This window comes from Oncorhynchus gorbuscha, linkage group LG13, assembly GCF_021184085.1.
Source record: "Oncorhynchus gorbuscha isolate QuinsamMale2020 ecotype Even-year linkage group LG13, OgorEven_v1.0, whole genome shotgun sequence".
Lineage (NCBI taxonomy): Eukaryota > Metazoa > Chordata > Actinopteri > Salmoniformes > Salmonidae > Oncorhynchus > Oncorhynchus gorbuscha.
In genome coordinates, this window is record NC_060185.1 from 18,760,345 (window position 1) to 18,904,523 (window position 144,179).

The 144,179-nt window shown below is 44.3% G+C and overlaps 5 protein-coding genes across 12 annotated transcripts; 4 read left to right on the forward strand and 1 right to left on the reverse strand.

The window, feature by feature from the left end:
• Window positions 1-5,885: 5,885 nt before the first annotated feature.
• Window positions 5,886-6,821, forward strand: LOC123993951 (olfactory receptor 52E4-like). The gene has a single exon (XM_046296430.1). The coding sequence runs from the start codon at window positions 5,886-5,888 to the stop codon at window positions 6,819-6,821; it is 936 nt and encodes a 311-aa protein (XP_046152386.1).
• Window positions 6,822-17,648: 10,827 nt separating this feature from the next.
• LOC123992246 (olfactory receptor 10J1-like) lies at window positions 17,649-20,316 on the forward strand. The gene is made up of 2 exons (XM_046293426.1): window positions 17,649-17,655; window positions 19,364-20,316. The coding sequence occupies exons 1-2, from the start codon at window positions 17,649-17,651 to the stop codon at window positions 20,314-20,316; spliced, it is 960 nt and encodes a 319-aa protein (XP_046149382.1).
• Window positions 20,317-40,373: 20,057 nt separating this feature from the next.
• On the reverse strand, window positions 40,374-45,094 carry LOC123992558 (rho-related GTP-binding protein RhoG-like). 4 transcript variants are annotated; one of them, XR_006831275.1, is made up of 3 exons: window positions 44,948-45,094; window positions 43,121-43,785; window positions 40,374-42,934 (listed from the first exon to the last, which is right to left on the reverse strand). XR_006831275.1 is itself a non-coding variant. In XM_046293772.1 (3 exons), the coding sequence occupies exon 2, from the start codon at window positions 43,757-43,759 to the stop codon at window positions 43,184-43,186; it is 576 nt and encodes a 191-aa protein (XP_046149728.1). In that variant the 5' UTR covers window positions 43,760-43,785; window positions 44,948-45,094; the 3' UTR covers window positions 40,374-42,934; window positions 43,182-43,183. The 4 variants fall into 4 exon arrangements, 3 of the variants coding, with proteins under 3 accessions (XP_046149728.1, XP_046149727.1, XP_046149726.1); XM_046293772.1 differs by having other exon boundaries at window positions 43,182-43,785; XM_046293771.1 differs by having other exon boundaries at window positions 40,374-43,120; window positions 43,151-43,785.
• A 3,805-nt stretch (window positions 45,095-48,899) lies between these two features.
• LOC123992559 (stromal interaction molecule 1-like) lies at window positions 48,900-102,057 on the forward strand. 3 transcript variants are annotated; one of them, XM_046293773.1, is made up of 13 exons: window positions 48,900-49,528; window positions 50,015-50,138; window positions 55,571-55,701; window positions 57,674-57,788; window positions 59,464-59,572; window positions 59,678-59,793; window positions 70,449-70,626; window positions 91,814-91,991; window positions 93,129-93,296; window positions 94,930-95,030; window positions 95,149-95,381; window positions 98,661-98,724; window positions 99,751-102,057. In XM_046293773.1, the coding sequence occupies exons 2-13, from the start codon at window positions 50,027-50,029 to the stop codon at window positions 100,274-100,276; spliced, it is 2,031 nt and encodes a 676-aa protein (XP_046149729.1). In that variant the 5' UTR covers window positions 48,900-49,528; window positions 50,015-50,026; the 3' UTR covers window positions 100,277-102,057. The 3 variants fall into 3 exon arrangements, with proteins under 3 accessions (XP_046149729.1, XP_046149731.1, XP_046149730.1); XM_046293775.1 differs by having other exon boundaries at window positions 48,900-49,486; XM_046293774.1 differs by having other exon boundaries at window positions 48,900-49,143.
• A 451-nt stretch (window positions 102,058-102,508) lies between these two features.
• Window positions 102,509-111,123, forward strand: LOC123993887 (protein sel-1 homolog 3). Of its 3 annotated transcripts, none has more exons than XM_046296356.1 (23): window positions 102,509-102,843; window positions 102,991-103,465; window positions 103,730-103,856; window positions 103,966-104,087; window positions 104,163-104,296; window positions 104,391-104,452; window positions 104,738-104,870; window positions 104,953-105,088; window positions 105,196-105,336; window positions 105,472-105,683; window positions 105,812-105,991; window positions 106,101-106,220; window positions 106,305-106,445; window positions 106,555-106,617; window positions 106,717-106,890; window positions 106,996-107,123; window positions 107,213-107,296; window positions 107,387-107,477; window positions 108,904-108,991; window positions 109,088-109,197; window positions 109,331-109,458; window positions 110,557-110,662; window positions 110,755-111,123. In XM_046296356.1, the coding sequence occupies exons 1-23, from the start codon at window positions 102,790-102,792 to the stop codon at window positions 110,851-110,853; spliced, it is 3,108 nt and encodes a 1,035-aa protein (XP_046152312.1). In that variant the 5' UTR covers window positions 102,509-102,789; the 3' UTR covers window positions 110,854-111,123. The 3 variants fall into 3 exon arrangements, with proteins under 3 accessions (XP_046152312.1, XP_046152314.1, XP_046152313.1); XM_046296358.1 differs by having other exon boundaries at window positions 104,181-104,296; XM_046296357.1 differs by having other exon boundaries at window positions 102,994-103,465.
• The last annotated feature ends 33,056 nt before the right edge of the window (window positions 111,124-144,179 follow it).

Consider the following 144,179-nt stretch of genomic DNA (forward strand, 5'->3'; position numbering starts at 1 on the left):
TTATGTCATTCAAATATGTGCAATGTCACCTAACTATAAGGCAGAGGCCTAACTTGAACTTGTGGTTCCTCAGGGTAAATTTATCAACATGCTTCATTAGCGAGAGGTGAAGACTAATAACTGTTTCCGCAGTCCCAATGGATTAATTACAACAAGATACACTCAATAATACATTATTTAATCAACTCTCTACGGGGCTCATTAATAAGTGTTTTTCACACCAAGATGAAAGTCTCTGCTAACTGATGTAATCATGGAAGTGTTATGATTAACAAAATAGCCACAATGAACTGTATTAGGCGAATAAAGGTAAACAGATAGAATACTAGATGGGGCCTTTATAAGACGGTAAAAGTTAAAAAGAGACATCTGATGTCTTTTCTCTTTGTTTATTTGAGCTGTTCTTGCCATAATATGGACTTGGTCTTTTACCAAATAGGGCTATCTTCTGTATACCACCCCTACTTTGTCACACAACACAACTGATTGGCTCAAACGCATTAAGAATGAATGAAATTCCACAAAATTACTTTTTAAAATGCACACTTAATTGAGGCTGGTTGGAAATACTGCCAAATTCTCTAAAAAGACATTGGGAGGTGTCTTATGGTAGAGAAATTATCATTAAATTATCTGGCAACAGCTCTGGTGGACATTCCTGCAGTCAGCATGCCAATTGCACACTCCCTCAAAACTTGAGACATTTGTGGAATTGCATTGTGTGCCAAAACTTCACATTTTATAGTGGCCTTTTATTGTCCCAGCACAAGGTGCACCTGACTAATGATCATGCTGTAAAATCAGCTTCTTGATATGCCACACCTGTCAAGTGGATGGATTATCTTGGCAAAGGAGAAATGCTCACTAACAGGAATGTAAACAAATTTGCGCACAACATTGTTCCATATGCTTTTTCATTTCAGCTCATGAAACATGGGACCAACACTTTACATTGCGTTTATATTTTTGTTCAGTGTAAAACGCTATTGTTTAAAAACCCTAAAAAGCTATTGTTTACCTTTTAGATTTCTAAACACACTATCTATTTGTTCGGCTCGCAACCTAACACTCAGATCATATTTTGGCCTAAAAGGCCCAAAAGGCCCAAAGGTTTGAGCACCCCTGTTTATTGATACAAAAGTTTGCATTACGCACACATCATTTTTTAAACAGTAAATGTAGCCATACTAATTTGTTATCACATCCAGTAGTGTTTTCCTCTCCATTGCATCATTCCTCTCCCTGGTGGGAATTAGAGTTTAGGGATCCTAGATAATTAGCCCTCTGTTATTAGCCTGATTTGTTAGTGCTACAGTACATAGTGATCATGGCGCTCATTAGTTCCTCTGGTATTTGTACTATAACAGCTTGTCCAACCATGGAAAACAGACTTTTTAATGTCAGGTAACTATCACCTGACCCACTGTCAATATCAAATGTATCCACTTGCTCCACTTGGGTAATTAACAGTGAAATTATGTCATTCAAAGAGGGTTGCAGATAGGTGTCATTTCACTGACAAAGGGAACCAAATTATAGGTCCAAGTCATTGTTGAAAGTATGACAGTTGGCCATAAACGTAGATATGTATACACTTCGAGTATATACTTCATCGTCTAGTTTACTGATAATTAAACAGCATGACTTGGTTATGTGTTGCATATCTACGTACCATAAAGGCTGAATGCTGTAACCAATGTATCTCAGACACATACTGGCCTAGAGTAGGGTGAAGGCCTGAATGATACCACTTGAGGTATCAGCATAAATACAGTACAAGACTAAAAGTATGTGGACACCTGCTTGTGGTCAATCTCATTCCAAAATCATGGGCATTAATATGGAGGGCATTAATCTTCTGGAAGGTTTTCCAGTAGATGTTGGAACTAGAGGTCGACCGATTATGATTTTTCAACGCCTTTACTGATTATTGGAGGCCCAAAAAAGCAGATGCCGATTAATCGGCCGATTTGTTTTATTTATTTGTAATAATGACAATTACAACAATACTGATTGAACACTTATTTTAACTTAATTTAATACATCAGTCAAATCCATTTAGCCTCAAGTAAATAATGAAACATGTTCAATTTGGTTTAAATAATGCAAAAACAAAGTGAAGGTGAAGAAAGTAAAAGTGCAATATGTGCTATGTAAGAAAGCTAACGTTTCAGTTCCTTGCTCAGAACATGAGAACATATGAAAGCTGGTGGTTCCTTTTAACATGAGTCTTCAATATTCCCAGGGAAGAAGTTTTAGGTTGTAGTTATTATAGGAATAGGACTATTTCCCTCTATAACATTTGTATTTCATTAATCTTTGACTATTGGATGTTCTTATAGACACTTTAGTATTGCCAGTGTAACAATATAGCTTCCGTCCCTCTCCTCGCTCCTGCCTGGGCTCGAACCAACAACACAACGACAACAGCCACCATCGAAGCAGCGTTAACCATGCAGAGCAAGGGGAACAACTACTAGAAGGCTCAGAGCTAGTGACGTTTGAAACGCTATTAGCGTGCGCTAACTAGCTAGCCATTTCACTTCGGTTACACCAGCCTCATATCGGGAGTTGATAGGCTTGAAGTCATAAACAGCGCAATGCTTGGTGCAAAATGAAGAGTTGCTGGCAAAATGCACTAAAGTGCTGTTTACATGAATGTTTACACGCCTGCTTCTGCCTACCACCGCTCAGTCAGATACTTAGATACTTGTATGCTTGTATGCTCAGTCAGATTATATGCAACGCAGGACACGCTAGATAATATCTAGTAATATCATCAACCATGTGTAGTTCACTAGTGATTATGATTGATTGTTTTGTACAAGATAAGTTTAATGCTAGCTAGCAACTTACCTTGGCTTATTGCATTCGCGTAACAGGCAGTCTCCTTGTGGAGTGCAATGAGAGGCAGGTGGTTATAGCGTTGGATTAGTTAACTGTACGTTTGCAAGATTGGAACCCTCGAGCTGACAAGATGAAAATCTGTAGTTCTGCCCCTGAAAAGGGCACCGTTCCTAGGCCGTCATTGAAAATAAGAATGTGTTCTTAACTGACTTGCCTAGTGAAATAAAGGTATAAAAAATATATATATATCCAAAAATAATAATAAGAAAAAATTGGCAAATGGGCGCCCAAAAATACCAATTTCCGATTGCTATGAAAACTTGAAATCGGCCCCAATTAATCGGCCATTCCGAATAATCGGCCGAGCTCTAGTTGGAACATTGCTGTGGGTACTTGTTTTCATTCAGCCACAAAAGCATTAGTGAGGTCGGCGCTGATGTTGGGCGATTAGGCCTGGCTCGCAGTCGGCATTCCAATTCATCCTGAAGATGTTCAATGGAATTGAGATCAGGGGTCTGTGCAGGCCAATCCAAAACAATTACTCCCCCTGACCCGTAGAAGCCAACACTCTCACCCACCTCCCGACACTACTAGTCTGTTCCCTATCAGATGACACTACTAGTCTGTTCCCTATCAGATGACACTACTAGTCTGTTCCCTATCAGATGACACTACTAGTCTGTTCCCTATCAGATGACACTACTAGTCTGTTCCCTATCAGATGACACTACTAGTCTGTTCCCTATCAGATGACACTACTAGTCTGTTCCCTATCAGATGACCAGTGGGAGAAGTATACATCCCTGCTGTGTGCTTTGAACGGTGAGTTTTCTCGTGGTTTTGAGGATTTCAAAGTGTTGGAAAATGACATGCTGTTGGTTTCCTCTCCTTTCACCTTCAATGTGGATAACGCTTCCACTGAACTTATCGGTTTTCATTCTGATGCAGTGATTGGAGAACTTTTCAAAACAATGTCACTGACTAGGTTCTATGCATCTTTCGATGAACAAAACTTTCCAAAGATTAGGAGTCAAGCTCACAAGATGTTTGTACTGTTTGGGTCAACCTATGTATGTGAACAGACATTTTCAGTGATGAAATATAGCCAGTCAAGGCAAAGATCTCTTACTGACTCTCACCTCTCGGAAATCCTGCACATAGCGATGTCAGAAACTATACCTGACCTCACTGCTCTAGTCAATGCCCATCAGAGACTTCACTCCTCACACTAATTGAGTAGTTTAAATGTAATGTTGAGCTCTCTCTCTCTTTCTTGTGTTTTTGTGCAACCCGTTAACAAGAGTTGCTGAATGCACAGTGTACTTTTCCCTCCGTGTGGTTGATTGCATGTTTAATAATGAAAATACCTACCAAAAGGAGACATGGATGTGGTTTTATTTCTGTGCATGTTAAAAAACTAAAATAAGTATCATATCTGGATGTGATTTACAGTAGATATATCATACACATGTATAATCCTGTAATATGATTCTGGCCCGCGATGGCTAAAATATATTCTAATGTGGGCCCTCCATGGAAAATAATTGCCCAGGCCCTGTCTAGAATGTGTATGCTGTAGTGTTAATATTTCCCTTAGTTGGAACTAAGGGGCCAAGCCTGAACCATGAAAAACAGCCCCAGCCCCAGCCCCCTCCTCCAAGAAACTTTACACTGCACTATGCATTAGGGCAGGTAGCGTTCTCCTGGCATCCGCCAAACCCAGATTCATCCGTCGGACAGCCAGATGGTGAGGCAAGATTCATCACTCCAGAGAACGTGTTTCTACTGCTCCAGAGTCCAATGGTGGCGAGCTTTACATCACTTCAGCCGACGCTTGGCACTGCGCATGGTGATCTTAGGCCTTGGAAAGCCCTTTCATGAAGCTCCCAATGAACAGTTATTGTGCTGACGTTGATTACAGAGGCAGTTTTGAACCTGGTAGTGAGTGTTGCAACTGAGGACAGACTATTTTTACGCGCAACACGGTTCAGCACTCAGCGGTCCCGTTCTGTGAGCTTGTGTGGCCTATCACTTCGCTGTTTCTACTTCACAATAACATCACTTACAGTTGACCGGGGCAGCTCTAGCATGGCACACATTTTAAGAACTGACTTGTTGGAAAGGTGGCATCCCATGACAGTGCCACGTTGAAAGTCACTGAGCTCATTAGTAAGACCATTCTACTGCCAATGTTTGTCTATGGAGATTGCATGGCTGTGTGCTCTATTTTATACAGCTGTCAGCTATGGGTGTGGCTGAAATAGCCAAATCCACTCATTTGAAAGGGTGTCCATGTACGTTATATATAGTGTATCAGGATTTGATCCTACACAGGACACAAAAATACCAGCTAGTCTAGATCCAAAACGGTTTGTGCTGTCTATCCAAGTCCTATATGGAGTAATTGCCACGCCAACCAGCCATGTTGGCCTGCTTGGTGTGAAGACGGCACAAACAGATACAGGTCCAGGCTAACAAACACCTATAGAATATCATTCAAAACCTAGTTGCCAGATGGCTTCCATTAGTGGTCACTCACACAATATTTGAAACATTTTAAATGCATAACATTTCCCTTCTCAAGAGGAGTTGTCATGACAATCTGCCTAGCTAAAGCTCTTGAGACTATGACATGAAAATCCACATGTGACCATTTGACTTACCTCATCATTGTTGAAATAAAACGAAGGATGATAAATGATGGGGGAGTGTTGTAGATAAAAAGGATGTAGCCGATACCTGTGGCAGGATTCGTACCCTCTTCAGCAAGGTACAAGCGTGGTTTTGAAGGACTGCCTGTATACAGGTTTTCCTCTTGACTGACTACAGCTGTTAATGCTGTGGCATTCTTACTCACTCTGTCAAATGTGTTTATATGGGGTATTCAAAATTCCTAGCAGCAGATTTTTAAAAAGAGGATACAAACAGCACGTGTAGTATATCTTCATTTAAAACTTGTATTTACAATTATAACAAATTATAATTTTTATTTATATTTCTGTCCTTTTTTTTCAGGTTTGCCCTTCATTGCTAACAGGATGGACAACAACATGTCATTACCAAGCCATATCCTTCACATCCAGGGTTTTCAATTGCCACAGACATTCATGTATCCAATTTTTTTCTCCTTGCTGTTTGTCTATCTCGCCCTCCTTGTGTCTAACATAGGATTCCTGGTCGCCATCATCACAGAGAGAAGCTTGCACCAACCAATGTACATCCTCTTCTGTAACCTGTCTGTAAATGATCTGATTGGCAACACTGTCTTGTTACCTCGCCTCATGGCTGACATTGTTTCAACTGAGAGGTTTATCACGTACAGCCAATGCGTTGCTCAGGCCTTTTTCAGTCACACGTTTGGATCAGCCTCACATATGATACTGATCATTATGGCCTTTGACAGGTATGTGGCCATTTGTTACCCGTTAAGGTACACGTCCATAATGACAACCAAAACTGTAGTTACGCTGTCTGTGTCTGCTTGGGGGGCTTCCCTTGTGTTAGTGTCTGTCCTACTGGGTCTCACCATACGGCTTTCCCGATGCAGTTCAATCATTCAGAATGCTTATTGTGACAATGCATCATTGTTCAAGCTATCCTGTGAGAACGTTTCAATCAACAACATCTATGGACTCTTTTTCACTGTGCTGCTCTTTACTTCATCAATGGGAAGCATCGCTGTCACTTATTTCAGGATTGCTGTGATTTGCTGGACCAAGAAGAGCAAAGAGCTGAACAACAGAGCGTTGCAGACCTGTGCAAGCCACCTGGTGGTGTATCTCATTATGCTGTGGAGTGGGTTTCTAACCATCATACTGCATCGCTTTCCAGACTATCCATATTTGAGAAAACTGGCTTACATTCTATTTCATGTTGTCCCTGCTAATTTGAATCCAATTATCTACGGCTTGCAAACAAAGTCATTGAAGCAGAAAATTATACAATTACTCAGCCGGAAAGTTACACACTCTTAATACAGATATTTGTTTGGCACTTTGTAAATAATATAATAATATATAATATAATCTAATAATATAACACGCTTGTTGATTATTCTGGTATCCCTAAAACCCTAAAACAAAATGGATTAGAATTCACCACATACCATTCTTAAAAGTGATGTTTAAGGTACATTTAAAAAATGTTCTACTCCAAATTCATAATCTTCAGCACCACCCCAACATCAACATATGTTAAAATGACACCTTTCTATGTTTTGTAGATAAGATAAGTGTTTCCGATGACATCATCTAGTGTGTTTCGTGATTTTAACCAATTGTGTGCAGGCAATGAGCAGGCAATGTTCGGGAGTAAATTGCAATATTTCCCTTCAAAGGTTATGTCTTGCCATTTACACATTTTGATGTTGGAGATTATGAATATGAAATAGAAAAATTGTGAAATCACCCTTTAAAGGTGATGTTCTGTAAGATATTAGGAAGTATGAATGAGGGAACTGTAAAGGTGATGATGAGCACACATTGTTTAACAAGCTTTCCTGTCTGTGCCTAGTCATTACCTGACTGCCAGTCAAAATTGTATCTCTATAGAGACCTCTAGTGTCTGTTAGCTGTTAGTGTCTGAGATGCTCAATTCCGAGATTGAAGGTCTGCAATACTGCTGGTTTTCAGGTGAATTGAGAGATTGTCCTTGATGGCCAGAGATTTCACTCACCTGTAGCTGATTCAATCTACAGAGTCAACCTGATTCACTCTATAGAGTCAACCTGTAACTGATTCACTCTATATTGTCAACCTGTACCTGATTCACTCGAAAAGAGTCAACCAGTAACTAATTCACTCTATAGAGCCAACCCGTAACTAATTCACCTATTGTCAACCTGTACCTGATTCTGGTGCACCAGGTCTGAATGAAAAACAGCCTGGAATTGAGACAGTCAAGAGATATACACTGAGTGTTCCAACATTTATACTGGCACAGACTGATCAGGTGAATCCAGGTGAAACTATGATCCCTTATTAATGTCACCACTTGTTAAAAAACCTCTCTAGGTTATGTGGGACGCTAGCCTCCCATCTGGCCAACATCCAGTGAGATTGCAGAGCGCAAAATTCAAATACAGAAATACTAATTATAAAAATTCAGAAAACAAAACATATTTTACATAGTTTTAAAGATTAACTTCTTGTGAATCCAACCACGGTGTCAGATTTTTAAAAATGCTTTACGGCGTAAGCATACCTTACGATTATTTGAGAACATAGCTAGGCAGACTAATCACTACAAACAGTAGCCAGCCATGTAGAAGAGTTACACAAGTCAGAAATAGAGATACAATTAATCCCTTACCTTTGATGATCTTCATATGGTTGCACTCAGAAGACATTCATTGACTCAATACATGTTCCTTTTGTTCGATAAAGTCTCTTTATATCCAAAAACCTCCATTTTGTTCCCACATTTTCTTCAGTGATCCACAGGCTAAAACGCAGTCGAAACAGTCAGACAAAAAAATCCTAATTGTATCCGTAAAGTTCATAGAAATATATCAAACGATGTTTATATTCAATCCTCTGGTTGTTTTTAGCCTAAATTATCTAGAATACTTCAACCGGACAATAACGTAGTCAATATAAAAGGTAAACAAGAAATACACTCTCTCGGGATTGCGCATGAAAAAGCTCTGCGACGCGGTAGGGTCCACTCATTCAGACTGGTCTTACTCCCTCATTTATAAGAATACAAGCCTGAAACAATTTCTAAAGACTGTTGACATCTAGTGGAAGACATAGGAATTGAGTCCTAAGTCAATGGATACTGTCATGGCATTGAATAGAAAACTACAAAACAAAAACAAAAATACTTCCTGAATTGATTTTTCTCAGGTTTCCGCCAACCAAATCAGTTTTGTTATACTCACAGACACTATTTTAACAGTTTTGTTATACTCACAGACACTATTTTAACAGTTTTGGAAACTTTAGAGTGTTTTTTATCCAAATATACCAGTTATATGCATATCAAATCTTCTGGGCCCAAGTAGCAGGTGGTTAAATGTGGGCATGCTTTTCATCCAAAATTCTGAATGCTGCCCCCTACCCTAGAGAGGTTAAATCCAATTCAATCAGTGTAGATGAAGGGGAGAAGACAGGTTAAAGCAGGATTTTTAAGCCTTGAGACAATTTAGACATGGATTGTGTATGTGTGCCATTCAGAGGATGAATGGGAAAGACAAAAGATTTAAGTACCAGGGTATGGTAGTAGAGTACATGCCCCGATAGTGGGGTGGGGGGGTCACTGTAAATAAATACTTTTTTTTGTATAAACTGATATTAAAGAAGCAAGGTATTCACAGCTCGGGAGCCTGAATGTTTACTCAAATGTGCATAACCGGTCTAAGCATGGGCAACACTCTGGCAAAAGCATTATACTGTCATAGAAATATGTGCTATTTTGGACATTTTAACTGGCATCAGGCAGAAATGTGCTCTTTTTTAAACCACAACATTTTATGAAAAAGTAGACATTTAAATGATTTGAATCATAATAAACAATAAGCATCAACTTGTTATGACATTATTGCTATTCTCTATATACGTTTCTAGAAATGTATATACAATAGGCAAAATATAATGTATTTTACATTAATTTTACATTAATTTTATTTAGTCAAAGCAATAAGATAGGATAGACTAATTGTTACCAGAAAACATTTGTCCTCTTTGCTGGCAAAGGAGACAGATAATATTAAAATAATTCACAATTTCTTATAGATATCATTGTATCAGATATCATCATCGGATAAAGCACTAAATAAACTTCAGTTAGTGCTAAATACTGCTGCTGGAAAATGTGATCATATTACTCCAGTGCTAGCCTCCCTACACTGGCTTCCTGTCAAGGCAGGGGCTGATTTCAAGGTTTTACTGCTAACCTAGAAAACATTACATGGGCTTGCTCCTAACTATCTCTCTGATTTGGTCCTGCCGTACATACCTACACGTACGCTACGGTCACAAGACACAGGCCTCCTAATTGTCCCTAGAATTTCTAAGCAAACAGCTGGAGGCAGGGCTTTCTCCTATAGAGCTCCACTTTTATGGAATGGTCTGCCTACCCATGTGAGAGACGCAGACTCGGTCTCAACCTTTAAGTCTTTAATGAAGACTCCTCTCTTCAGTGGGTCATATGATTGAGTGTAGTCTGGCCCAGGAGTGTGAAGGTGAACGGAAAGGCTCTGGAGCAACGAACCGCCCTTGCTGTCTCTGCCTGGCCGGTTCCCCTCTCTAAACTGGGATTCTCTGCCTCTAACCCTATTACAGGGGCTGAGTCACTGGCTTACTGGTGCTCTTTCATGCCGTCCCTAGGAGGGGTGCGTCACTTGAGTGGGTTGAGTCACTGATGTGATCTTCCTGTCTGGGTTGGTGCCCTCCCCTTGGGTTGTGGGCTATACTCTGCCTTGTCTAAGGATGGTAAGTTGGTGGTTGAAATATCTCTCTAGTGGTGTGGGGGCTGTGCTTTGGCAAAGTGGGTGGGGTTATATCCTTCCTGTTTGGCCCTGTCCGGGGGTATAATCGGATGGGGCCATAGTGTCTCCTGACCCCTCCTGTCTCAGCCTCCAGTATTTATGCTGCAGTAGTTTATGTGTTGGGGGGCAAGGGTCAGTTTGTTATAGCTGGAATACTTCTCCTGTCTTATCCGGTGTCCTGTGTGAATTTAAATATGCTCTCTCTAATTCTCTCTTTCTTTCTCTCTCTTGGAGGACCTGAGCCGTAGGACCATGCCTCAGGACTACCTGGCATGATGACTCCTTGCTGTCCCCAGTCCACCTGGCCGTGCTGTTGCTCCAGTTTCAACTGTTCTGCCTGCGGCTATGGAATCCTGACCCAGAGTTACCCGGCTGGAGAGGAGAAGTTCATTAGAGTTAACTGTCTCTCATGAGGACCGCCACAGGAATGGAAGACCCAGAGTTACCCGGCTGGAGAGGATAAGTTCATTAGAGTTAACTGTCTCTCATGAGGACCGCCACAGGAATGGAAGACCCAGAGTTACCCGGCTGGAGAGGAGAAGTTCATTAGAGTTAACTGTCTCTCATGAGGACCGCCACAGGAATGGAAGACCCAGAGTTACCCGGCTGGAGAGGAGAAGTTCATTAGAGTTAACTGTCTCTCATGAGGACCGCCACAGGAATGGAAGACCTAGAGTTACCCGGCTGGAGAGGAGAAGTTCATTAGAGTTAACTGGCTCTCATGAGGACCGCCACAGGAATGGAAGACCCAGAGTTACCCGGCTGGAGAGGAGAAGTTCATTAGAGTTAACTGTCTCTCATGAGGACCGCCACAGGAATGGAAGACCTAGAGTTACCCGGCTGGAGAGGAGAAGTTCATTAGAGTTAACTGTCTCTCATGAGGACCGCCACAGGAATGGAAGACCCAGAGTTACCCGGCTGGAGAGGAGAAGTTCATTAGAGTTAACTGTCTCTCATGAGGACCGCCACAGGAATGGAAGACCTAGAGTTACCCGGCTGGAGAGGAGAAGTTCATTAGAGTTAACTGTCTCTCATGAGGACCGCCACAGGAATGGAAGACCCAGAGTTACCCGGCTGGAGAGGAGAAGTTCATTAGAGTTAACTGTCTCTCATGAGGACCGCCACAGGAATGGAAGACCTAGAGTTACCCGGCTGGAGAGGAGAAGTTCATTAGAGTTAACTGGCTCTCATGAGGACCGCCACAGGAATGGAAGACCCAGAGTTACCCGGCTGGAGAGGATAAGTTCATTAGAGTTAACTGTCTCTCATGAGGACCGCCACAGGAATGGAAGACCCAGAGTTACCCGGCTGGAGAGGATAAGTTCATTAGAGTTAACTGTCTCTCATGAGGACCGCCACAGGAATGGAAGACCCAGAGTTACCCGGCTGGAGAGGATAAGTTCATTAGAGTTAACTGTCTCTCATGAGGACCGCCACAGGAATGGAAGACCCAGAGTTACCCGGCTGGAGAGGAGAAGTTCATTAGAGTTAACTGTCTCTCATGAGGACCGCCACAGGAATGGAAGACCCAGAGTTACCCGGCTGGAGAGGATAAGTTCATTAGAGTTAACTGTCTCTCATGAGGACCGCCACAGGAATGGAAGACCCAGAGTTACCCGGCTGGAGAGGAGAAGTTCATTAGAGTTAACTGTCTCTCATGAGGACCGCCACAGGAATGGAAGACCCAGAGTTACCCGGCTGGAGAGGAGAAGTTCATTAGAGTTAACTGTCTCTCATGAGGACCGCCACAGGAATGGAAGACCTAGAGTTACCCGGCTGGAGAGGAGAAGTTCATTAGAGTTAACTGGCTCTCATGAGGACCGCCACAGGAATGGAAGACCCAGAGTTACCCGGCTGGAGAGGAGAAGTTCATTAGAGTTAACTGTCTCTCATGAGGACCGCCACAGGAATGGAAGACCTAGAGTTACCCGGCTGGAGAGGAGAAGTTCATTAGAGTTAACTGTCTCTCATGAGGACCGCCACAGGAATGGAAGACCCAGAGTTACCCGGCTGGAGAGGAGAAGTTCATTAGAGTTAACTGTCTCTCATGAGGACCGCCACAGGAATGGAAGACCTAGAGTTACCCGGCTGGAGAGGAGAAGTTCATTAGAGTTAACTGGCTCTCATGAGGACCGCCACAGGAATGGAAGACCCAGAGTTACCCGGCTGGAGAGGAGAAGTTCATTAGAGTTAACTGTCTCTCATGAGGACCGCCACAGGAATGGAAGACCTAGAGTTACCCGGCTGGAGAGGAGAAGTTCATTAGAGTTAACTGGCTCTCATGAGGACCGCCACAGGAATGGAAGACCCAGAGTTACCCGGCTGGAGAGGAGAAGTTCATTAGAGTTAACTGTCTCTCATGAGGACCGCCACAGGAATGGAAGACCTAGAGTTACCCGGCTGGAGAGGAGAAGTTCATTAGAGTTAACTGTCTCTCATGAGGACCGCCACAGGAATGGAAGACCCAGAGTTACCCGGCTGGAGAGCAGAAGTTCATTAGAGTTAACTGTCTCTCATGAGGACCGCCACAGGAATGGAAGACCTAGAGTTACTCGGCTGGAGAGGAGAAGTTCATTAGAGTTAACTGGCTCTCATGAGGACCGCCACAGGAATGGAAGACCCAGAGTTACCCGGCTGGAGAGGATAAGTTCATTAGAGTTAACTGTCTCTCATGAGGACCGCCACAGGAATGGAAGACCCAGAGTTACCCGGCTGGAGAGGATAAGTTCATTAGAGTTAACTGTCTCTCATGAGGACCGCCACAGGAATGGAAGACCCAGAGTTACCCGGCTGGAGAGGATAAGTTCATTAGAGTTAACTGTCTCTCATGAGGACCGCCACAGGAATGGAAGACCCAGAGTTACCCGGCTGGAGAGGAGAAGTTCATTAGAGTTAACTGTCTCTCATGAGGACCGCCACAGGAATGGAAGACCCAGAGTTACCCGGCTGGAGAGGAGAAGTTCATTAGAGTTAACTGTCTCTCATGAGGACCGCCACAGGAATGGAAGACCCAGAGTTACCCGGCTGGAGAGGAGAAGTTCATTAGAGTTAACTGTCTCTCATGAGGACCGCCACAGGAATGGAAGACCCAGAGTTACCCGGCTGGAGAGGATAAGTTCATTAGAGTTAACTGTCTCTCATGAGGACCGCCACAGGAATGGAAGACCCAGAGTTACCCGGCTGGAGAGGATAAGTTCATTAGAGTTAACTGTCTCTCATGAGGACCGCCACAGGAATGGAAGACCCAGAGTTACCCGGCTGGAGAGGAGAAGTTCATTAGAGTTAACTGTCTCTCATGAGGACCGCCACAGGAATGGAAGACCCAGAGTTACCCGGCTGGAGAGGAGAAGTTCATTAGAGTTAACTGTCTCTCATGAGGACCGCCACAGGAATGGAAGACCCAGAGTTACCCGGCTGGAGAGGATAAGTTCATTAGAGTTAACTGTCTCTCATGAGGACCGCCACAGGAATGGAAGACCCAGAGTTACCCGGCTGGAGAGGAGAAGTTCATTAGAGTTAACTGTCTCTCATGAGGACCGCCACAAGAATGGAAGACCCAGAGTTACCCGGCTGGAGAGGAGAAGTTCATTAGAGTTAACTGTCTCTCATGAGGACCGCCACAGGAATGGAAGACCTAGAGTTACCCGGCTGGAGAGGAGAAGTTCATTAGAGTTAACTGGCTCTCATGAGGACCGCCACAGGAATGGAAGACCCAGAGTTACCCGGCTGGAGAGGAGAAGTTCATTAGAGTTAACTGTCTCTCATGAGGACCGCCACAGGAATGGAAGACCCAGAGTTACCCGGCTGGAGAGGAGAAGTTCATTAGAGTTAACTGTCTCTCATGAGGACCGCCACAGGAATGGAAGACCAGAGTTACCCGGCTGGAGAGGAGAAGTTCATTAGAGTTAACTGTCTCTCATGAGGACCGCCACAGGAATGGAAGACCCAGAGTTACCCGGCTGGAGAGGATAAGTTCATTAGAGTTAACTGTCTCTCATGAGGACCGCCACAGGAATGGAAGACCCAGAGTTACCCGGCTGGAGAGGATAAGTTCATTAGAGTTAACTGTCTCTCATGAGGACCGCCACAGGAATGGAAGACCCAGAGTTACCCGGCTGGAGAGGATAAGTTCATTAGAGTTAACTGTCTCTCATGAGGACCGCCACAGGAATGGAAGACCCAGAGTTACCCGGCTGGAGAGGATAAGTTCATTAGAGTTAACTGTCTCTCATGAGGACCGCCACAGGAATGGAAGACCCAGAGTTACCCGGCTGGAGAGGATAAGTTCATTAGAGTTAACTGTCTCTCATGAGGACCGCCACAGGAATGGAAGACCCAGAGTTACCCGGCTGGAGAGGATAAGTTCATTAGAGTTAACTGTCTCTCATGAGGACCGCCACAGGAATGGAAGACCCAGAGTTACCCGGCTGGAGAGGATAAGTTCATTAGAGTTAACTGTCTCTCATGAGGACCGCCACAGGAATGGAAGACCCAGAGTTACCCGGCTGGAGAGGATAAGTTCATTAGAGTTAACTGTCTCTCATGAGGACCGCCACAGGAATGGAAGACCCAGAGTTACCCGGCTGGAGAGGAGAAGTTCATTAGAGTTAACTGGCTCTCATGAGGACCGCCACAGGAATGGAAGACCCAGAGTTACCCGGCTGGAGAGGATAAGTTCATTAGAGTTAACTGTCTCTCATGAGGACCGCCACAGGAATGGAAGACCCAGAGTTACCCGGCTGGAGAGGATAAGTTCATTAGAGTTAACTGTCTCTCATGAGGACCGCCACAGGAATGGAAGACCCAGAGTTACCTTGCTGGAGAGGATAAGTTCATTAGAGTTAACTGTCTCTCATGAGGACCGCCACAGGAATGGAAGACCCAGAGTTACCTTGCTGGAGAGGATAAGTTCATTAGAGTTAACTGTCTCTCATGAGGACCGCCACAGGAATGGAAGACCCAGAGTTACCCGGCTGGAGAGGAGAAGTTCATTAGAGTTAACTGTCTCTCATGAGGACCGCCACAGGAATGGAAGACCCAGAGTTACCCGGCTGGAGAGGATAAGTTCATTAGAGTTAACTGTCTCTCATGAGGACCGCCACAGGAATGGAAGACCCAGAGTTACCCGGCTGGAGAGGATAAGTTCATTAGAGTTAACTGTCTCTCATGAGGACCGCCACAGGAATGGAAGACCCAGAGTTACCCGGCTGGAGAGGAGAAGTTCATTAGAGTTAACTGTCTCTCATGAGGACCGCCACAGGAATGGAAGACCCAGAGTTACCCGGCTGGAGAGGAGAAGTTCATTAGAGTTAACTGGCTCTCATGAGGACCGCCACAGGAATGGAAGACCCAGAGTTACCCGGCTGGAGAGGAGAAGTTCATTAGAGTTAACTGGCTCTCATGAGGACCGCCACAGGAATGGAAGACCCAGAGTTACCCGGCTGGAGAGGATAAGTTCATTAGAGTTAACTGGCTCTCATGAGGACCGCCACAGGAATGGAAGACCCAGAGTTACCCGGCTGGAGAGGATAAGTTCATTAGAGTTAACTGGCTCTCATGAGGACCGCCACAGGAATGGAAGACCCAGAGTTACCCGGCTGGAGAGGATAAGTTCATTAGAGTTACCAGCCTCAGAAATTGGAGCCCAAATAAATGCTTCACAGAATTCAAGTAACAGACACATCTCAACATCAACTGTTCAGAGGAGACTGTGTGAATCAGGCCTTCATGGTCGAATTGCTGCAAAGAAACCACTACCAATAAGAATAAGACATGTGCTTGGGCCAAGAAACACGAGCAATGGACATTAGACTGGTGGAAATTTGTCGTTTGGTCTGAAGTCCAAATTTGCGATTTTTGGTTCCAACTGCTGTTGTCTTTGTGAGATGCAGTGTGGGTGAACAGATGATCTCCGCTGTGTATTTGCTCATGTAAAGCGTGTAATTCCCAATGTAAAGCATTAGAATTCAAGGCACACTTAACCAGCATGGCTACGTCAGCATTATGCAGCGATACGCCATCCCATCTGGCTTGGGCTTAGTGGGACAATCATTTGTTTTTCAACAGGACAATGACCCAACATACCTCCATGCTGTGTGAGGGCTATTTGACCAAGAAGGAGAGTGATGGAGTGCTGCATCAGATGACCTGGCCTCCACAATCCCCTGACCTCAACCAAATTGATATGGTTTGGGAGTAGTCAGACCGAAGAGTGAAGGAAAAGCAGCCAACAAGTGCTCAGTATATGTGGCAACTCCTTCAAAAGGAGTTGGAAAAGCATTGCGGGTGAAGCTGGTTGAGAGAATGCCAAGAGTTTGCAAACCTGTAATCAAGGCAAAGGGTGGCTATTTGAAGAATCTTTTTGTTTAACGCTTTTTTGATTACTACATACATGATTCCATATGTGTTATTTCATAGTTTTGATGTCTTCACTATTATTTTACAATGTAGAAAATAGTAAAAAAATAAAGACAAAGTTTGATAGAGTAGTTGTTCTAAAGCTTTTGACTGGTAGTGTACATTTTCCCCAACACCCAAAAGTACTCATTACATTTTGAATGCTTAGCAGGACAGGAAAATGGTCCAATTCACACACTTATCAAGAGAACATCCCTGGTCATCCCTACTGCCTCAGATCTGTCAGACTCACTAAACACACATGCTTCATTTGTAAAGTATGTTTGTGTTTTTAGACTTTGCCCCTTGATATCCATAAATAAACAACACAAGGAAATGGTGCCGTCTGGTTTGCTTAATATAGGGAATTTGAAATGATTTATACTTTTACTTTTGATACTTAAGAATATTTTTGCAATTACATTTCATTTTGATATTTAAGAATATTTAAAACCAAGTACTTTTAAGACTTTTTCTCAAGTAGTATTTTTCTGGGTGACTTTATTTTTACTTGAGTCATTTTCTATTAAAGTATGTATACTTTTACTCAGGTATGACAATAGGGTACTTTTTCCACCACTGGCATAGATTATGTTCTCCTACTTAGTATATTTAATCACTGCATGAATACTATATAATTTAATATTAAATCACAGTGTATTGGACCACAGTGTATTGAAGGGTCTCTGTGTTCTGATTAAACCAATTATGAGCTTGTGTTGTAGGTCCCAATTATGAGCTTGTGCCAGACAACACAATAAAAAGGTCCCAAAGTGACTCCTGTGTTTTCTGTCTAATTAAAAAGCTTCCTGAAAAGGATTACAGAGGAAGAGTGGGTGAGTTGTTATATAAATTCCCACATTATGCAGCTCTTCCTCAATCCCAGAGATGCGGGTCTGGTGAGATGACCAACACAATGGCAAGTAAGGGAGAACTCCAGTGCTTTCTATGACATGACAATTGTTTGTGTTTTCTAATTTTACAATTGGAAAAATCTAATGATACAAGAGCTGTTAAAGGAACAAGAAGAACGGAAGCCATAATTAACATCTTATATATCTCTTTCAGGTGAACAAAATGATGTCCCCAATATTTAAATAGGAATTTCTTACCATCTGATTAATGTAAAATATATTGTCAATGTTGGCTGGTGAATTGGAGGATGCTAACACTTTTCTGGTTTCTTTAGAACATCCTGTTAAAAATTTTTTTAAATGCAATAACAAAATGTATAGCTCCAATTATTACCTTATTTGAGTCAATGTATTAACCCTAACATAATCCATTCAACCTTTGCAGATGTTCTTTCTCCCATGTACATTTGTTTTGTCTCTGTTTGTTAGATATTGTTATTTTATTCTCAGTTGTGTGAATCAATGTTTTTTTCTAAGTGGGATGCTTTGGATGGCCCAAATCTGGCCTCACCCCATTGAAATGTAAAATGGTTAAGGTAAAGGTTAGGGTTGGGTTTAGGTAAGGGTTTGTGTAATGGTCAGGGTTAGGTGTCAGGATTTAGGATAGGGTTGTCCCAAGGATCCCGCTTAGCATCTAGCGAGGCTCTATGATTACCTGTGGCAACTTTGGACAACCATGCCCTTGTCTGGATCAACCTTACTTTAAACCTAATGTGCTCAATGCTCATCACACTGTTGTTTGATGTCTAGTTTGGTTTGTTTTGGTTTCTAATAGTGAATATTGATGTAAATGAACATCAACAGTGTAGCCTAGTGGTTCAAATACCTGGACCAGCAAAACAGTTCATCAACAACTGCTCCCTGTGTGCCAATTATGTTGATTAAGGCAGTGCCCCCCCCCCCGCACCTCTTTGAACCAGCGTGGTTGGGTTAATTGCGGAAGACACATTTTGGTTGAATGCACTAAGTTGTGCAAGTTGTGCAACTGTGAAACTGACTAGATATCCCCCTTCATTGTCAGCTGCTTCCATACAAATCTTTGTTTTCAAGTTTGCAGTGTTGTCTATTGGTGAAACATCTTTACCTGAACAGTGAACAACTATCAAACTAACTCTTACTTCATCCTTAACCTTAAAAGGCTTTTGTTTCGTTATATTATGATGTAACTTCTGTATCACTTGGATTTCAAAAAGGTCCTACTATATGTGTGTGTTTGTTTGTGTGAGTGTGTGAGTGCGTGCGTGCGCGTGTATGGTGTGTGTGTGTGTATGGTGTGTGTGTATGGTGTGTGTGTTTGTGTGAGTGCGTGCGTGCGTGCGTATGGTGTGCGTGTGTGTGTGTGTTTGTTTGTGTGAGTGCGTGCGTGCGTGCGCGTGTATGGTGTGCGTGTGTGTATGGTGTGTGTGTGTGTATGGTGTGTGTGTATGTGTGTGTGTGTTTGTTTGTGTGAGTGCGTGCGTGCGTGCGTGCGCGTGTATGGTGTGTGTGTGTGTATGGTGTGTGTGTATGTGTGTGTGTGAAAATACTGCATGCAGATGATATACATATTCATAATAAGGTCATAACAACTATACTGCTTAACAATGTATTCCTTCTAGTTACACTGTGCCCGACTATATGCTTTCTATGTAAATATAAACCAGTATGTGTTTTAGACAGTACTTCGTGGGTGCATGTTTTTACATGAAAATCTCATTGTTCTCGTAATGTTTTTCAGATGTTTCTCTACCACTGGAGTTCAACGTGAGCCTGTTTTCAGATTTCCTGATACATGGAGGGGAGCTGGGTCTCAAGGAGATCTACACAGACTTGGCCATCTTTCTCCTTGTGGTATACATTATGATCCTCATCGGCAACGCCATGATCATCACTCTGGTGTTGCTCGACTCCAAACTTCACACACCAATGTATATTTTCCTCTGTAATCTGTCTCTCACAGACATAGTGATCACCACCAGCGTTTTACCTAAAATGATATCAGTGTGTTTGTGGAATGATTTGTCCATTTCATTTGCAGGTTGCTTCTTGCAGATGCATACCTATTTGGCATTTCAAACTACAGAGGGATTTCTCCTATGTGCTATGGCCTACGACCGTTATGTTGCTATCTGCAATCCTTTACGCTACAACAGCATCATGACAATCAAAATATGTGTGATCCTGGCCTCAACAGCATGGGCTTTGGGATTAATTCTTCCAGCATTGAATGTCATTCTTGCATCACAACTACCTTTCTGTAGAAATCAGATAATGTATTGGTTTTGTGATTATCCTCCGATTGTTACATTGTCTTGTTTGGACACAACAATGTTGATAGATCTAGCCCTCGCATGTGCTTTATTTGTGATGTATGTTCCATTCACTGTCATCATTTGGTCATATTGTAAAATCATCAAATCTGTTTGCAAAATTGCCACATCTGAAGGGCGGAAAAAAGCTTTCTCTACCTGCTCCTCTCATCTCATTGTTGTCCTTACCTTCTACATTGCTCATTCATGTGTCTACATCAGTGCTAAATCATATCATATTCATCCAAATGTTCTCATCTTGATATCTATTGTGAACTGTATTTTAACTCCTCTTGTGAACCCACTGGTTTACAGTTTCAGGAACAAACAGATAAAGGATTCTGTCCTGAAACTCTTGTTCTCCAATAAAGTTATTCCATAACGCACCATGTTTGGATTTGATTATTTAAAGGTCCAATACAGCCCTTTTTTAATTATCTCAAAATCAAATAATTTCTGAGTAACAATTAAGTACCTTACTGTGATTGTTTTCAATTTTAAAAAACATACTTTTGTTTGGACTGTCTGGGAGTGGTCTGAGTTGGGAGGGAAAAACTGAAAACTAACTGTTATTGGCAGAAAGGTTTGGAACTCTCTTTCTTATTGGTCTATTAACTATTAACTAAATTACTGCCTGGTAAGGACACCAGGCAGGCCAAAACTCCACCTCACCAGAACAGACTGAAATTTCAGGCAGACTTTCAAAAAATGTCTTTTACTAAAAGGGCATTATCAATTTCACAGTATTATTCCAACCTCATAGTGTGGAAATATGTATACAACACAGGTAAATCACGTTGTTGTCTGCACTGGGCCTTTAACAATAAATGAACAAGTTTTTACATTTATATATGTACTTATTTTTTCACCTTTGTTTGACTAGGCAATTCAGTTAAGAACAATTTCATATTTACAATGACGACCTAGCGGGGAACAGTGTGTTACCTGCCTTGTTCAGGGGTAGAACAACACATTTTTACCGTGTCAGCTTAGGGATTTGATCCAGCAACGTTTCGGTTACTGGCCCAACACTCTAACAACTATGCTACCTGCTTAATAATTATACTCAAATATGATTATGTTACTTTGAAATGGTAAAAGGTTACACAGCGAGGAAAAAACAATGTCTATACACTCCGTGTTGATATTGACTGGAGCTTCCAGATTTGAATAATATCACACACATTTAAGTTCCACTGAGGTGTACAACTCCCTGCTGGAAACACAAGACTGTTTGCTGCATATCAGCATTTGCAGTGAACACCGAGCTAGCCGATGGAGTTTGTGAAGAGTTTGTTGAGCATCTATCCATGTATATAAACGTTTTAGAGGATCAAAATGATGTGTTGGACATAATTAATCAGAAACTATTTGCCCCAGTCATAAGCCAACATAATGATGCAACATGGGAAGGGGAGCACAGAAGAGAGTAGTAGCTTTTATTATCCATTTCTAGCTCTGCTCTCGTTTGCAATGAATTCCGTGCATGTATTATCAATCAATGCATGCTTGGGAGTTAATAGGCCGACTGTTGTGTGAAACGCTGATTGGCTGGAATAATCCCAGGAAACCAACTATGTTTTGAACTAAGAGAGAGTCTGCAGTGCGAGGAGGTGTGTGAAGCCCCTGGGAACTGCAGGAGCACCACAACATAGACAGGACAACAGAAAAACAACACTTGGTCTCTAGATCAAGTCCACATGAGGACCTGTACATTGAGATAAACTAGTCATATTGTCAAGTCACTATCAAGAGATTGGTATTTTATTCTGTGAATGCATTCTTGTTAATGAAATTCTTTTTGTAAACTGTATCAAGCATCATTGTTTTGTGCACACTACACAGACGGTAAGTTACTGTATGGTGGGCAGGCATGTCCAATCATTGGTGTTATTGGGCTAATTCAATACCAGATTCATCAATTCATCATTTGCATCAATGGCAATTCAAACTTGTTGATATTAAATGTCTTTTCACAGAAACAGTCCAAATAATATCCAAATCTGGAGTGTTGACAGCATAGATGCAGTGAACACATCTTTCACAATGTAGAAAGTAAGTGTCTCATAACAAATAAGATTGTCTCATACCAAATGTCTCATACCAAATAAGATAACTATTTATGTCTTTCTCAAGCAAATGCTGATATTGTGCACCTTTGTAAAATGATCTTCATTGACCGCCAGGTGACTCTTGCCTTCAAGCCAATGTGACTGACTTCCTCTTTGTTGGGGGTGAGAGAGGGCTGAACGTCTTCTACCCAGAGCTGGCCATCTCCCTATTGGTGGTCTACCTGATGATCCTGATTGGTGGTCTACCTGATGATCCTGATTGGCTCATCATATTTACCCTGGTGGCGACAGACCCCAAGCTGCAGTCAGCCATGTACATTTTCATAATTAACCTGGCCCTCACAGACACTGTGATATCAACCAGTGCTTTCTCTAAGATGATAGCAGTGTGTTTGTGGAATGACATAGCCATCTCTCAGTGTGTTTCATCCAGTTGAATGCGTCTTTTGAAACCATTGAGAGGGAGCTGCTGTTTGTCATAGCCTATAAGCAATACGTCGCCAGCTGCATTATCACTAAGAGAATGGGGTCTATCGGCTACAGCAGCATTATCACTAAGAGAATGGGGTCTATCGGCTACAGTAGCATTATCACTAAGAGAATGTGGTCTATCGGCTACAGCAGCATTATCACTAAGAGAATGGGGTCTATCGGCTACAGTAGCATTATCACTAAGAGAATGGGGTCTATCGGCTACAGCAGCATTATCACTAAGAGAATGTGGTCTATCGGCTACAGTAGCATTATCACTAAGAGAATGTGGTCTATCGGCTACAGCAGCATTATCACTAAGAGAATGTGGTCTATCGGCTACAGCAGCATTATCACGAAGAGAATGTGATCTATCGGCTACAGCAGCATTATCACTAAGAGAATGTGGTCTATCGGCTACAGCAGCATTATCACTAAGAGAATGTGATCTATCGGCTACAGCAGCATTATCACTAAGAGAATGTGGTCTATCGGCTACAGCAGCATTATCACTAAGAGAATGTGGTCTATCGGCTACAGCAGCATTATCACTAAGAGAATGTGATCTATCGGCTACAGCAGCATAGGCATCTGGGCTCTATTTCTGTATAATTTTCATATCACATCAGTGCCAAGTCTGAAAACATTCACTGTAATGTTCTAATCTTGATAACTATTGTTAACTCCTTTCTGACAGTGTCCCTGATATGAATCCTATCATCTAACGTTTCAGAAACAATGAGAGAAAGGCTGCGCTGAGAAAGCTCTGTTATGGTAAAGTTGGCTCTTTTGGTGACTAACAGGGACACTGTTGAACCGTTTTGAGGATAAACACTCAATTAGAATATGCAGATATTCAAAATGCAGTAATTTGTCAGGAGACTAGCAGAGTGTCTGAGCAGAAATAATAAAATATGTCTCTGTGGAGAGAGGTGAAATCATTAGGGAATACAAGTTGGCACAACAAAGCAACACACATGACATACAGTTCAGGATCAGAACATACAGTTCAGGATCAGAACATACCGTTTAGGATCAGAACATACCGTTTAGGATCAGAACATACAGTTCAGGATCAGAACATACAGTTCAGGATCAGGACATACAGTTCAGGATCAGAACATACAGTTCAGGATCAGGTGATACAGTTCAGGATCAGAACATACCGTTCAGGATCAGGACATACAGTTCAGGATCAGGACATACAGTTCAGGATCAGAACATACAGTTCAGGATCAGAACATACAGTTCAGGATCAGGACATACAGTTCAGGATCAGGACATACAGTTCAGGATCAGAACATACAGTTCAGGATCAGAACATACAGTTCAGGATCAGGACATACAGTTCAGGATCAGAACATACAGTTCAGGATCAGGACATACAGTTCAGGATCAGGACATACAGTTCAGGATCAGAACATACAGTTCAGGATCAGAACATACAGTTCAGGATCAGAACATACAGTTCAGGATCAGGACATACAGTTCAGGATCAGAACATACCGTTCAGGATCAGGGCATACAGTTCAGGATCAGGACATACAGTTCAGGATCAGAACATACAGTTCAGGATCAGAACATACAGTTCAGGATCAGGACATACAGTTCAGGATCAGGACATACAGTTCAGGATCAGAACATACAGTTCAGGATCAGAACATACAGTTCAGGATCAGGACATACAGTTCAGGATCAGAACATACAGTTCAGGATCAGGACATACAGTTCAGGATCAGAACATACAGTTCAGGATCAGAACATACAGTTCAGGATCAGGACATACAGTTCAGGATCAGAACATACCGTTCAGGATCAGGACATACAGTTCAGGATCAGGACATACAGTTCAGGATCAGGACATACAGTTCAGGATCAGAACATACAGTTCAGGATCAGAACATACAGTTCAGGATCAGGACATACAGTTCAGGATCAGAACATACAGTTCAGGATCAGAACATACCGTTCAGGATCAAGACATACAGTTCAGGATCAGGACATACAGTTCAGGATCAGAACATACAGTTCAGGATCAGAACATACAGTTCAGGATCAGGACATACAGTTCAGGATCAGAACATACAGTTCAGGATCAGGACATACAGTTCAGGATCAGAACATACAGTTCAGGATCAGGTGATACAGTTCAATCCACTTTAAAAAGAGAATAAAGCCTGGCTTACGAAACAGCTAATAATCAAAGGGATAATCTTTGTTTCTCTGAACAATATCACATGGATGTTAAAGTTAAATTGTCCCTTTTAGTACTGCAGACATACACTGGATCATGTACTGTGGGATATTGTGATGCTGTAATTTATTATTTAAATGTTAACATTATTAAATGTTAATAAATTAACTCAAAGAGCTTAAATCAACTATTCATTTGTTTAATCATTCCTGAATGGTAATTTAAAGGTATTGCAATTCCCATGTTCTAACACACACGACCTGTAGAGATGTAGGATCTAAATTTGATCAACCTTTTGCAGGAGAATTGCAGGACATGTAAAACTGTATATTTGAGGTTTCAAAATGCTTCTGAAGTTTGTAATTTCCACTTTGAAATTTCAAACTTGATTTACCCTAATGATAAATGTATCAATCCCTACAAAAATGTAAATGAAATATAATCCACATAATAATTCACATTTCCTGCTGCTGCAGCAGCATTATTTTTCTGCTGTAGCGAACTTGCTCAAATTAAGATCTGACATCTGTATCACAACTAAATTGTAAAAGTAAACAATAACGACATCTGTAGGTAACATACACACATGAAAAGGGTTTGGAATATCAAATCATTCAATAAAACGGGTGACATCTTTATTAAATCCCTGTGTTCAGATTAGGACCTCATGTATAAAAACATGGGAGGTGGATACTGGTCATTACAAACTTATTGCACACACCTGTTTTCTCATTTTGGTTATGCAATTGGTGTAACGCAATAGGTGTAAAACAGAAAACATTTTGATACACAATTTCAGGTAAGACTTCCATAATTTCAACATATTTTTTCCTGTTCCGTACCTAATAAACACAGCCCAGGTCTGAAGTTAGATGGCTTTCCCCATGATCAGCAGGCTCATGGAAAACACCATGAAGAAAAAGATCCACATGAAGAATCGGTCCAACACTTTCGCCACTTTCTTCCACTCCCCAGTCCTTGTCGCTGTGGCCCTCCTATCTCTGTAACAGTTGACAGTGTACTCAATACTTCGGAGGAGCTGCTGCTGCTTCAGGTTCACTGGGTCTTACACACCTCCTCTCTCCCTCTACTCTGCTGCTTCAGGTTCACTGGGTCTTACACACCTCCTCTCTCCCTTTACTCTGCTGCTTCAGGTTCACTGGGTCTTACACACCTCCTCTCTCCCTCTACTCTGCTGCTTCAGGTTCACTGGGTCTTACACACCTCCTCTCTCCCTCTACTCTGCTGCTTCAGGTTCACTGGGTCTTACACACCTCATCTCTCCTTACTCTGCTGCTTCAGGTTCACTGGGTCTTACACACCTCCTCTCTCCCTCTACTCTGCTGCTTCAGGTTCACTGGGTCTTACACACCTCCTCTCTCCTTACTCTGCTGCTTCAGGTTCACTGGGTCTTACACACCTCCTCTCTCCCTCTACTCTGCTGCTTCAGGTTCACTGGGTCTTACACACCTCATCTCTCCTTACTCTGCTGCTTCAGGTTCACTGGGTCTTACACACCTCCTCTCTCCCTCTACTCTGCTGCTTCAGGTTCACTGGGTCTTACACACCTCCTCTCTCCTTACTCTGCTTCTTCAGGTTCACTGGGTCTTACACACCTCCTCTCTCCCTCTACTCTGCTGCTTCAGGTTCACTGGGTCTTACACACCTCCTCTCTCCCTCTACTCTGCTGCTTCAGGTTCACTGGGTCTTACACACCTCCTCTCTCCTCTACTCTGCTGCTTCAGGTTCACTGGGTCTTACACACCTCCTCTCTCCCTCTACTCTGCTGCTTCAGGTTCACTGGGTCTTACACACCTCCTCTCTCCTTACTCTGCTGCTTCAGGTTCACTGGGTCTTACACACCTCCTCTCTCCCTCTACTCTGCTGCTTCAGGTTCACTGGGTCTTACACACCTCCTCTCTCCCTCTACCTCCTCTCTCCCTCTACTCTGCTGCTTCAGGTTCACTGGGTCTTACCTGAACGGTGTTATTCCAGTCTGTGAGTGTGATTGGACATATGTGCATGGGATGCGTGAACACAGAGTGAGTTGTTATTGTTGTTTAGCTTGGCTTTATATATCACTGCGTAGCTATTACAATGTTATATGCTGGCGTTGTTATTAGTATAGGCTACTATTACCTTTAGTGTAATGCTTGCTATTTATGTTCCCCATTTGTACAGACTCTCTGTATAGTATTTGGTAACTCTGCTCTTGGTATTATTGTACTATTATGTCATTCCTGGTGTTTAGATACTGTTCTTACCTAATGTGCTGTTGCAGTTCTGTTCCATTTTTATTCTCCGTTGTAGCTCCTTTGATATGCCTACATTAATGCTGCTCTACCCATTGCATTCCATGTGTATATTCATTATCTCTCAGTTTCTGTGTCTTTATAGAACCATACATAATAATGGCTGGAATGGAGCAATAGGAATGGCATCAAACACCTGGAAACCATGTGTGTGATGTATTTTATACCATTCCACCTATTCCGCTCCAGTCATTACCACAATCCTGTCCTCCCCAATGAAGGTGCCACCAACCTCCTGTGATACATATCTATGTTCATCTTCTCCTGTGTGTGATTAAAGTTCCTGTGTGTGTTAACACTCAGGCTCCCCTCTAACCGGGAGCATTGTCAGTGAGGCACAAACCAGTAAAATACGTAGAGCCAGGTCACTCTCTTCAATATGTAATAATGATCCGAAGAGCTATCTGTCAAGATGTTACTCTAAACCAGTCATGAAACCATTCAACTCACCATTTGCATGATGTTGAATTAAAAAAAAAACACTCATTCCAATTGGACTGTAAGTGTGTGTTGATATAACAAAACACTTAACATAGCATATATTTTTTATTTATTTAATTTATTTAATGAGGCAAGTCAGTTAAGAACAAATTCTTATTTACAATGGCAGCCTACACCAGCCAAACGCTGGGCCAATTGTGCGCCGCCCTATGGGACTCCCAATCACAGCCGGCTGTGATAAAGCCTGGATTAGAACCAGGGTGTCTGTAGTAGCACTGAGCTGCAGTGCGGATGGTCAGGTGACCGGAACATACTGTACTTACAAATAAATTGCAAACTGACAGCAAGAAGCCCAGACGGATATATTGTTTAACAAAAACATAATCATTTCAAACCTTGCTTACATTTGTATGTGATCATGTATCTCTTTATTATGCGTGGAAATAGTTGGGACTTCCTGGTGTTTTAACAGTCTTTTATGGCCAACAACGAAAATAAGAACACTTTTGTTTTATTTTTTTTGCTCAGAAAACTCGGGAGGCCAAATAAAACTATTCCACGTGCCAAATTCCGCCCACGGGCCGCAAGTTGGGGAACCATGGCATATACATTCCTAAATATGTACATTGTGAACTTACCATTTTCAACTGTACATTGTTCAGCAAAAGAGAGAAACTATAGCCTACCTGGAATAATATTCAAGCAGAGAATTCAACCCAATGAAGATTGAATTGCAGGTTACAGGTTACATTTATCTCGATCCAAAAATATGCCAAATGATCATTTGAATGACAAAGTTGCAAGCATGGATAGCGGTAGACTGCTCTTGTGCTATGACAAAGATGATAGTTAGCGTGCCATGAATACCGAGGTAAAGAGAGATTCAGTATAGAAACCACGCTGCGTTTTGGTCCGCCTCTCCATCACACCAAGAAAACCGTTACAGCATCACTCACCACAACAGGACCAAGCGGCGTGGTAACAGGCAGTGGCAGCAGGAGCAGCGCGCGAGGAGTGCTGGACATGGGAGGATGAGTTGGATGGTAAAGGACCCTGGGCACAGCCTGGAGAATATCGCCACCCCAAAGAAGAGCTGGAGGCGGGGAAAGGCGGAGAGGCGCTGGTATGAGGAGGCAGCACGGCGGCGTGGATGGAAGCCCGAGAGTCAGCCCCAAAAATGTATTGGGGGAGGGCACACAGGAAGTGTGGCGAAGCCAGGTAGGAGACCTGCGCCAACTTCCTGTGCTTACCGGGGGGCTGGAGAGACCGGGCAGGCACCGTGTTATGCTGTGAAGCGCATGGGTGCATAGCCCGGTGCGGTACATTCCAGCTCCGCGTATCGGCCGGGCTAGAGTGGGCATCGAGCCAAGTGCCATGAAGCCGGCTCTACGCATCTGGTCCCCAGTTCGCCTGCATAGCCCAGTGCAGGCTATTCCACCTCGGACAGACGATGGACTAAGACGATGGTGAAGTGGGATCCGCGCCACCGCGGACAGACGCCCACCCAGACCCTCCCCTATAGGTTAAGGTTTTGCGGCCGGAGTCCGCACCTTTGGGGGGGGTACTGTCACGTTCTGACCTTTATTTCCTTTATTTTGTCATTATTTAGTATGGTCAGGGCGTGAGTTGGGGTGGGCAGTCTATGTTTGTTTTTTCTATGATTTGGGTATTTCTATGTTTCGGCCTAGTATGGTTCTCAATCAGAGGCAGGTGTCATTAGTTGTCTCTGATTGAGAATAATACTTAGGTAGCTTGGGTTTCACTGTGTGTTTGTGGGTGATTGTTCCTGTCTCTGTGTTTGCACCAGATAGGGCTGTTTTAGGTTTTCACGTTTCTTGTTTTTGTTAGTCTGTTCATGTATAGTTTTCTTCATTAAAGAACCATGAATAGAAACCACGCTGTGTTTTGGTCCGCCTCTCCATCACACCAAGAAAACCGTTACATTCAGGTTGGAAATTTGACGGATATTTGCCTGTAGTTTTCCTTACTTCCACCAACAGCAGATTGGGACCGTCAACATGGTGACAAATCAAATTTGTACAATTTCAATAGCTCTTCAACCATTAATCCTAAAACTTTCAAAACTGGTTGTTCATCTCACACATTTTTACATTAATTTTTCAAACATTCAAATTTCAATAGCTCTTTGGTCATGTGACCTACTTTTATTTTTTATTTTTTTTATTTCACCTTTATTTAACCAGGTAGGCTAGTTGAGAACAAGTTCTCATTTTCAACTGCAACCTGGCCAAGATAAAGCATAGCAGTGTGAGCAGACAACACAGAGTTACACATGGAGTAAACAATTAACAAGTCAATAACACAGTAGGAAAAAAAAGTGAGTCTATATACAGTGCCTTGCGAAAGTATTCGGCCCCCTTGAACTTTGCGACCTTTTGCCACATTCCAGGCTTCAAACATAAAGATATAAAACTGTATTTTTTTGTGAAGAATCAACAACAAGTGGGACATAATCATGAAGTGGAACAACATTTATTGGATATTTCAAACTTTTTTAACAAATCAAAAACTGAAAAATTGGGCAGTTGGTCAGGTTGATGTCTATGAGGGTGCCCTTGCTTACAGATTTAGGGTTGTACCTGGTGGGTTCCTTGATGATTTGTGTGAGATTGAGGGCATCTAGCTTAGATTGTAGGACTACCGGGGTGTTAAGCATATCCCAGTTTAGGTCACCTAACAGAACAAACTCTGAAGCTAGATGGGGGGCAATCAATTCACAAATGGTGTCCAGGGCACAGCTGGGTGCTGAGGGGGGTCGGTAGCAGGCAGGCAACAGTGAGAGACTTAATTCTGGAGAGAGTCATTTTCAAGATTAGTAGTTCGAATTGTTTGGGTATGGACCTGGAAAGTATGACATTACATTGCAGGCTATCTCTGCAGTAGACTGCAACTCCTCCCCCTTTGGCAGTTCTATCTTGATGGAAGATGTTATAGTTGGGTATGGAAATCTCAGAATTTTTGGTGGCCTTCCTGAGCCAGGATTCAGACACGGCAAGGACATCAGGGTTAGCAGAGTGTGCTAAAGCAGTGAGTAAAACAAACTTAGGGAGGAGGCTTCTGATGTTGACATGCATGAAACTGAGGCTTTTTCGATCACAGAAGTCAAAAAATGAGGGTGCCTGGGGACATGCAGGGCCTGGGTTTACCTCCACATCACCCGCGGAACAGAGGAGTAGTATGAGGGTGCGGCTAAAGGCTATCAAAACTGGTTGCCTAGAGCGTTGGGGACAGAGAATGAAAGGAGCAGATTTCTGGGCATGGTAGAATATATTCAGCGCATAATGCGCAGACAGGGCTATGGTGGGGTGCGGGTACAGCGGAGGTAAGCCCAGGCACTGGGTGATGATGAGAGAGGTTGTATCTCTGGACATGCTGGTTGTAATGGGTGAGGTCACCGCATGTGTGGGAGGTGGGAGAAAGGAGGTATCACGGGTATGAAGAGTGGAACTAGGGGCTCCATTGTGAACTAAAACAATGATAACTAACCTGAACAAAAGTATACAAGGCATATTGACATTTGAGAGAGACATACAGTAATCACAGGTGTTGAATTGGGAGAGCTAGCTAAAACAGTAGCTACAACGGTAGGTGAGACAACAACAGCTAATCAACTAGCACCACAACAGCAGGTAAAATGGCGTTGGCTAGGCAGGGAGGGTCGGATTAACTACACACAGAGCCTGTGTGCGGCTGGGGCCGACAGATAAAACATAAACAAGCAGAATGGAGTACCGTGATTAATGGACAGTCTAACATGCATCAGCTATGTAGCCAAGTGATCAGTGTCCAGGGGGGCAGCGGTGGATGGCCGGGCTAGCTTCAAGCTAAGTGGGTGGAAACGCTAGCCAGGAGTAATCATCCGGGGTTGCGGTTAGCTAGATAGCTAGTTGTGAGGAATCCAGCTGAAAATGTTCCGTTTGCGGTGGGAATCCAGTGGGAATCCGGGGATAAACAATAATAGGTCCGTTATTCTCTGGTTAGAGTCGCGTTGTTCGAACTGGCGAGAGCTTTCCGAGCTAAAGGTAGCTGATGACCGGTTAGCTGAAGACCGCTAGCAATGGTTTGCTGACTGATAGCTGGTAGCTAGCTGGTAGCTAGCTAGCTAGCTTCAGTTGAGGGGTTCCGGATCCAAAGTAGATATACTTTAGAAGAAAATAGCTACATTGGGTGAGGCGGGTTGCAGGAGAGTATTTAGAAGTTGAGGTTTAACAAAATGTTTTAAAAGATATGCGAAGAAAAATATGTTAAAAAAATATGAAAAAAACAATATATACAAGGGACACGACACGACAAGACGTTTGACTGCTAGATAATCAATCATGTCCCTGTTATTAAAAACGTAGCATTCAAATACATAGTCTGACTCTCTTCTTGTTTTTGTTTTAGTTTCCCAATGAGCTACGTTCCGCTAGTGCCTCCATAAGCCTGAGCCCAGAGTGCCATATCTGGCTTTTCTTCATTGGCCTGCACTCTGCTCTCAGGTTCCTGGTGGCAGTGGCATATTTTAACTTCTATATATAAGGGCCTCTTCTCCAGGAGGTACTTGAGAAAACTAACGAGACCATAAGCCTACACATCAGGGGTACTCTGGAGAGAGCAACATTTAGTTGGTGGAACAGTAAACAAAAGGGTTAGGAACCACTGCCCTGCAACATACTATGATGCTCATTTACATGGATTAATTTGCTGCATGATATACAATTAGGATTTTGAAAAAAATGACAGAATTCCTGTTTCTTGCTGTTATAAATAGGGCCCTGAGTTTTTCCGGATACATGGCCCGAACAGGAAAAACGATGGACCCTAGTTATAAACCATAAAACCTGTATCAGTGACTGTTATGACTAATACAGTTGTACAGTATGCTTTCAGCTTCTATGCCCTTCTTTTTCCCATAGTTGTCCATAAGGAAGGTTTGTCCTGTTCATTGCCAGTTATCCACCTGGTATTAACTTCTCGGCTGTGTCTGGTTATAAAGAAGTGCTCACTGATTCCTGAAGTAAGGCATCGTTCCTTCCCTTCAGCCCTGTACTTGACCAGAAAATGTAGAAAGTGAATGAAAGACAGAAATGTAAAGTGAAGATAGTTGTTCATTCAACTGAATGACGAAGTGAACTAGCTCTAAAATTGCAGGTTGTGCTCATTTGGTGGTATGATGCAGTGTCCTGGTGAAGCAGACAGTATAGTAAAGGTCCTCTGTTAGTAGAGGGGCTTTTGGTGACTTAATTGTCTCCAATGTCGACAAAGTTGACACTAGAGCCCTCTAGAGTAAAAAACAATTGCTGCAGCCTAATGAAACTGCATTGTCAAGTGCAGTTCAAAGATGTGGTAGATTCTCAAATGTTTTTTCTCGACTCCTCGCGTCTTCTCTTCCATCCACGCCTCATCTCCTTTTGAAAAAAATCAAAGGTAAACGAGGAGAGGAGAAAATATGGAAACAAATGCACTTGTATGAAATGAAACTCTCCTTCTCCACTAGCACATCATTTGCAAATGACATTTACAGGGGTGGAATCCAAAAATTATTTAGCTAGTGTTGTGTGACATTTTACAGGTAAAACGGTAAGAAGTGTATCATTTTTAAATGTTTGTTTCTTCTTTGAGAAAACAACAGCTGATTCAAGGGGGGTGTGGCGGATTTCGAAACACTTTGCACTACACATGAGTATCCTCGACTGTAGGAGGCAATTGAGGAGAGGAGAGGAGCAAACTCTTCCCGTTCACCTAGTAACGAATTGACACTCTTAAACATGGTGACTAATATAATAATAATATAATAATAATATATGCCATTTAGCAGACACTTTTATCCAAAGCGACTTACAGTCATGTGTGCATACATTCTACGTATGGGTGGTCCCGGGGATCGAACCCACTACCCTGGCATTACAAGCGCCATGCTCTACCAACTGAGCTACACAGGACCAGACTACCTATCAATTTGCGGGTCATGGAGGAGAGGAGGACGGAGGAGTCGAAGAGAGACGACAGACTTTTACCTAATTGAGAAGCTCCCTGTTTCCTTTCCTTACACTCATACTGATACAGACTACTGCCAATCTATTGTATTTAGCAATGTCAATCGTTTTAGCTAAAAAAAAATACAATCTTATTTATAATCTCTCATTTTCAGTTTCTTACTATATTGTTGATGGACTTGGACAACTGTTATTCTGTGTTAGGACTCTAGGAGAAAGAGCAGCATTTTTATCCCAACCAGATCAGTGGTACAGGGCGTTACTGAGGGCCTGTTGAGTCAGACTTGGAAGAAGCCCCTGGCTGTGTTCACCCTGTCAGGACCTGGGCCTCTGTCCTGGAGGAACAGCTGTTTCCTGACTCAGTCTGGGGCTGTGACCAACACACCCCTCCACACCACACACAATTCACTGGGAGTGTAGAGTGTCATGTTCACCAAACGTGCACACACACACATTGTAGCAAGCACAAAGACATTAACCTTGCTCGCACCTGGCTTGCTCTCTTACACTGACGCATATTTATGGCATATAGAATATTCTTGCTGAGCGTGAGGACCAGTATCTATAGCTAACATTCCGCTCCTTGCCACTCATTGATATTGCCAAAGAGATTGTCCTTTCTGCCATCTTCAAATATAAACATTCTATCATTAATGAGCTCGAGGTGAACAGATGAGGTGATCCTGTTTGATAACCCTCACAGCTATCCCCCAATGCAAATATTACACCTCATAACTAACTTCATTTTCAAACTTAATACATACTGCAATTCCAAACACAAAACCTATTTGCTTTGATTTTAAGCATCAAAATACAAAAACTTGCCTAGCTAACAGCTAAATGTTTGTTTTTGATTCTAATTATATTTTTTTCTAGGATCCACATGTGTCATGGAAAATATGAATGTTAATTCCAACAAACAATAAGCAACTCTGCTGAAATCCAGTTTCATTGCGCACTCTTGGTCGTCACTAGTTACCACAGCCACAAAGTTATAATTCTACTATTCTCTGCTTAAAATATTATTTTAAACCTAACCCTGACATTAACCACACTGATAACCGTATGCCTAACCCCAACCTTAAATTAAGACTCAAAGCATATTTTTATTTTAATTCATTTTTACGCTGTAGCCAATTTTTACTTTGTGGCTGTGTTAACTAGTGGACTATGGCAATTACATGTCGTGCAAGGAGTGAGATGTTAGCTAAGACTGGTACCCATAAGGGCTGCTGGATATCGTTTGGAGATGACACGCCTCATACAGAAGTATTAGGCAGCCACTACTGTATGTCAGACATGTTTTATGGGCAATTACCATTGGATAATAGTTTGATATGGAGCTTGTAATCGCTTTTCATGATAACCTACTGTGGCCATTTTAGGGTAGGACCAGTAAATCATGTTGCTTGAGACACAGTGATCTGCAATATAAATAGTATTTGTGGAAGGATGTGGCAGAAACTGTTTTTACAGCAGCTGCAATGTGTTACTTGATGTCTCATCTCGACAGTTTCTCAGAGGGCTTAATTAAGCAGATTCATTGTGTTCCTCATCAAGTAATACTAGCTAAATTAAATGTTTTAATTCTTCAAGTTATAAAGTAGGAAATTAAAATCGCATAGTACAATCACACTGTAGTTGAGTCTAGCAAAAAACAAGCCATGTGGTCAAAGGAATTGTCTGTAGAGCTCCAAGACAGGATTTTGTCGCAGCACAGATCTAGGGAAGGGTACCAAAACATGTCAAATCAAATCAAATTGTATTGGTTATATAGCAGATGCTAATGCGAGTGTAGCGAAATGCTTGTGTTTCTAGTTCCGACAGTGCAGTAATATCTAACAAGTAATCTCACAATTCCCCAACATCTACCTAATACAAACAAATCAAGTCGCTCTGGATAAGAGCGTCTGCTAAATGACTTAAATGTAAATGTAAATCTGAAGCGGTGAATGAGAATATGTACATTTAAATATATGGATTAGTGATGGCCGAGTGGCATAGGCAAGGTGCAATAGATGGTATAAAATACAGTATATACAGTAAGTAATGTAAGATATGTAAGCATTATTCAAGTGGCATTATTTAAAGTGGCATTGTTTAAAGTGACTAGTGATCCATTTATTAAAGTGGCCAGTGATTGGGTCTCAATATAGGCAGCAGCCTTCTGAGTTAGTGATGGCTGTTTAGCAGTCTAATGGCCTTGAGATAGAAGCTGTTTTTCAGTCTCTCGGTCCCAGCTTTGATGCACCTGTACTAACCTGGCATCTGGATGGTAGCGGTGTGAACAGTGGGAAAAATCAAGGGGTCTGAATACTTCCCGAAAGCACTATATATTTATTATCTCACCTTAACTGGCAGCTCTATGAAACGCCCATGTTAAGCAACTTGGATCCAGCGGACAGTGTTGCAATAAAATCCTGTCAAGCAAATTTGGTGATACACAAAGCAACTCAAACATCCTTTTTTAAATTTGAGCATACAGCTTGGCATGTATCTTGCGATGCGGTTCACAGCAGCACTGACGGATGTGTTTACTTGACAACTGCGTCAGGGTTTTGAACAACCCTTCCCCCCTTTTGGCTGACGGAAGACCTAGCTAGCCAGTAACTAGCTAATATCAGACACAGATGAAGACCTAGCTAGCCAGTAACTAGCTAATATCAGAGACAGATGATGACCTGGCTAGCCACTATAGCTAACATCAGACACAGATGAAGACCTGGCTAGCCACTATAGCTAACATCAGACACAGATGATGACCTGGCTAGCCAGTAACTAGCTAATATCAGACACAGATGATGACCTGGCTAGCCACTATAGCTAACATCAGACACAGATGAAGACCTGGCTAGCCACTATAGCTAATATCAGACACAGATGATGACCTGGCTAGCCAGTAACTAGCTAATATCAGACACAGATGATGACCTGGCTAGCCACTATAGCTAACATCAGACACAGATGAAGACCTGGCTAGCCACTATAGCTAACATCAGACACAGATGAAAACCTGGCTAGCCAGTAACTAGCTAATATCAGACACAGATGATGACCTGGCTAGCCACTATAGCTAACATCAGACACAGATGAAGACCTAGCTAGCCAGTAACTAGCTAACATCAGACACAGATGACGACCTGGCTAGCCACTATAGCTAACATCAGACACAGATGAAGACCTGGCTAGCCACTATAGCTAACATCAGACACAGACGAAGACCTGGCTAGCCAGTAACTAGCTAACATCAGACACAGATGAAGACCTGGCTAGCCACTATAGCTAACATCAAACACAGATGAAGACCTGGCTAGCCACTATAGCTAACATCAGACACAGATGAAGACCTGGCTAGCCAGTAACTAGCTAACATCAGACACAGATGAAGACCTGGCTAGCCACTATAGCTAACATCAGACACAGATGAAGACCTGGCTAGCCACTATAGCTAACATCAGACACAGACGAAGACCTGGCTAGCCAGTAACTAGCTAACATCAGACACAGATGAAGACCTGGCTAGCCACTATAGCTAACATCAAACACAGATGAAGACCTGGCTAGCCACGATAGCTAACATCAGACACAGATGAAGACCTGGCTAGCCAGTAACTAGCTAACATCAGACACAGACGAAGACCTGGCTAGCCAGTAACTAGCTAACATCAGACACAGATGAAGACCTGGCTAGCCACTATAGCTAACATCAGACACAGATGAAGACCTGGCTAGCCAGTAACTAGCTAACATCAGACACAGATGAAGACCTGGCTAGCCACTATAGCTAACATCAAACACAGATGAAGACCTGGCTAGCCACGATAGCTAACATCAGACACAGATGAAGACCTGGCTAGCCAGTAACTAGCTAACATCAGACACAGATGAAGACCTGGCTAGCCACTATAGCTAACATCAGACACAGATGAAGACCTGGCTAGCCACTATAGCTAACATCAAACAGATGAAATGGGAAACATATAAGTATCTTTGCCATAGATGAATAGGGCAAACTTTTAATTATATTTGCTGACATTCTACAGTCAAATTTTGGCACCAGTAGACTAGTTATCTAGCTATATAAACCACGCCCCTCTGCAAACACACCTTCTCCGATGCTGGTTACAAGGGGGTCACTTTTTAAATTAGGTAACAGAATATCATGTTACCATTGGTGTATTACAATGAGAGGTAAGGTGATGTCACCTTGTTCCCTTAATAATGAATCCAAGTGTTTGACATGGGGGAGGGGGCCAGTAACTTTATGATCATACTTTGGTGATCATACTTTGAACTGGTTTCCTTCAAACATCATCCAATTTCTTGAACAAAGATTATTTAATAAGCATTAGATACAAAATCCTATTTTGCTTTTACATTTTTTGTTAAAGTGTTAGTCTCCTGTCTTTCCTAACCTCTACAGGCTACACTTTTTTCACCCTCTTCGAGTATTGTGTGGTGTTCTCCAACATGGCCTTCCACCTAACAGCCTTCTGGGACTTTAAGAGCAGAGAGATGGTGGTCAATCCCCAGAGGAGTGCAAATACTTTGGACTGGGCAACAGAGGGTCAGGTGAAAGGGGTTCAACCACTCAGGACACACCTAGCAGAGATGACACTGTCACTGAGGAGGAGGAGCAGGAAGAGAGCACCTTCTCCCATGTATTTACATGATGGTAGATGACATAACTGTAAATAATAATTTTATTTATCTGGACTGCAACCTATAATTCAATCCCAATGTACCAACATGTTGATATTTAACATACTATATGATAAATGACACACTTAGAGTGCTCTATGATCTGGGACAGTGGGGCCACTTCGACTTGATTACCTTGACTTATGAGTATGTCCATATGTAGTCATGCTCACATGTCTATTACTTGTCACTTGTGAAATTTCAGAGATGTTATTTTTATGCCTCTCCTGGGAAGTAGTGACATGCGATATACACCTAGCTTTTTGAAACGGGTCACAAATGCTGACTGTTGCCAATGATGTGATCTGAAGAGTGTCTTCAGATCTTTGTAGAAAAGAGTTTTACCTGCAACTGTGGACAAATGCAAATATGATATTGTATACTGAACAAAAATATAAACACAACATGCAACAATTTCAAAGAGTTTACTGAGTTACAGTTCATATAAGGAAATCAGTCAATTGAAATAAATGAATTAGGCCTTAATCTATGGATTTCACATGACTGGGCAGGGGCGCAGCCGTGGGTTGGTCTGGGAGGGCATAGGCCCACCCACGTTGGAGCCAGGCCCACCAACTGGAGAGCCAGGCCCAGCCAATGAGAATACATTTTTCCCCACAGAAGGGCTTTATTACAGACATAAATAATCCTCAGTTTCTTCAGCTGTCCAGGTGGCTGGTCTCAGACGATCCCGCAGGTGAAGAAGCCGGATGTGGAGGTCCTGGGTTGGCATGGTTACACGTGGTCTACTGTTGTGAGGCCAGTTGGAAGTACTGCCAAATTCTCTAAAATGCCATTGGAGGTGGCTTATGGTAGGGGAATTAATATTAAATTATATGGCAACAGCTCTGGTGGATATTTCTGCTGTCAGCATGGCAATTGCACACTCCCTCAACTTCAGACATCTGTGGCATTGTGTCGTGTGACTGCACATTTTGGAGTGGCCTTTTACTGTCCCCAGCACAAGCTGCACCAGTGTAATGATCATTCTGTTTAATCAGCTCCTTGATATACCACACCTGTCAAGTGGATAGATTATCTTGGCAAAGGAGAAATTCTCACTAACAGGGATAGAAACAAATTTGTTCACAACATTTGAGAGAAATAAGCTTTTTGTGCATATGGAACCTTTCTGGGATCTTTTATTTCAGCTCATGTTGCATTTATATTTTTGTTCAGTATATATTCTCAGGCAGAGAGAGACATCTTAACCTATAGTGACACCCTGTCCCGTGAACGGGACCATTGTCATCATCTGACACTAATTAGCATAACGCAACGGACATAAATCTTCCTAGAAAATCTTCCTATTCATGAAAATCACAAGTGAAATATATTGCAACACAGCTTAGCCTTTTGTTAATCACCCTGTCATCTCAGATTTTTAAAATTAGCTTTACAGCCAAAGCTAGACAAGCATTTGTGTAAGTTTATCGATAGCCTAGCATAGCATTATGGCTTGCTAGCAGCAGGCAAATCAGAAAAGCAATCAAATTAAATCATTTATCTTTGAACTTCGGATGTTTTCACTCACGAGACTCCCAGGTAGATAGCCAAAGTTCATTTTTTCCCAAAATATTATTTTTGTAGGCGAAATAGCTCCGTTTGTTCTTCAGGTTTGGCTGAGAAATCGACCGAAAATGCCTAAAAATATTCCAAATTAGCTCCATGATATCGACAGAAACATGGCAAACGTTGTTTATAATCAATCCTCAAGGTGTTTTTCAAATATCCATATTCGATAATATATCAACCGGGACAATTGGTTTCTCAGTAGAAGCGATTGGAATAATGGCTACCTCTGTATTTTACGCAAGAATTTCTCTGGGAGCATCAGGTGACCACTTGCGCAATGAAGCTGCCTACGGGTATTCTTCAACATAAATGGTAAAACTACGTCACAATGCTGTAGACACGTTGGGGAATACGTAGAAAGTGTAATCTGGTTGATAGGGCATTCACAGCTCAATAGGGACGCATCGGAACGCAGGGCTTTCAAAAGATGAGTCACTTCCGGATTGGATTTTTCTCAGGCTTTCGCCTGTAACATCAGTTATGTTATACTCACAGACAACATTTTTACAGTTTTGGAAACTTTAGAGTGTTTTCTATCCTAAGCTGTCAATTATATGCATTTTCTAGCATCTTGTCCTGACAAAATATCCTGTTTAATTTGGGAATGTTATTTTTCCAAAAATGAAAATACTGCCCCCTAGTACCAACAGCTTTTAAATGTAATAATAGCATAATAGTGATAAACATTTAGCTTTATTAAACAATTATTTCGGAAATGTTGAGTTCCACCATTGCATGCTTAGTGAGTGAGTCAGTCAGTCAGTGAGGTCCACAACCTAAATTAAGGAAGTTACAAATAAATGTTCTTCCTCATTTGTAGAGAGAGAGAGAGAGAGAGAGAGAGAGAGAGAGAGAGAGAGAGAGAGAGAGAGAGAGAGAGAGAGAGAGAGAGAGAGAGACTAGTAGATTGGGGTGTTGTATACAGTAACAATATATACTGTACTGAAACAGTAAGGAGATCTATCTGTATGTCCCTCTACTGTTCACACACAAAGAGTTGTCTGTGTATCCAGCACCCAGAGCAGAGGCCTTATTTCACTGTCAAATGAGTCCAGTGGCCTGAAGTATGGGAGAGGACAGTGATGTTTAGGCATCACATGAAAATACATCTTTCACAACTCTGTAACAGCCAGCTGGATAATTTCACTTCCATTCTCAGGCAAAATCAGGGACTTCATCATTGTTCAGCAGCTGGTTCTATCACATCCCATGCCTCCCTTGGAAAGGTATTGGTATTCTTGAAGTATCAATTTAATTTTATGCATTGATCAATGGGTTTGTTTCTTTCAATTTGAGACACATTTATTTGATGTTGCTTATGATAAGAATAAAGATATGTCACATTAATCTACACTACAGTTTGTACACAAATTTCCATCTCTCATTTATAACAGTAGATGTAATAATAATCATTTGGTGGGTGCTTATATTTGTCCTATTCCACACATGTACGAGTATGTATTAATAAGCATGTGTGAATTGGAAATGTGTTTTTTGCATATCCGAACTCTCCCTGAGAAACCCTCGGAGAGTGGGGTCATGGCCAGGCCTTCTCAACATAGTTACACAACCTTAAAACAACCAGAACCCCAAAATAACAAAATAGACGGCAAGCTATGGACTTTCAGAGGGAAGTTACAACCAGGTTCCCTTTTTTGCTCTCTCTCTCTCTCAAACACACACTGACTAATGACCGCAATAGGAAAATCAGCCTATGCATTTCTTATCAAAGACCTCTCTGCATTTCCTCTTTGTGTCCAGTATTCAACACAATCAGACAGAGTAGACGAGCACTAACTTGGTGGCTTGATAGTCACACACAGCACACAAAACAACTGATGGTGTAGAAAAACCTTCTTCTATGTTAGCTTAAAAAAAAGAATGTTTTAAACACACTATACAGTACATTGTAAAACAGATATAATGGGAGAATTGGTATGTAGCCCTTTCCTGCAGTCAAATGACATAGTGGCTTCATGGGTGGAATGATATTAATATTTTTCATAATTAATAAACATTCTTTTTTTATTTAAGTTGCCATTATTTTTAAAAAGCAGCCGCAAATCCGGTGTTTCTACAGTATGTCAAACGGTTTTGTTATATTTCAGTCTTCTGTGATGTATATAACGTTTAAAATAGGATGCAAACTCAAAATTGAATACATTTCAACTCTATATCGGACATGGTACAGGCGTCTTATTTTTTTAAGCCCGTAGGGCTATACTTTTGTTTCAAAGTAGATTTGTTTAAGACTACTAAGAAACATTGTGTGATCCTGTTTTCGCCCACTGCAGTAAATTCAATTCCTGATATTATCTTTTTACACATGCATTATTTAATTATTTTTGTAAAGGCCATGCATGTACAAATTTGACAGTTATTCAAACACAGATACATGAGAGAATGTATCTCCCATCAAGTCTCAGGCTTTGTTTGTCAATTGCTTTAAAGGAAGAGGGCAAAATAATGGATATACAAAAGCAAGGATTCGGACAGACAAAGCAAGGCCCTTCTCGCCGACCTAACACTGGGTCAGTTTTGAAGCATGCATCTTGAGCCAATGCCTCAAAGATCCCCTTTTTTCTTAATGAAGTCTTGATATGACAGTGTTTGTTAATGGCAGTACAACAAAAACATATTTCACAATAAAATAAACTACAATGGTTTACACACATTCAATTAATTCATATTGTTCTATTGGATATGCTCTATATCTCTACTGCCTTTACAATAGCACACAGGGTTTCATACTGCCTTAATAATAGCACACTGTCTTTATAGCATACAAAGCCTGCATTTTCTATGGTAGAGTAGGTCAGGGCATGACTAGGGGTTTTAGTCTAGTTTATTATTGATATGTGGGGTTCTAGGTTTAATTTTCTATGTTGGTGTTTGTATATGATTCCCAATTAGAGGCAGCTGGTAATCGTTGTCTCTAATTGGGGATCATACTTAAGTGGCATTTTTCCACCTGTGGGTTATGGGATATTGTTTATGTTTCTGTGTTTTGACTTAATGCACGTAGCATCTCGTTGGTCACGTCTTGTTGTTTGTGTCTTTATTTGTTTTGTTCTAGGTTTTTCACTTTAATAAATTATGTGGAAACCATATCGCGCTGCAGCTTGGTCCAACCATTATTACGACGAACGTGACACACACAGGGTTTCCTACTGCCTTTACAATAGCACACAGAGTTTCTACTGCCTTTATAATAGCACACAGGGTTTCCTACTGCCTTTACAATAGCACACAGGGTTTCCTACTTCCTTTACAATAGCACACAGGGTTTCCTACTGCCTTCATAATAGCACACAGGGTTTCCTACTGCCTTCATAATAGCACACAGGGTTTCCTACTGCCTTCATAATAGCACACAGGGTTTCCTACTGCCTTTACAATAGCACACAGGGTTTCCTACTGCCTTTACAATAGCACACAGAGTTTCTACTGCCTTTATAATAGCACACAGGGTTTCCTACTGCCTTTATAATAGCACACAGGGTTTCTTGGTGGCGACAGGTTGTGGGTTGAGAAAGGCTCGCACACCCTCAGCGAACACTTCTTTGATTCCATCTTGGTTGAGGGCAGAGCATTCGAGGTACTTGATGGCTTGGATCTGCCTGGCCAGGGCGGTGCCCTGCTGTTGGGTGATGGTCATCTGGTTCTGATCCTTTAGCTTCTTCAACACCTCCGGGTCATTACGCAGGTCCTTCTTGGTGCCCACCAGCAGAATGGGCGTATTGGGACAGTGGTGGGTGACCTCTGGGTGCCACTTGTGCTTGATGTTCTCAAAGGAGGGGGGGCTGGCAATGGAGAAGCAGATGACAAACACGTTGGTCTGAGGGTAGGAGAGGGTGCGCAGGCGGTCGTACTCCTCCTGGCCTGCTGTGTCCCACAGGTTGAGGCTAATAGTCCTGCTGTCCACAGTCACCTGGGCGCTGTAGTTGTCAAACACAGTGGGGATGTACTCCTTGGGGAAGGCGTTGGTGGTGTAGGAGATGAGGAGGCAGGTCTTCCCCACTGCACCGTCTCCTACCACCACACACTTGATGCTCTGCATTCTGGCCCCTTCACTGTCTCAGACACCTGGACATGAGAAACACAGAGAGAAATGCATTTTATGCTACAATGTTCAGATGCACTTCACACCAAAAGAGACACTGGCTAAGGCCCAACAAATGTAAACTGTTGAAAAGTAAGGTTTGTGGTTTAAATTGCTCTGACACTTTATCAGGTATGAACATCACTTTCACGCCCTAGATATCACAGTACAGTTTGACACTTTCTATTCATATCCGTCTTTGTTGATCTATTTTCTTTCATTTCGACTTGAAAATAATGTTTATCTGTGGGCCTCCTTCATTGATAGTTACAGTACAGAAGGCCTATGTTGAATTCAAGTGAGAAAACCGAAACTACAAAATATGGGTGGAGACTGGATAGTATGAAATACATGCAGTAATTGAAATTCATTGTGAGAGAGGAGAGCTGGACTCTTCCCACTACTCTCTGAGAATGTTGGAGAAAATGTGAATATAGCTCAACCCAGCCTACAGGGACCTGAGACTGGGAGCACTGAAATGTACTGCTCTGCACACTGACTGGGGATACTATTTCAAATCCAATAAACCTTTGTATTCATATCACCACTACCACATACCATTGGCCTATACACTGAATATCTATGATAGATGCATTTCACAGTGTAGGCCATCAACAAGGCCATAGCGTTCTGATCACATATTCTTATAATATAATTCACCTAGATTATTAGGCTACAATTAAGAAAAGCGCTATGTGTAAATAGGGTATAATAGTACCCCTGAAATTAGAAAATATTTCAACATGAATAACAGTGAATGTTCTTCACCACCATCATCATCATTTCATAGAAAAAGAGCCAAATATAATCAGTAGAGACAGATATAACTTTGAGCAGGCTAAATGAAACACAAAATAACTGTCACAAATAAGTATTACAATAGTGGATTTTAACATTGCTTGCCTATGATAGGCCTATAGTGTGAATGTATGCACACATGACTGTAAGTCGCTTTGGATAAAAGCGTCTGCTAAATGGCATATATTATTATTATTATTATTATTATAAATTATAACAGCAGTAGGCTACCTCACTTTATGTTGCGTCACTCAAGTGCTTCCGTAAGATTGTGTTCTCAGCCTACATATCTATTATACAGTAGTAGCACATAAAAACATGCAAAGGTTAAAAACAAGTCAGACTCACCAAACATACTATCTTCAGTGGCAGGGTTTGTATGAACATATAGCCTACAATCTGTCTGAGAGCGTCACAGTAGTCAAGCAAAGTGTTGCTGTAGTGGAGGAAGTGTGAGTGTTCGCTGAACAGGAAGCTGCTCGAGCAATAATAGCACTGTGAGGAAGTTTGTCTTCTCACCATGACAGCCTGAGCTATTGTTTTAAATAAACGTTGCTGGTAGAATATTAAGCAGCATTTTTACATACAATTGTTACCCAATGAATTACCTTATTTTACATTCAAATGTACAGAATAAGAATAACCACATAGTCGTTAGAGGCCCATTGCAGTCTAAATGAGTCTTTCCTGTGTGTTGTATCATCTTGTACAACAGCTGATGAAACTAACACTGCAAACGTGTGATTTTGTCTTATGAGTGTTATTCCTGATAATAGTTCCTGGTTGAAAATACAATCTACACAGGACCTTCTAATCAGCAGGTTTGCATGGGTGGGGATTTCTACTTGCCTGGTGACCAATCTCCAGTCTGTAAATTGGTTAATAGACAAGAGTTCCAAATAATTTTTTTGTTGCTAAAAAGCTAATTTTTTAAAACATTTTTACGGTGAACTATTACAGTAAGGTGCTTAGTTGTTACCCAGAAATTATTTTATATTAATATACATGTGGTTGCATTGGGCATTTAAACTGAGAATTCGAGGAAGTATCATTCATGAGCTTAGGATATATTATCAGATCAAGGTGTATCATACAGCTGTATTATAAACAGTTGGGATTTCGCATGATAAGGCCTACTGGCTACCACAGTTAGGCTCAGATTTGTTCTGATGGGGGTATTAAGATCATCAGAAGTTGTATTCCCCCCCCCCCACCTGATGGTATGCCTCCCCATAAAATCATGTCTCCCCTACTGTTTTACACAACTAGCGTTGTGTAGCCCACAGCCTCAAGGTGGCATGCTTGAGCTTAGTTGTCTGGAACTGGTGAGTCGATGAGCCCCACCGTTTGTATGTTGTAATAACCTACATCCACACACCTTTAGGTGGAAGTATAATGTCACAATCAGATTGAAGAAACTGAGCTGCACTTCCTAACCTCCTGCCCAATGTATCAAATCAAATCAAATCAAATCAAATTTATTTATATAGCCCTTCGTACATCAGCTGATATCTCAAAGTGCTGTACAGAAACCCAGCCTAAAACCCCAAACAGCAAACAATGCAGGTGTAAAAGCACGGTGGCTAGGAAAAACTCCCTAGAAAGGCCAAAACCTAGGAAGAAACCTAGAGAGGAACCGGGCTATGTGGGGTGGCCAGTCCTCTTCTGGCTGTGCCGGGTAGAGATTATAACAGAACATGACCAAGATGTTCAAATGTTCATAAATGACCAGCATGGTCAAATAATAATAAGGCAGAACAGTTGAAACTGGAGCAGCAGCACAGTCAGATGGACTGGGGACAGCAAGGAGCCATCATGTCAGGTAGTCCTGGGGCACGGTCCTAGGGCTCAGGTCCTCCGAGAGAGAGAAAGAAAGAGAGAATTAGAGAGAGCATATGTGGGGTGGCCAGTCCTCTTCTGGCTGTGCCAGGTGGAGATTATAACAGAACGTGGCCAAGATGTTCAAATGTTCATAAATGACCAGCATGGTTGAATAATAGTAAGGCAGAACAGTTGAAACTGGAGCAGGAGCATGGCCAGGTGGACTGGGGACAGCAAGGAGTCCTCATGTCAGGTAGTCCTGGGACATGGTCCTAGGGCCCAGGCCAGTTGAAACTGGAGCAGCAGCATGGCCAGGTGGACTGGGGACAGCAAGGAGTCATCATGTCAGGTAGTCCTGGGGCATGGTTCTAGGGCTCAGGTCCTCCGAGAGAGAGAAAGAAAGAGAGAAGGAGAGAATTAGAGAACGCACACTTAGATTTACACAGGACACCGAATAGGACAGGAGAAGTACTCCAGATAAACAAACTGACCCTAGCCCCCCCGACACATAAACTACTGCAGCATAAATACTGGAGGCTGAGACAGGAGGGGTCAGGAGACACTGTGGCCCCATCCGAGGACACCCCCGGACAGGGCGTATGACCATATTAGAGAGACATATTTCCCTCAAGATTACACAGATCCACAAAGAATTCGAAAACAAATCCAATTTTGATAACCTCACATATCTACTGGGTGAAATTCCACAGTGTTCCATCACAGCAGCAAGATTTGTGACCTGTTGCCACAAGAAAAGGGAAACCAGTGAAGAACAAACACCAATGTAAATACAACCCATATTTATGCTTATTTATTTTATCTTGTGTCCTTTAAACATTTCTACATTGTTAAAACACTGTATATATAATATGACATTTGTAATGTCTTTATTTTTTAAAAACTTCTGTATGTGTAATGTTTACTGTTAATTTTTATTGTTTATTTCACTTTATATATTCACTTTATATATTATCTACCTCACTTGCTTTGGCAATGTTAACACATGTTTCCCATGCCAATAAAGCCCTTGACTTGAATTGAATTGAAGAAGTGGGCAGCATAGGCAGCAGTCTTCCAACTATCATTAAAACGATCTTCCGGTAGTCGTGAAGTTGGATCCAATGCGCTGCTCATCATGACTGCTCTACCCATAGACTTAGATAGACATTGCATCATTGTATCTGTTCTTACATGGCGTCTTTGGGAGCACAGGCACCGCCATTGAGGCCATATCCATTTTGAGGTAGTGCATTTCCTTATTTTACAACTGAAGAAAAAAAAAACTGAAAGGGTGCACACTGCCGTCTATAGTGTTTTATTTGAACAAGTATAAGGCCAAGGTTGGCGATATACTGCCACCTGCAGTTCTGGTTTCTTCACTAGTATAATTCATTGGCTGATCCCTCCTAGTGACACAGATGGAATAATGTGATCCTTCCTTAAATCATTCGAAAGTCCCACCCAGTTGACTACTTCAAAATATTAAAAGTCCTGGTGCTGCACATGCTAAAACAAAGTTTTGGGCACTATAGTTTTCTATCTATCTCTATGCCTCAAATACATCCGAACTAATATGTGTTTGAAGCAAGCATGAGCAACAGCTAGCAACATAAGGCCTAGGCGATTTCCTTAAAAATAAAAACAGGTTACGTGTTGATATTGGTACAAATGTAGGATACTATGGTCGGAATACATTTCTTATATATTTATAAATATATATATACATATATATGTATATATATATACACACACACACACACACACACACACACACACACACACACACACACACACACACACACACACACACACACACACACACACACACACACACACACACACACACAGTACTTAAGTAAAATGACTTTAAAGTACTACTTAAACGTTTTCTCTGGCAAGTGGTACTGAAGCCATGTGTAGGACCAGAAGACTCCTCAACAGCTTCTACCCCCAAGCCATTAGACTGCTTTATTAATAAAAATCGCTACCGGACAATTTACATTGACACCCCTTTTTACTTAAGTAATTTTCTATAATAATAAAAAAAAAATGTTTTACTCAAGTATAACAATCAGGTACTTTTCCACAACAATATATATATATATACAATTTACATTGACACCCCTTTTTACTTAAGTAATGCATATATATATATATATATTGTTGTGGAAAAGTACCTAATTGTTATACTTGAGTAAAACATTTTTTTAAATATATATATATATATATATATATATATGCATTACTTAAGTGAAAAGGGGTGTCAATGTAAATTATATATATATATATATATATATATATATATATATATATATATATATATATATATATATATATATATATATATATTTTTTTTTACCTTCACAATTCGTTTACACCATTTACAGGGCGGAACTCTTATTTTGAAGGATTACTAAAAACACGTGACAGGAAGTGATTCACTAAGAGAATTGAACGAGTCAGCTCCAAAGCCAGGAGTTTAAGCTTTTTTGAGTGTGTGTGTGGGGGGGGGGGAGAAACCAGCTGTAGCAGACATGTAGTTCGTCAATGACAATCGCTCTGTGTTTGAATCAATCATAAGTACTTTTTTCTTTACTCGAGTGTATTTTATCCAGTAAATTGACGTAAGAGGACGGATTGGCTCTTGTTCTGTCATTGTGTATAGCTCGTGTGCTATGGTTAGCTGCTGACAATGATCTGAAGTCAGCTGTGCTAGTGGATTGGTGAGTGAGCTGAAGACGGGACCGGAACCATTACGTTACTTAGTTCTCTTTATCCTCGTGTCTGTGTTATTCGACCACCTCGGCCCTTGCCTTGGATTGTCATTAGCGGACTAAACAGAGCGGAAAATCATTTGTCATATGCAGCTAATTTAGTTTTTTAATCCATGGAGTACAGAGGGGTTTCTCTTTGCAGTTTGGACCTACGATTGATGACGTGCCTTTGATTATACTGTAACCACGAAAGTTGTAATAAGAGCATCAAATGCAAAAGTATTGAAATATAAAAAACTACAATTTCATGCCTACCTAGAAAATCATGGAACAACTGACCCGATTATGAACGGTATTCAGGCCTGGCTGTCAAAATCACTTATGTTTTGATAAGGTTGGTTAGCTAGCCATTTGTTATTGTTAATTAGCTGTTAACGCGTTAGCTATGATTGCTTGTGAACCATATCCAGCTAATATTGTCTTGTAATGATTTTATTGAAATAGCTAAACATGTTAATTGTTTGCTAGTAGTATTATGGTCATGATAATGTTTAGCATGAGTCAACCACTGATTTTTGTTAGGGGCTGTAGTACAGGCTCTACCTGCCTACGTGACTTCTATACTGAGTAACTAGCCAAGTTAATGTCCCAGATATGGGCTACCAATCCTCCTTGTCCGATGATAGTTTGCTTGTAAAGTTTCCGATGTGATCTCATTTGACAATTTTTAGTTAATTCTTTTAGATTGTAATAATAATTTAAGTCATTGGTTTGAAATCTGAAGTTCAGTCATAGTTAAAAAACTAGTCTAGTACAGTATCTAACGTTATACATTCATGTGAGATGTCACTAAAACATTTCTTCTCCACCCTCTTCCTAGCAAACCTCCATTATGGATTTCAGCAAATCGTTGACCTTGTGGATTGTATGCTTATGCCTCCTGAGCGAAAGTTGGAGGGTCCAAGCCAGCTCAGACCACCATCATATTGATAGTGGTGTGTCAGGTATGTAAATATCATTGAGAAATGTCCAAACATTATGACACGCCTGCAAGTGTGTGTTCATACAATACTCCATACACAAAGTGATCAAAATTGGTCACTTGTAAACTTTTGTTGCATTATCAGTGCACTAGAATCTCCAGTGCCATTTTTTTGTATTTAGAAATTGTGCCAGCTCTAAATGCAGCCATGCTGAGAATAGTTAGGGTATGCATTCTCCATTAAGCTCTGTCCTCGGGTGATCATGGCACACAGTCAAGTCAGGGAGTCTGGCATCTTGGTAGTGTTTTTTTTTCTTGTCGATTTGACAAGTCAGTCAAAATGTATATTTAGTTATCGTCACTAGTTTTTCCACAGCATTCAATAGAATTCCAAAACGGAATGTGTGACACTATTGTCATAAGTTATGTAAACTAAACAATGTGACACTGAAGATGTTTGGGACTTGTAAGGAACATCATATAGGTGTCGAAGCCTCACGTCGGGTACAGTAGGGGCGGCAGGGTAGCCTAGTGGTTAGAGCGTTGGACTAGTAACCGAAAGGTTGCAAGTTCGAATCCCCGAGCTGACAAGGTACAAATCTGTCGTTCTGCCCCTGAACAGGCAGTTAACCCACTGTTCCTAGGCCGTCATTGAAAATAAGAATTTGTTCTTAACTGACTTGCCTAGTAAAATAAAGGTAAAAAAATAAATAAAAAAAAGACCTAGCCTATTCATTGTTAGTTTGAGACCAAACCAGTCTCCTCTTGTTCCAGTTTGGGTGGGTATGTATAATAGGTCATATCATATTTAAACAGCTGTGGGTGAACTGGGTGCCTGCCCATAATTTTATCAGCACTGTTTATACAGGGCTCCTATGATTGCACATGACCAGTGTTGATGTTGAACTTGTGGCATTTGTAATTTATCATGTAGTGCTATGCTTCCTGTCTAAGGGGCGCCTAACTATTGTAGGCCTATTCTTAAAAAATGGAGACATTTAGAAATGAATAACAATAGCTTAAAAGACTACTCTCTGCCATGAAAGTTACCCTATTCTATACCACTTACAGTAATTGTGCCTCTACTTGAGAGGTTTTTTGATTTGACGTCATGCAATGAGGCCAGACTGTGTAAAGGCTTCAGCTGAATTGGACAGGCCCAGTCATGAAGTAAAGATTGTATTTGTGGTAAAACATTGAAGAATGTTGTAGTGGTGTGCTGGACCTGTTGGTGGTGAGACATTGAGTGAATGTGGCCTAGCTACCCACATATATATAATGTATAGGCTATTGTCTGTGCTCAGAAACAGTTTAACTAGCTTGTGGCATTTGTGTGATGAAGAGACTCGGGGCCTGGAGAGGGTTGACTACTACAGACTACTGCCAGCTACAGTAAGGGTTGGGCATCCTGGAGTCAGGATGGAAGCAGTCATTACACCAGTGGAGTGGTGCAGAGGGCAAGTGTGTGTTTAGTCTTCTACAAGCGAATACACAGGGTTAGATAACTTAAACCTCTTTGAAAAGGTAGTCTCGTATGTAAATATGTAATATCCATCTTGTTTGCTAACCAAATGAGGAAGAGTGTGTGTGTGAGAGCTGCAGTTGATGATAAATGTAATTATTTTACAATATAGAAGTGTTTGCTGAAGTCCTGGGCTGCAGTTCTGGAATGTAGACACTCTGGTATTTTCAAATGCACAGAAAACAGCCCAAAAAGTAACTTTTCAACCAGCACCACCACACCCTTGGGTTTTAGACCTTTTAACCTTTTATCTAGTAGGCTAGCTGTGTTCAGCACACTGACTTGCGTGGGTTGATTTGGAGTCTGTTGAATTAAAGAGCAGGTTGACCTGAAAAGGGTTTGTTATTTGGTGGAGCCATATCAGCCAGGAGGCTATAATTTAGAGCTGCATTGTTATTGTCTAGGTAGTAGGTCTATTAGCTTCGGTTACTCGGTTTGCTAAAGGCTGTACGCTGGCACAAGATTGCTCAGATAGGCTACTCATTGCACCTGAAATGGGGACCAATAGGGGTGTGACTTTAGAGTCAAGCTGCCACTATAGCTGTAGAGCCTCATTTGCAGCTGTAGAGCCTCATTATGGCAGAGGAAATACTGCTTTTGATCAGAAATGCTCCACCTCACTTTCTGCTGCAGTGCAGTGGCACATTTGTGGCAAATGCTGCTGCCTGTATGTGTTGAAGGGAAGGCTTTACAGTCAGAATGATAACATGTCTTAACAAGCAGCTATGGACAACCTGACAGAACATCAGTTGATGGATTAGCAGCTTGTTGTAGCCTACATACACTTTTATTCATAAATGTATTTTGTTGTTGGAGTTCCCAGTAGAGTGGGAGGGTGTGTAACCAAGTTGGTCGTTCCCTCCTGCACAGAAAGGCTTCTTGAAGTCAGGAACAGTTTTACTCCAAAATTGAGCAGTTATTTGAAAAATAGATTGTTGTATTCATCTATGGTTAAAATCAGGATGAAAAGGTAAGAGTTCATGTTCTCTATTCTTGTGTTCAACTACTCTCACTGCCTCTCATAACCACATATACCTGTATTCAATCAACTTAAATAGGTGGGAGTGGCTACAATTATCTTATTAGCCAATCCTGACTCCACATTCCTCACATAATTACAACTGTAGCAGAATATACTTTTGACTGGCTGGATGTGAAAAATGACTGCAAAACTGGGCGCTTTAACAAATAAACATGAACAGGCACACACACAATGGGGAATGTATGAATGAGTCTTTAGGTTAGGATGTGTAAGCTGTGGTGGTTGTGGTGGTTGTTGATATGCCTGAGTATTATAGAATTGATTCCACAATGGCCAACTGTCATAGTGTCTGTGGCTGACTGGCTCTAGAGCTTGACCGGTCGGGTATGGTGACTATGTGGTTCCAAACAAGTTTAACAATCCACACCTTTTCTGTAGTTGCCTACAGCTTGGCTGCTTGATAGAGTGCAATTCCACAGCTTCACTTTTCTGGCTTTGTTGCCATTTTCTGTTCAGCCCTTGCTGCCTTAATGAAGTCTTTGTCATAAATACATCTGCAGCAGTATTCCATGCCAGAGAAGCCCCTGCCTGCCTTGTGCTGTACTGATTCATGCCTATAAGTTGCACTCTGCATGGGCCGATTGGGGTAGGTCTTGCCTAATGCCTAGTATTGTAATACTACGAGTTGCCTTGTGCAGCAAATGGAAGAGCAAGCTGGAAATAAACACACACATACACACTTGTTGTGTGCTTCCTCATGATAGATTGCACCACACAGGAATCAACCTGATATCACGTTTCTTAGTGAGAACTGAAGACATTGTACTAATCTAGGCTATGCTCTATTTCATTTCTGTTTTGGGCTGGTTTCTGGGCAGGATAACCCACAGTCATACAAGCAGGAATATTTAGCAGACTCTTAGCTTTGATCTATCTGGTAAGCTTTTCCCCATTTAGGGACGATGCTATGACTTCTTTCAGCCATTTTGCCTGCTTTTAAAAATGTTTTATCCTGCGGTTTCATAGTGTAGACTACATTTTATTTATTTTTTATTTTACCTTTATTTAACCAGGCAAGTCAGTTAAGAACAAATTCTTATTTTCAATGACGGCCTAGGAACAGTGGGTTAACTGCCTGTTCAGGGGCAGAAGGACAGATTTGTACCTTCTCAGCTCGAAGAGATAGAAGGTACATTCTTTTGACCTGAGATTGTGAACTTGAAACTTAGAACATTGAAGCTTTCTGAAATGACACTTGGCTACACTGAAAATCTCTGTGGCTTAGAGGCAGCCTTGGTCATGCTCCTGCACACAGCCCAGAATGTCTGCAGACAGCAGCTCAGGCCAGACAAGGCTTTCCTGTCACTTGAAGCAAGGCCTTATCTGTGATCTGCTGAGGGGTTTTAATCCCCCAGGAGAGGGGGGAAAACTGCAGGCTTAGATGCAACACAACAATTTCATAACCATGACTACACCCAGAGGTACTCCCAGCATGTAACACCATTTTATACAACTTTCAAACAACTGTTGTTTTTGGTAACAGGGTTTACGTGTTATGCTCTACAAGTTGTTTTCTACCAGAAAATGGAGAAAGAGTAGAACCAGTTCAAATAACACTGTTATTTCTCTATTAGATGTTCATTGTTTCTTTTGAAAAATTATTTTAAAAGTATTAGGCCTTGTTTCACCATATTTAAACAAGAGTTCAGTTCAAGTTACAGGGTTGACCTTTAATGAGGGATGGACTAAATCACTATTCACATGACAAAGTTGTTTCTGAAGATTATTATTTCTCAAAGCAAAAACATAACTTGTCCTTTACAATGAGGGTTAAAATTTGAAGAAATGTTGGGGTTAAGTGTGTAAAAATCTTTCTAGTAGTCGGAAAAACATGACGAGGGACATTTTTTGCACTTTCACAAGTCATGTATAGAATCAAAATTGTATATAATTTATCTACGTGCTCTATATTTAAGGACACTTAGTTTCATAGGCCTTCTAGTAGGCTATGGAAAGGAAAATGACGTCAGCCTAGTAAATCATCATGATTTGTATGTTTTGCCCTCATAGTTCCCCCTGGTCATTGCCTTTTCCCTCACTAGAACTCTACTTCCCTACACACGTGTTGCACTGGGATTGATGACATTTCAGCACCCTTGTCACATTGAGTGTAGGCAACACTCTGCTTACACTGAAAAGAAAGCAAACTCCTACCCTCCCCACCATTCTCCAATGTAACCATACAGCTGGACACAGCCTGGTTATAAATAGCCTCTTGCTAGGTTTAGTTAACGCTCAGCTAAATGTAGCATCCCTATGCTTTTCCGCTGTGAGCGTCAACGCTCCCGGGTTACTATGGGGATTTGAACAAATGGCTCGGGATGGTTTCAAGGTGGACAGAGTTTTGGCTGTTGGCCTACCCATAAGCTGTGGTGTGTTACAGGTCGATAGCCACTAGTCCTTCTGTATGATGTAGGGTTGGGCTCTATCCAGATGTTCATATCTTCAAACCGTTCCCCTACCATCCTGGGGAAACGGTATTACCGGCAGTACACATGGGGCACTGATTATTTCCCCCCCCCCAAAAAACAACTATGTATTTTTGTTTTGACGCACACAACTAATTTAGGCAGCAGGGATCTTGATCATGGAGGGTTGATTATCTCTGCTGTAACCAAGAAGCTTAGTTTGAACGCTAGGGCTTAGCTAGCAAGTTAGCAAACCAAATGCATAGCTGGAGCCCTGAGTTGGAGATGATTTGTTTGGCACATCTTGGATAGTAAACTTAGTTTTTATAAGCAGTGGCGTAGCTTTAGGGCACCCCAAACTGTTTACCGCCCAAGCCAATTGTGATTGAGAAAATATCAGGTGTTGTTGGGAGCCCAATACAACTGCTGTCAAACGTCAGTCCGAGCTCTGACTCAGGTTGAACTTGTCTTTCCTCCCTCAGAACTCTGTCGCATCGACGAGCCTCGGTGCCATGATGAGAATAGCATCCTCAGTTTCGAGGCGATCCGCAGTATCCACAAGCAGATGGATGATGATGCTAATGGCAATGTGGACGTGTCAGAGACTGACGGGGTGAGTAATACTACCAGGTTCCCTACTCAATTTGACGTGTCAGACAGACGGGGTGAGTAATACTACCAGGTTCCCTACTCAATGTGACGTGTCAGACAGACAGGATGAGTAATACTACCAGGTTCCCTACTCAATGTGACGTGTCAGACAGACGGGGTGAGTAATACTACCAGGTTCCCTACTCAATGTGACGTGTCAGACAGACAGGGTGAGTAATACTACCAGGTTCCCTACTCAATGTGACGTGTCAGACTGACGTGGTGAGTAACTCTAATCCCCTGTCATCCACCAGCAGGGACTCCTTCCCAAGATGGCCAGCGATAATGAGATTAGTTAATGGCTGCCTGGTAATGGCCTTTATTTTGCTATTGAAGTAAGTGGTGAATTTGTGCTCTTCCTGGCTAGGCATTGGGCTCCCAAGAGGCAGAGCGGTCTAAGGCACTTCATCTCAGTGCTAGAGGTGTCACTACAGACACCCTGGTTCGAATCCAGGCTGTGTCACAACCGGCCGTGATTGGGAGTCCCATAGGCTGGTGCACAATTGGCCCAGGTTTGGCCGGTGTAGGCTGTCATTGTAAATAAGAATATGTTCTTAACTGACTTGCCTAGTTAAATAAAGGTTGAACAAAAAAACATTGAAGAAAATGTATGCAGTCAGAGCTGCTAAAATGACACCGATATGGCCTGCCCTCCTCTACCATCCCATAGCAGGCTTCTCTCTTGCACTGCAACCAGTAGTAGGGGCAGGCCTGGGAGAAGCCGGTAAGCCAGCCGGAGGTCTCTCCCTCTGCAGCTTCTTCTGCAGGGGCTGGGCAGTTTTAGAGAAGGAGACACTGGCTCTGGTTGATGATCCCTGAAGCAGCCAGCCTGTGAATTAAGCACACATCTCTGGTACCAGTATTGGCTCAGAGCCATCACTGTGGAAGGCTGAACAAAACACGCGGAGCTTTCGGACCAAAGTAGCTCTGATGCCTGGGCACTTCTTAAAGAAATACTAGGTTTTTATGATCATGTTTTGGAATTTTATTAGGATCTCTATTAGCTGTTGAGAAAGCAGGGTCCACACAAAACATGACATAATACAGAACATTAATAGACAAGAACAGCTCAAGGACAGAACTACATTAAAAACAAAACAAGATAAGATAATTGTAACATCATGACACAACTAAAAAACACATGTTGGACACCCCATACTAGGATTTTTAAAACATCAGCTATTTGGCTACATTGTCAAAGAAACGGTATGATAACAGCACGGGGGCTGGCTAGAGATGGATGAAACATAATGTCAGCTAAGCCCTGTCGCTGCACTGCTATGCTGTTGCTCAAGAGAACTGGAGACACTCAATGTGTCCGGTACTACTTACAGTAGGCTCATTACATTGGAATATTGGTCAAGTGTTTAGAGTAGAAAGAGGAACACCTGACTTCCTGTTTTGTGTTCCTCCTCATCAAATGATGTGTCCACATCTGTTAGCAATGGAGTTATAGGTTTGTACTTTAATCACAGGTTCAGGCCAGTAAAGCGTCAGTGGAATGTGCATGCTCAAACCTATAGATCTTTATTGACATTCACCTATTAAGACAATGTCTCAATCTTAATTGACATTGTCATAAAAGACCATGTGTTTTCTAGCCCCTTCTCAGTGTGAGTAAAGCATGCGGTTGCTGGCTGTTCCACACAGCCATCTCTACGGCTTGTCATGAATTCTGTGATAATGTTACAAGGCCGGATGCACACTGCAGGCACAGGGACGCACAAGGCTAGCTTCTCTGTTGGTTATTCTCTGAGCAAGCTAACACTTTGCAGTCTCCTAAGTCTACCTCAGCCTGGATGAAACGGTTTGATCCCTCTGCTCTGACATCATCCTATAAGTGACAGGCCACATAATCCTTCTGGCTGATTTGATTGACACCTCTCTTCCCTTCTTCCCTTCTCTCCCCCCTATGTGACCTCGGTGACCTCCAGTTCCTAAGGGAGGACCTGAACTACCACGATCCCAAAGCCAAGCACAACAGTTTCCATGGAGACGACCAGTTCATCAGTGTGGAAGACCTGTGGAATACTTGGAAGGGTTCTGAAGGTGCTGGAACTAACACCGTAGTGTTGCCTCAGCCCCCCACTCTGTCTCTGCTCTTTTCAGGCTAGCAGCACAAACAAGCCTCCCCTCCAGGCATGCTGCCCCACTCAGTGCATCCGTTTGCATATGAGAGTCTCAGACGATGAATCTCATTCGGTACACTGTGTTCTCTTCTCAGAGCTCTGTCGGTCCAGCCCACCTTGTTTGATGTCTCACTGCTGACTGACACCGTGTTAGCTAGACTCCCTGTGCTTTGTCTGTTTTACAGTACTGCACTGCATTTACATTTTTATCTTCAGTAATTAGATTGAATGCTTGATGTTTTGTGTGGTGACTGTAGGTAAGGGAGAGTTCTTGCTGCCCAACCATCCCAGCTACAGCAGTCAAACGTATTAGCTGGTATGTCAGCATTATCAAGTAAAGTGCAGACCACTTAGCAGCTCAAGCATCCTGGCAGAGGGTGATCAGTGGCCCTGTCATCATAACATACACACACAGATAGCAACCATCCACACTGACATACCACCTACGCCTCCTTGTCCTGCTGGCAGTACTCTGTCACGTTTATCATATACCGTTCATGGCTTTTCACATCTACACTCTTCTCTTTGTCCCTCTCCTTCCTCCCGCTCTCTTAATCGCCTTCAACCCTTCCCTCTCCCTACCTCGCTGCTCTTTCCCCTGTTTCTCCAAATCTCTTTCACCCCCCCCCAATCCCCTTTTTGTTTGTGTCTCAGTCTCTCTGCATTGCAGCTTCCTGTCGGGGCTCAGAGCGGAGGTTGGGAGTACTTTAGGCTGTTTTTAACAAATCTTCAATAATGTTCCAACCAGAGAATTCCTTTTTGTCTTCAGAAATGCAATGGAACTAAAGCTAACTCTCACGTGAATGCGCGTGGCCAGCTCGTGGCTCTCTGGCAGACCTCTGACTCATTCCCCTCTCATTCGCCCCCACTTCACAGTAGAAGCCTCAAACAAGGTTCTAAAGACTGTTGACATCTAGTGGAAGCCTTAGGAAGTGCAATTTGAATGATTTGGAAAAACTACCAACTTCAGATTTACCACTTCCTGGTTTGATTTTTTTCTCAGGTTTTTGCCTGCCATATGAGGTCTGTTATACTCAGACATCATTCAAACAGTTTTAGAAACTTGAGTGTTTTCTATCCAAATATACTATGCATATATTAGCAACTGGGCACCTTATTCATCCAAGCTACTCAATACTGCCATAAGTTAACCCAACCAGCTAGCTAGGTAGCAACACATTCCACCAGCTAGCTAGCTAGGCAGCAACACAATAAGTCTGCTAGCTAACTAGACAGCAACACATTAGCCTAGCTAGCTAGGCAGCAGCACATTAACCCACCCAGTCGACTAGGCAGCCTGTGCCCACACCACACTGCTGCTGACTCCTTGCCAGTCCTGTTTCCCCTACCCTGTCTTTTATTAAGAGGTGGCTAACGTTTGTAGCTACATTTAACACTGTGTTATGATAGAGGATTCCTCTAAGGGATTTTGGCTACACTCGTCTCACTGCGACACTCCTAAGATATAAAGCAGAATCACAGATGTTCTTTGTGTGTGGGTCGGTGTTGGCTCAAAGTTGGCGTACAACTAATGATGGAGATTAGAGGCTCATCTGAAACAGAGGGAAAGGTAATATCATGTTTTTGTATTGCAGTGTGCAACTGGACAGTGGACGATGTGGAGAATTGGCTCATCTACGTGGAGCTGCCACAGTATGTGGACGCCTTCCGCAAGATGCACTTCAACGGGACTGTCATGCCCAGGTAAATTAATCCATAGCGTCCTTCATACTAACCCTCCTATTCTCGCTCTCTTCCTCAATGCTACTGTGACTGCACTGGATAATCTCAATCTGTCTGTTCCCTCAGGCTGGCTGTGAAGAACGCCACTCTGACTGTGTCCATTCTGAAAATGCTGGATCGAAGCCATGTTCAGAAGCTGCAGCTCAAGGCCTTGGACACTGTGCTGTTCGGCGCCCCACTCAGTAAGTGGATTATTATTTTTTACAATTACGTGACCTGTTAGTGTGTTTCTTTCAACCAGACCGATAAAGGAGAATTTCTATTGCATTCTGAAGCAACTGTTTGTGAATGTAATTATAAGAATAAGAATAGTGTCTGCTCTGTTTCTCTTCAGCTGGAGACACTTGGTTAAAAACACAACTCCAAACTGTGTTCATTAGTCTCAAGCAGCAGCAGTGCTGGAAAATACTAGTTCTTATTAAGTTTCCCCTTTTAATGTCACATGCACATTCAAATACAGTGAAAGGCCTTTCTTGCAAACTCTAAACCCAACAATGTGGTAACAATGTAATACTCAAAATAACAAGGTAGAGCAAAAAAACACAAATGAAAAAGCTTGTCCCCCTATACGTTTAGCTAGTAATCATCTAGGACTTCCTGCAGGCAGTTTTGTTGCTGCGGCACAGAATACAGTGAATCAGTATGACTCATTTCAATTCTGCTACAATGTCCTTTGATAAATAACAAACTGAGTATCAGCGGGGCTACTTTAAGGTCAGAAACCACCATGCTTTCCCGTAAAGGAAGTGAAGCCCTGTTTAGGAAGGCTATAATTTGTGGTGCTCTGTGTGCCATACCAAAAGCCAGCCTGTTCCAGCCTCAGCAGAGAGAGCAGTACTATAAAAGACGTGAGTTGATGCTCAGGCTGAGCTACTCTGTATTCTAGACACACCTCTCTGGCGCACTGAGACAAACACACTACACCTCTAGGGTCCTATAAAATCACACCTCTTTGGCCCACTGAGACAAACACACCAAAACTCTCTAAAATCCGTGTTGCGAATGGAATCATGGAATACAAAGATTTTAAATGGTGTTCAACAATTATTAAATGTACTGAACGTAGTAGGAATCAACTAAATGTATGGAACTTATTAGAAAAGTCCTACATTTTCCCAAGTTCCTCATCAGATATTAACAAAATGAATCGGTGATTTGTATTTTCCTGCAACATTTTGAAACAGCACAGGTATGCCCGTTTGTCCGTGACATGCGCGTGTATGCCTACACAGTGTAGGAGTTAGTGATGATGCTAATGATAACCTTCTAGTAGAGATGGAAAGGCTTTCCCAGAAGCCTTCTCAATAAAATGTTAACTACAAAGTAGCCAATGCCTAACTGGCAGAATGATTATTTTCATCAATCCAGTGGCCATTTGTTTAGCAAATTCTGCAATCACATGAGCGCTATAGGAACCTGGCTAACCAAACAACGGTCTCTTGCTGGTGCACACTTGCGTTAACAAGGTGCATGTCCCGACCTGGCACTAAGTCCTACTAGTTATGGAGTTAACATTTACATTTACATTTAAGTCATTTAGCAGACGCTCTTATCCAGAGCGACTTAGTTAAAAGATCTGATAGGAAACAGAACATGTCAGTTGTATTTATGTGGAGCATGATCAGTCATTCCCACAGCAACCATGGGCCTGGATAAACAGGAAAAACACAGGACTAGGTTCCTGACAGCGATCTCAGTTACATATTTCAGCCTGTTGCAGCATGAATCTTTAGTCCCCAGAGGCTCCTGCTGTATCAGTGGTTGATCCTGTAGATACACCTGTTTTCCCCATGGTTTTCCTTCTGTAAATGTATGGCATTCTGTTGGTCATACCCTGTCAGTGGGGCTGGGGCTTTTGAGAAACTGCTGATGTAACGTCACCATTAGACAAGGGGGTTCCTGGGAATCGTACCAGAGAGGGAGAACCTGATGGATCACATTCTGGGGCTGCACCACAGACATTGTGTAGAGTGTTGTGGTGGTGGCTCTCTAAAATATTCTAATATTCTAATTCCGTTTGTGGTTCTCACCCTCAAAATCACACTTTTTATAAATAGAACATCAAATTGTCTTCTTTTAAGTGCACAACAATGTTTAAACCACATCAGGCACTTTTCAGGTCTGTGAAAAATCCAAGAAATGTTCATTTTTGACTGTAGAACAAGAATCCGTGATCAGGTTATGTAAGGAAACCAGAATATTAATGTCGCCTTGGGCTTCCTCTGGCCTTGAAGTTCTGTCTGCTCTGCTCTCCATACTAGAGAACGGGGAGGAGAAATAAAGGAGAATTGGGCTTGTTTTATAAGAAGGTTGCAGCAGCATCAGGAGAAGGGTGAGTTAGAAGTCTGTCTGGAATGTGTCATTGTGTTTGTTTAGGGAAGAGTCTCAGCTGAAGGAAGGGAGGGGGTTGTCTGGACATGACAGACTGTCTGCACAGCAGCAGCATTTTAAGACACCTTTCACAATGCTCCTGTCAGAAATGGACATTACTCCTTGTCTTGTCTTAATGGCTGACACATTTACCAAAGGGGACCCATTCCCCAGCCCTGTTTACGACTTATTACATGCAACTGGAGTGTTCACCTGAAGAATAAAACAAAAAGACCGGTTTGAGCCAAGTCATTCCCAGTCTAATGGTCAGTTAAACATGTCACTTTAGACTTTCTAGGCAACATTCCTGCTAATCAGCAACCTGTTTTCAAAGAAATAAGAGGCTAATGGAATGTGTTGGAGGAAAAGACCGACATGCATAATGTCTTTGGAAAGTCTTCAGTCCCCTAGACTTTTTCCACATATTGTTACGGTACAGCTTTATTCTAAAATGTATTAAATAAATACAATCCTCAGCAATCTACATACAATACCCTATAATGACAAAGTGAAAACGGGTTTTTATACATTTTAGCAAATGTATTAAAATGTAAAATCAAATTCTAATAAGTATTCAAACCCTTTGCTATGGTACTTGAAATTGAACTCAGGTGCATCCTGTTTCCATTGATCATTCATTTAAAATGTTTCTACAACTTGGAGTCCACATGTGGTAAATTCAATTAATTGGACATGATTTGGAAAGGCACACACCTGTCCCAAGTTGACAGTGCACCTCAGAGCAAAAACCAAGCCATGAGGATGAAGGAGTTGTCCATAGAGCTCCGAGACAGGATTGTGTCGAGGCACAGATCTGGGGAAGGGTACCAAAAAAATGTCTGCAGCATTGAAGGTCCCTAAGAACACAGTGGCCTCCATCATTCTAAAATGGAAGAAGTTTGGAACTTCTAAGACTCTTCCTAGAGTTGGCTGCCTGGTCAAACTGAGCAATCAGGGGAGAAGGGTGTTGGTCAGGGAGTTGACCAAGAACCCGATGGTAACTCTGACAGAGCTCCGGAGTTCCTCTGTGGAGATGGTAGTCCTTCTGGAAGGTTCTCCCATCTCTACAGCACTCCACCAATCAGGCCTTTGTGGTAGAGTGGACAGATGGAAGCCACTCTTCAGTAAAAGGCTCATGACAGCCGCTTGGAGTTTGTCGTAAAGCACTTAAAGTCTCTCAGACCATGAGAAACTAGATTCTCTGGTCTGATGAAACCAGGATTGAACTCTTTGACCTTAATTCCAAGCATCACGTCTGTAGGAAACCTTGCACCACGCCTACGGTGAAGCATGGTGATTGTAGCATATTGCTGTGGGGATGCTTTTCAGTATCGGGGACTGGGAGACTAGTCAGGCTTGAGGGAGAGATGAACAGAGCAAAGTACAAAGGGATCCTTAATTCTCCAGAGCGCTCAGGACCTCAGACGGGGGCAAAGGTTCATCTTCCAACAGGACAGGATTTTTATTTTTATTTTTTAAACAGCTGACAGGAGGCAGACTTACAAGGAAGGAAAATGGCGGACGGAAGACAGGGTGGTGCGGCAGGTGCCGCGTCTCATTCGAATGCTGTAATTTTATCTAAACCATCAGGTGTATGCCGATCCCAGCTAAGTAACTCATGCAAAGAGTTAAAGCGCAATTATGTGTTTTATCTACCGTACTCTGCCATGATTGTCAGTTATGTAGCTGCTCTACTGATAATCTCAGTGCATTCTTGCTGGGATGACACAATCAGTCTACTACCGGAGAATATCAACACCAAACACATTAGTTCACCGTTCCATGGGAGCGGACAGTACACAGCATACCATAATGTTCTGAATAATGGCCAAGTCTACCTCGCTCCTTATTCTACTGAACCGCTTAGGCGTAACAAACACCACAAGTCCAACATTTATCGGAAACTGTTAAACTACCTGTTCACTACCCTCCTGCTCTCCGGGGATGTACAACTCAATCCTGGGCCCAATATCACCGAGCCAGTGATACGCACCGGAGTGGAGAGCGGTGGAAGGCCTCGTCCACTGGTCGTCGCCGCTGTGGAGGTGGGTGAGTGCTATGGTCCTATGGTTTCTCTCGACTCACCCGGCTCCAGGATAGATTTTGACTCTTCAAACATACCAGAGTCGCTATATGCGATCCCTGACTCTGCTTCTGGTACGCAAGCTATTTTAATTAGTTCCCCGCATCCAGTGCAGGCGGGAGGAATTGTTAATTGCGCTACCGAACTGCCCCTAATCAAAACGAAACACAACGGCCTAAACCCAGCCGTCAGAAAACACAGAAAATGTAACTTTTTTCAATGTGTCAATCATTCTTGAGTCATCTGGGACCCACGAGCTAAGCCCAAGGGACTACTACCCCCTAGTACTTGAACATTCGTAGTGTCATTCCAAAAAGTGATCAAATTCAACATCTACTCACAGACTCCAACCTTGACTTTCTCTGCCTCTCAGAGACATGGCTCCATAAACACTCTCCATGTGCTGCTGTGATTGTGACTGGCTACAATGTTTTCAGGAGAGACAGGATTGAAGGAAGAGGAGGGGGTGTGATGATTTACATTAAAGAACATATCCGATGTAAACAAATTGAGTGGTCATGTAATAATGAACTAGAATGTATCGGCCTGAAAGTTACACTGTCTCCCCAAATGTCTTTTACCCTCATTGGAATGTATAGGCCACCTTCCACCAAAAGTGTGTTTTTTGATCAGTTTAATACTATGCTTAGGGAATGTGATTTTGGGAAAGAGGTCATCTTAATGGGAGATTTTAACATTAATTATGAAGACGAGTGTTGTAGGAAAACCCTCAAACTGATTACTAATACCTTTGACCTTACACAGCTAGTTAAAGGGCCAACCAAGGTGACTTGTTGCTCTAAAACACAGATTGATTTGGTGTTCAGTAATAAACCAGAGAGAGTGACTAAATCATTCAATATGGTTACTGGGCTGTCTGATCATAATCTGACACTTATAGCCAGAAAGCTGTCTAAGAGCAGGTTTAACCTCTCTACTGTTAGAAAGCCGGATCAACTCAGAATACCTAAGAGTGAATTAAATTATTTTGAAAAAGCAATTAAGGGAATAAACTGGAATGATCTCTTGTCCTATACAGACGTGGAAGCTGATAGTCAGGTTTTTCTATCTACAATCCAGACTACAATAAATGGCTTCCTAAAGAAAATCAAATCCAAACCTGGCCAAAAGAGCACTCTTCCTTGGCTAAATGGAGAAATCTGGAAATTGATGAAAGAACGAGATTATGCTCTAAAAATAGCCCTAAAATCTAAATTAGAGTATGACAGACATAGGTTTACCATGTTGAGAAATAAGGTGATGAAAGAAATCAGACAGGCCAAGGCAAGGGAAATTCTAAATTGATATGGGAGAATCTAAAAAAGTTAACAGGGAAAGACTATAGTAACACTGCAAAAAGACTAGAAATCATGGTGAATAACAATCTAACACAGGATGCAGTCGAAATAGCAATAGCCTTCAATTCCTACTTTATTGACTCTGTCAGGGTACTGACACAGAACCCCTCCACTGGTTTCTTGGGCTCAGTGCTAGTGAATGACACTCAACCTGTCTTCATCATAAGGGAGGTTTCTGAGTCAAAGGTGAACAAGGTGATTAGCTCAGTAAAGAACTCTAAAGCCAAAGATGTGTTTGGGATGGACTCTACCTTTCTTAAAAACTACAAAGAGTCACTCATTGGCCCCATTACTAAGGTCACCAACACATATATTGGTCTCTGTGTGTTTCCAAGGGTATGGAAGTCGGCCATAATAACGGCCATCTTTAAATCAGGCGACCCTGCTGACATGAGTAACTACAGGCCCATTAGTATACTACCTGTGGTGTCAAAGGTTGTTGAAAAGTGTGTAGCCGAACAACTGATTGCCCACCTCAACAACAGCCCCTTCACATTACACTCCATGCAGTTTGGCTTCAGAGCGAAACACTCCACAGAAACGGCCAACTGCTTTCTTCTGGAAAATGTGAAGTCCAAGATGGACAAAGGGGGTGCTGTTGGGGCTGTGTTTCTGGACCTAAGGAAGGCTTTTGATACTGTTAACCATGACATTCTCATCACAAAATTGTCCAAGTTCAACTTTTCCCATGATGGATGAAATCATACCTTGAAGGCAGAACTCAGTGTGTCAGAGTGAGCAATGAGCTGTCGCCCACTCGTAGCTATGATGTGGGCGTGCCCCAAGGGTCAATACTGGGGCCCCTCCTGTTCAGCCTGTACATTAATGATCTTCCTTCTGTCTGTACTGGGTCTGAAGTTCAAATGTATGCAGATGATACAGTGATGTATGTGCATGCAAAGAGCAAATGACAAGCTGCACAAGAACTCACTACTGTAATGGTCCAGGTTACAAAGTGGCTCAGTGACTCGTGTTTGCATCTCAATGTGAAAAAAACAGTTTGCATGTTCTTCACAAAGAGGGCAACAGATGCTACTGAGCCAGATGTCTATGTGTCAGGGGAGAAGCTCCAGGTGGTATCCGATTTTAAGTACCTTGGCATCATACTTGATTCCAACCTCTCTTTTAAAAAGCATGTGAAAAAGGTAATTCAAATAACTAAATTCAACCTAGCTAATTTCCGATTTATACAAAATTGTTTGACTACAGAGGTAGCAAAACTGTACTCCCCCACTTAACATACTGCTTGACTAGTTGGGCCCAAGCTTGCTGTACAACATTAAAACCTATTCAGTCTGTCTACAAACAGGCTCTCAAAGTGCTTGATAGGAAGCCCAATAGCCATCATCATTGTCACATCCTTAGAAAGTATGAGCTCTTGAGTTGGGAAAATCTTGTGCAATACACTGATGCATGTCTTGTATTCAAGATCCTTAATGGCCTGGCTCCCCCCTCCACTCAATATTTTTGTTAAACAGAAAACCCAGACATATGGCAGCAGATCCACAAGGTCTGCCATGAGAGGTGACTGTATAGTTCCCCTAAGGAAAAGCACCTTTAGTAAATCTGCATTCTCTGTGAGAGCTTCCCATGTCTGGAATACACTGCCATCAGACACACAACTGCACCACATATCACACTTTCACAAAATGCTTGAAGACATGGCTAAAGGTCAATCAGATTTGTCAACATGGTCCCTAGCTGTGTGTTGCCGCTTTCCATGTTGTCTGTAGCTTGTGAGGTGTGGAAACACTTTGTTGCTTTTACGAATTTTGTCTTGCTGCTTTTTGTTCTATGTTGCTCTGTCTATATGCTAGGTCTTGCTTGTCCTATGTTGCTCTATGTTGGCTATGTTTTGCTTGTTCTATGTTGCTATTGTCTATATTGTAATTGTTTTTAATAACCTGCCCAGGGACTGCGGTTGAAAATAAGCCGGCTGGCTAAAACCGGCACTTTTACGGAAACGTTGATTAATGTGCACTGTCCCTGTAAAAATTAAAAATAAACTCAAACTCAGACAACAACCCTAAGCACACAGCCAAGACAACACAGGAATGGCTTCGGGACAAGTCTCAATGTCCTTGAGTGGCCCAGCCAGAGCCCGGACTTGAACCTGATCGAACATCTCTGGAGAGACATTTACATTTAAGTCATTTAGCAGACGCTCTTATCCAGAGCCTGAAAATAGCTGTGCAGCAAAGCTCCCCATCCAACCTGACAGAGCTTGAGAGGATCTGCAAAGAAGAAATTCAAAATACAGGTGTGCCAAGCTTGTAGTGTCACACCCAAGAAGACTCTAGACTAATTTCTGCCAAAGGTGCTTCAACAAAGTACTGAGTAAAGGGTCTGAATATTATTGTAATTGTCATATTTCTTCAAAAATCCTGTTTTTGTGTTGTCATTATGGGGTAATGTGTGTTGATTGTTGAAGGAAAAAATCAATAAGGCTGTAACATAAAAAAATGTGGAAAGGTCAATGGGTCTGAATACTTTCCGAAGGCACTGTAACTACCAAAATAAAGGAAACACCAACAGTGTTTTAATAGGGCGTTGGGCCACCATGAGCCACCAGAACAGCTTCAATGTGCCTTGGCATAGATTGTCTGGAACTCTATTGGAGGGATGTGACAACATTTGAGATATTACATCATTTGGTGTTGATGGAAAACGCGGTCTCAGGTACCACTCCAGAATCTCCCACTTTAATAATGTTTACATATCTTACATTACATTTTGGCGGATGCCAGGAGAACGCTACCTGCCTGAATGCATAGTGCTAACAGTCAAGTTAGGTGGTTGAGGAATCATGGTCTGGGTGCTGTTTTTCATGGTTCAGGATTGGACCCTTAGTTCCAGTGAAGGGAAATCTTAACGCTACAGCATACAATTACATTCTAGACAATTCTGTTGCTCCCAACTTTGTGTCAACAGTTTGGGTAAGGCTCTTTCCTGTTTCAGCATGAAAGTGCCCCTGTGCACAAAATAAGGATCATACAGAAATGGTTTGTTGAGTTGGTGTGGAAGAACTTTACTGGCCTGCACAGAGCCCTGACCTCAACCCCACCTTTTGGGATGAATTGGAACCCCCGACTGCGAGCCAGGCTTAATCGCCCAACATCTGTGCCGGACCTCACTACTGCTCTTGTGGCTGAATGGATATTCCAACATATAGTGGAAAGCCTTCACAGAAAAGTGGCGACCAACTCCATATTAATGCCCATGATTTTGGAGTGAGATGTTTGACGAGCAGGTGTCCACATACTTTTGGTCATGTAGTGTATATTAGATCATTAATAATATTATGAACCCTGCTATCTCTCCTCTGCCAGACCACAGACACACAGCTCTGCTGTACTGCTACTGTAGGAAGCCATAGTGCATTGTTCCCATATAGGCAGACCGCGGGACAAATTATTCCCACAAGTGATTTTTATTAAAGACATAACTTTAAAATCAAAAGGAAATCAGCTCAGTGATTTTTAATTTATGAAATCTGTTCCCAAGTATTCCCATGCCTAAATAGAGGCTTATGTGATGATATCCCAATGTAGTTGATGTTAAAATGATTCTGTTTTTGTCAAATACCATATCTGTTTGGGTTTGTTGCGGTCCATTTGCAGTGTACAAATGATTTATAACTATGTTCCGCCCCCCGATAATCCGCTGAAAGAAAAATGTCCACAGCTGACTGTAATTGGGGACGCCTACCCTAGAACTTTATAGCCCAGCTCGTTCCCCCTCGTATGGTTTTTCTGGTTGCTATATCTTTGGCCCGACACCAGTCTAGTCATTCACCACTATCCGGCCAAGTTCCACTGTCAATGACCAACTGTGTTTGTACTGAATTATGTAGGCAAGGCTACAAGAGCCCACACAGAGCTCTTGATTCATGACTGAGGGCAAGTAAATATTGCTTGCCTAATGATGAGCACATTACCCTATGTCGGTGACATTAAAGGGAGTCCTTGTGTCAGGGGGATGTTGTTTTTCTATGAGACGGAGGGAGGTCTTTGTTCCATGTCAGTAACAGCCAGCAGAGAGAGCTTAGTGTGTAAGGCTTGTTTGTAAGTTGGCACGCCCTCTGAGCCTGTATAGAGGGATGCCAGGCCCAGACTTTAGCTGACACTCCACGTCCTCTTTTGTTTCACTCCAGGAAATAAGCGCTGTGTTTGCTAATAGGTTATGCTATGTGTTTGCGTAGATCTTATCCCTTTCCAGGCCCTACGGTGGCTCACTGCTTTAAGAGAATGGGCATTGTAATTCTTTGTCTCTCTGTGCTTTAAGGATGATGGATCGTGTCTAAGGTGTTGTGGCTAATTTTACATGAGGGTTAGTTGCTGCCTGCCTGGCTGTCGGTGACTGAGGAATGGGACTGTTCTGGATCCCTTAGGATGGCAACATTATGACAGAGGACATTCACACCTCTCTACCCCGGACCGAGTCAATCCCTCAGAGGACAGGACGGGTGAGATGGTGGCCTTCAGGGCTGGGGGTTTGATTCGTTGCCTTATGTAAATGTAAACTCCCATGTCTGTCATCGTATTCTCAACGTGTTCCTCAGCATCTTTTAGCAGACTGAAATAGTGTGTTAATCTGCCTTTGTCCTGGTGCCACCCCCCCCCCCCCCACACACACACACACTACTATCACACACTTCTATTGTACAGACCTCGCCACAGTACAGTATCATGACTTGAATTCATCCAGTTTCACATTTTCACATCATCAGTTCACCACCATTGAGTTCTCTGGATGAAGGGACAATCTGAAAACGTTGCCGCCATACAATGTGTGCTAAAGGGATGCATTTAGGAAGCCCTTTATCTCCTTAACCAGAGTCAGATCAAATAGTCTACATGAGTGTCTGCATCCAGTATGAAGGAAGTTGGAGGTAGTTTCCCGAGCCAATGCTAACAGTTACCATAGACTTCCAGTCATTGCGCTAATGCTAGGGGAAGTAAATAAAGGGCTTCTTTGCCAAAATCCTGAAGTATCCATTTAACCGAACACTTTTCTCTCTCCCCAGTGAATAGACATAACCACCTGAAGGACTTCATGCTGGTGGTGTCCATAGTGATCGGCATTGGAGGCTGCTGGTTCGCCTACATCCAGAACCGTTACTCCAAGGACCACATGAAGAAGATGATGACGGACCTGGATGGACTACAGAGGGCTGAGCAGAGCCTGCATGATCTACAGAAGAAGTGAGTTTGTCTTTCACTTTAGCCACTGTAGCAGAAGGAAGTAGGCCAATGTAAGCCCATAGAAGTAGTGACTGAATGATGTCATTCTAGAATTCTAACGGAGCCTCATTTATCTGCTGGTGTTTCATAGTATCAGCCAGTTCCATGTTGTTTTTGGTACTAATCGAGGCTCTCTCTATTAGGCCTGCTTCATTAGCAGATTAATCATTGGTTTGCTGTTCTCATAATAAAACGTCTCCTACTTGATGTTGTGGTGGCTTGACGTTGTGGTGGGAATTTGGGGACAGTCTGTGTCCTTTTAGTCAAGAATTAGCAGCTTTTTCAAGTTTGTCATGTTGAAAGGCCAATCCATAATCCAACGGAAACAGAAGGTGTAGGTTTAACTGTTCTGAGACCATCAGTTGAGTTCCTCATTCTATAGATGTAGTATTTATTAGGATCCCCAATTTAGCGGCTACTCTTCCTTGGGTCAACTTTTAGTGCGGTCATTAAGCGAGGACAAAAAGATCCTGTCCGCACAGAGTGGAAGTGATTTCTATGGAACAGCAATGAACATCCTCTGAACTAAGCCTCACAGCTGATAACAATGGGATCTTGGTGTCACCTGTCCATGGAAATTATTTTTCTTCATGATTATTCTGCAAACACCTTTTGAAACCTGAGCTAGCATATGCTTGTGGTTTGACTCGGAGAGAGAAACACCTTTTGAAATCTGAACTAGCATATGCTTGTGGTTTGACTCGGAGAGAGAAACACCTTTTGAAATCTGAGCTAGCATATGCTTGTGGTTTGACTTGGAGAGAAACACATTTTGAAATCTGAGCTAGCATATGCTTGTGGTTTGACTTGGAGAGAAACACATTTTGAAATCTGAACTAGCATATGCTTGTGGTTTGACTGAGAGAGAAACACATTTTGAAATCTGAGCTAGCATATGCTTGTGGTTTGACTTGGAGAGAAACACATTTTGAAATCTGAGCTAGCATATGCTTGTGGTTTGACTTGGAGAGAAACACATTTTGAAATCTGAGCTAGCATATGCTTGTGGTTTGACTCGGAGAGAGAAACTGAAGTCTTTGGTTTCTCCCATTTGGAATCTAGTGGAAGTTTACCTAAACTCCCCTTCCTCTTCCGTGGCCCTCTCTCTCTGGCTTCTGTCCTGGTCACTAGTGTTATAGCACCCCACACAGCTGCTTTGGTGGGGTGTTTCTGTATCGTGACAGGGGAGCGGAAAGTATGTCTTGCAGCATGGTGTAGTGTGGCTGTTGAATACAGACCAACAGGCTCATTCTCCATTCCAGAGCATGGGGACAAGCCAGGAAGGTGAAACTCTTTCCCCTTTGCCAGGAGGCTCAAAGCGCTTTCCCCTTTGCCAGGAGGCTCAAAGCGCTTTCCCCTTTGCCAGGAGGCTCAAAGCGCTTTCCCCTTTGCCAGGAGGCTCAAAGCGCTTTCCCCTTTGCCAGGAGGCTCAAAGCGCTTTCCCCTTTGCCAGGAGGCTCAAAGCGCTTTCCCCTTTGCCAGGAGGCTCAAAGCGCTTTCCCCTTTGCCAGGAGGCTCAAAGCGCTTTCCCCTTTGCCAGGAGGCTCAAAGCTTTCCCTTTGCCAGGAGGCTCAAAGCGCTTTCCCCTTTGCCAGGAGGCTCAAAGCGCTTTCCCCTTTGCCAGGAGGCTCAAGCGCTTTCCCCTTTGCCAGGAGGCTCAAAGCGCTTTCCCCTTTGCCAGGAGGCTCAAAGCGCTTTCCCCTTTGCCAGGAGGCTCAAAGCGCTTTCCCCTTTGCCAGGAGGCTCAAAGCGCTTTCCCCTTTGCCAGGAGGCTCAAAGCGCTTTCCCCTTTGCCAGGAGGCTCAAAGCGCTTTCCCCTTTGCCAGGAGGCTCAAAGCGCTTTCCCCTTTGCCAGGAGGCTCAAAGCGCTTTCCCCCTGGCAGACAGACTGCCTGGCTGTCCTCCCCTTCTTTATGCTGCAGTCTAGGCTTGGGTGATAAACCGTAAACCACGATATTTTAGAAATCCAGATGGCATGATTTTCAATACCTTAAAAAATAAATTTTATTTATTTACATTTACATTTAAGTCATTTAGCAGACGCTCTTATCCAGAGCGACTTACAAATTGGTGCATTCACCTTATGACATCCAGTGGAACAACCACTTTACAATAGTGCATCTAAATATTTTAAGGGGGGGGGGGGTGAGAAGGATTACTTTATCCTATCCTAGGTATTCCTTAAAGAGGTGGGGTTTCAGGTGTCTCCGGAAGGTGGTGATTGACTCCGCTGTCCTGGCGTCGTGAGGGAGTTTGTTCCACCATTGGGGAGCCAGAGCAGGGAACAGTTTTGACTGGGCTGAGCGGGAACTGTACTTCCTCAGTGGTAGGGAGGCGAGCAGGCCAGAGGTGGATGAACGCAGTGCCCTTATTTGGGTGTAGGGCCTGATCAGAGCCTGGAGGTACTGAGGTGCCGTTCCCCTCACAGCTCCGTAGGCAAGCACCATGGTCTTGTAGCGGATGCGAGCTTCAACTGGAAGCCAGTGGAGAGAGCAGAGGAGCGGGGTGACGTGAGAGAACTTGGGAAGGTTGAACACTAGACGGGCTGCGGCGTTCTGGATGAGTTGTAGGGGTTTAATGGCACAGGCAGGGAGCCCAGCCAACAGCGAGTTGCAGTAATCCAGACGGGAGATGACAAGTGCCTGGATTAGGACCTGCGCCGCTTCCTGTGTGAGGCAGGGTCGTACTCTGCGGATGTTGTAGAGCATGAACCTACAGGAACGGGCCACCGCCTTGATGTTAGTTGAGAACGACAGGGTGTTGTCCAGGATCACGCCAAGGTTCTTAGCGCTCTGGGAGGAGGACACAATGGAGTTGTCAACCGTGATGGCGAGATCATGGAACGGGCAGTCCTTCCCCGGGAGGAAGAGCAGCTCCGTCTTGCCGAAGTTCAGCTTGAGGTGGTGATCCGTCATCCACACTGATATGTCTGCAAGACATGCAGAGATGCGATTCGCCACCTGGTCATCAGAAGGGGGAAAGGAGAAGATTAATTGTGTGTCGTCTGCATAGCAATGATAGGAGAGACCATGTGAGGTTATGACAGAGCCAAGTGACTTGGTGTATAGCGAGAATAGGAGAGGGCCTAGAACAGAGCCCTGGGGGACACCAGTGGTGAGAGCGCGTGGTGAGGAGACAGATTCTCGCCACGCCACCTGGTAGGAGCGACCTGTCAGGTAGGACGCAATCCAAGCGTGGGCCGCGCCGCCGGAGATGCCCAACTCGGAGAGGGTGGAGAGGAGGATCTGATGGTTCACAGTATCGAAGGCAGCCGATAGGTCTAGAAGGATGAGAGCAGAGGAGAGAGAGTTAGCTTTAGCGGTGCGGAGCGCCTCCGTGATACAGAGAAGAGCAGTCTCAGTTGAATGACTAGTCTTGAAACCTGACTGATTTGGATCAAGAAGGTCATTCTGAGAGAGATAGCGGGAGAGCTGACCAAGGACGGCACGTTCAAGAGTTTGAGAGAAAAGAAAGAAGGGATACTGGTCTGTAGTTGTTGACATCGGAGGGATCGAGTGTAGGTTTTTTCAGAAGGGGTGCAACTCTCGCTCTCTTGAAGACGGAAGGGACGTAGCCAGCGGTCAGGGATGAGTTGATGAGCGAGGTGAGGTAAGGGAGAAGGTCTCCGGAAATGGTCTGGAGAAGAGAGGAGGGGATAGGGTCGAGCGGGCAGGTTGTTGGGCGGCCGGCCGTCACAAGACGCAAGATTTCATCTGGAGAGAGAGGGGAGAAAGAGGTCAGAGCACAATTATACGCCACTGGTTATAACAAGAAGTTAAGTATAACTATAAGAAATCTCAGATATGTCAAATTATATCCAGCTTCAGCTATGCATTTGATTTGCTAACTTACTAGCTGTCAAGATCAAGCTTCTTGTTTACAGCAGAGAGATTCAAGCCCCTCCAGGATCAAGATCTCTGTTGCCTAAATAATTTTGTGTGCCACTGTTTCTTATTTGTAATATACATTTGAAATAGTGCCTCTTGTATGCACTTCTGGTAACGCTGTATCCCGGTATGGTACAGAAACGGTATGAACATTTGTAGAACACTAGTTTTTTGCCTTGTATTTTCTGCCATTAGCTCGGACTATATACATGCTTTCTGATGACAGGATGGAGATCACATCCTCCTGTTCATCTATGGCTCAATCATGCTGACTCGTACTTGACGTAGGCCACAGGAGGCTGCTGACTGGAGAACAGCTGATAATAATGTCCAGAACTGAGCTAATGGAATGGCATCAAACACCTGGAAAACATGTTTGATACCATTCTACTTATTCCACTCCAGCCATTGCCACAAGCTTGTCCACCAGCCAACCTCCTGTGATGTAGGTCTACTGATCCACCAACCTAGCCATCTGATGTACTTGCTACCAGGTCATTGATTCTGCATGGGTGTGCTGTGTGTGTTCCATAGCCTTGCTAGCTGAGAGCAGCCCTGGAACAGAGTCATGTTATGCCTCTTGACGTCCCTCTCTCCCGAGACAGAAACGTTGTATATCACATCCTGTCAGTTGGGAACAGGGGTTAGTAATGCCCTCCCTGTTCATTTACTGTGATAGTAAAACATCTCTGGCATTTTGTCTGTGTTTAAATCTATCTCAACCCCTGCTGTGGGACATTGATATGAGGCTGCAACTTTCTGAAACACCTAGTGACTGTCTTATAAAGCACAATCATTTGATGTATGTATGTTAGAGGTCGACCGATTATGATTTTTCAATACCGATACCGATTATTGGAGGACCATAAAAGCTGATGCCGATTTTATTTATGTATTTGTAATAATGACAATTACAACAATACTGAATGAACACTTATTTTAACTTAATATAAAACATCAATAAAATCAATTTAACCTCTAATAAATAATGAAACATGTTCAATTTGGTTTAAATAATGCAAAAACAAAGTTTTGGAGAAGAAAGAAAAGTGCAATATCTGCTACGTAAAAAAGCTAACGTTTCAATTCCTTGCTCAGAACATGAGAACATATGAAAGCTGGTGGTTCCTTTTTAACATGAGTCTTCAATATTCCCAGGTAAGAAGTTTTAGGTTGTTCTTATAGACACTTTATTATTGCCAGTGTAACAGTATAGCTTCCGTCCCTCTCATCGCTCCTCCCTGGGCTCGAACCAGCAACACAGACAATTAGCGCGCGCTAACTTGCCAGCCATTTCACTTCGGTTACACATATCCGGAGTTGATAGGCTTGAAGTCATAAACCGCGCAATGCTTGGCGCACAACGAAGAGCTACTGGCAAAACGCACGAAAGTGCTGTTTGAATGAATGTTTACGTGCCTGCTTCTGCCTATCACCGCTCAGTCAGATACTTAGATACTTGTATGCTCCTATGCTCAATCAGATTATATGCAACACAGGACACGCTAGATAATATCTAGTAATATCATCAACCATGTGTAGTTCACTAGTGATTATGATTGATTGTTTTTTTAAAGATAAGTTTAATGCTAGCTAGCAACTTACCTTGGCTTACTGCATTCACGTAACAGGCAGTCTCCTTGTGGAGTGCAACGAGAGAGGCAGGTCGTTATTGCGTTGGACTAGTTAAATACAGGTATTTAAAAAATAAAAAATCGGCGCCCAAAAATAGATTTAAATTTTTTTTTAAACATTTTTATTCATTTATTTTTCCTTTCCTTGAAATCTGCCCTAATTAATCAGCCATTAATCAGATTAATCAGTCGACCTCTAGTGTGTGTTGTTTTTGTCAGAGGCATTGCAATATCTCATGCGTACTAGTGCATGCAGTTTTTGTATTGTTGCTGCTTTGTAGTTTGTTACCTTGGGGTTATGGACTTTCGTCTACAGTTATACCACAGCAAACCAAAGCATTGACATTGAGATGCCTGGTACCCTCCTGTCAAACACTTGTTACTGTAACAGTGAATGGGGGCATACAGACTGACTGAGTGGGTGGACAGGCCAACATGTCTCCTATGTGAGCCCTGTAATTGAAGCAGGGGAAGGAAGAGAACATGCAAGACTGGGTGACTCAGTGTGACTGGGTCGACAGGCTGGCAATGTCTCCTGTGCTCTCCCGGGGAGCTGGGGAGAGGGGTCATCTCCTCTGTCTTTAGCCGTTCCTGCTGCCAGCTGCCAGCTGCTGTCTGGTCAGACCTTCAAGGGAGGATCAAGTCGCCTGGCCACGATCCTCAGCCTTCCGTTTTAACTGCTGTTGGACGGATGTATGTAGGGAGGGAGGGGGCTCTCCGTGGAGCGGTAGGCCTATTTCACCTCGTTTTTATTCTGGGTGCCTTTTAACAACACCAGCTGGTGCCAGGTGTTACCTCTTCACACGCTTTCCATGTCACATCCACTTACTCACTCCTATGTGGACAGATGTCTGCGCTGAAGTGTGTGTGTGTCTGCGCTGAAGTGTGTGTGTGTCTGCGCTGAAGTGTGTGTGTGTGTCTGCGCTGAAGTGTGTGTGTGTGTCTGCGCTGAAGTGTGTGTGTGTGTCTGCGCTGAAGTGTGTGTGTGTGTGTGTCTGCGCTGAAGTGTGTGTGTGTGTGTGTCTGCGCTGAAGTGTGTGTGTGTGTGTGTCTGCGCTGAAGTGTGTGTGTGTGTGTCTGCGCTGAAGTGTGTGTGTGTGTGTGTCTGCGCTGAAGTGTGTGTGTGTGTGTGTCTGCGCTGAAGTGTGTGTGTGTGTGTGTCTGCGCTGAAGTGTGTGTGTGTGTGTGTCTGCGCTGAAGTGTGTGTGTGTGTGTGTCTGCGCTGAAGTGTGTGTGTGTGTGTGTCTGCGCTGAAGTGTGTGTGTGTGTGTGTCTGCGCTGAAGTGTGTGTGTGTGTGTGTCTGCGCTGAAGTGTGTGTGTGTGTGTGTCTGCGCTGAAGTGTGTGTGTGTGTGTCTGCGCTGAAGTGTGTGTGTGTGTGTCTGCGCTGAAGTGTGTGTGTGTGTGTCTGCGCTGAAGTGTGTGTGTGTGTGTCTGCGCTGAAGTGTGTGTGTGTGTGTCTGCGCTGAAGTGTGTGTGTGTGTGTGTGTGTGTGTGCGCAGACACACACACACACAGTGTGTGTGTGTGTGTGTGTGTGTCAGCAGCGCTGAAGTGTGTGTGTGTGTCTGCGCTGAAGTGTGACACAGTGTGTGTGTCTGCGCTGAAGTGTGTGTGTCTGCGCAGTGTGTGTGTGTCTGTGAAGTGTGTGTGTCACGCTGAAGTGTGTGTGTGTCTGCGCTGAAGTGTGCATCTGCGCTGAAGTGTGTGTGTGTGTCTGCGCTGTGTGTGTGTCTGCGCTGAACACAGTGTGTGTGTCTGCGCTGAAGTGTGTGTCTGCGCTCAGCGCTGAAGTGTGTGTGTGTGTGTCTGCGCTGACACAAGTGTGTGCGCAGCTGAAGTGTGTGTGTGTGTGTCTGCGCTGACACACACACTGTCAGCGCAGACACACACACTTCAGCGCAGACACACACACTTCAGTGCAGACACACACACACACACACTGTCAGCGCAGACGCAGTGTGTCACACGCACACTTCAGCGCAGACGTGACACACACACACACTGACTTCAGCGCAGTGCAGTGTGTGTGTGTGTGTCACACGCACACTTCAGCGCAGACGCAGTGTGTGTCTGCACACACTTCAGCGCAGACGCAGACACACACACACTTCAGCGCAGACGTGACACACACACACTTCAGCGCAGACGTGACACACACACACACACACACACTTCAGCGCTGCGCTGAAGTGTGTGTGTGGCTGCGCTGAAGTGTGTGTGTGTGTGTCTGCGTCTGCGCTGAAGTGTGTGTGTGTGTGTGTGTGTGTCTGCGCTGAAGTGTGTGTGTGTGTCTGCGTCTGCGCTGAAGTGTGTGTGTCTGCACTGAAGTGTGTGTGTCTGCACTGAAGTGTGTGTGTCTGCGCTGAAGTGTGTGTGTGTGTCTGCGCTGAAGTGTGTGTGTGTGTGTCTGCGCTGAAGTGTGTGTGTGTGTGTCTGCGCTGAAGTGTGTGTGTGTGTGGCTGCGCTGAAGTGTGTGTGTGGCTGCGCTGAAGTGTGTGTGTGGCTGCGCTGAAGTGTGTGTGTGGCTGCGCTGAAGTGTGTGTGTCTGCGGCTGCGCTGAAGTGTGTGTGTCTGCGGCTGCGCTGAAGTGTGTGTGTGTGTGTGTCTGCGCTGAAGTGTGTGTGTCTGCACTGAAGTGTGTGTGTCTGCACTGAAGTGTGTGTGTCTGCGCTGAAGTGTGTGTGTGTGTCTGCGCTGAAGTGTGTGTGTGTGTGTCTGCGCTGAAGTGTGTGTGTGTGTGTCTGCGCTGAAGTGTGTGTGTGTGTGGCTGCGCTGAAGTGTGTGTGTGGCTGCGCTGAAGTGTGTGTGTGGCTGCGCTGAAGTGTGTGTGTGGCTGCGCTGAAGTGTGTGTGTGGCTGCGCTGAAGTGTGTGTGTCTGCGGCTGCGCTGAAGTGTGTGTGTCTGCGTCTGCGCTGAAGTGTGTGTGTGTGTGTGTCTGCGTCTGCGCTGAAGTGTGTGTGTGTGTGTGTCTGCGCTGAAGTGTGTGTGTCTGCACTGAAGTGTGTGTGTCTGCGCTGAAGTGTGTGTGTCTGCGCTGAAGTGTGTGTGTGTGTGTGTCTGCGTCTGCGCTGAAGTGTGTGTGTGTGTCTGCGCTGAAGTGTGTGTGTGTGTGTGTGTGTGTGTGTGTGTGTGTGTGTGTGTGTGTGTGTGTGTGTGTGTGTGTGTGTGTGTGTGTGTGTGTGTGTGTGTGTGTGTGTGTGTGTGTGTGTGTGTGTGTGTGTGTGTGTGTGTGCGTCTGCGCTGAAGTGTGTGTGTGTGTGTGTGTCTGCGTCTGCGCTGAAGTGTGTGTGTGTGTGTCTGCGCTGAAGTGTGTGTGTGTGTGTGTGTGTGTGTGCGTCTGCGTCTGCGTCTGCGTCTGCGTCTGCGTCTGCGCTGAAGTGTGTGTGTGTGTGTGTCTGCGTCTGCGCTGAAGTGTGTGTGTGTGTGTGTGTCTGCGTCTGCGCTGAAGTGTGTGTGTGTGTGTCTGCGTCTGCGCTGAAGTGTGTGTGTCTGCGCTGAAGTGTGTGTGTCTGCGCTGAAGTGTGTGTGTCTGCGCTGAAGTGTGTGTGTCTGCGCTGAAGTGTGTGTGTCTGTCTGCGCTGAAGTGTGTGTGTCTGTCTGCGCTGAAGTGTGTGTGTCTGCGCTGAAGTGTGTGTGTCTGCGCTGAAGTGTGTGTGTGTGTGTGTGTCTGCGTCTGCGCTGAAGTGTGTGTGTGTGTCTGCGCTGAAGTGTGTGTGTGTGTGTGTGTCTGCGTCTGCGCTGAAGTGTGTGTGTGTCTGCGTCTGCGCTGAAGTGTGTGTGTGTGTGTGTGTGTCTGCGTCTGCGCTGAAGTGTGTGTGTGTGTGTGTGTGTCTGCGTCTGCGCTGAAGTGTGTGTGTGTGTGTGTCTGCGTCTGCGCTGAAGTGTGTGTGTGTGTGTGTGTCTGCGTCTGCGCTGAAGTGTGTGTGTGTGTGTGTGTCTGCGTCTGCGCTGAAGTGTGTGTGTGTGTGTCTGCGCTGAAGTGTGTGTGTGTGTCTGCGTCTGCGCTGAAGTGTGTGTGTGTGTGTGTGTGTCTGCGTCTGCGCTGAAGTGTGTGTGTGCGTCTGCGCTGAAGTGTGTGTGTGTGTCTGCGCTGAAGTGTGTGTGTGTGTGTGTGTCTGCGCTGAAGTGTGTGTGTGTGTGTGTGTGTGTCTGCGCTGAAGTGTGTGTGTGTGTCTGCGTCTGCGTCTGCATAAAGCTGAAGTGTGTGTGTGTGTGTGTGTGTGTCTGCGTCTGCGCTGAAGTGTGTGTGTGCGTCTGCGCTGAAGTGTGTGTGTGTGTCTGCGCTGAAGTGTGTGTGTGTGTGTCTGCGCTGAAGTGTGTGTGTGTGTGTCTGCGCTGAAGTGTGTGTGTGTGTGTGTCTGCGCTGAAGTGTGTGTGTGTGTGTGTGTCTGCGCTGAAGTGTGTGTGTGTGTGTGTGTCTGCGCTGAAGTGTGTGTGTGTGTGTGTGTGTGTCTGCGCTGAAGTGTGTGTGTGTGTGTGTGTGTGTGTCTGCGCTGAAGTGTGTGTGTGTGTGTGTGTCTGCGCTGAAGTGTGTTGTGTGTGTGTGTCTGCGCTGAAGTGTGTTGTGTGTGTGTGTCTGCGCTGAAGTGTGTTGTGTGTGTGTGTCTGCGCTGAAGTGTGTTGTGTGTGTGTCTGCGCTGAAGTGTGTTGTGTGTATGTCTGCGCTGAAGTGTGTTGTGTGTATGTCTGCGCTGAAGTGTGTTGTGTGTGTGTCTGCGCTGAAGTGTGTGTGTGTGTGGATGTGAATGGTAGAGGTCAGGGTTGAGAACATTAGTGGGAGGGCCCACTACCCACATTTTCCATCCTCAGACCCCAGGATCACCTTTCACTGTTGCCTAGCTACCCATCATTCCGGCCAACAGATGTTTCTTCTCCATGATCAGTCTGGATTTGCCTCCCTCCCTCCCTCCCTCCCTCCCTGACAATTTATAGAATGTGCAACACATTCTGACCATTCTGATTGGTCCCAGAAATGAATGGGTTGGGCCAGAGCCAATCTACATGATCATGTTGTCAACTTTGATACTCTTGTTAGATTTGTTAGGCTACGCTGATGAATTTTTGCATAACACTCCCCTCATTTTGAAATTAAGTCACACAAACAACATGTAGGATGTCAGATTCAGACAAGTTGGTAGAGCATGGCGCTTGTAACGCCAAGGTAGTGGGTTCGATCCCCGGGACCACCCATACGTAGAATGTATGCACACATGACTGTAAGTCGCTTTGGATAAAAGCGTCTGCTAAATTGTATGTATGTATGTATGTGTGTGTGTGTGTGTGTGTGTGTGTGTGTGTGTGTGTGTGTGTGTGTGTGTGTGTGTGTGTGTGTGTGTGTGTGTATGTAATACAGCAGCATAATTACATTCGGGTGATTCGTCAGGCTACTCTTGACTGCAGCTCGGCCACCTCTACCTCTGGTGGGAGGAGGCTGCTCTCTGGTGGTGTAAAACAGCCTTCTCTCAACCCACACCCAGTAAAACCTGTTATCACTCTTACTGATTGTTTTTGTAACGTGTGCGGATACTCCATGGATTCAGGTTAGTTTATATCAATTGAAATTCTGTTAATTTCAATACACCAATTCTAATCAGGTATTGATCATCTCAAATATATGAGGTGATTTCTTTAAAACACAGCAGGCTAGGTTGTATACAAGCTGAAGCAGTCTAGTCTCCCTGTGGATCACGTGAATATCTATCTTCTAGCTCTCCCTGGGGGCCCTCTGTGTTTTGAACCGTGGTCTTGTGACAGACCTCACAAGATAGTGATACGTGACACTGTACTAGCCCAGCATGACAAAGCCAGCCATCCCACAAATGGAAGTCGCTCTGGATAAGAGCGTCTGCTAAATGACTTAAATGTAATGTAAATGTCTAAATAAAGTCATGTTTGAGGTGCTGGGGACCACATGTTTATGATGGTTATACAGTACATTCCCATTCTACTGTGGCAGAAGAAGAGCACCATAATCCCAACACAGAAAGGCTATGGAGTACTGGGCTCTGTCACAACTGGGTCTCTCATTCCTTGGCTGTCCAAGCCTTGATGTCATTCAGCACACTGACAGCTGCCCTCTACACGTTAGCTGTTGTTTTCAGCCACATACTGTAGGATGCAAGCCCCTCATTTTATCGTTACACACAGTCACTTACATACTTAACTGCTGGGCTGATGCAGCCGCATACATACTTAACTGCTGGGCTGGTGCAGCCGCATATTTAACTGCTGGGCTGGTGCAGCCGCATATTTAACTGCTGGGCTGGTGCAGCCGGATACTTAACTGCTGGGCTTGGTTGCAGCCGTATACATACTTAACTGCTGGGCTTGGTGCAGCCGCATACATACTTAACTGCTGGGCTGATGCAGCCGCATACATACTTAACTGCTGGGCTGGTGCAGCCGCATACATACTTAACTGCTGGGCTGGTGCAGCCGCATACATACTTAACTGCTGGGCTGGTGCAGCCGCATACATACTTAACTGCTGGGCTGGTGCAGCCGCATACGTAACTGCTGGGCTGGTTGCAGCCGCATACATACTTAACTGCTGGGCTGATGCAGCCGCATACATACTTAACTGCTGGGCTGGTGTTAAGCTTCATACTTAACTGCTGGGCTGATGCAGCCGCATACATACTTAACTGCTGGGCTGATGCAGCCGCATACATACTTAACTGCTGGGCTGGTTGCAGCCGCATACTTAACTGCTGGGCTGGTTGCAGCCGCATACATACTTAACTGCTGGGCTGGTGCAGCCGCATACATACTTAACTGCTGGGCTGGTGCAGCCGCATACATACTTAACTGCTGGGCTGGTGCAGCCGCATACATACTTAACTGCTGGGCTGATGCAGCCGCATACATACTTAACTGCTGGGCTGATGCAGCCGCATACATACTTAACTGCTGGGCTGATGCAGCCGCATACATACTTAACTGCTGGGCTGGTTGCAGCCGCATACATACTTAACTGCTGGGCTGGTTGCAGCCGCATACATACTTAACTGCTGGGCTGATGCAGCCGCATACATACTTAACTGCTGGGCTGATGCAGCCGCATACATACTTAACTGCTGGGCTGATGCAGCCGCATACATACTTAACTGCTGGGCTGGTTGCAGCCGCATACATACTTAACTGCTGGGCTGGTTGCAGCCGCATACATACTTAACTGCTGGGCTGGTTGCAGCCGCATACATACTCAACTGCTGGGCTGGTGCAGCCGCATACATACTTAACTGCTGGGCTGGTTGCAGCCGCATACATACTCAACTGCTGGGCTGGTGCAGCCGCATACATACTTAACTGCTGGGCTGGTGCAGCCGCATATTTAACTGCTGGGCTGGTGCAGCCGCATACATACTTAACTGCTGGGCTGATGCAGCCGCATACATACTTAACTGCTGGGCTTGGTTGCAGCCGCATACTTAACTGCTGGGCTGGTTGCAGCCGCATACATACTTAACTGCTGGGCTGGTGCAGCCGCATATTTAACTGCTGGGCTGGTGCAGCCGCATATTTAACTGCTGGGCTGGTGCAGCCGCATATTTAACTGCTGGGCTGGTGCAGCCGCATATTTAACTGCTGGGCTGGTGCAGCCGCATACATACTTAACTGCTGGGCTGGTGCAGCCGCATACATACTTAACTGCTGGGCTGGTGCAGCCGCATACATACTTAACGCATGCAGCCCCATACATACTTAACTGCTGGGCTGGTTGCAGCCCCATACATACTTAACTGCTGGGCTGGTGCAGCCGCATATTTAACTGCTGGGCTGGTGCAGCCGCATACATACTTAACTGCTGGGCTGATGCAGCCGCATACATACTTAACTGCTGGGCTTGGTTGCAGCCGCATACTTAACTGCTGGGCTGGTTGCAGCCGCATACATACTTAACTGCTGGGCTGGTGCAGCCGCATATTTAACTGCTGGGCTGGTGCAGCCGCATATTTAACTGCTGGGCTGGTGCAGCCGCATATTTAACTGCTGGGCTGGTGCAGCCGCATATTTAACTGCTGGGCTGGTGCAGCCGCATACATACTTAACTGCTGGGCTGGTGCAGCCGCATACATACTTAACTGCTGCGCTGGTGCAGCCGCATACATACTTAACTGCTGGGCTGGTGCAGCCCCATACATACTTAACTGCTGGGCTGGTTGCAGCCCCATACATACTTAACTGCTGGGCTGATGCAGCCGCATACATACTTAACTGCTGGGCTGATGCAGCCGCATACATACTTAACTGCTGGGCTGATGCAGCCGCATACATACTTAACTGCTGGGCTGGTTGCAGCCGCATACATACTTAACTGCTGGGCTGGTTGCAGCCGCATACATACTTAACTGCTGGGCTGGTTGCAGCCGCATACATACTTAACTGCTGGGCTGGTTGCAGCCGCATACTCAACTGCTGGGCTGGTGCAGCCGCATACTCAACTGCTGGGCTGGTGCAGCCGCATACTCAACTGCTGGGCTGGTGCAGCCGCATACTCAACTGCTGGGCTGGTGCAGCCGCATACTCAACTGCTGGGCTGGTGCAGCCGCATACTCAACTGCTGGGCTGGTGCAGCCGCATACTCAACTGCTGGGCTGGTGCAGCCGCATACTCAACTGCTGGGCTGGTGCAGCCGCATACTCAACTGCTGGGCTGGTGCAGCCGCATACTCAACTGCTGGGCTGGTGCAGCCGCATACTCAACTGCTGGGCTGGTGCAGCCGCATACTCAACTGCTGGGCTGGTGCAGCCGCATACTCAACTGCTGGGCTGGTGCAGCCGCATACTCAACTGCTGGGCTGGTGCAGCCGCATACTCAACTGCTGGGCTGGTGCAGCCGCATACTCAACTGCTGGGCTGGTGCAGCCGCATACTCAACTGCTGGGCTGGTGCAGCCGCATACTCAACTGCTGGGCTGGTGCAGCCGCATACTCAACTGCTGGGCTGGTGCAGCCGCATACTCAACTGCTGGGCTGGTGCAGCCGCATACTTAACTGCTGGGCTGGTTGCACTACTTAACTGGGCTGGTGCAGCCGCATACTCAACTGCTGGGCTGGTGCAGCCGCATACTCAACTGCTGGGCTGGTGCAGCCGCATACTCAACTGCTGGGCTGGTGCAGCCGCATACTCAACTGCTGGGCTGGTGCAGCCGCATACTCAACTGCTGGGCTGGTGCAGCCGCATACTCAACTGCTGGGCTGGTGCAGCCGCATACTCAACTGCTGGGCTGGTGCAGCCGCATGCAGCCGCTCAACTGCTGGGCTGGTGCAGCCGCATACTTAACTGCTGGGCTGGTCAACTGCTGGGCTGGTGCAGCCGCATACTCAACTGCTGGGCTGGTGCAGCCGCATACTCAACTGCTGGGCTGGTGCAGCCGCATACTCAACTGCTGGGCTGGTGCAGCCGCATACTCAACTGCTGGGCTGGTGCAGCCGCATACTCAACTGCTGGGCTGGTGCAGCCGCATACTCAACTGCTGGGCTGGTGCAGCCGCATACTCAACTGCTGGGCTGGTGCAGCCGCATACTCAACTGCTGGGCTGGTGCAGCCGCATACTCAACTGCTGGGCTGGTGCAGCCGCATACTCAACTGCTGGGCTGGTGCAGCCGCATACTCAACTGCTGGGCTGGTGCAGCCGCATACTCAACTGCTGGGCTGGTGCAGCCGCATACTCAACTGCTGGGCTGGTGCAGCCGCATACTCAACTGCTGGGCTGGTGCAGCCGCATACTCAACTGCTGGGCTGGTGCAACTGCTGGGCTGGTGCAGCCGCATACTCAACTGCTGGGCTGGTGCAGCCGCATACTCCAACTGCTGGGCTGGTGCAGCCGCATACTCAACTGCTGGGCTGGTGCAGCCGCATACTCAACTGCTGGGCTGGTGCAGCCGCATACTCAACTGCTGACCTGGTGCAGCCGCATACTCAACTGCTGGGCTGGTGCAGCCGCATACTCAACTGCTGGGCTGGTGCAGCCGCATACCAACTGCTGGGCTGGTCAACTGCTGGGCTGGTGCAGCCGCATACTCAACTGCTGGGCTGGTGCAGCCGCATACTCAACTGCTGGGCTGGTGCAGCCGCATACTCAACTGCTGGGCTGGTGCAGCCGCAACTGCTGGGCTGGTGCAGCCGCATACTCAACTGCTGGGCTGGTGCAGCCGCATACTCAACTGCTGGGCTGGTGCAGCCGCATACTCAACTGCTGGGCTGGTGCAGCCGCATACTCACTTAACTGCTGGGCTGGTGCAGCCGCATACTCACTTAACTGCTGGGCTGGTTGCAGCCGCATACTCACTTAACTGCTGGGCTGGTTGCAGCCGCATACTCACTTAACTGCTGGGCTGGTTGCAGCCGCATACTCACTTAACTGCTGGGCTGGTTGCAGCCGCATACATACTTAACTACTGGGCTGGTGTTAAGCTTCATACTTAACTGCTGGGCTGGTGTTAAGCTTCATACTTAACTGCTGGGCTGGTGCAGCCGCATACTTAACTGCTGGGCTGGTGTTAAGCCTCATACTTAACTGCTGGGCTGGTGTTAAGCTTCATACTTAACTGCTGGGCTGGTGTTAAGCTTCATACTTAACTGCTGGGCTGGTGTTAAGCTTCATACTTAACTGCTGGGCTGGTGTTAAGCTTCATACTTAACTGCTGGGCTGGTGTTAAGCCTCATACTTAACTGCTAGGCTGGTGTTAAGCTTCATACTTAACTGCTGGGCTGATGCAGCCGCATGCATACTTAACTGCTGGGCTGGTGCAGCCGCATACATACTTAACTGCTGGGCTGGTGCAGCCGCATACATACTTAACTGCTGGGCTGGTGCAGCCGCATACATACTTAACTGCTGGGCTGGTGCAGCCGCATACGTAACTGCTGGGCTGGTTGCAGCCGCATACATACTTAACTGCTGGGCTGATGCAGCCGCATACATACTTAACTGCTGGGCTGGTGTTCAGCTTCATACTTAACTGCTGGGCTGATGCAGCCGCATACATACTTAACTGCTGGGCTGGTGCAGCCGCATCATACTTAACTGCTGGGCTGGTTGCAGCCATACATACTTAACTGCTGGGCTGGTTGCAGCCGCATACATACTTAACTGCTGGGCTGGTGCAGCCGCATACATACTTAACTGCTGGGCTGGTGCAGCCGCATACATACTTAACTGCTGGGCTGGTGCAGCCGCATACATACTTAACTGCTGGGCTGATGCAGCCGCATGGGCTGGTTGCATACTTAACTGCTGGGCTGATGCAGCCGCATACATACTTAACTGCTGGGCTGATGCAGCCGCATACATACTTAACTGCTGGGCTGATGCAGCCCATACATACTTAACTGCTGGGCTGGTTGCAGCCGCATACATACTTAACTGCTGGGCTGGTTGCAGCCGCATACATACTTAACTGCTGGGCTGATGCAGCCGCATACATACTTAACTGCTGGGCTGATGCAGCCGCATACATACTTAACTGCTGGGCTGATGCAGCCGCATACATACTTAACTGCTGGGCTGGTTGCAGCCGCATACATACTTAACTGCTGGGCTGGTTGCAGCCGCATACATACTTAACTGCTGGGCTGGTTGCAGCCGCATACATACTTAACTGCTGGGCTGGTTGCAGCCGCATACATACTCAACTGCTGGGCTGGTGCAGCCGCATACATACTTAACTGCTGGGCTGGTTGCAGCCGCATACATACTCAACTGCTGGGCTGGTGCAGCCGCATACATACTTAACTGCTGGGCTGGTGCAGCCGCATATTTAACTGCTGGGCTGGTGCAGCCGCATACATACTTAACTGCTGGGCTGATGCAGCCGCATACATACTTAACTGCTGGGCTTGGTTGCAGCCGCATACTTAACTGCTGGGCTGGTTGCAGCCGCATACATACTTAACTGCTGGGCTGGTGCAGCCGCATATTTAACTGCTGGGCTGGTGCAGCCGCATATTTAACTGCTGGGCTGGTGCAGCCGCATATTTAACTGCTGGGCTGGTGCAGCCGCATACATACTTAACTGCTGGGCTGGTGCAGCCGCATACATACTTAACTGCTGCGCTGGTGCAGCCGCATACATACTTAACTGCTGGGCTGGTGCAGCCGCATACATACTTAACTGCTGGGCTGGTTGCAGCCCCATACATACTTAACTGCTGGGCTGGTGCAGCCGCATATTTAACTGCTGGGCTGGTGCAGCCGCATACATACTTAACTGCTGGGCTGATGCAGCCGCATACATACTTAACTGCTGGGCTTGGTTGCAGCCGCATACTTAACTGCTGGGCTGGTTGCAGCCGCATACATACTTAACTGCTGGGCTGGTGCAGCCGCATATTTAACTGCTGGGCTGGTGCAGCCGCATATTTAACTGCTGGGCTGGTGCAGCCGCATATTTAACTGCTGGGCTGGTGCAGCCGCATATTTAACTGCTGGGCTGGTGCAGCCGCATACATACTTAACTGCTGGGCTGGTGCAGCCGCATACATACTTAACTGCTGCGCTGGTGCAGCCGCATACATACTTAACTGCTGGGCTGGTGCAGCCCCATACATACTTAACTGCTGGGCTGGTTGCAGCCCCATACATACTTAACTGCTGGGCTGGTTGCAGCCCCATACATACTTAACTGCTGGGCTGATGCAGCCGCATACATACTTAACTGCTGGGCTGATGCAGCCGCATACATACTTAACTGCTGGGCTGATGCAGCCGCATACATACTTAACTGCTGGGCTGGTTGCAGCCGCATACATACTTAACTGCTGGGCTGGTTGCAGCCGCATACATACTTAACTGCTGGGCTGGTTGCAGCCGCATAGCCCCATACATCAACTGCTGGGCTGGTTGCAGCCGCATACTCAACTGCTGGGCTGGTGCAGCCGCATACTCAACTGCTGGGCTGGTGCAGCCGCATACTCAACTGCTGGGCTGGTGCAGCCGCATACTCAACTGCTGGGCTGGTGCAGCCGCATACTCAACTGCTGGGCTGGTGCAGCCGCATACTCAACTGCTGGGCTGGTGCAGCCGCATACTCAACTGCTGGGCTGGTGCAGCCGCATACTCAACTGCTGGGCTGGTGCAGCCGCATACTCAACTGCTGGGCTGGTGCAGCCGCATACTCAACTGCTGGGCTGGTGCAGCCGCATACTCAACTGCTGGGCTGGTGCAGCCGCATACTCAACTGCTGGGCTGGTGCAGCCGCATACTCAACTGCTGGGCTGGTGCAGCCGCATACTCAACTGCTGGGCTGGTGCAGCCGCATACTCAACTGCTGGGCTGGTGCAGCCGCATACTCAACTGCTGGGCTGGTGCAGCCGCATACTCAACTGCTGGGCTGGTGCTGGTGCAACTGCTGGGCTGGCATACTCAACTGCTGGGCTGGTGCAGCCGCATACTCAACTGCTGGGCTGGTGCAGCCGCATACTCAACTGCTGGGCTGGTGCAGCCGCATACTCAACTGCTGGGCTGGTGCAGCCGCATACTCAACTGCTGGGCTGGTGCAGCCGCATACTCAACTGCTGGGCTGGTGCAGCCGCATACTCAACTGCTGGGCTGGTGCGCATACTCAACCAGCCATACTCAACTGCTGGGCTGGTGCAGCCGCATACTCAACTGCTGGGCTGGTGCAGCCGCATACTCAACTGCTGGGCTGGTGCAGCCGCATACTCAACTGCTGGGCTGGTGCAGCCGCATACTCAACTGCTGGGCTGGTGCAGCCGCATACTCAACTGCTGGGCTGGTGCAGCCGCATACTCAACTGCTGGGCTGGTGCAGCCGCATACTCAACTGCTGGGCTGGTGCAGCCGCATACTCAACTGCTGGGCTGGTGCAGCCGCATACTCAACTGCTGGGCTGGTGCAGCCGCATACTCAACTGCTGGGCTGGTGCAGCCGCATACTCAACTGCTGGGCTGGTGCAGCCGCATACTCAACTGCTGGGCTGGTGCAGCCGCATCTCAACTGCTGGGCTGGTGCAGCCGCATACTCAACTGCTGGGCTGGTGCAGCCGCATACTCAACTGCTGGGCTGGTGCAGCCGCATACTCAACTGCTGGGCTGGTGCAGCCGCATACTCAACTGCTGGGCTGGTGCAGCCGCATACTCAACTGCTGGGCTGGTGCAGCCGCATACTCAACTGCTGGGCTGGTGCAGCCGCATACTCAACTGCTGGGCTGGTGCAGCCGCATACTCAACTGCTGGGCTGGTGCAGCCGCATACTCAACTGCTGGGCTGGTGCAGCCGCATACTCAACTGCTGGGCTGGTGCAGCCGCATACTCAACTGCTGGGCTGGTGGCTGGTGCAACTGCTGGGCTGGTGCATACTCAACTGCTGGGCTGGTGCAGCCGCATACTCAACTGCTGGGCTGGTGCAGCCGCATACTCACTTAACTGCTGGGCTGGTTGCAGCCGCATACTCACTTAACTGCTGGGCTGGTTGCAGCCGCATACTCACTTAACTGCTGGGCTGGTTGCAGCCGCATACATACTTAACTACTGGGCTGGTGTTAAGCTTCATACTTAACTGCTGGGCTGGTGTTAAGCTTCATACTTAACTGCTGGGCTGGTGCAGCCGCATACTTAACTGCTGGGCTGGTGTTAAGCCTCATACTTAACTGCTGGGCTGGTGTTAAGCTTCATACTTAACTGCTGGGCTGGTGTTAAGCTTCATACTTAACTGCTGGGCTGGTGTTAAGGCTCATACTTAACTGCTGGGCTGGTGTTAAGCTTCATACTTAACTGCTGGGCTGGTGTTAAGCTTCATACTTAACTGCTGGGCTGGTGTTAAGCCTCATACTTAACTGCTAGGCTGGTGTTAAGCTTCATACTTAACTGCTGGGCTGGTGTTAAGCTTCATACTTAACTGCTGGGCTGGTGTTAAGCTTCATACTTAACTGCTGGGCTGGTGTTAAGCTTCATACTTAACTGCTGGGCTGGTGTTAAGCCACATGGCATTGTCTACAGAGTGAGTAGACTCTCTCTCTTGACTGCGTGATCTGTGATCTCCGTTGCTTTAGTTCCACTGAATAATGCATTTAAGTTATTTTGTAGTTTTTCATGAATGACTGTTCAGTTGTGTGTGTGAAATGTCAAGGAAGCGTGGAAATTCCTGTGATAGGCTTACAAACTAGTGCTGTTTAATGTAGTTACAAAGCAACAGGCTGCTGGAGTACTTCCACTACTGTAGCTAGCTCTTGAAACTGGACCCTGCCTGGAAAACAAACCATGTCTTTGTCTGCCTGGGGAATCTCAACTACATTTAGCATATAAATCAGAGGACGACAGAGACTCCTAGCGCTCCAGTGATGGATACCTGGCTTCCTTGGGCTCTATAGTGGTCAGTCTTTATAGCCAGGAGCATCGAGGTCCGAGGACAGCTGGTTGGAGGATGCTATGTGGACATGCCAGTCTACATGGCATCTAGTAGTAAAAAGATACAGGCACTTCTATTGTTTGCCCCTGTTATTGCTGAGTCACTGATTACTAGCACCTGTAACAAGACCCTAGAATTCTTCCTGGTCCGGCAATGTGAACAGATTACATCTCATGCTTTTCCTTGTCTGATTATTTCTCTCTCTTGCTCACTCACACTCACTCTCTCTTTCTCTCTCTCTTTCCCTCCCCCAGGCTGCAGATAGCCCAGGAGGAGCACCGTACGGTGGAGGTGGAGAAGGTGAACCTAGAACAGAAGCTGAGGGATGAGATTAACTGTGCCAAGCAGGAGGCCCAGCGGCTGAAGGAGCTCCGCGAGGGCACCGAGAACGAGCTCAGTCGGCAGAAATATGCCGAGGAGGAGCTCGACCAGGTACTGGACTATGCCACTTTGGAGAGGGACGGGTGGAGAACCAATGCAGGTGGATGAGGGGGAATTAGTCTAGTGGGATACTTTTTGAGAGACGAGGTGTGGTTGAGGCCAGTAACAGAAACCTGTAGAGTAAAGCCCGAGAGGAGTGACACTCCGACTGACTGAACCCTGTTAACCAGTCTATATTCTAGGGAACCAGCTATATATTTAGATGGATTAGGTGCCAAATGCGATCAGTAGGCATAACTCCCGCTCAGGAAAGGAAGCAGGGGTCGGCCCACACAAGGCAGGTGAGCAGAGGGCTCATGTTGTGTACTCTCATCAATCTGCTACTATCACTATGGTCTCCTGAGAACACTGTAGTCTGCTGGAGGAAGCAATAGTCACTCCTTTATCTGATTTCAGTTCTCAATATATGACTAGAGAAAGGGCCTGAGAGAGCTCCCTCTTTTTAGTCTTTTTTTTAGCATGCATGCCTAGGAAAGGATGTATTTTATTTGGCCTACTTCCTGCAAAATATTCTTATTCTGTTTTCACATAATCAGCCAGATAATATTTTGAATCAAACTCTGAATGCTTTCATATGACATAACAATTAGATTCCCAGCTCCTGACTGCAGGTCCCATTGCACCATACCCTAAACCATGGCCTAGTTCAGAGGATTTGGAATGCTCATTTCATCTGGAGGGTTTCTCTGGAGGTTGGTTCTCTTGTTGTTTTGTCCCAGTGGAGGTCAAACCAGGTCAGCCCTTGTGCCTGCCTGATCAGACAGGCCCTGATCAGGCCTTGCAGGCCCTCTGCTCCCCTGGCTGGCCCAGTGCTGCTCCATTAAGGCTTGGCAGTGATTGAGTCTAAGGGCGGCTGGGTGGCTCTGGGCTCATTTGCACAGCTCTTAATGAGGCTTTCAGGAGACAAAGAGCGCTAGCATTCACGAGCCAATGAGATCACGTTTCCCTCTCCCATCTCCACACCAGAGAGACTTGTCACAGTGTTTGAATGACACATTTGTGCTGAATACTCAACCTGTGTGTTGGACCTTAAAGTGTAGACTTTTGTGTTCCTTTCGCTGCCGTATTGAGTCAATAAGAAGTTATGTGCTGTATGTTGACTTTGTATGTATGTGTGTGTGTGTGCAGGTGCGCATGGCCCTCAAGAAGGCAGAGAAGGAGCTGGAGTCTCGCTGCAGCTGGTCCCCACCAGAGTCCCTCCAGAAGTGGCTGCAGCTCACCCATGAGGTGGAGGTGCAGTACTACAACATCAAGAAGCAGAACGCTGAGAAGCAGCTACTGGTGGCAAAAGAAGGGGTGAGATGCCACAGGACTGTGTATACCGCCCGAGGACTGTGTATACCGCCCGAGGACTGTGTATACCGCCCGAGGACTGTGTATACCGCCCGAGGGCTGTGTATACCGCCCGAGGGCTGTGTATACCGCCCGAGGGCTGTGTATACCGCCCGAGGGCTGTGTATACCGCCCGAGGGCTGTGTATACCGCCCGAGGGCTGTGTATACCGCACGCTACAAGCTTGGCACACCTGTACCTGGGGAGTTTCTTCCATTCTTCTCTGCAGATCTATCAGGTTGGATGAGGAACGTCGCTGCACAGCTATTTTCAGTTATCTCCAGAGATGTTCAAGTTTGGGCTCTAGCTGGGCCACTCAAGGACAATTCAGAATCTTGTCCGAAGCCATTCCTGTCTTGTCTTTGCTGTGTGCTTAGTGTCGTTGTCCTATTGGAAGGTGAACCTTTTCCCCAGTCTGAAGTCCTGAGCGCTCTGGAGCAGGTTTTCATCAACGCTCTCTCTGTACTTTGCTCCGTTCATCTTTCCCTTGATCCTAACTTGTCTCCCAGTCCCTGCCGCTGAAAAACATCTCCACAGCATGATGCTGCCACAATGCTTCACCATAGGGATGGTGCCAAGTTTCCTCCAGATGTGACGCTTGGCATTCAGGCCAAAGAGTTCAATCCTGGGGTTCATCAAAAAAAGAGAATCTTGTTTCTCATGGTCTGAGTGCTTTTTGTGAAACGGGCTGTCATTTTCTTTTTTTACTGAGGAGTGGCTTCTGTCTGGCCACTCTACCATAAAGGCCTGATTGGTGGAGTGCTGCAGAAATGGTTGTCCTTCTGGAAGTCTCTCCCATCTCCACAGAGGAACTCTAGAGCTCTGTCAGAGTGACCATCGGGTCCTTGGTCACCTCCCTGACCAAGGCCCTTCTCCCCCGATTGCTTAGTTTGTCCAGGTGGCCAGCTCTAGGAACAGTCTTGGTGGTTCCAAACTTCATCCATTTAAGAATGATTGAGGCCACTGTGATCTTCAGGACGTTCAATGCTGCAGAAATGTTTTGGTACCCTTCCCCAGATCTGTGCCTCGACACAATCTTGTCTCGGAGTTCTGCGGACATTTCGTTCAACCTCATGGCTTGGTTTTTGCTCTGACATGTGGGACCTATTTATAGACTGGTGTGTGTGCTTTTCCAAATCATGTCCAATCATTTGAATATACCACAGGTGGACCCCAATTAAGTTGTAGAAACATCTCAAGGATGATCAATGGAAACAGGATGCACCTGAGCTCAATTTCAAGTCTCATTGCAAAGGGTCTGAATATTTATGTAAATAATAAGGTATTTTTGTTTATATTTAATAATTTTCCAACATTTTGATAAAAACCTGTTCTCTTTCTCATTATGGGGTATTGTGTGTAGCTTGAGGGGGAAAAACATATTTAATCCATTTAGAATACGGTTGTAACAATGTGGAAAAGGGGAAGGGGCTTGAATACTTCCCGAATGCACTGTATACAGTATGGGGACTAGATATACCGTATGAGTAGGGCCAGGAGATTTCTCTGGCAATGTGAGCAGGAGAAACTCTGGACCCTTAGTGTGACAGAGTTGACAGATCCTGGGAGTAATGTTTCATTGTGTTTGTGACTGCAGGCAGAGAAGATCAAGAAGAAGAGGAACACCATCTTTGGGACCTTCCATGTGGCACACAGCTCCTGTCTGGACAATGTGGATCACCAAATTCTGACAGCCAAGTGAGTTTAATTACAGAGAGTATTTTTGGATTTGTCTAAAGCCAATATCTCCTATATCTATGTTCACATTGTGATCTGTGCTTGTATTCCTCTGCCCCCTCCTCTCCTCCGAATCCAGACAAGCCCTGGGTGAGGTGACTGCTGCTCTGAGGGAGAGGCTACACCGCTGGCAGCAGATTGAGATTCTGACTGGGTTCACCATCGTCAATAACCCTGGGCTCTCCTCCCTGGCCTCCACCCTGAACCTTGACCCCAGCCTCATGGGTGGCCGGGCCACACCCCAGCACTTCATTATGTCTGATGACATGGACGACATGGACGAGGACATCATATCGCCCGGTACTCTGCAATGTAAGGGCTGGTCCGACTCCCTCGGCCCCACTGTGGGACTCTGTATCAAAAGACCTCCTAAATACACCAAGGGCCTTCTGGGGAAATCCAAAAGTCAATCCTCATATGAAAATTAGCATACAGACACAAAATATTATCATTATAAACATTATTATCATTCTAAATAATATTGTCATTATCTCAATTTATTAAAATGAGCAGCCCGGTTTGTGAAGGGATTCGGAGTGTTTGTCTGGGTTGTTTTGTCTGTGATTGAGTGTCCCACAGTGAGAGTCCCACAGTGGACCCCAGGAAGCATAGCTGCTGGTTTCACATCAGCTCATGGGGATCCTAATAAAATACCCCAAAACGTGTTCTGTGTTTGCAAATCTGTAATGTATGAATTGTAATTTCAATTATTAATATATATATATATATATTTTAGACATATTTTCAGTTGGTTGGGGTGTTTTTATATTCTCTCATTTTGGAAATGAGTGCCTCGATTTATGGGAATTTCACTTCTGGGATGGCGTGTAAGACGAGAACAAGGTGGCCAATGTTGATATCCATTGCTGTGGAAATTGAACCTCTGAAGAAATACATACTTCATGACACCAAATCTTTGTGCTGATCTATTTTTAGCAGTTGTCTCCTAGTCTGACCAATGGAAGGTGCTGTTTGGACAAGGCTGAAATGAAGGACTGAACATGAAGTAATAGTAAGCCATATGAAAGGCCATTGTCCTCCTATAAGCTTCATAAGGTTTAGCTTTGATCTAGACCTATTTGGGGAAGAGGAAGGCAGTGAAGCATGCACTCAATTAAAAGTCTCTCTTGTTGTGCTGCCTGCAAGATAATTGAGTTTTCTCTCCTTACATAGAGCCTTGCTTTCTATTGTTGTCAAGTCATTTCCCTGGGGTACGCATTTATCACCTTGTTTCAGCCACTAAGGAATTACATGCTCAGGGTTTCTTCTTTTGAAATGCAGTATTACAGCTTTTATTAACCAGTTACGATCTCAAAGGGAGTAATGATGCGAACAACATACTTTAGTTCTTATTTCTAGTCCTTGTCTTGGTAACAAATGTATATTTAATGGAACATGTTTATTGACTTAACAGGTCAACATTGTGTTCTATGGTATCCTGGTAACCAGCTCTACTGGGAAGTAACTGGGTTTTGATTATAGCAGACCTAGAGAGGGCTGATACTGTTGTGAGTTTTGATTTTATAGCAGACCTAGAGAGAAGGTGTGCTACTAACTGCAGCGGGAAGCTGAGCTCTAGTTCTGCAGTCTCCTTCTAGACCTCTGTCACTGCAGTCCTCTAGTAAGTCTTCTAATCCACATTAATAACGTCCCCTCCTTCCTCACTACCCCTCTCCCTCCACCAACACTTCTCTTTGGCTGCGGCGGCCGTTCGTGTCTCTGGTCGACCCCCAGACACCAATTGGCTCAAGAACCAGCGAGCAAGTGGTCTGTGGGTTCGGACAGCCAGTCTCTCAGGAAATACTCTGGTTGGCCTGTTGGCTACCCCTCATCCTGACCTCAACCCTCCCTCCCTCTATCTCCTAAAGTTACCCACCGCTGTCAAAACCGCAGAGCACATACTATAACACTATGGGCAAGGTCTGTAGATGGATATAGCTGTAATACTCTGTCCTGGGACAGGGCCTGTAGATGGATATAGCTGTAACACTCTGTCCTGGGACAGGGCCTGTAGATGGATATAGCTGTAACACTGTCCTGGGACAGGGTCTGTAGATGGATATAGCTGTAACACTCTGGCCTGGGACAGGGCCTGTAGATGGATATAGCTGTAACACTCTGGCCTGGGACAGGGCCTGTAGATGGATATAGCTGTAACACTGTCCTGGGACAGGGCCTGTAGATGGATATAGCTGTAATACTCTGTCCCGGGACAGGGCCTGTAGATGGATATAGCTGTAATACTCTGTCCCGGGACAGGGACTGTAGATGGATATAGCTGTAACACTGTCCTGGGACAGGGACTGTAGATGGATGTAGCTGTAACACTCTGGCCTGGGACGGGGCCTGTAGATGGATATAGCTGTAACACTGTCCTGGGACAGGGCCTGTAGATGGATATAGCTGTAATACTCTGGCCTGGGACAGGGCCTGTAGATGGATATAGCTGTAACACTCTGGCCTGGGACAGGGACTGTAGATGGATATAGCTGTAACACTGTCCTGGGACAGGGTCTGTAGATGGATATAGCTGTAATACTCTGGCCTGGGACAGGGCCTGTAGATGGATATAGCTGTAACACTCTGGCCTGGGACCGGGCCTGTAAATGTATAAGGCAAACTCTCCATGCTGCGTCCACCTACCCCTGGCCGTACGGTCTCCAGCTGTCCAATGACTTGCTCTTCTTCCTTAGCCTGATCCTCAATATTCTTCCTCATCACCCAGAGCACTCTTCCACTCACCAGTAACTAATGTTCTTAGACCCCTCACAACATACTGCCACTGACTGATTTTACAAATAATGATCTACAATGAAGGGGTGAGGGTTGGTTATGAGTAAATATTTAACTTCCGCCCCCTGCAAGAATCCTGACCAGGCACCAGACAAAGTCCTCACCAGACAGTGGCATCCCTCCTGTTCTCTTGTCAATACTGGCATCCCTCCTGTTCTCTTGTCAATACTGGCATCCCTCCTGTTCTCTTGTCAATACTGGCATCCCTCCTGTTCTCTTGTCAATACTGGCATCCCTCCTGTTCTCTTGTCAATACTGGCATCCCTCCTGTTCTCTTGTCAATACTGGCATCCCTCCTGTTCTCTTGTCAATACTGGCATCCCTCCTGTTCTCTTGTCAATACTGGCATCCCTCCTGTTCTCTTGTCAATACTGGCATCCCTCCTGTTCTCTTGTCAATACTGGCATCCCTCCTGTTCTCTTGTCAATACTGGCATCCCTCCTGTTCTCTTGTCAATACTGGCATCCCTCCTGTTCTCTTGTCAATACTGGCATCCCTCCAATACTGGCATCCCTCCTGTTCTCTTGTCAATACTGACATCACTCAGACCAGGGGTTTGGACATCCGATATTTTGCATCCATCACTTATATTTCTCCCAACCGAACATTACTGAATTGCTCAACACAAAGGTCAACAACGCTAATTAATTACTGGAATGTCTCAAACACCCATGCCTTCTGCTAGTGCCCTCCCAGTCGAATTCCAGCCTACTCTTGTCCCTCACCCTGTGTTGTTGTGTGTGTCTATAATCAGAGAGTGGTTGTTGATAATGGTGTTGTTCTGTGTTGTCTCTATAGCTCCCAGTATGATGTCCCTGCGTCAGCGCCACATGGACTCCCAGCTGGCCATGGGCTCTCAGAGGTTGGTAGAGACCTGCCTGTTGGTGGGGCAGCAGGGAGACGGTACCTCCAACTCAACCAGGTCTAGGGCCACCCTCCAACAGTCACACAGCCAGTCCTTCCAACAGTTTGAGGCTCTCCCCCTGCCTCCCCTGTCCTCGGCTGTCTCGCACCCCGCGATCATCTGCTCATCCCCACCTCTTTCCTACCGTCAGCCTCACTCCTTCCACTCCTCCTCCTCCTTACACTCCACCACTCCTCATTCCTCCCATGTCTATCACTCGTCTTATTTTCAGCCCATGGACACCATCCCAGACTTCCAGCGCAGCAGCAGCTTCGGGTACCCCTCTGCTCTCTTCCCTCCACACTCACCGCATGCGCGTGGGATTTTCTCTCTGCCTACGTTTTCACCCCCCATAGTTCCATATGTATTTTTTTCTTATCTAGTTTGCAGTGTTCTCATTTTCATAAACTGTTGTTTCATCTAACTAGAACTCACCCATTTTGCAACCTGTGACATTTTGCGTACATTCTTATGCATTATTACTTTTTCGTTAAATACGTTTTTCTGCCTAATTCATTGTTTTCTTTTTTAGTTTTTGCCATCCACTCCCAACTCTTGTCTTTCCCGATAGCCCAAACAACCGTTCCCTCTGCCTGCACTACTAACAGGAGGTGTAGTTGCTGTTGGCGAGTAGTGCCCACTGTGTCCTTTGCTTTACAGGCATTGGATAGATTACTTCAAGCATGCAGTAGTCTAGCTTGGATCCACTTCTCAGTCAGGCTCAGTCCAGAACAGCTTCTACCCCATAGGCCTTTACCCCATAGTACTGAAAGGATTAGAAATGTGTTGGCATTCCTTCTGATGGTAAAAATCCACCTAGCCTATCAGAGGGGAAAATGGAGATACTACCATTGCATTGCTTATGTCTGTCCAGTTCTTTCAGGTCTACTTGAAGTGCCTAGGTGGTAGAGGCGGTAGAATGTTTCTGGACCGGGCCTCACTGTACCTCTCTTCCTCCACCGACTCTCTTCTGTTCTTCCACAGAGAGTTGAACCGCTCAGACTCAGACTCCTCCCTGTCCCTCTCCCAAATCGGTGATCGTCTGTCCGCCTACAGCTCCAAGGGCCACCTGGTTAAACCCACCTCCTTCCAGTATGGCCAACCCGTCCGCTCTGCCTCCGACGAGCCCTCCCTGCATGCCCACACCCCTAACGGAGGGAACCGTGTCCATGAAGGAGGAGCCCTGGCCGAGCCAGTCCCAGAGAGCCCCATCCTGATGAAGAAGGTGTACAGCATCGAGAAGTCAGCCAGCCTGGGAGAGATGAATGTTGGTATGTCTATGTCAGAGTCCTCCCGCTCCCTCAGCCCCAACTCCACTGACGCTGACACCCCCTCCCCCATGGGGGGCCAGCCTGGGGCCACAGGGACCAAGGGAGGCAGCCGCATCCCACAGCTCCCTTCCAAGAAGAGCCCTCTGGAGGAAGACAGCGGCTCCACGGGAGAAGACACAGACTCCGTCGCCAGCCGTAAGAAACACACCTTCAAGATCTTCAAAAAACAGAAGAAATGAGGGCTACTAAAGACTATTAAAGAGCTGTCCAATGTGTTTCTCTTATTATTGTTTCTGTTTTGGAGAAGTTGCTCACTGGTCACACTCGGTGGTGCAAATCTTTGCCTTTATGGATTTGTAGGTACTTTCCCTGAGGAAGTGTGGGAGCAACCAGCTATCTGATTATATGATTTTTGTCCTGATTAGATTGGGAATGGGTGGTATTGTATAGTGGAATGTAAAGCACTATTTATTTAGTAGGAAAGGGTGCCAGTCTCTCAAAGGGAAACAAGTCTCCTGGGTGGATGTCTTTTGGTTTACTTCAACCTGTATCAGTTTGCATGTCTTCACCTTTGTTTGACTGATATTCTCTGAATGCTCCTAGGTGTTTGCTTGGTTCTTGTTCATATTCTGCTTAGACAACACTTAACTCAGTTGTTTCATTTGGTTCATCCCCAGCCACCTTATGTGTTTTGACAATAAATTGTGTCAATGGACCTTTTTAAGTACTTAATGGTAGTCATTTTGGTCAATTGTGAGAGGGGGTCTGAACAATACTTGCAAAAACCTCCTGAATCAATTGTGCTAACAAGAAATCTAGCAGTCAATGTTGGCAGACCTCTTCCAGTACAACTGCAGACACAGCAACACATGAGTCAAACATTTCCCTCGGATGGTGCACCTTTCGGAAGTGACGTAGAAGTGCTTGATTTAAACCGCTTGAAGAACCCCAGCACATACAAAGCTAGGTAGCCTGTGTCACAGTGCAAGAAGTAATTGTCCACGATCTAAGTTCCCTAATAGAGGGGAAAGTTATTAAAAGGACTACTTGAACTATATGAATGTAATGTCAAATGTTTATTGAAGTAAATGTCTACATTTGCAAATTGCCAATCGTATCAATCTACATTGCAGTTGTTGTAAGAGATATCATGTGGATCGTTATGAGTGCTGTTGGAGGTGCCAAAACGAAGACTGGTCCAGTGGCCTTTTCTTCTCACCAGCTATATATGTACTGTACATTAGACGCCGCTTTAGAATGAGTAGCACTACCTTCCATTTTATCTGGGGACTCCAAACCAAAATAAGGTGATCAATTTGACATTGTCACCCACATGATTTTAAGTAGAGCGTTTCAAGCAGCGTTTGTATTTCAAACACTCCCACGTTGTTTAGAGCTTTCTGTGGAGGTGTTTGCTACTTTAGCTTGTTCTGTAGACTACCCTGATCACCTATTTTCACACTATACAGATCCAAAGTCAAGCACACAATAACAGTAATGGTATCTACTGGTCACTATTATAAACTCAATTGCCATTAATGGTTTTGAGGGCACACATGGTTTAGAAAAGGATGTCACGATACATTCTGGTTGTAGGGACTCATAACTTTCTAAATAATTGACGTGCTGTTCCTGAATCTGCGTAATAACCACAGAACTTCTCCAAACCACACCATCGACCCCCAATGGAGGCCTCACACAGTGCGATTGATGGTATGGATGAAAAATGTAATTATTTTTATTTCATTGATCAGTTGAAAACATGAACTTCCTATTGGTACTTTTTACAGTTTACTTTGTACCTCTTCTGCACGATGAAGCTGTAATGTGGATTATGCCGTCTATCTGTGAGTGTCTGTCTGTTGCCAGGATACTGCACTGATGCATGTCAGCTACTGTATTAACGTCTATAATGGGCTTGAGGCAGAGGTCAGCTCGAGCATCATGACTCTCCACCCCTACTTTAACTCCCGACTTCTCATTTTGAGCTTCTATTTATGAATACATATATTTGTACAGAGAAAAAAAAATGTTGCATCTTCTGTGACGTTCTCTAGACTTTTATGGCACTCCTGCATGGTAGCAATAAACTATTTTGAATGAAAGACATGGCCTTTGTTTATCAGATACGAAGAGCTGCTTGGTGTGCTTTTATTGGGGATACTAACACATAAAACAGTAGCAAGGCGAACACGTATTTTATCACAGGTTTTCTAGAGTAATTGGCACTGAATAATGAACAGACTTGGGTATTATTTATTTTATGTGCATTTTTTAAACATTATGATCCCTCTAGTTCACAGTAAAACACAAGCGCAATATGTATTAAATGTGTAAACATTTTCGAATGCCTTAACACATTGAGGGAATTTAGTCGAGATGGTTTGCTCCGAATATCAAATAACCCGTCAATCTATTGGTCACGTGACGCGTCTGATTGTGGAGCTGTGTGTGCATGTATTCCAATATTTACATAAGCACTTGTTTCACTTGTGGACAAAGCAGGATATTAGTCCGGGTTCTCGTCATTGAAACTTTCTCAGGTTTCTTCCAGTCAAAAGGACAGCAAACGCACCTTTTTTAAACTAGATTTGACTATATGGTCCTTTATTGGCGTTTTTACTGCTAACCTTTTAATTTGACATATTTTAGTGTTTGTCTTTCGTGTGCTTCTCAGCATGAAAACATTTAAACCAAATTTTTATTGAGCAGCCATCATCTTAAAGGAATTATACACCCCCACACTCGGACCATGAACCAGCATTACTTGGATAAGTGTTTATTACTGTTTCTCCTCAGTTTACAGGTAGGCTATGTTGTACTATATCTATTTTCAAAATACTTGTCATACACACACAGTAATGTTTCAATTTAGGTGCTTCATTTTAAAGAAATGTATCAACCTTCAATGTACATAGTATTTTGGTGGCTTTCATCCTCTCCCTCCACACAGATGGTTTGGGGTTCAGATCATGTGATGTTCCTGAACCCACCAGCTGAGCCAGTGCCTGGCTACTCTCTGAAAGTGTTGTACTCCTGTTCTAAACCAGCTGTGGTGCTGGTGGAGTGTCTGGTGTCTTATGACACTGGAGTAAGCTCCACGGTATTCCAGAGACACTGGAGCTGTGAGCCGGGTCCAGACCGGATTAGGACTCTGCTACTGAGCCTCCCTGACTGGCTGGTGTACCAGCCTGACTGGGTTGTGCCTGACACTCAGTGGGTGCTCAGTGCTATGCTGCGTGCCTCAGTCAGTGAGCAGGGATCTGAGGACAGTTACAGGTCAGGCCAGGCCACTGCAGTAGTCAGCTTGCAGCCCACGTCCCCTCTCAGTCGCCCCATGAAGCAGCACCAACTCTGCCTTGGCTGGGCTACACAGATGCTGTGGTTAACCCACAGGACCACCACCTCACAATGCCCTGTGGAACAAGGTAATTACTGGAGAGTTAGTTGGAAAAATGTCAGCCCACAATGATGCAATAGTTGACAATACAAAGTAAAGATGTTACAAAACACATTGTGGACCACTCAAATAGAGCATTGAGACACTAAAAGCAGTCATAGTCAAACAAGGTATAGTAGTGTAAAACAGCTATTCATTTTCAACATATTTAGTCTATAAACTATAACAAACTTCATACAAACCTTTATATCCTAGCATTTCTCATTTTATCACAAAATAATCTCCCATTCAGAGACAGTCCATTTGTTGTCGTCCATGTATGCCTCAACTGGAGAGAACTTTGGCATCACCAAGACTTTAAATGCCTATAACAATGAGGTCCTGGAGTACTTGCGACTCCAAGATATTTCTTTTCCATGGTAAGAACACTAGCTACATAGTCTATGTGCTTGCGAAAAGACGTGGGCTTCATGTTGGGGATATTAGCATAGGATAATATTTGACTCTTTTATTCTCTCCTGTTGCCAGGTGTGTGTTCTCCATCTGGGTGTTCCTGACCCAATCCTGCCAGGAAAACTTGTGTGCTGTTTTTCACCACATAGACTATCAAAATAACTATGCCACTCCCAATTTGTTCCTTAAAAGATCAGGTAACGTTGCTCTTCTATCCTCACTTCTCAAATGGCCATATGCATTATTATACCAGCATAATGCCTATTCCTTAGTTACAACGTGTTCTGCAGGCCAGCTGCATGTTCAGATGCATGGGGAGACTGGGAGGTCCTCAGCGTTCCTTTGCCCATTCCAGGTGCCCCTGGCCCAGTGGTGCCACATCAACATGGAGCTGCGTGGCAGAATGGTCAGTATTAACCCCATACCCACAGTAGACAGGAAATCAATGTTTCAGGAGTTTACTCAGTAATGTCTTCACTCTTCTTCTGAATTATGTTTAGGTGGATGTTACCATGGTGTGCATAGATGGGCAGCAACGTTTGGTTCATACTGCAGAACACATGTAAGGATGAACACAGGACAAAATAAAGAAACCTATAGCACAGGGGTGTGCAATTCTAGTCCTCGAGGGCCTGATTAGTGTCACAGTTTTTGCCCCAGCTAACACACCTGAATCAAATAATCACCTAATCATAATATTCAGTTTAGAATGCATTTTGATTAATCAGCTGTGTTTGCTAGGGATGGAGAAAAAGTGTGACACCAATCAGGCCCTGGAGGACTGGAGTTGCCCACCCCTGCTATAGCATGTCAGCATCATTTTGAATATGGAGCTGGTTTCTTACAGGTTCAGAGATCCTATACACCTGGATGACACGGAGGGCTACTTTGTGGTCAGTGGAGGTCAATTTATGAGAGGAATTGAAGGTTATTATGGACCGTTGGTGTACTATCGAAACAGAATACCCGACGTCAGGCCGGTAAGAATCACAGTCAGACACGTCCAAATCCATCTGTAATTCAACAAAACATGTTACACCTGTATTAATTTGTCTCCCACAGTCTGAAGTCATTGTTCCAGACCCTATTAGGATTCTGAATTTGACTGGATGGCTACATTCCTGTCAGGAATTTCAGTTGGAGCTTCATGTCAAATTGACTGGGTATTTACTGAGAGCCAGAGAGAAACAAGAGTCTGGTAATGACTTATAATATCCACTAGATGGCATGATGGTGTATAAAATATTCAGTGACTCACAAAGTTAGTGTCACTCCATCCAAACTGAAACTACCTCTGTTTTCCAGAGAACTGTATGGATGCTTATCATGAGTGGACATTAAAATGTCATTTAGCTGTGACACAACACTGTGAACCCTGGGAGGCACCCAATGCCCCTCAAAGACGCTATGCAGTTCATCTGGCAAAGATACTGGCCACCAAGCATGGTAAGAGCTGGTCATAATAATACTCTTCTACAATTATTTTAACCTCCAAAGGTGTTCCACCAGTTAACGCCATCAACACCATTTAATGAGGATGTTGCAATCTTTCTAATGTTATTGTTTATACTGTATACCCAGGTGGCAGAAAGGTTGATCTGGCATCAGTGGGAAGGGCTCTGTACTCCTTGTCTCTGCGTAAGCTGAGTCAGGAGAACACTGGATCCACTGGAGTAGTTAACAAGATAATGGCCCTTCTGCTGCAAGCTGGCTGTCTGGGGAACAACATAGCTCTACACCTGTCATCAGTGCTCTACAGCAGTGGTGTAGGAGTGGAGAAGCAGCCCAATAAGGTGGGTGGATGAGTGTGTGTGTTCAGGTGTATGTCGTCATGACTACGGTCAGGAGTTTTTCATGGTCGGGAGAAACTCCAAACCCCCTATTTGTACTTTTCATGTCTCTTATTCCCCTCATCCTCCAGGCATGGTTACTGTCCCTGCTGTCAGCCCAGAAGGACTGGAGACTGGCCCTGCTGCGCCTGGGGCACCTGCACCAGCTAGGTGAGCATGGCATCCCCCCAGACTCTGACCTGGCCTATGCCTACTACTCTAACATCGCCAAGCAGACATCCTCCGACCATCACAACCCCTCACCTCAGCAGGTAGGCCTTGTGCCTGAAGCAAGATCATCTCAGCCTGTGCAAGTATTATACAATCCTAAAACATGTAATTTAAGGAAACTGCTCCTCATCTAGTATGTCTGTTTTGTAGATGTTTGTAGAATCTATTTACCTGAACAACGAGGAAGTGCTTCGGTTCCAAACCAATGAAAACCATGATATCTTTCACTGGTTAAAACTCCAGGCCCGCAATGGAGCCGCAGATGCAGAGGTACTATACATCTGTCTGATTGTTTTCAGTATTTAACTATCTCAATAAATATTTTGTGATAATGGTTGAACTGCTCTTCTATAGCAAGCTGTGGCCCGCATGCTGTTCTGGGGCCAGCAGGGCGTGTCTCCAGACATCCAGACTGCTGTGAGACACTATGAGAGAGGAGCTGTCCGTCTGGGGGACCCAGTGTCCATGTATGACTATGCCATAGTCCTCATGCAGGTCGGAGGTCAATTACTCAGTTTGATGACACAGTCAGTCTCTATAGTCATTCTAAGTTCAATGATAGTAATGTCTAGCCTATTTTGACAATACCATCATTACGTTTAAGGGCCAAGGAGTCAAGAAAGACATTCCAAGGGCAGTCACTTTCCTGAAGAAAGCAGTAGAGCAGGTTGGTCAAAATTATGTTCAGGACTTTATCATTATGCATGGGCTGTAAGGACTACAATGACACCTTCAGAATAGCTCATCATAACATTCAATCCCACAGGGTTTCACGCCAGCGATCAATGCCCTTGGCTGGTACTATGAGCAGTTTGAGAAAGACTACCAGCGGGCAGTGCAGCTGTGGGAACAGGCTGATAAACAAGGCAGCCCAGATGCTGCTATGAATCTGGGTGTCATGTACTCCCAAGGCCTGTATCCTGGGAAAGCTGCAGACAAGGTCAGGTCGACTGTCAGTATACCCTGTGGTCTCCTACGTAGCTTACACACTGACCGGCATCTATTGGACTGAGATAATGAACCAACAGTGTTTTGTCTCTCCCAGTTCATGGCCTATACCTACTACCTGAAGTCTGCCCAAAGAGGAAACATAGATGGCTCCATTCAGCTGGCTGATGTGTGGACCACAGGGATCCCTGGACGAGTCAAGAGGCATCCAGCAGATGCTGTATTGTTAGTCTCTAAATTCATTAGTTTTTTTTAATGAATCTGATGAAAACATTACTTTGCATTGCTTGCCAATCAATCTGTTTTTACCACAGATGGGTTAAGTGGGCAGCTGAGCGCAATGGACATCTTGGAATGGTCCTCAGGAAAGCCTTGGATTCCTATCTTAAAGGGGATAGGTGACCATCTCTCTTGTTAGAACATTACAAGATAACACTCATTTGTAATGTTTGTTATTGTATGAACCTAATGTCTCTACTGTTTTACAGCTTAATGGCCTTGTTGTATTACATGATGGCAGCTGAGTCAGGATTTGCAGCCGCCCAGTTCAATGTGGCGTACCTATGTGAACAAAACCCTGTGAGTTTGATTGGTGAAACTTGTTTCCACAGTGATGATACAGTATATCAATGCATAACTATACTGAACAAAAATATAAAATGCACTATGCGAAAATATTTAATATAAGGAAATCAGTCAATTGAAATACATTTATTAGGTCCATGTCTATGGATTTCACATGACAGGGAATACAGATATACATTGGGTTTACAGACATGTCATACAGTGTGACACATCTCCTTCGCATCGAGTTGATCAGGCTGTTGATGGTGGTCTGTGGAATGTTGTCCCACTCCTTTTCAATGGCTGTGCAAAGTTGCTGGATATTGGCGGGAACTGGAACACTGCTGTTTTACACGTCGAACCAGAGCATCCCACACATGCTCAATGGGTGACATGTCTAGTGAGTATGCAAGCCATGGAAGAACTGGGACATGTTCAGTTTCCAGGAATTGTGTACAGATCCTTGCAACATGGGGCCGTGCATCATGCTGAAACATGAGGTGATGGCGGCAGATGAATGGCACGACAATGGGCCTCAGGATCTCGTCACAATACCTCTGTGCTTTCAAATTTCCATCAATAAAATGCAATTGTATTTGTTGTCTGTAGCTTATACCTGCCCATAACATAACCCCACCGCCACCATGGGGCACTCTGTTCACAACGTTGTCATCAGCAAACCACTCGCCCACAGGATGCCATACTGCACGGCACAGTTGAAACCAGCATTCTTCTTCTCCAGCGTGCCAGTGGCCCTCGAGGGTGAGCATTTGCCCACTGAATTTGGTTTACGACATTGAACTGCAGTCAGATCAAGAACCTGGTGAGGACGATGAGCACGCGGATGAGCTTCTCTGAGACAGTTTCTGACAGTTTGTGCAGAAATTCTTCAGTTGTGCAAACCCAAAGAAGCTGGATGTGAAGTTCCTGGGCTGCGGTTGTGAGGCTGGTTGGACTTACTGCTAAATTCTCTGCAACATGTTGGACTTGGCTTATGGCAGAGAAGTTAACATTAAATTATGTCAACAACTCTGGTGGGAATTGCTGCAGTCAGAATGCTAATTTCACGCTCCTTCAAAAAACTTGAGACATTTGTGGCATTGTGATGTGTGACAACTGTACATTTTAGAGTGGCCTTTTGTTGACCCCAGCACAAAGTGCACCTAGGTAAAGGTCATGCTGTTTAATCAGCTTCTTGATATGCCACACCTGTCAGGTGGATGGATTATCTTGGGATAGGAGAAATGCTCACTAACAGGGATGTACACAATTTGTGCACAAAAATTGAGAGAAATAATCATTTTGTGCATATGGAACATTTCGGGGATCTTTTATTTAGCTCATGAAACATGGGGCCAACACTTTACATTTTGCATTTATATTTTATTCAATATATATAAATATGTGACACACATGTAGTTATAACTGACCTTTCCAATAGGGAGGTTTCCTGGATCCCACTTTTGCAGTGCAGTGTATGAGGAGATACTACAACCTGACCAGCCAGGCACAAGATCCTGATCCCTATGGTGAATTGTCTTTGACACAAACAGTCAACATTGATTCCGTTGTTGCACTTTTCTCAGAGAGATTGTTTTAATATTACCTCAATCCATCCTCTGCAGCCCTGATCAGGATGGGTGACCTGCTGTATGAAGGACATGGGCAGAGACCGAGAGATGTGGCAGCAGCAGCAGAGATGTACAAACAGGCAGCACTAAGGAGTGACCCTCAGGTATGCCAGCCAGGTTACATACGTGTGATGTCATTGCCATCTCATTAAAGAAATGCCTTCCCACTCATCTGCAACCCTTGTGTGTGTGTGTGCGTGTGCGTGTGTGTGTGTCTCCGCATGCTTTTTCTCACAGGGCTGGTACAGTCTTGGTGTGCTTGTTCAAGAGGAACAGGGGTTACCGTTGTCCGTCCTGTCTGAACTGGGTCTGACACAACATTACATGGCAGATAACACTGAGCTGGCGACTACACTTTACCGCAGGTATGTACTGTGGTACTGTACACCATTTACAACAGGAGAATGCCATGTACACTACCTGAGGATGTGATGGTTTATCAGTGGCGGTCAGTGTCGTTAAGATTTGGGAGGACGATCATTTTTTTAGGATCATGGCCTTATTTCTTGCTTGTTGCTACAACCTCGCCTATGAATGAAAGTTTACAGCATAGGTGCATACAAGTCACTTGTGGACATCAGTGCACAACACATCCACTGTCTGTGACCGGGAAAAAAGTCTTTAACCTTTATATCAAAACTGCTAACCGCTGCACACAGCCTTCATCGTTGTCACCATATTAGCTAACGTAAAGTCAACAACATAGCTACTAGAACATGTTAAATGTAAATCCACTACTATCATGCAGTACAGTGTACAGTAATCAAGCAGTTTAGCAGTTACACTGCTGGAAATAAATAAAATAAAAATTAAAAGCTTACCTTGACTTGGAGAAGTTAGCCATAGCCAGCTAGGTAACATAGCATCCCTCTCTTTTTGAGCTGGGTGTTTGAATAGGCTAAACTAACTAGCTAAATGCATTTGCTAGCTAAGTAAGTGTAAACAAAATAGATATCTCTCTCGCACTTCTTCATTTTTGAATAAATGAATTTGTTCAAAACTGTTAAACTATTGTCTTTCTCTCTCTTTGAGTCAACTACTCACCACCTTTTATGCACTGCGGTGCTAGTTAGCTGTAGCTTATGCTTTCAGTACTAGATTCATTCTCTAATCCTTTGATTGAGTGGACAACATGTCAATTCATGCTGCAAGAGCTCTGATAAGTTGGAGGACGTCCTCCGGAAGTTGTCATAATTAATGTGTAAATCTATGGAAGGGGTGAGAACCATGAGCCACCTTGATTTTGTATTGAAGTCAATGTACCCAGAGGAGGATGGAAACCAGCTGTCCTCCAGCTACACCATGGTGCTACCCTACTGTTGATTTCAGTAACTTTTATAATGTTTCACTATTTAAATTTTTATGAAATTCACTGAGGAGGATGGTCCTCCCCATCCAGTCTGGTATAATATTGTCAACTGGTTAGGCTGTTCTCACTGTACAATTCCTATACTTTTCCATAGGTGCAGAGACTCCAACAGTACAGCAGAGTCCTACTTACCCTGCAGCCTTGCCCTATTCCATGCCTATCTGCATTCTTTCCAAAAGGACTACAGTGCTACTATCAAGGTATGTATGATGTTTGAACATTGAACTTGTCCTATTCAACATAGATACAATATGCCATGAACGTTGATATCGGGCTGTCTTCTCTCCCTCAGGTCTCTGGTACTGTGGTCATGGCAGTTGCAGTTCCACCAATCCTCTTCATCATCCTCCGTGTACTGAGGGGGCGTGGCATCATGTCTTATTATCACTAGGATCAAGAAACCCATCAGCCTATCAGCACTATGAGGAAGAAGACTTGATTGTATCTAGAGCAAAAACTTTTTTCGCAGATTTTTTTTATTTTGTTTTTATAGCTAAAGGTAGATATTTTTTGTGTTTTTATCTTCGTTTTATCTGGAATGAAGATAGCACAATTTCTTAAATTGAATGTATAAAGTTATTTCAATGTTCTGTATGATCATGGTTTACAAAACTGTCTATTGATTGAACAGTATTAATAAAGCAAACTGATTTGAAAACCATTCTTTTCTAATGACTGGGGCTCCAGTGTAGAACAGATCAACCAGGGGAATTGACTGGTGTCCCTGAACAGAGTCATTTTTCAGGCCCATGGAGAACCGTGCTGTGGGCCTCTGGGCTCCTGGTAATGAATGGCTGGTAATGCCCCAGGGGTTCACCAGGCCTGGCACAAACAGCAGGTGAACAGCAAGTTGTCACCTGTACACAGACAAACTGGAGACTGGAAAGCACACAGTTAGTTACCCTTCTAATTGAAACAATATGACATTACTGAATCATGAGCTGGGTCAGTTGTCTGTTATTAGAGTGTGGTCTGTGGTAACGTCACAGTCAGATCTTGCAATACATTCATAAGCAGGCTGTACATTACTCGGTCTGTGTACCACATGTTTTCTCATACCAGAGTTCTCTGTATAGAGATGTTAAGGTACAGTAAATGTAAATACTACATGATACTGATGATCAGGTTTATTCATGCAATTATTTGATTGTTTCTTTTACTCATAAACATGCTTTTGCTAATTGCTACATTTTTGTGACATGCATAATTAGTCCAAAAAACAAAAAAAAGTTATCCCAGCTGTGGTAGAATTTGGCTACTTACATAAGCAAGCATAGCTGTTTTAAATATTTACAGCAGGCTATACACTGAGAGGACAAAACATTAGGAACCCATTCCTAAAATTGTGTTTGCCATCAGAACAGCCTAAATTTGTCAGACTCTAAATCAAATCAAATCAAATTGTATTTGTCACATACACATGTTGAGCAGATGTTAATGCGAGTGTAGCGAAATGCTTGTGCTTCTAGTTCCAACAATGCAGTAATAACCAACAAGTAATCCAGCTAACAATTAAAATACTAACAATAAAATACTACCTTATAGACACAAGTGTAAGGGGATAAAGAATATGTACATAAAGATATATGAATGAGTGATGGTACAGAGCGGCATAGGCAAGATACAGTAGATGGTATTGAGTGCAGTATATACATATGAGATGAGTATGTAAACAAAGTGGCATAGTGGCTAGTGATACATGTATTGCATAAAGATGCAGTAGATGATATAGAGTACAGTATATACATATACATATGAGATGAATAATGTAGGGTATGTAACATTATATTAAGTAGCATTGTTTAAAGTGGCTAGTGATATATTTTACATCATTTCCCATCAATTCCCATTATTAAAGTGGCTGGAGTTGAGTCAGTGTGTTGGCAGCAGCCACTCAATGTTAGTGGTGGCTGTTTAACAGTCTGATGGCCTTGAGATAGAAGCTGTTTTTCAGTCTCTCGGTCCCAGCTTTGATGCACCTGTACTGACCTCACCTTCTGGATGATAGCGGGGTGAACAGGCAGTGGCTCGGGTGGTTGTTGTCCTTGATGATCTTTATGGCCTTCCTGTGACATCGGGTGGTGTAGGTGTCCTGGAGGGCAGGTAGTTTGCCCCCGGTGATGCGTTGTGCAGACCTCACTACCCTCTGGAGAGCCTTACGGTTGTGGGGGGAGCAGTTGCCGTACCAGGCGGTGATACAGCCCGACAGGATGCTCTCGATTGTGCATCTGTAGAAATTTGTGAGTGCTTTAGGTGACAAGCCGAATTTCTTCAGCCTCCTGAGGTTGAAGAGGCGCTGCTGCGCCTTCCTCACGATGCTGTCTGTGTGGGTGGACCAATTCAGTTTGTCTGTGATGTGTACGCCGAGGAACTTAAAACTTGCTACCCTCTCCACTACTGTTCCATCGATGTGGATAGGGGGGTGTTCCCTATGCTGTTTCCTGAAGTCCACAATCATCTCCTTAGTTTTGTTGATGTTGAGTGTGAGGTTATTTTCCTGACACCACACTCCGAGGGCCCTCACCTCCTCCCTGTAGGCCGTCTCATCGTTGTTGGTAATCAAGCATACCACTGTTGTGTCGTCCGCAACTTGATGATTGAATTGGAGGCGTGCGTGGCCACGCAGTCATGGGTGAACAGGGAGTACAGGAGAGGGCTCAGAGCGCACCCTTGTGGGGCCCCAGTATTGAGGATCAGCGGGGTGGAAATGTTGTTGCCTACCCACACCACCTGGGGGCAGCCCGTCAGGAAGTCCAGTACCCAGTTGCACAGGGCGGGGTCAAGACCCAGGGTCTCGAGCTTGATGATGAGCTTGGAGGGCACTATGGTGTTAAATGCCTAGCTGTAGTCAATGAACAGCATTCTCACATAGGTATTCCTCTTGTCCAGATGGGTTAGGGCAGTGTGCAGTGTGGTTGAGATTGCATCATCTGTGGACCTATTTGGGTGGTAAGCAAATTGGAGTGGGTCTAGGGTGTCAGGTAGGGTGGAGGTGATAAAGCTGTGATCCCTTATTGATGTCTACAAGGTGTTGAAAGGATTCCACAGGGATGCTGGCCCATGGTACCGCCAATGCTTCCCACAGCTGTGTCACATTGGTTGGGTGTCCTTTGGGTGGTGAGCCGTTCTTGATACACACGAGAAACTGTTGAACGTGAAAAACCCAGCAGCGTTGCAGCTCTTGACACATTCAAACCCATGCGCCTGTCCCCTACTACTATACCCCGTTCAAAGTTACTTAAATCTTTTGTCTTGCCCGTTCACCCTCTGAATGGCACACATACACAATACATATCTCAAGGCTTAAAAATCCTTCTTTAACCTGTCTCCTCCCCTTCATCTACACTGATAGAAGTGGATTTAACAAGTGACATCAATAAGGGATCATTAGCTTTCACCTGGATTCATCTGGTCTCCCCTTCGTCTACACTGATTGAAGTGAATTTAACAAGTGACATCAATAAGGGATCATTAGCTTTCACCTGAATTCACCTGGTCAGTCTGTGTCATGGAAAGAGCCGCCTGTGTTATGGAATGTTTTGTATACACAGTGTATAAAGGTAGCCTATACTGTACAAACAATTTGTAAAGGGTCTGTGGTATGAACGGTTTATAAATTGATAGTAAACAATTACAACATAACATAGACCTAACGACCACCAAGATCATATGGATAGAGTTGTAGAGGATGTTTGCTGGCGGGATGCAAACTCATCAATATACAGCTCCATGAAAATAGATTAAACTAGAAGGGCAATGATGAACCACAGGTAAGGGGGACGAATGCAGCAGGAATTTCATCACAGGTATTTTCAAAGTATTTCCAATCTAAAATAGAAACACAATCCTTACAACACATCTGAAAAATAAACAGGCAATGCATTTTTTCCCCTAGGGTGATTCAATCTGTATCAAGGGAAGTATGTAAAATGTAAAGGCAATTTCCGATTGAGCCAGCATATGTAGCGTTTACCGTGAATGCAGCCTCCGCGAACACGGGAACATTGCCTTTAAATTGAAATCAAGCTATAAACGTGTATCTTCCGCAATCCTTCTGCGATATGGATTGAGGCCCTACTCTTAGCTCACCTTGGATAATGGAGCAACCCAGTGGTTCAAACAGAGGAGAAGCATGGTGAAGAAGATCCCAAGAGACACCGTGAGTTTCCAGACCATCTTGCTGCCCCTCCACCTCGGGATGTTTCCACACCAAATGGATGACAGCACTTGCTGGCAGATGGGATGACTCACAAACTAGAAGAGGAGAAGAAAGAGGTGAAAATAACACATGCTCACAAGTTCTAAAAGTTACAATTTTTATTAGTTTGAAGATAATTAAGTTTGAGTATAATAAAGGTAGTATGGGGTAGGTAAAGTAGACTGTTATAATGGACTTCAAGGTGCGACAGGTTTGGATTCCGCTCCTCGAAGGTCTGCTCGTTCAGCTCATCTTCATCCTTGTCATCACATTTGTTCAGGAACTTTGTTACCTGACTCTGGTTGCAACACATCTCCACTGCAAACTCCTGAAACAGCCCTTCCAGACTCGGGTACTTGGGCTGAGGAACACAGAGACATACAGAGATTGAAACAACTACATACATATCTTTACTGTAGATATTTGAGCCTTCGCTCTTCCTTCTATTAACTTCATGTGAGCTAACATTCTACTGTTATTGACTTCATATGAGCTGACATTCTACTCTTATTGACTTCATTTGAGCCAACATTCTACTCTTATTGACTTCATATGAGCTAATATTCTACTCTTATTGACTTCATTTGAGCCAACATTCTACTCTTATTGACTTCATATGAGCTAACATTCTACTCTTATTGACTTCATATGAGCTAACATTCTACTCTTATTGACTTCATATGAGCTAACATTCTACTCTTATTGGCTTCATATGAGCTAACATTCTACTCTTATTGACTTCATATGAGCTAACATTCTACTCTTATTGACTTCATTTGAGCTAACATTCTACTCTTATTGACTTCATATGAGCTAACATTCTACTCTTATTGACTTCATATGAGCTAACATTCTACTCTTATTGACTTCATATGAGCTAACATTCTACTCTTATTGGCTTCATATGAGCTAACATTCTACTCTTATTGACTTCATATGAGCTAACATTCTACTCTTATTGACTTCATTTGAGCTAACATTTTACTGTTATTGACTTCATGTGAGCTAACATTCTACTTGTTATTGACTTCATATGAGCTAACATTCTACTCTTATTGACTTCATATGAGCTAACATTCTACTCTTATTGACTTCATATGAGCTAACATTCTACTCTTATTGGCTTCATATGAGCTAACATTCTACTCTTATTGACTTCATATGAGCTAACATTCTACTCTTATTGACTTCATTTGAGCTAACATTCTACTCTTATTGACTTCATATGAGCTAACATTCTACTCTTATTGACTTCATATGAGCTAACATTCTACTTGTTATTGACTTCATATGAGCTAACATTCATTCTTATTGACTTCATAGATCTGCCTGAAGTCAAACTTGAGCTAACATTCTACTTGTTAAACTTGACATTCACTCTTATTGACTTATGAGCTAACATTCTACTCTTATTGACTTCATTTGAGCTAACATTCTACTCTTATTGACTTCATATGAGCTAACATTCTACTTGTTATTGACTTCATATGAGCTAACATTCTACTTGTTATTGACTTCATATGAGCTAACATTCTACTTGTTATTGACTTCATATGAGCTAACATTCTACTTGTTATTGACTTCATATGAGCTAACATTCTACTTGTTATTAACTTCATATGAGCTAACATTCTACTTGTTATTGACTTCATATGAGCTAACATTCTACTTGTTATTGACTTCATATGAGCTAACATTCTACTTGTTATTGACTTCATATGAGCTAACATTCTACTCTTATTGACTTCATATGAGCTAACATTCTACTTGTTATTGACTTCATGTGAGCTAACATTCTACTCTTATTGACTTCATATGAGCTAACATTCTACTCTTATTGACTTCATATGAGCTAACATTCTACTTGTTATTGACTTCATTTGAGCTAACATTCTACTCTTATTGACTTCATATGAGCTAACATTCTACTTGTTATTGACTTCATATGAGCTAACATTCGTAGATCTGCCTGAAGTCAAACTTGAAGCCCAGCATCAGAGCGGAGAAAATGTCCTTGTTTCCCAAGCGGATGGACAGGTGCAAGCTTTTCTCCACAGACGGTCGTCATCCAGCTGGCAGATGATGCCGTCCCTGTGGACAGCAGGCTTCCCACCAGAATTGAGTGTTCTTTCTTAATGGCTGCTATCAGTTCCAGAGGGAAATGTAGCTTTTTGTTCACAATCACCTGCCATTGATCCGGCTGAGAGGGGATTTAATATGACATCTTTTAATGTACAGTAATTTAATACAATTTGCCAAAATGCTTTGCTATGAATGAACATGATTACTCACAATAATGTTATTGACTTCCTTTCCATTCTCATTGACAGGGATGTAGTGGAGCAGGTTGAGAGCTTCAAGTCCCTTGGTGTCCACAGCACCAACAAACTAGAATGGTCCAAACACACCAGTCGTGAAGAGGACACGACAAAACCTATTTCCCCTCAGGAAACTAAAAAGACTTGGCATGAGTCCTGAGATCCTCAAAAGGTTCTACAGCTGCAACATCGACATAACCGGGCTATCTGCCCCCCCAACCCCTCGTTACACTACTGCTACTCTCTGTTCATCATATATGCATAGTCACTTATTATTATTATTTTTTATTTTTTTACCCTTTATTTTACAAGGCAAGTCAGTTAAGAACAAATTCTTATTTTCAATAACGGCCTAGGAACAGTGGGTTAACTGCCTGTTCAGGGGCAGAACGACAGATTTGCACATTGTCAGCTCAGGGATTCGAACTTGCAACCTTTCGGTTACTAGTCCAATGCTCTAACCACTAGGCTACCCTGCCGCCCCATATCTACATCTACATACTACCTCAATCAGCCTGACTACTGTTTTTCACTTTCTACTGTTGTTTTTATTTCTTTACCTACCTATTGTTCCCCTAATACCGTTTTTTGCCCTTTTGGTTAGAGCCAAAAGCATTTCACTGTAAGGTCTATAATACCTGTTGTATTCAACATTTCACTGTAAGGTCTATAATACCTGTTGTATTCAACATTTCACTGTAAGGTCTATAATACCTGTTGTACTCAGCATTTCACTGTAAGGTCTATAATACCTGTTGTATTCAACATTTCAATGTAAGGTCTATAATACCTGTTGTATTCAACATTTCACTGTAAGGTCTATAATACCTGTTGTATTCGGCATTTCACTGTAAGGTCTATAATACCTGTTGTATTCAGCATTTCACTGTAAGGTCTATAATACCTGTTGTACTCAGCATTTCACTGTAAGGTCTATAATACCTGTTGTATTCAGCATTTCACTGTAAGGTCTATAATACCTGTTGTATTCAGCATTTCACTGTAAGGTCTATAATACCTGTTGTACTCAGCATTTCACTGTAAGGTCTATAATACCTGTTGTATTCAGCATTTCACTGTAAGGTCTATAATACCTGTTGTATTCAGCATTTCACTGTAAGGTCTATAATACCTGTTGTACTCAGCATTTCACTGTAAGGTCTATAATACCTGTTGTATTCAGCATTTCACTGTAAGGTCTATAATACCTGTTGTATTCAGCATTTCACTGTAAGGTCTATAATACCTGTTGTATTCAGCATTTCACTGTAAGGTCTATAATACCTGTTGTATTCAACATTTCACTGTAAGGTCTATAATACCTGTTGTATTCAGCATTTCACTGTAAGGTCTATAATACCTGTTGTACTCAGCATTTCACTGTAAGGTCTATAATACCTGTTGTATTCGGCATTTCACTGGACAAATCAACTTTGATTTGATTTGCATTGATTTCACCATCTTCATTACATATCAACTTCAATAGTTGGCCTTGTAAAGTTGCTTATAGCCTAATGCTTGATTTATCGGCTGATATTCACCTGGATTTCAAGTCACCATCTCCAATAACAGGATATGTGAAAAATTGAAAGTAAAAACTATAAAGACATAATTTGCATAAACATCAATTTTCTGATTCACAATAAAAACAGGAGAAACCAATTAATGAGAGGCGCTAATCTTGTGCATAAAAGAAATGCACTTGACCGGAGCACTCACATAGGAGGTGGAGCAAGTTCACAGGGGTGGTGAGTGGAGGCAGGTGGGTGTTTTTCCAAAATAAATATTAACGTTTCTATAGAACTGGGAACCAGACTGGTGTTTGTTCTTTTATATGACTGATAATGTACAAATCATCATTGATGGGACTATCGGTAGAATAGATAAGTCAGATAGCAATGTTCGTAGCAATGCACCCAGACTCAACAGTGTGTGCTTGTACATTTTGATGGAGGGAAATGTCTGACACAGAGGCGTCATAAAGCCATTATTTTAGAGGGGGCACAAAGTATGCGAGGATAGAGCGGGGGGGTTTTCTGGAGGAGAGTTATGCAATTCTCTGCAATTCAGATAATTTAGCATTTTCAAACACCTGGTACAGCTTTTTCATGCAATCTAGATCCATAATCATTATGCCTAATTCTATGTTAAAAAAATATGTATATTTTCTGCAAAAGTTATCTAAGCTTATCTCTTGTCTCTTTAACTGTTCAATTGTAATTTTAATGAATAATGCACACTGAACTTTTATCCTTCAGGAGTTTACTACAACTGGCACTGGCACTCCCGAAAGCACAGTACTGTACAGCACATTAGAGAGTAGAGTACAGTAGAGGGTACAGTAGAGGGTATAGTAGAGGGTACAGTACAGCACAGTAGAGAGTAGAGTACAGTAGAGGGTACAGTATAGCACAGTAGAGAGTACAGTACAGTAGAGGGTACAGTACAGCACAGTAGAGAGTAGAGTACATTACAGTAGAGAGTAGAGTACAGTAGAGAGTAGAGTACAGTACAGTAGAGAGTAGAGTACAGTAGAGGGTACAGTACAGCACAGTAGAGAGTACAGTAGAGTACAGTAGAGTACAGTAGAGGGTACAGTACAGCACAGTAGAGAGTACAGTAGAGTACAGTAGAGGGTACAGTAGAGTACAGTACAGCACAGTAGAGGGTACAGTACAGCACAGTAGAGCGTAGAGTACAGTAGAGCACAGTAGAGCACAGTAGAGCACAGTAGAGGGTACAGTACAGCACAATAGAGAGTACAGTAGACTGAGTAGAGGGTACAGTACTGTACAGTTTAATACTTTACACCCATCATGATCTGAAACATTGGGTTGTTTTAACCATGTCTTGTTTATTTTTTATTTTACCTTTATTTAACCAGGCAAGTCAGTTAAGAACAAATTCTTATTTTCAATGACGGCCTAGGAACAGCGGGTTAACTGCCTGTTCAGGGGCAGAACGACAGATTTGTACCTTGTCAGCTCGGGGGTTTGAACTTGCAACCTTCCGGTTACTAGTCCAACGCTCTAACCACTAGTAACCCCTGCCGCCCCATGTAGCCTATAGCTTGTTAATACTGTAGCGATTCTCGTAATATGAACAAAGTTACAATTCCCACCAAGTGGGTTAACCCTATTGGCTTGATGCATAGGGTGTTTGCCTTTCATGCCAGCGACCCGGGTCCCTGCCCTGCCCCTCTGTTCGCTACAATACTTGAATCTCCATCTTTGCGTTGCTATGTCTTCAGCCCCATCTCCAGCTTCAAACTGTCATGACATGGCCCTTTCTGGGTGTAGATCGTGGCATCCTCCTCTCTCACTCTCTCCTACATCCAGGTTCTGTTATCTCAGGCCATAAATTCCTGAAGGAGACTCTCTCCCCCTGGTCATGCAGAGAGAGAGAACCCAGAGAACAAGGGATTGCACTTGGCCAAACTCCCAAATCCCCAAAATGGGAGTTTTAAACAATATGTCCACCTTTGAGAGTGTGGGAATGGTCCTTGGATACTTAAGGGACAGTTATGTTGAGTGTGTTTCCTTTAAAGACCTCATGGAAGACAGGAAACACACATAACTATATCTCTGAATGTGTACATTTCTCAATTATGTGGTTTGCATCTAATTATTGTATAAAGTGAATGAGTAAAGATTAAACTATTTGTGAAATGATGTCATGTGACGTTAACTAGTCTTCAGCTAGAAATGATGTAAACCTGGGATGTGAATAGCGACAACTGCCGAAACATCTATTCTAAGAACAATGGATGCCTGATGTATCCTTTAAAACAGACACTATCAGGAGCCGCCGATAGACCTACAATCACTCTCTGATTGTCACGTTCTGACCTTTATTACCTTTGTTTTGTCTTTATTTAGTATGGTCAGGGCGTGAGTTGGGGTGGGCAGTCTATGTTAGTTTTTCTATGTTGGTTTTTGTGTTCAGCCTAGTATGGTTCTCAATCAGTGTCGTTAGTTGTCTCTGATTGAGAATCATACTTAGGTAGCCTGGCTTTCACTGTTGGTTTGTGGGTGTTTGTTTCCGTGTGAGTGTTTGTCGCCACACGGTACTGTTTCGTTTTTAGTTTTCAGCACATCGTTTATTGTTTTGTGTTTCAGTGTTCAGTTCGTTTTTTAAATAAATCGCCATGAACACTTACCACGCTGCATCTTGGTCCGATCCTTACTCCTCTTCAGACGAAGAGGAAATCTGCCGTTACACTGATGAACTGACTCTCCAGCAGATGGACCGACGATTCCAACAGAGAAAACAACAACATATGGGTGTAAGTATATTGATTGCAAATATTCCCGAATGAACGAGTGTTCATGTGCAAAGAATTAGCATTTCAATGAATATAATGATCCACTTTGTAGTGAAGCCATTTTGTCTTTCCCACTCCTTTCTCAGTCCACACCCCCTTCCCTATGTCCACCAAGCCGTCCTATCGGTTTAGCCCACTAGGTAATCTTCCCTATCATGGTTAGTAACCAATATCTACTGTTTGTTATGCATTTCGGGGATTATTTAGGTGGTTAGTAAATCAATTATTAAGCCGATTGGTGTATGGATGATTCATGCTTTAGGCTGGGTTCGTGCAGATAACCAATAATTTAGTATGTTTGGAATGAGACTAACGTAAGGTAAAGAATAATTCATTAATAGAAGACTAATTTTAAAAAATGTTTTATTTAACCAGGTAGGCAAGTTGAGAACAAGTTCTCATTTACAATTGTGACCTGGCCAAGATAAAGCAAAGCAGTTTGACACACAACAACACAGAGTTACACATGGAATAAACAAACATACAGTCAATAATACTGTAGAAAAATAAGTCTATATACAATGTGAGCAAGTGAGGTGAGATAAGCACAAAAAAAGGCCATGGTGGTGAAGTAAATACAATATAGCAAGTAAAACACTGGAATGGTTGATTTGCAATGGAAGAATGTGCAAAATAGAGAAAAATAATGGGGTGCAAAGGAGCAAAATAAATAAATTAATTAAATACAGTAGGGAAAGAGGTAGTTGTTTGGGCTAAATTATAGGTGGGCTATGTACAGGTGCAGTAATCTGTGAGCTGCTCTGACAGTTGGTGCTTAAAGCTAGTGAGGGATAAGTGTTTCTGAGATTTAGTTCGTTCCAGTCATTGGCAGCAGAGAACTGGAAGGAGAGTCGGCCAAAGAAAGAATTGGTTTTGGGGGTGACCAGATAGATATACCTGCTGGAGCGTGTGCTACAGGTGGGTGCTGCTATGGTGACCAGCGAGCTGAGATAAGGGGGGACTTTACCTAGCAGGGTCTTGTAGATGACATGGAGCCAGTGGGTTTGGCAAAGAGTATGAAGCGTGGGCCAGCCAACGAGAGCGTACAGGTCGCAGTGGTGGGTAGTATATGGGGCTTTGGTGACAAAACGGATGGCACTGTGACAGACTGCATCCAATTTATTGAGTAGGGTATTGGAGGCTATTTTGTAAATGACATCGACAAAATCGAGGATTGGTATGATGGTCAATTTTACAAGGGTATGTTTGGCAGCATGAGTGAAGGATGCTTTGTTGCGAAATAGGAAGCCAATTCTAGATTTAACTTTGGATTGGATATGTTTGATGTGATTCTGGAAGGAGAGTTTACAGTCTAACCAGACACCTAGGTATTTGTAGTTGTCCACATATTCTAAGTCGGAGCCATCCAGCGTAGTGATGTTGGACAGGCGGGCAGGTGCAGGCAGCGATCGGTGGAAGAGCATGCATTTAATTTGACTTGTATTTAAGAGCAATTGGAGGCCATGGAAGGAGAGTTGTATGGCATTGAACCTCGCCTGGACGTTTGTTAACACAGTGTCCAAAGAAGGGCCAGAAGTATACAGAATGGTGTCGTCTGCGTAGAGGTGGATCAGAGACTCACCAGCAGCAAGAGCGACATCATTGATGTATACAGAGAAGAGAGTTGGTCCAAGAATTGAACCCTGTCGCACCCCCATAGAGACTGCCAGAGGCCCAGACAACAGACCCTCCGATTTGACACATTGAACTCTATCAGATAAGTAGCTGGTGAACCAGGCGAGGCAATCATTTGAGATTTGAGAAACCAATGCTGTCGAGTCTGCCGATGAGGATGTGGTGATTGACAGAGTCGAAAGCCTTGGCCAGGTCAATTGTTTCTTATCGATGGTGGTTAAGATATCGTTTAGGACCTTGAGCTTGGCTGAGTTGCACCCATGACCAGCTCTGAAACCAGATTGCATAACGGAGAAGGTATGGTGGGATTCAAAATGGTCGGTAATCTGTTTGTTGACTTGGCTGTCGAAGACCTTAGAAAGGCAGGGTAGGATAGATATAGGTCTGTAGCAGTTTGGGTCTAGAGTGTCTTCCCCTTTGAAGAGGGGGATGACCGCAGCTGGTTTCCAATGTTTGGGAATCTCAGACGACACGAGAGGTTGAACAGGCTAGTAATAGGGGTGGCAACAATTTCTGCAGATAATTTTAGAATTAAAGGGTTCAGATTGTCTAGCCCGGCTGATTTGTAGGGGTCCAGATTTTGCAGCTCTTTCAGAACATTCGCTGACTGGATTTGGGAGAAGGAGAAATGGGGGAGTAGCGAGTTGCCGTGGGGGGGGGGTGCAGTGCTGTTGACCGGGGTAGGGGTATCCAGGTGGAAAGCATGGCCAGCCATAGAAAAATGCTTATTGAAATTCTCAATAATAGTGGATTTAACCTTTGGTGACAGAGTTTCCTATCTTCAGTGCAGTGGGCAGCTGGGAGGAGGTGTTCTTATTCTCCATGGACTTTACAGTGTCGCAAAACTTTTAAGTTTGTTGCAGGAAGCAAATTTATGCTTGAAAAACTAGCCTTGGCTTTTCTAACTGCCTGTGTATATTGGTTTCTAGCTTCCCTGAAAAGTTGCATATCATGAGGGCTGTTCGACGCGAATGCAGAGCGCCATAGGATGTTTTTGTGTTGGTTAAGGGCAGTCAGGTCTGTAGAGAACCAAGGGCTATATATGATATGTTCCTGGTTCTACATTTCTTGAATGGGGCATGCTTATTTAAGATGGTGAGGAAAGCATAAAAAAAAACAGGCATCCTCGGCCAGATCGATTAGAGAAAGGCCTGCTCGCTGAAGTGTTTCAGGGAGCGTTTGACAGTGATGAGTGGAGGTCGTTTGACCACTGACCCATTACGGATGCAGGCAATGAGGCAGTGATTGCTGAGATCTTGGTTGAATTGATCAGATATTAAAATATCGTAAGCTTTACATTCAGAAATGTTTTACTTTGCAATCTGAACATTTTCCATGGTGCCCCGACTTCATAGTTAATTCAATTTACATGATTACTTTAATCACTGAATAATAATTACAGAGCATTGATTTGATGCCAAATCAGATCATCTTTAATGATGCCAAAGACACGTCAAAACCAACAAGTGGGGTGACTGCCTTTTGACTGAGAACAAATTATATAGCCTATTATTGTGCCTTTAATTTACTGTCTATATCACAATCCAATAAGCAGGACATGTTTGTGCTGAGAGAAATACATCCCAGTGCCAAAAATGAGCCAGTATTTTTTTCCAGTGAGATCTGCTAATATGATTCCATTGGAGGAATGTTGCGGGCCTCATTGATATTTTAGGAAACAGCACCTTGTATTTTACTGCTCTGTCACAAAAGCAATTTCCACATTTATTAGTCAGAATTTGAAGTGCATACTCAAATGAAACCCCTATAGATTTGGAGATAAAGTGTCCGTGGGAGGCTGGGCCCAGTGAGCCACCGTTTAGGACACAATGAAAAGTAGGCAGCCTGGCTGTTAAAACAGGAGGCACAACTGTTTTCCCTTCAGCTGCCATATTAACCTTCTGACACATTTTTTCAGCCTAATTTTGAGAAGTACACTGTGTGTCTTATGGGGCGTGGCGTATTAATTACTCTTATGGACTCCAGTGGACTTTCCAGAGCGCCCGGAGGAAGCTGGAGCGCTGGCTGGGCTGAGAGGCATTACCTTCACAATTCAAATGAGACGCTGTGTCAGCCTTTGACAGGTATACATTTCAGTCACTGTATAAATCTGCTGATAATATATAATAATACACAAAACATGCTTTTGTCCTGTGCTTATATTGTACAGCTCAAGCAGGATACATTTGCCATGTCATGGAAGTAGATTTACTGCACAGATAACAGCAACAGGTTCAGCAATAGTACAGCAATACTACGTACAGTGTTCAGTTCTATTTGGCAGTCAGTGAACCTTTGTCCTGGGAACATCCCACAGTCTCTGTTATCATAACTGACACAAATGACCACCAGATAGAGGTAGCGTTGGTGGTCAAGACACTTCAGTCACACTAGACATACTGAAGTTCAATATGTGCTGCACACGGTATATGCACCAGACCACATGCTATATTTCGACAGTATTGTACATGAAGATATTGGAGAGCAACAATTGAACTTTAACTCCCATTAACTTCACAGCAGGGCAGGTTCATTTGTGGTCAGAAGCTGGGGAGCCAAAATGTGAATAAATGAATGGCAAAGAAGCCAGGCAGTTTAATGGAGGGAGACCAGAATCAAATTGGTTTAATTACGTCTGGTGAGATGACAGAGGCTTTTACTCCACTTGGATTGGATTACCAGGAATGCAACCCTCCTATGGCAATGTGGATTATCAAGGCAATTTCTCTCCCACTCGCTCTCTTTCTTCTCTCTCTCCCCCTCTGCCTACCTCCCTCCCTCCCTCTCTCTTTGCCTACCTCCCTCCCTCCCTCTCTCTTTGCTGTACTTGGGCAACGGGAGAGCGCTTTCCAGTTGTGTGTGTGCAGGAGAGGCAGAGAGAATGAACTCCAAGCTCTGTCAGGCAGAATGAGAGTCCTGATTCTCTCTCAGGCTTGTGGGATATACAGCAGTGACACAGCCCTGTGGTGCCACAGTGCCCACAGATCCAGGTAAGACAAATATGTGTGTGTGTGTTTGTAAGGATGTACTGTATATAACTTGTATACCACAGTAGGATAGGCTCATGGTTACCCTCTCTGGGTATGTCTGTATTAGTAGGGATGTTGGAAGCATTGGAGAGAACGAGAATCACTTTCAGTCCTCCAATGCCACTGCTTTTCTTTCAAATTAGATATTGATTTATTGAAGAACTGTTCAGTTGGAGATAAGTACTTTGTTTGTGATATTTTGCTAGATGTATAAATTTAGGTTGATTATTACCTCTTTAGGGCATCAAAATCAGTCAACAGTGTTTTGAGTCAGGACTGTCGTTGTTACTGCCATACGTTTGTGTTTGTACAATTTAAACATAATCTCTGCTATATTTTAGTCAAGTTTATTTTGACTGTCCTTTATTGTCCAACCTGATACAGTGACTTTGGAAAGTCTTCAGACCACTTGACTTTTCTCCCTATTTTTTTTGCGTCATATTCTAACATGGATTAAACAAATACAAATCCTCAGCAATCTACTTTGCTATGAGACTCAAAATTGAGCTCAGGTGCATCTTGTTTCCATTGATCATCCTTGAGATGTTTCTACAACTTGATTGGAGTCCACCTGTGGTAAAAATCCATTGATTGGACATGATTTGGAAAGGCACACACCTGTCTATATAAGGTCCCACAGTTGACAGTGCAGGTCAGAGCAAAAACCAAGCCATCAGGTTGAAGGAATTGTCCATAGAGCACCAAGACTGCAGCATTGGGGGTCCACAAGAACGCAGTGGCCAACTTCATTCTTAAATGGAAGAAGTTTGGAACCACCAAGACTCTTCCTAGAGCTGGCCGCCAAGCCAAACTGAGCAGTCTGGGGAGAAGGGCCTTGGTTAGGGATGTGACCAAGAACCCAATGGTCACTCTGACAGAGAACTATAGTTCCTCTGTGGAGATAGGAGAAAGACAAACATAGCTGCAGCACTCCACCAATCAGGCCGTTATGGTAGAGTGGCCAGCTGGAAGCCACTCCTTGGTAAAAGGCACATGACAGCCTGCTTGGAGTTTGCAAACAGCCACCTAAAGACTCTCAGACCATGAGAAAAAAGATTCTCTGGTCTGATGAAACTAAGATTGAACTCTTTGGCCTGAATGCCAAGCTTCAAGTCTGGAGGAAACCTGGCACCATCCCTACAGTGAAGCATGGTGATGGCAGCATCAAGCTGTGGGGATGTTTTTCAGCGGCAGAGACTGGGAGAATAGTCAGGATCGAGGCAAAGATGAACGGAGCGAAGTTCAGAGATCCTTCATGAAAACCTGCTCCAGATTGCTCAAGACCTCAGACTGGGGCGAAAGTTTACTTTCCAACAGGACAACAACCCTAAGCACACAGCCAAGACAACACAGGAGTGGCTTCGGGACAGGACTCTGAATGTCCATGAGTGGCCCAGCCAGAGCTCGGACTTGAACCCGATTGAACATTTCTGAAGAGACCTGAAAATAGCTGTGCAGCAACACCTCCCATCCAACCTGATAGAGCTTGAGAGGATCTGCAGAGAAGAATGGAATAAACTCCCCAAATACAGGTGTGCCAAGCTGGTAGTGCCATACCCAAGAAGAATTGAGGCTGTAATCGCTGCCAAAGGTGGTTCAACAAAGGACTGAGTAAAGGGTCTGAATACTTTTGTAAATGTGTTCATTTTTTGTATAATCAAAAATGATTGACGAGAAAAAAATATCGTTAAATGATTTTTCGAATAAGACTGTTAAGTAACAAAATGTCAAACAAGTCAAGGAGTCTGAATATTTTCTTATTGCACTTTATCAATAGAGCTATGCCCACACCACCACCATGTTAATCTCTACAGTAAGCAGTGATTTAGTTGGCTTTACCTTACCTTTATTAGGTCAATTACATCATCAATGCCAATGTATGTTTTTTGTGAAAGCTAACTTGAATTTAGTGCTGAAGCAATGCCTCCTACTATGTTTAATGGCATGCCGATACCGAGAGGCCATTGAGGGAATGGGAGGTGGAACATTTCTCGTCACGGCATGGAACCCTTTTGAATCACCTCACCTCCACTGAGAAAAGCCATAATTGGTTTGTGACAATGTTACCCTGTGAACGCTTTTAAAAAATCTCCGGCCCCCTGCTGTTTAGTTTGATAATGGCATTCTGTGCTTCAGCACAAGATAGCGATGTTGGATATGTGAGACAGCTTGCTGAATATTTTGCATAGAGTGACAGCAGTGTGCTTTTCACAGACTTATTTTGTCCTCAGTGGCACAGGAGGGCTCCTGCATAATTGCATTTTGACAGTGTGTCTGACAGCACCGCTGATTCTACACACTTACCCATGGCCTGAGTAGTGGTGTGTCATACCCATGGCCAGAGTAGATTCTACACCTTACCCATGGCCAGAGTAGTGGTGTCATACCCATGGCCAGAGTAGATTCTACACCTTACCCATGGCCAGAGTAGATTCTACACCTTACCCATGGCCAGAGTAGATTCTACACCTTACCCATGGCCAGAATAGTGGTGTGTCTTACCCATGGCCAGAGTAGATTCTACACCTTACCCATGGCCAGAGTAGTGGTGTCATACCCATGGCCAGAGTAGATTCTACACCTTACCCATGGCCAGAGTAGTGGTGTCATACCCATGGCCAGAGTAGTGGTGTGTCTTACCCATGGCCAGAGTAGTGGTGTCATACCCATGGCCAGAGTAGTGGTGTCATACCCATGGCCAGAGTAGTGGTGTCTTACCCATGGCCAAAGTTGTGGTGTGTCTTACCCATGGCCAGAGTAGTGGTGTGTCTTACCCATGGCCAGAGTAGATTCTACACCTTACCCATGGCCAGAGTAGTGGTGTCATACCCATGGCCAGAGTAGTGGTGTCTTACCCATGGCCAAAGTAGTGGTGTGTCTTACCCATGGCCAGAGTAGTGGTGTCATACCCATGGCCAGAGTAGTGGTGTCTTACCCATGGCCAAAGTAATGGTGTGTCTTACCCATGGCCAGAGTAGTGGTGTCATACCCATGGCCAGAGTAGAGGTGTCATACCCATGGCCAAAGTAGTGGTGTGTCTTACCCATGGCCAGAGTAGTGGTGTCATACCCATGGCCAAAGTAGTGGTGTGTCATACCCATGGCCAGAGTAGTGGTGTCTTACCCATGGCCAAAGTAGTGGTGTGTCTTACCCATGGCCAGAGTAGTGGTGTCATACCCATGGCCAGAGTAGTGGTGTCATACCCATGGCCAGAGTAGTGGTGTCATACCCATGGCCAGAGTAGTGGTGTCATACCCATGGCCAGAGTAGTGGTGTCATACCCATGGCCAGAGTAGTGGTGTCTTACCCATGGCCAGAGTAGTGGTGTCATACCCATGGCCAGAGTAGTGGTGTCATACCCATGGCCAGAGTAGTGGTGTCATACCCATGGCCAGAGTAGTGGTGTGTCTTACCCATGGCCAGAGTAGTGGTGTGTCTTACCCATGGCCAGAGTAGTGGTGTCATACCCATGGCCAGAGTAGTGGTGTGTCTTACCCATGGACAGAGTAGTGGTGTGTCTTACCCATGGCCAGAGTAGTGGTGTGTCTTACCCATGGCCAGAGTAGTGGTGTGTCTTACCCATGGCCAAAGTAGTGGTGTCTTACCCATGGCCAGAGTAGTGGTGTGTCTTACCCATGGCCAAAGTAGTGGTGTGTCATACCCATGGCCAGAGTAGATTCTACACCTTACCCATGGCCAGAGTAGTGGTGTGTCTTACCCATGGCCAAAGTAGTGGTGTGTCTTACCCATGGCCAGAGTAGTGGTGTGTCTTACCCATGGCCAAAGTAGTGGTGTGTCTTACCCATGGCCAAAGTAGTGGTGTGTCTTACCCATGGCCAAAGTAGTGGTGTCTTACCCATGGCCAGAGTAGTGGTGTGTCTTACCCATGGCCAAAGTAGTGGTGTGTCTTACCCATGGCCAAAGTAGTGGTGTCTTACCCATGGCCAGAGTAGTGGTGTGTCTTACCCATGGACAGAGTAGTGGTGTGTCTTACCCATGGACAGAGTAGTGGTGTGTCTTACCCATGGCCAGAGTAGTGGTGTGTCTTACCCATGGCCAGAGTAGTGGTGTGTCTTACCCATGGCCAGAGTAGTGGTGTGTCTTACCCATGGCCAGAGTAGTGGTGTGTCTTACCCATGGCCAAAGTAGTGGTGTCTTACCCATGGCCAGAGTAGTGGTGTGTCTTACCCATGGCCAAAGTAGTGGTGTGTCATACCCATGGCCAGAGTAGATTCTACACCTTACCCATGGCCAGAGTAGTGGTGTGTCTTACCCATGGCCAGAGTAGATTCTACACCTTACCCATGGCCAGAGTAGTGGTGTCATACCCATGGCCAGAGTAGATTCTACACCTTACCCATGGCCAGAGTAGTGGTGTGTCTTACCCATGGCCAGAGTAGATTCTACACCTTACCCATGGCCAGAGTAGTGGTGTGTCTTACCCATGGCCAAAGTAGTGGTGTGTCTTACCCATGGCCAGAGTAGATTCTACACCTTACCCATGGCCAGAGTAGTGGTGTGTCTTACCCATGGCCAGAGTAGTGGTGTCATACCCATGGCCAGAGTAATGGTGTCATACCCATGGACAGAGTAGTGGTGTGTCTTACCCATGGACAGAGTAGTGGTGTGTCTTACCCATGGACAGAGTAGTAGTGTGTCTTACCCATGGACAGAGTAGTGGTGTGTCTTACCCATGGCCAGAGTAGTGGTGTGTCTTACCCATGGCCAGAGTAGTGGTGTCATACCCATGGCCAGAGTAGTGGTGTGTCTTACCCATGGCCAGAGTAGTGGTGTGTCTTACCCATGGCCAGAGTAGTAGTGTGTCTTACCCATGGACAGAGTAGTGGTGTGTCTTACCCATGGCCAGAGTAGTGGTGTGTCTTACCCATGGCCAGAGTAGTGGTGTGTCTTACCCATGACAAAAGTAAGACCCTCATATTGGCTCTGTGGATTCAGGACCTTGGACAGTGCCCCTTCAGCAGTACTCCATTTCTAGTAGAACAGATGATGGTGAACCTCTTGGTGTGTTTTTTCAACACTGCTGTTCCATGAGAGTGGGTTGTGAGAGATTAATACATAACAGATTGCTTCATTACCACGTTGTGGTATGTTGCTCTTCCAGGAGGCAGGCAGGCAGGCAGGCAGTGGAATAGCACACTGCAATGTCTGAATACCAATACTTGCGTTCTAAATAATAGGCTTTTTGGGATTGCGAAATATAACTTTTTTTTAGTACGTGACACTTTGAAAGTTGAGTATGTTATAAATGCTGGGATGCTATACTCATTTAGTTTTTTCATCAAGTAGAATTTGCTGCAAGCTATTTAGGAAGAGAATTGTATTTTCATCTAGCAGAATTCGCTGCATGCTATTGAGGAAGATATTTGTCTAATCATTTAGTAGAAATCGCTGCACGCTATTGAGGATAATTGTCTTTTCATCTATTAGAATTCGCTGCATGCTATTGAGGAAGATATTTGTCTAATCATTTAGTAGAAATCGCTGCACGCTATTGAGGATAATTGTCTTTTCATCTATTAGAATTCGCTGCAAGCTATTGAGAAAGAGAATTGTATTTTCATCTCATAGAATTTACTTCCTACTATTGAGGAAGAAAATCGTTTTTTTCACTAGTAGAATTTGCTGTATGCTATTGAGGAAGATATTTTCATTTTTCATCTAGCAGGATTTGCTGCACTCTATTGAGGGAGAGAATTGTATTTTAATCTAGTAGAATTCTTTGTTGAGGGACATAATGTCTTTTTTCATTGACTCGTCTTTTCATCTCGGAGAATTAGCTGCATGCTACTGAGTAAGATAATATTGTTTTTAATCTAGTAGATTTCGCTGCACGCTATTGAGGAAGAGAATTGTCATTTCATGTTGTGGAATCGTTGCACGCTATTCAAGAAGATAATTGTTTTTTCATCTAAGAGAATTCGCTGCACATAATTAATAATTGTTTGTTCATGCTGTAGAATTCGCTGCAAGCTATTGAGGAAGATAATTAATTACATTTTCATCTGGTAGAATTTACTGCGTGCTATTGAGGAAGATAATTGTTGTTTAATCAAATATATTCTGCTGCAAGCCATTGGAGAAGATACTTGTCTTTTCATCAAGTAGAAATTGCTGCATGCAATTGAGAAAGATAATTGTTTTTTCATCTTGTAGATTTTGCTGCACTGTATTGAGGAAGATATTTGTAGTTTCATTGTGTAGAATTTGCTGCATGCTATTGAGGAAGAGAATAGTTTTTTCATCTAGGATAATTAGCTGCCTGCTACTGAGGAAGACAATTGTTTTTTCATCCTGTAGAATTTGCTGCATGCTATTGAGGAAGATAGATATTTTTTCACGTAGTAGATTTCACTTCACGCTACTGAGTGAAAGAATTGTCTTTTCATGTTATAGAATTCACTGCAAGGTATTGAGGAAGATAATTGTTTGTTCATCCTGTAGAATTCGATGCACTCTGTTGAGGAAAATAATTGTTCTTTTCATCTATGAGAATTTGCTGCACGTTATTGAGGAAGAGAATTACATTTTCATCTAGTAGAATATACTGCGTGCTGTTGAGGAACAGTGTTTTTTATGAAATAGAATTCGCTGCACGCTATTGAGGAAGATAATTGTTTGTTCATCTACTAGAATTTGAAGCATGCTAATGAGGAAGAGAATAGTTTTCGAATCTAGTAGAATTCGTTGCACGCAATTGAGGGAGAATTGTTTTTTATCTGGTCGAAATCGCTACACGCTATTGAGGAAGAGAATATTATTTTCATGTAGTAGAATTCGTTACACTCTGTTGAGGGAGATAATTGTTTTTTCATCTAATAGAATTTGCTGCACGCTATTGAGGGAGAGAATTGCTCTTTCATAGAGTAGAATTTGCTGCACGCTATTGAGGGAGAGAATTGCTCTTTCATAAAGTAGAATTTGCTGCACGCTATTGAGGGAGAGAATTGCTCTTTCATAGAGTAGAATTTGCTGCATGCTATTGAGGGAGAGAATTGCTCTTTCATAGAGTAGAATTTGCTGCACGCTATTGAGGGAGAGAATTGCTCTTTCATAGAGTAGAATTTGCTGCACGCTATTGAGGGAGAGAATTGCTCTTTCATAGAGTAGAATTTGCTGCATGCTTTTGAGGAAGATAATAGTTTTTTCATCTAGTAGAATGGAGGAAGATGATTGTCTTTTCATGTTGTAGAATTCAATGCATGCTATTGAGGGCGATATCTTTTTTCCATCTAATAGATTTCGCAGCATGCTATTGAGGAAGAGAATTGTCTTTTCATGTAGCATTCTATTGTATTCTATTTATCTCGTAGAATTTGCTGCATACCATTGAGGTAGAGAATCGTTTTTTAATATAGCAGAATTCTCTGCATGCTACAGTAGAAGAGAATTGTTTTCATTTTAGTAGAATTCGTTACACACTAATGAGGAAGATAAAACAAATAATTCATGTTTTAGAATTTGCTGCTATTGAGGAAGATACCACCCACTTCCCTCTCTGTCCTTCCTGATCCTCTGACCACCCACTTCCCTCTCTGTCCTCCCTGGCCCTCTGACCACCTACTTCCCTCTCTGTCCTTCTTGGCCCTCTGACCACCCACTTCCCTCTCTGTCCTTCCTGATCCTCTGACCACCCACTTCCCTCTCTGTCCTTCCTGATCCTCTGACCACCCACTTCCCTCTCTGTCCTTCCTGATCCTCTGACCACCTACTTCCCTCTCTGTCCTTCCTGATCCTCTGACCACCCACTTCCCTCTCTGTCCTTCCTGATCCTCTGACCACCCACTTCCCTCTCTGTCCTTCCTGATCCTCTGACCACCCACTTCCCTCTCTGTCCTTCCTGATCCTCTGACCACCCACTTCCCTCTCTGTCCTTCCTGGCCCTCTGACCACCCACTTCCCTCTCTGTCCTTCTTGGCCCTCTGACCACCCACTTCCCTCTCTGTCCTTCCTGATCCTCTGACCACCTACTTCCCTCTCTGTCCTTCCTGATCCTCTGACCACCCACTTCCCTCTCTGTCCTTCTTGGCCCTCTGACCACCTACTTCCCTCTCTGTCCTTCCTGATCCTCTGACCACCCACTTCCCTCTCTGTCCTTCTTGGCCCTCTGACCACCTACTTCCCTCTCTGTCCTTCCTGATCCTCTGACCACCCACTTCCCTCTCTGTCCTTCTTGGCCCTCTGACCACCTACTTCCCTCTCTGTCCTTCCTGATCCTCTGACCACCCACTTCCCTCTCTGTCCTTCTTGGCCCTCTGACCACCTACTTCCCTCTCTGTCCTTCCTGATCCTCTGACCACCCACTTCCCTCTCTGTCCTTCTTGGCCCTCTGACCACCCACTTCCCTCTCTGTCCTTCTTGGCCCTCTGACCACCTACTTCCCTCTCTGTCCTTCCTGATCCTCTGACCACCCACTTCCCTCTCTGTCCTTGCTGGCCCTCTGACCACCCACTCCCCTATCTGTCCTTCTTGGCCCTCTGACCACCTACTTCCCTCTCTGTCCTTCCTGATCCTCTGACCACCCACTTCCCTCTCTGTCCTTCTTGGCCCTCTGACCACCCACTTCCCTCTCTGTCCTCCCTGGCCCTCTGACCACCCACTCCCCTCTCTGTCCTTGCTGGCCCTCTGACCACCCACTTCCCTCTCTGTCCTTGCTGGCCCTCTGACCACCCACTTCCCTCTCTGTCCTTGCTGGCCCTCTGACCACCCACTCCCCTCTCTTTCCAGACCTGGCCCTCTGACCACCCACTTCCCTCTCTTTCCAGACCTGGCCCTCTGACCACCCACTTCCCTATCTGTCCTTCCTGGCCCTCTGACCACCCACTTCCCTCTCTGTCCTTCCTGACCCTCTGACCACCCACTCCCCTCTCTTTCCAGATCTGGCCCTCTGACCACCCACTTCCCTCTCTGTCCTTGCTGGCCCTCTGACCACCCACTCCCATATCTGTCCTTCCTGGCCCTCTGACCACCCACTTCCCTCTCTGTCCTTCCTGGCCCTCTGACCACCCACTTCCCTCTCTGTCCTTCCTGACCCTCTGACCACCCACTTCCCTCTCTGTCCTTCCTGGCCCTCTGACCACCCACTTCCCTCTCTGTCCTTCCTGACCCTCTGACCACCCACTCCCCTCTCTTTCCAGACCTGGCCCTCTGACCACCCACTTCCCTCTCTGTCCTTGCTGGCCCTCTGACCACCCACTCCCCTATCTGTCCTTCCTGGCCCTCTGACCACCCACTTCCCTCTTTGTCCTTCCTGGCCCTCTGACCACCCACTTCCCTCTCTGTCCTTGCTGGCCCTCTGACCACCCACTTCCCTCTCTGTCCTTGCTGGCCCTCTGACCACCCACTCCCCTATCTGTCCTTCCTGGCCCTCTGACCACCCACTTCCCTCTCTGTCCTTCCTGGCCCTCTGACCACCCACTTCCCTCTCTGTCCTTGCTGGCCCTCTGACCACCCACTCCCCTATCTGTCCTTCCTGGTCCTCTGACCACCCACTCCCCTCTCTGTCCTCCCTGGCCCTCTGACCACCCAATTCCCTCTCTGTCCTTGCTGGCCCTCTGACCACCCACTCCCCTATCTGTCCTTCCTGGCCCTCTGACCACCCACTTCCCTCTCTGTCCTTCCTGGCCCTCTGACCACCCACTTCCCTCTCTGTCCTTCCTGGCCCTCTGACCACCCACTTCCCTCTCTGTCCTTCCTGGCCCTCTGACCACCCACTTCCCTCTCTGTCCTTCCTGGCCCTCTGACCACCCACTTCCCTCTCTGTCCTTCCTGGCCCTCTGACCACCCACTTCCCTCTCTGTCCTTGCTGGCCCTCTGACCACCCACTCCCCTATCTGTCCTTCCTGGTCCTCTGACCACCCACTCCCCTCTCTGTCCTCCCTGGCCCTCTGACCACCCAATTCCCTCTCTGTCCTTGCTGGCCCTCTGACCACCCACTCCCCTATCTGTCCTTCCTGGCCCTCTGACCACCCACTTCCCTCTCTGTCCTTCCTGGCCCTCTGACCACCCACTTCCCTCTCTGTCCTTCCTGGCCCTCTGACCACCCACTTCCCTCTCTGTCCTTCATGGCCCTCTGACCACCCACTCCCCTATCTGTCCTTCATGGCCCTCTGACCACCCACTTCCCTCTCTGTCCTTGCTGGCCCTCTGACCACCCACTCCCCTCTCTTTCCAGCCCTGGCCCTCTGACCACCCACTCCCCTCTCTTTCCAGCCCTGGCCCTCTGACCACCCACTCCCTTCTCTGAATTAGACATGACTCCAACTTCTCATGGAATATTTAATAACAGTAAGTTTTATAGCAGTAAATGCACTGTACAATGAAGTGGGAATGCTAAATAGGGATCTCAGTGATTATTGTTTGTTCAATTCCATTACTAGATATTGAGTAGGTCTAAGTGAGTTACTAAACTGTTATTATCCTAGTGGTCCACTATTTAATATGATAATATTTCACTTGCCTCCTCTTGCATAGTACTGGAGCTGGTGTCATGCTGATGACCTTGGAGAAGACTCTCAATGTTTTTCCACTTTCAGAAGTGAAATTGAACCAATTCTGTCCTATCATGAGAGACAAGTTATTATTATTATTGTATTTAATAATACACAGCAATTACACCGTCACTCACAGGAAATTACTAGTTTGTAAATTATCACTTTTGACAACTTCAATTTGAGGTGAAGCGTATCTGTTCTACTTAGACAGGCTTTACCATCACCTACTTCCTGTCCTTGGAAAAGCTTTACCATCTCCTACTTCCTGTCATTGGAAAAGCTTTACCATCTCCTACTTCCTGTCCTTGGAACAGCTTTACCATCACCTACTTCCTGTCCTTGGAACAGCTTTACCATCACCTACTTCCTGTCCTTGGAACAGCTTTACCATCACCTACTGCCTGTCCTTGGAACAGCTTTACCATCACCTACTTCCTGTCCTTGGAACAGCTTTACCATCACCTACTTCCTGTCCTTGGAACAGCTTTACCATCACCTACTTCCTGTCCTTTGAACAGCTTTACCATCACCTACCTCCTTGTCCTTGGAACAGCTTTACCATCACCTACTTCCTGCGCTTGGAACAGCTGTGTGGTTGTTTGGCATCATGGAGGTGTATGTAAATGATTAGACTTCATCAATAATGAATCTCTCTCAGGGGTGTCTGGATGGGAAGATAAATGACTGAGATGTAAGTGTACGACTATTGATTTTCCTCCCTCTGGAAGCTTATTGTGAAATGTTAGAGTGACTGATAGCACTTCATGGACTGTGTCATGTGATGTAGTCCAACGTTGGTTATGGGCAGGACTGGACATGGCTGGACTCTCTACTTTGGGAATGTGTCCTACTTCACTGTCTGCTAAGGCTAAATGGTGATATCTTTATTCTCCATCCAGATGGAGACCTGCCCCAGCTCTGCCTGTCAGCACTAACAGATGAGGTAGTCGGGCTATGGTAATGTCTCTTTCACACTGCATTGCACAAAGTCATCCATATGGACCAGAGGAGGCTGGTGGTAGGAGCTATAGGAGGATGGGCTCATTGTAATGGCTGGAATGAAATCAATGGAATGGAGTCAAACGCATTGTTTCTTTGTGTTTGGTACCATTCCTTTGGTTCCATTCCAGCCATTACAATGAACCTGTCCTCCTATAGCTCCTCCTACCAGCCTCTGATGTGGATACAATGGAGATAAAGAATAGTATCTATATCAGCTGGAAGCCTATAGTCTTTCAATAGATCTATGTAGGCTTTTAGAACACACAGTACCTGTACATTATGATGTCAGTCACAGACCCACTCATTTTATTCCCACAGTCACTTTAAAAAGCTCAGCGACTTCCGGGACAAAAATGGCACCGTCCTTTTTTATAAATGTCAGGTGGATAAATTTCTCTGCTTCAACTTCCAACAATGCCATGGTTAGACATTAGAATGGATTTAGTGTATTTCGGGACGGTCCTCTGACAGTTTCTCTTCAGATGGTAGATGACTGACTATCTTATTTCTCATTAACTGGGGACTGTATCCAGACCTGGTACATTGTAGGTGTTATACAGGCCTGGGGAAGCTCATCTGCTTAACGAGCTCAGCCTCATCTATTTTCTGACTTATCTCTGGTATACTGTAATTATTCTGGCCAGACCATTCTGCCAATCTACTTGTTCCACCGTCTATCTGCTGGCATATTTTATTCACTCAGATCATGAAGAAATAATACTTAAGTAAGTATAATGGTAACACCATAAATTTTGCCGCAGAAATGCATGGCTGCAAATGTATCCTTAAGATTTGATGAATTGTTGGTTCATAAAAGCTTTGTTTAATGAGTGGTTCATTCAGGCCAAATACTTATATTTAACAGTATTACACTCAGTGAATTAAAACAGGCTTGGCAGGGTATCTTTTTTAGTTTTATTTAGTGTCCTCATTAGCTGTTGTAAAAGCAGCAGCTACTCTTCCTGGGGTCCACATAAAACATGAAACATGACATAATACAGAACATCTGTATACAAGAACCGCACAAGGACAGAAATACATCCATTTAAAAATGGCATACGTAGCCTACATCGCAATACATACACACAAACTAGGTCAGATAGGGGAGAGGCGTTGTGCAGTGAGGTGTTGCTTTATCTGTTTTTTTAAAAACAGGTTTGATGTTCATTTGAGCAATATGAGATGTGTATAATACTGTACACCTTCTTGCATGTGGTGGTGGTATGTCTGGTGGGGTAATGGTGGCATGTCTCGTGGGGTAAGTGTGTGTCAGAGCTGTGTATAAGTTAACTATGCAAACAATTTGGAATATTCAACACATTAATGTTTCTTATAACATATCCTCTCACATGACAGTGTCTGCTCAGTAACTACTTAGCAGTAGTAACAGACCGCTAGCAGGATGTTACTCAAATCTGTAATATACACTGCTCAAAAAAATAAAGGGAACACTTAAACAACACAATGTAACTCCAAGTCGATCACACTTCTGTGAAATCAAACTGTCCACTCAGGAAGCAACACTGATTGACAATACATCTCACATGCTGTTGTGCAACTGGAATAGACAACAGGTGGAAATTATAGGCAATTAGCAAGACACCCCCAATAAAGGAGTGGTTCTGCAGGTGGGGACCACAGACCACTTCTCAGTTCCTATGCTTCCTGGCGGATGTTTTGGTCACTTTTGAATCCTGGCGGTGCTTTCACTCTAGTGGTAGCATGAGACGGAGTCTACAACCACACAAGTGGCTCAGGTAGTGCAGGTCTGGGCGGAGATCCCTCAGGAGACCATCCGCCACCTCATCAGGAGCATGCCCAGGCGTTGTAGGGAGGTCATACAGGCACGTGGAGGGCACACACACTACCAAGCCTCATTTTGACTTGTTTTAAGGACATTACATCAAAGTTGAATCAGCCTGTAGTGTGGTTTTCCACTTTAATTTTGAGGGTGACTCCAAATCCAGACCTCCATGGGTTGATAAAATTGATTTCCATTGATAACGTTTGCGTGATTTTTGTTGTCAGCACATTCAACTATGTAAAGGAAAAAGTATTTAATTAGAATATTTCATTAATTCAGATCTAGGATGTGTTATTTTAGTGTTCCCTTTATTTTTTTGAGCAGTGTATATTCTATACAGTGCCTTGTGAAATTATTCACCCCCTTTGCATTACAACCTGTAATTTAAATAGATTTTATTTGGATTCAATGTAATGGTCATTTGGTGAAGTGAAATTAAAAAAATAACTTGTTTCAAAAAATAAAAAAACAGAAAAGTGGTGCGTGTGTATGTATTCACCCCCTTTGCTCTGAATCCCCTAAATAAGATCTGGTGCAACCAATTACCTTCAGAACTCACTCAGATTGCACACAGGTGAACTTTATTTAAGTGTCACTTGATCCTTTACATGATCTCAGTATGTATACACCTGTTCTGAAAGGCCCCAGAGACTGCAACACCACTAAGCAAGGGACATCACCAAGCAAGCGGCACTATGAAGACCTAGGAGCTCTCCAAACAGGTCAGGGACAAAGTTGTGGAGAAGTACAGATCAGGGTTGGGTTATAGAAAAATATCCGAAGGTTTGAACATCCCACGGAGCACCATTAAATCCATTATTAAAAATGGAAAGAATATGGCACCACAACAAACCTGCCAAGAGAGGGCTTTCCACCAAAAACTCACAGACCAGGCAAGGAGGGCATTAATCAGAGAGGCAACAAAGGGACCAAAGATAACCCTGAAGGAGCTGCAAAGCTCCACAGTGGAGATTGGAGTATCTGTCCATAGGACCACTTTAAGTCGTACACTCCACAGAACTGGGCTTTACAGAAGAGTGGCCAGAAAATGACCCTAAGCATAATGTTAAAGCAACACTCAAGTGGTTAACGAGGAAACATTCAAATGTCTCAGAATGGCCTAGTCAAAGCCCAGACCTCAATCCAATTGAGAATCTGTGGCATGACTTAAAGATTACTGTACACCAGCGGAACTTGAAGGAGCTGGAGCAGTTTTGCCTTGAAGAATGGGCAAAACTCCCAGTGGCTAGATGTGCCAAGCTTATAGAGACATTCCCCACTTGCAGCTGTAATTGCTGCAGAAGGTGGCTCCACAAAGTATTGATTTTGGGGGGGGGTGAATAGTTATGCATTCTCAAGTTCTGTTTTTTTTTTGTCTTATTTCTTGTTTTTCACAATACAAAATATTTTGCATCTTGAAAGTGGTAGGCATGTTGTGTAAATCAAATTATATAAACCCCCCAAAATATACATTTTTAATTTCAGGTTGTAAGGCAACAAAATAGGAAAACTCTTCAACTCTTTAGTCATAATGTCTATTGAGGGATTTATTGCTTCCTGTAGCCAGGTGACCTTATGCTTTGTCTTAGTCCTGCATGCCCCTCCCACAAAAGGATGATATTTATTTTAAACAGCTAAAGAAAGTGCAAGACATCAACTATTATGTTCTGTGATGTGTCCTTCTATGGTGTGTCCTTCTATGGTTTAATTCAGTTGGTCTGTTGTGTTCCCAGAATCCAAAGGTTTGATGGCCCAAAGACAGGGCAGTGTGGGACTTCTAGGTCCTTCAGCAGGTGTGCCTCTCCCCTTCCTCCCACTCCTCCTCCTCATCTGTGGCCAGACACTGCATGCCCAGGGTCAAGGTAAGACTTTGATCACTGCCAGTGTTACTTCCACATGGCTCTGTGGGGTTAGGATGTTCAATAGGACAACACCTTTGGGAGCAACATTGCTTGACTAGGGTCATTTCCAGCCATGTATCCAATGTGCATTGTGTTCCATCCAGTTGGACTGTGTATATTCCCAGGGGTCCGTGCTGCCAACTTCAGTGCTATTGCTTTCCTATGCACATCTTGTTTAATCTGGGAAACCAGCTTGTGCTTTTCAGCCTTGAACCGTTTTTCATTCATCACATAGACCTCTTCCAGCGGTAATACTGACATTTTGCATACAGTAATTGGGTGCTTGGCTTATTACCTGGGTGCCATGTGGGCTGGGCTGGTTTTGGGTCCAGATTGAATGTGCATCTCCCAGGGAGACAAGGTCACTGTGCCCTCTGCTGTCAGAACCCTCCACTGGCTGGCCACAGGGAGAGGTGGGAATCTTATTTATAGCATGGTGGGAACTGCCACACTAACTGGTGAGGGCACAACACACACACACCATGCTCTCTCTCACTCCAAACAATTGCCAAGTTTTGGGGTGGGGGTGTGCAGATGGAAGCAGCTACAAGGTTAATGTGTAGGAGTGGAGAAGAGTGAGAATTTTAACATTCAGCCCTCATACAATGAGAGCTGATTAATGGGACTCAACTGTGGCACATTCCAGGGTAAAATATACCAGCCATGAGGAGGACGGGAAAAACCAGGGAGGAACTAGGATGAGAAACACAGACCTTTACATTAAATCAAACCTAAGTCTCATTGAAAAGGATATTAAAAGGAAACACCGGTATTTTGTCAAAAAGCCTAATGCAGTCTAATCTTATTTCTGAGTAATTTCCGATGAAGAAAGCCTATGTACATTGAAGGAACATTTCAGTATAGGACTAGATTTAAGAGAGAGTGAGGTAAGTTGAGCAATTTTTTACATTCAGCGTCACTTCATCAAAGAAAATGTATTATTTATATACATACAGTATTTTTCAGGATGTTGTGTATGACTAGAAATAATCAGAACTTATGTAAACATTACAGTTTTGAAAACAGCTTGTACAGAAATGTGGTCTATTGGCACAACCTACCTCAGGTATGCAGTAAATTGAGCAAAGGGACAGGGTAAATTGAGTTGCCTTCAGGTAAGTGGGTGATGGTATCCTGTGACAATGGGTGATGGTGCTGGTAGCTCAAAGGTGAATTCATGGAATGAGGGTGTGGTATATTGTATGTATTAAATGTATGCCTACATTCAGATATTGTCACGCCTTGGTCATTGTATCTTGTGTTTTTGTTATATGTTTGGGTAGGCCAGGGTGTGACATGGGTTTATATGTTGTATTTCGTATTGGGGTTTGTATTAATTGGGAGTGTGTATTATTAGGGGTGTGTCTAGTTAGGCTTGGCTGCCTGAGGTGATTCCTAATTGGAGTCAGCTGATTCTCGTTGTCTTGGATTGGGAACCGTATTTAGGCAGCCTGAGTGCGCGTTGTATTTGGTGGGTGATTGTACCTGTCTTAGTGTTAGTCACCAGATAGGCTGTATTAGTTTCATTTGTTTGTTGTTTTCTTCTTCCGTTATTTCATGTACCGTATTAGCTTTATTAAAAGTCATGAGTAACCTACACGCTGCATTTCGGTCTGACTTTCTACAAACAACAGAAGAAGATCATTACAGATATACTGTAGCTCTCTCTGTTCAATATCACTTACCCAGTTGCCTGGGACAGAGGTGTTGTGTCAATTCGTAGGCAAGTTCTCTGCATTTGAGGCTACTAAGCCCACGAAAGTCTGAGATTCGTGATATGCTTAGTGAACTCAGACTCCATGTCATCAGATAAGACCTTGTGTGCCTCTGCTACTCTGTCACAGCCTCTCATTTAGCACAGGCTCATGTTCATTGTCTTTTTTGTCAGTGTACATCTTCATTGTCATTGTCTCTTTTTTTCATCCCTAGCTGATGATCGAAAGGATTTCTTCCCTTCTCTTACTTCCTCTGCTGCTACAAATGCACATCTCGAGTTCATATGTATCACACATTGCAAAAATACTATGCATAATATACATACAACTAACTAAATGTAATACTCATTTCTATCAAGAATAGTGGCTATTGGCTCAACTTACCCGAAGGAAGCTACAAGGATGCACATTCATGCTAGGTTTAGTACCTCATATTGTAGCTTATAGAGACCCCAACTGATTTATAGAACAATCTACTTTGGTTTATATACAAGCATCAAGCACCATATAATACCATTCATTCATTTGACTTTTGTAAATCTGTTTTCTGGACATGACACCACTTTTTCCGCGTGGTTTCGTCCTTCAGACTCCATTCAATGAGGACCTCTTCCTAAATCTTTGGTCACATGATTCATTTTGTATATGGTTACCTAGGAACAAGGGGAGGCCCAACTAACCCTTTGACTCCACTTACCCCATTCTCCCCTACTGGATGAGATTAAGATCCCACAATAACCTTCAAACATAAAACCTTGTCGGAGGGGAATGCTGTCTTTCTTTTGGCTCTTGTTGCGTCAACAAGCTATGATTGATTGCTGTGAAGGCTCAAGTCTGGGCGGCAGAGAACATAACATTTTCCACAAGTGCCTATATAGTTTGTCTTCTGCAAGAGCAGTAAATTGTATTGAAGAAGGCATGCAGGACGGAGGGACAAAGCCACAGAATGTGAAAGGCCTGTATTATCCTGACCTGTAATATATGATGCTCCATGAGCCTACATGTCCACCAACCTCTGACCTTTTGGATGTCTCTATGAATTATCAGAAATAGTATGGTTTGTCATATCTGTAGACACAGTAGGGCATAAACCTGAGGATCTATCCCACTTTGTAGCGATCGTCTGTGGTGGAAGAAGGAGAGGACCAGAGTGCAGCGTGGTAAGTGTTCATGTTTTTTAATAAAGTAATGAACACTGAACAAAACAATAAACGTGCGGTTATCAAACCGAAACAGTCCCGTGTGGCACCAACACTAACACGGAAAATAAACACACACAA

Excerpts from the sequence above, each read along its gene's own strand:
- LOC123993951 (XM_046296430.1), top strand. The coding sequence starts at position 5,886 with ATGGACAACAACATGTCATTACCAAGCCATATCCTTCACATCCAGGGT.
- LOC123992558 (XM_046293772.1), bottom strand. The coding sequence starts at position 43,759 with ATGCAGAGCATCAAGTGTGTGGTGGTAGGAGACGGTGCAGTGGGGAAG.
- LOC123992559 (XM_046293773.1), top strand. The coding sequence starts at position 50,027 with ATGGATTTCAGCAAATCGTTGACCTTGTGGATTGTATGCTTATGCCTC. Across the intron at positions 93,297-94,929 it reads TACTGGTGGCAAAAGAAGGG|GCAGAGAAGATCAAGAAGAA; the intron begins GTGAGATGCCAC and ends TTGTGACTGCAG. Across the intron at positions 98,725-99,750 it reads CTGGCCATGGGCTCTCAGAG|AGAGTTGAACCGCTCAGACT; the intron begins GTTGGTAGAGAC and ends GTTCTTCCACAG.
- LOC123993887 (XM_046296356.1), top strand. The coding sequence starts at position 102,790 with ATGAACCAGCATTACTTGGATAAGTGTTTATTACTGTTTCTCCTCAGT. Across the intron at positions 106,221-106,304 it reads ATGGAGCCGCAGATGCAGAG|CAAGCTGTGGCCCGCATGCT; the intron begins GTACTATACATC and ends GCTCTTCTATAG. Across the intron at positions 109,459-110,556 it reads GCGACTACACTTTACCGCAG|GTGCAGAGACTCCAACAGTA; the intron begins GTATGTACTGTG and ends ACTTTTCCATAG.